Consider the following 128,795-nt stretch of genomic DNA (forward strand, 5'->3'; position numbering starts at 1 on the left):
TTTTTTTAACTTTCACTCACAGTAATATGAAGCCCCCTGGGGGACTTCTATATACACAGAACTGATCTTCCATTGAGATCAATCCTGTGTATATAATAGAGCAATGATCCATCAGATCGGTGCTCTATTATAATGGTCTGCTGCAGACCATCTGAATAGATTGCCGAGCCGGGATCAGCGTCATTCCGACGCTGAGCCCCGGCCGGCTCATTAGAACGGATCTCCCCTCCACGATCGCATCGCGGGGTGGAGATCCCCCACTGGACCCCAGGGAAGGGGGGCACAGCTGCTATTCAAATGCAGCTGTCAGCTTTGACAGCGGCATTTGAATAGTTAATTAGCCGGCCGTGGCGATCGGCCGCGCCGGCTAATACACGCGGTCCCTGGCTGCACTTAGCAACCGGGGACCGCGCGCTGCAGAGAGGGCTCACGCCGGGAGCCCTCTCTGTTTACTCTTAACGGCCGCATGACGGGTATACCCGTCATGCGTCGTTAAGAGGTTAAAGTGTTGTCCACTCAGAAACTACAACTCCCAGCATAACCTGAGAGCTGTATAAATGTAGGGGGTTCTGAGAGTTTTAGTTCGACTGAAAATGTTATTTGCAGGGGATTTGTCACAGATACAGATGAATCCAGGAAAGGAGCGGGTCAGCATGTCATGTCTCGCTGGTGGGCCCCAAGGATCATTTCCTTTGGTGGGCGCCAGGTACCCCAGTCTGACACTGGTTAAGTCTTTTTTTTTTCAACCAGCACAAGACTAAAAAGCTTCAGGAGACTGGACCTGGATTTCTGGTAAGTATAGCTTTGTTTTACAGCATGATAAAAAAAAAAAAAAAAAAAAAAATGAATGTATTTTGCTGCAATCTTGCTTTATATCGCATCTACTGTTGATTTAGAAAGTTGTAACAATAGTGACACTTTAATATACCCATGCAGTATACACTTTATCCACTAAGGATGTCAGCAAAGTGTATAGTAAAACCATAGATTGTACATGGTTAGAACAGATAAAACTAGACTCCTATCCATATAGGTCAACCAAAGAGGATTAAAAATGTACAAGGGGAAAGGTTATGGGTGAAAAAATACAATGATTATTAATATTTAGACCTAGTCAAATTTAGCAGTATTTAGTGAGCTCTCCTCTGATTATAATCTTCCTGCAGGCTGTGTGTATGTGCTCCCTCTGGTGGCTAAAGCATGAACTGCAGTACTGGCTGGCAGATAATTGTCACTGTCGTTTGTAAAAACTTTTGACGTCCAGGGCCGGCCTTAGGGTAAATGGCGCCCTGTGCGAAACCTTTCTTTCGGCGCTCCGTCCCCCCCCCCCCCCCGACACCTTTAAAGTAACATAAAGCATCCTGCCGTCCAGACAACACCCATCACCCGACCCCCCTGCCATGCACACAACTACCCACGCCAAACACACAACTACCTTACCCCTCAGCCATACACACAACTACTCTGCCCCCCAGCCATAAATGCAACTACCCCTCCGCCATTCACACATCTACCCCCTCCAGCCATACACACAATCACCACCCCCAGCCCCCAAACAACTACCACCCTCAGCTCCCCAAACTACCACCCTAGCCCCCCACACAGCTACCCACAAATACACACAGACACACACAGTACATGCAGACACACACATAAGCCTCCACGCCAAGGGTCTATTCATACAAGGGCAGGTACACTAAGGATTTTCTGCAGGTTTGAGTGCAGAAAATCTGCAGTCTATCAGCAAAGTGGAAATGAAACTTAAAGGGAAACAATCAACCCAATTGGGCTGATATGGTTCCCAGGAGCGCTGTATAAAGCTCCTGCAGCAGCCGGGGCACGTACCAGCCGCGGCTGCTGCAAAAGCTTTATACCAGAGAAAAACACGTTTTATTCTCTTGGTGCTTGACAGTCAGAGGCAGGGAGGTAGTCACCTGGGTGGCTCACCGTCTGTGTCTAGTCACCACTCTCTGCCTGTCAGCACGCTCGGAGGGATGATTGACAGGCAGAGGTATGTTACTGGCCTCTATGGCCTCCGCCCAGATGACTACCTTCCCGCTTCTGCCTGTTGTGCGCCTGGGGAATAGAACTCATTTTTCTCCAGTATAAATATTCTGCAGCAACTGCGGCCGGTACGTCCTGCGGCTGCTGCAGGAGCTTCATACAGCGCTCCTGGGAACCATATCAGCCCAATTGGGCTAATTGGTTCTCTTTAAATGTCTTCTTCTATGTACACACAGACACATGACAGAGCTATGTACACACACACAGACACATGACAGAGAAATGTGTACACACACACACACATGACAGAGCTATGTACACACACACACACACACACGCCAGAGCTATGTACACACACACACACACACACACACACACACACATGACAGAGCTATGTACACACACACACACACACACGCCAGAGCTATGTACACACACACAGACACATGACAGAGCTATGTACACACACACAGACACATGACAGAGCTATGTACACACACACACACATGACAGAGCTATGTACACACACACATGACAGAGCTATGTACACACACACACACATGACAGAGCTATGTACACACACACATGACAGAGCTATGTACACACACACACATGACAGAGCTATGTACACACACACGACAGAGCTATGTATACACACACACACACACTCCAGAACTATGTGTATACACACACACACACACACGCCAGAGCTATGTACACACACACAGACACACGCCAGAGCTATGTACACACACACAGACACATGACAGAGCTATGTACACACACACACATGACAGAGCTATGTACACACACACACACACACACATACACACACATGACAGAGCTATGTACACACACACATGACAGAGCTATGTACACACACACACACACACACACACATGACAGAGCTATGTACACACACACATGACAGAGCTATGTATACACACACACGCCAGAGCTATGTATACACACACACACACACGCCAGAACTATGTATACACACACACACACACACACGCCAGAGCTATGTACACACACACAGACACACGCCAGAGCTATGTACACACACACAGACACATGACAGAGCTATGTACACACACACATGACAGAGCTATGTACACACACACACACACATGACAGAGCTATGTACACACACACATGACAGAGCTATGTATACACACACACATGACAGAGCTATGTACACACACACACACACACACACACACATGACAGAGCTATGTACACACACACACACACATGACAGAGCTATGTACACACACACACACACACACACACGACAGAGCTATGTACACACACACACACACATGACAGAGCTATGTACACACACACACACACACATGACAGAGCTATGTACACACACACACACACACACACATGACAGAGCTATGTACACACACACACACACACACATATGACAGAGCTATGTACACACACACATGACAGAGCTATGCACACACACACACACACACATGACAGAGCTATGTACACACACACACACACACACATATGACAGAGCTATGTACACACACACATGACAGAGCTATGCACACACACACACACACACATGACAGAGCTATGTACACACACACACACACATGACAGAGCTATGTACACACACACACACACACACACATGACAGAGCTATGTACACACACACACACACACACACACACACACACACACACACACACACACAGACAGGCCCATCACACAGACATTCACAGACACTTACTTTTCATGCTGGCCTCAGGCTCCAGGCTCCAGACTCTGCAGGCCTTCCCCCTTACCTTCTGCACCGACTGCAGAGCTGTATAAAGGAGGGGGCAGACATCACTGCAGGGGGAGGGGGACCAGGACAGAGAAGAGGGGGGCCACAGCTCTTCACTGGATCTTCTGTGAGTATGTCCAGCCTGGGAGCTGCTGAGAGGGAGGGGGGGCATCCACGGAGAGTGCAGGAGGGGGAGGGGGGATGGAGCCAGTCTCTTCCCTATGTCTGGCAGCTGCTGGAGCCTCCTCAATCCAGCAGGGGCCCTCAGCAAGCCCACCAGGCATGAAAGAGGGCGGGCGGCCAGCTGGAAGGGCGCTCCAGCAGACAGGCAGCACATCTAACGTCCATAGATGTGCAGTGCAGCTCTCTGTCTGCCAGAGCGCCCCCTAGCTGGCCGGTAGTGAGGCGCCCTGTGCAAGTGCACAGGTCGCACACCCCAAAGGCCGGCCCTGTTGACGTCACACCCATACTGATCGCGAGAAAGAACTGGGAGAAGACTGGACTTAGCGCACATGATGAGTGGGGCTCCTAATGTAAGTCTATGAAACCCCACGCACACAGAGCAGGGAGCAGTACGGGTCTAAAGACCTGGATCGTTCAAAACTTTTGACATATTAAGAAATTAGGGGGGGGGGGCGTGGCGAACCGCCGATGAGAGCAGCAGCTTAGGAGAAGAGCTCCCGGCCATCCAGCTACATCTGCAGCCAGAACATAGGCCGTTACCGGCGATTTACCCCCATGTATGGAGAGGGGGATCAGGGAGACCCCCGGACCATCCTGTAAGCCCCCGGAGACGGACCCCGACTTTCTAGCGGTCCCCCCGGACACCGCGCGCTCGGCAGTGGTGCTGCGCCCCAGGCCTCGTGACGCGTGGCGGCGAGATCTCCTTACCCCTGGCGGTCCGAGAGGTGCATCGGGCCGGACCCGCAGCTTGTCCCGTGTCCGCAGCCTCCGGGGAACAGAGCGGTGCAGCAATCACCACCCCAGCTTGCACAGGGCCGCAAGTGAGACCGGGAGAAGAAGTGAGGCGCCGCCATCTTGCGGCCTACACCGCATGCCTCTACTACGCCACAGCTCCATCGGTGTCCCTCCTGGGTCTCCCCCTACTACCGCAGGTACTCACTCCGGCACATTGGAGATCTATAAGGCCCTCAGCCCTCATATACCCCTCCATCCCCCCACCATACCTGGGTCACTGCCTAGAGATCCTTCCGTTTTAAAGGGCCAGCGGCGTATATCACAGTACATGATGGCTGCCACCACTAAATCTCAGAAAGGGGACAAGGGGAAGAGGGGAGGACAGACATTGGCATCTAAGTCATCTGAGCTTAATACTCGCTCTGCCTCACAAAGAGAAGCTGACTGGCCTCACACTGACTCTGACTCCGAGACTTCTGGGGTGGGATCCAGGTCCCAAGGAGAGATGCGTGCTATCCTTTCTCAGCTACCTACTAAACAGGACTTTCAGTCCCTGATTTCTGAGGTGAAGGAGGCCTGTAGAGTGGAAATTGCAGAGGTCCGGAAAGATTTACAGCATATATCCCTGAGAGTGGATACTCTTGAAAATGACCATGACTCCACCAGGGACTACATCGGTGCCCTATGCTCCACTGTTTCCACCCAGGCTCTTGCTCTTGATGATATGCAGCGCCATATTGAGGATCTGGATAATAGGGGCAGGCGCAACAACATCCGCATACGGGGTCTCCCTGAGGCGACTCAGGATACAGACCTGATGGACACTTTGGAAGGCCTATTCAACACCATATTAGGTGAACCACCCAGTCACAAAATTAAATTTGATAGGGCTCACAGGGCTCTTCGGCCTAAGCCTACCAATGGGTCACCGAGAGATGTCATCTGTTGCCTACACGACTATACCATCAAAGATGCAATTATGGCGAAGGCACGTTCTTTCCGCGAATTAGACTTTGATGGTGCGTCACTACAACTTTACCCCGATCTGTCATGGATAACCTTGCAGAAGCGCCGCCTTCTCCGCCCTCTCCTGACCACCCTACGGGATTATGACGCTTCATACCGGTGGAACTTTCCCTTTGCCCTATCTGCTCGTAGAGATGGCAGATCCGCTGTCCTGCGTAACCTAGCAGACCTCCAGAAGTTTTGTGATCTACTTGACATTCCGGTTCCTAAGATCTCGGACTGGACTGTTGCACCTCCACCCCCACCTCCTCCACCAGTGTGGCAGTCTACACGTCAGAAGAGGAGACGTCCCCGCTCTGGAAATTCTGGCCCTGACCCAGGGGCAGAATTGTCTAATGCTCCCTGAGTCCCCTGCAAGGACCTGGCGTGCTATCTGTGGTCCCCTGCTGGTCCTGTCACACTGTTGCCGAGAAGCTTTGTTACTTTCACCTGGCTTATTTTAGAGTTATAGAGTCCCTCCATAGCTGGATGGCCTGAGTTCCATACCTGATGTTGTTTATCACCACGTATCTTTTGTTGGTGATTCCTTCCCCCCCCTTAAGGGGATCCTGTTGCTCAACCTATTGGTTGTGTTTTATCTTATGTTCAACACTGAGTTTCCGCTACCTTTTCTGTTCTTCCCCACTTCCTGGCGCCATATACCCAGGGCCCGAGCCGAGTGCTTTGAACCCTATGGGGTTCATGTTTTGTTTGTCTTGTGTTTATGTTGTCCTTGTCGACCCTCCCCCCCCCTTTTGTCTCCTTCCCTCCCTCTCTAGGGTTCCTGCCGAAGAAATTGCACTACAGGTCATGACACAGACAGGACTTGCTAGCCGTAGGACACCCTCTGGATGGGTAAGCTACCACATTTGCTTGGCCGTGACAGCATACTACCCCTATGGCTAAGTGTGTGACACTGAATGTGAAAGGCCTTAACTCTAACATAAAGCGTAGATTAGCTCTGAGGGAAATACAACAAGCAAAGGCTGACGTAGCGTTCCTCCAGGAAACCCACTTTGATAGGGATGCTACATTTGCTTTTGCTAAGCATACCTTCCCCACAGTCATAGCTGCAACTAGTGGCTCTAAGCGAGCAGGTGTAGCGATTCTCTTCTCCCGCTCATTTCCCATCCAAATCTCCTCCTCCTTCTCAGACCCGGGAGGTCGCTTTGTTATAGTGGAAGGTCAATTGCATGGGAAACCCCTTATATTTTGTAATGTTTACGCCCCCAATAAATACCAAATCCCCTTCCTCCGTAGGGTGCTCAATAAACTCGCAAGATACCCGCCAGCCCCCAGAGTGCTGGGAGGCGATTTCAACTTGTCCTTTTCTGAGAAGTTAGATAGACATTCAATTTTGAGTCGTCCAGTACCTGCTGATCAGGCAAGACTGTCAGCTGAATTCCGTAAGCTTATCCGCAGACACCATCTATTTGATCTCTGGCGTGTTGACCACCCTACGGAGAGGGAGTACACGTTTTATTCACACCCCCACCGCGTACACTCTAGAATTGACTACTTCTTTGGCAATGTCCCTACTGTGCGCCTCCTCGAAAGTGCTTCTATCGACCCGATTTCTTGGTCGGATCACGGTCCGGTGTTGATATGCCTTAAAAGTTTGAAATCTCCCACCCGCCAGTGTCATTGGCGCTTGAATGAGAGCTTGCTAAAATATCCGCTTTCCCGTGATTCGATCAAGTCATGCCTTGCCACATATTTTCTAGAAAATAGTGGAACAGTCACCTCTGAATCGACTCTATGGGAAGCCCATAAGGCTGTCATTAGGGGACATTGCATAGCCCTTAGTTCACGACAGAAGAAAGACTCCCAGTTGGCAATGTGCAATGCTAAACGTGACATTCAGACCCTAGAACGCTCCCTTGCCCAGTCCCCCTCCCTTCGGACACTGAGGAAACTTGTAGCGGCGAGAGCCCGCCTGAAGGAACTGTCACTCTCCAAAGTTGAAAAGCTACTTGTTTATTCTAAACAGCGATTCTATGAGAAGGGCAATAAAGCCCACACGCTACTGGCGAAAATGCTAAATGATAGGGCGTTAGCTCAGTCTCCTCAGGTCCTTAGGGATTCCGGTGGGCGACTCCACTATAACCCTGCTGATATTTCCTCTCTCTTTCTACAATACTACACTGATCTTTATTCTTTACCCTCTACCCTACCCTCTGACCCAGTTGCTCGATCTCAGCGCATCGTAGAGTTCCTGTCTGACTGCAACCTGCCGACCTTATCTGCAGATGCCTTGGAGACTTTAAATGCACCTATTACAGAAGAGGAGCTCTCGGAAATACTGAAATCTCTTCCGTCGGGGCGAGCACCTGGGCCAGACGGATTTACTTACCTTTACTACAAAACCTTTTCCTCTGAGCTATCCCCCCGGCTTCTCTCACTCTTTAACTCCTTTATGCAAGGTTCTGCTATTCCCACAACACTGTCCCACTCGTACATTACACTTATCCCCAAGCCTGGAAAGGACCCTTTAGAATGTGCCAACTACAGGCCTATTTCCCTTTTGAATTCGGATTTTAAAATCTTTACCAAATTACTTGCCACCCGCCTAGGTTATTGGCTACCCTCGCTTATCAATGCTGACCAGGTAGGTTTTGTGCCTGGACGGCAGGGGGGGGACAACACCCGACGTGCCATTGACATCATTGATGCAGTCAATCAGCAGTCAGAGAGAGCCCTGATACTTAGTTTAGATGCTGAGAAAGCATTTGACCGCCTAGGATGGCCATTCATGTTCGAGACCCTCCGTTGCTGTGGTTTTCGGGGACCCTTTCTGGCTGCGATTGAGGCCTTGTATACACGACCTACGGCTGCCATCAAATTCCCACATATGATGTCTGGGACCTTTCCAATTCGGAATGGCACCCGCCAGGGTTGCCCGCTCTCCCCTCTTTTGTTCGTCCTTTGTATCGAACCCCTGGCGGCGGCCATCCGGAATTGCCCAGACATCCGTGGTGTATCGGTCCGAGGCAGAGAGTCCAAAATCATGCTCTTCGCGGATGATGTCCTTCTCACCCTGTCGTCCCCACATACGACCCTGCCGGCGCTTAGAGCCTTACTCTCCCGGTTTGGGGTACTCTCTGGTTATAAAGTAAATACCTCTAAGTCCGAAATCATGCCACTTAACCTCCCCAAATCCACAATAACACATCTTCGATCGGTTTTCCGGTTTAAATGGTCTGAGTCCTCTATTAAATATCTAGGAATTCATCTTACACCTACGTACTCTTCTCTATACACAGCCAACTACCCTACTCTTTTTAAAGAACTCAGGGCCCTTTTGTCCAAATGGAACTCTCATTTCATCTCCCTCATGGGTAGAGTAGCCTCGGTCAAGATGACGATTCTCCCGAAGTTGCTTTACTTCTTTGAAACCCTTCCAGTTCGCATACCCCTCTCCGAGATAAAAGCATTACAACGGGACATTTTTAAATTCATTTGGGCGACAAAGCGACATCGTATCCCAGCTTCGGTTATGATGAGTAGTAAAACTCAAGGAGGTCTTGCGGTTCCAAATGTCCTGCATTACTATTATGCTACTCACTTACGACAAATTACTGCATGGTCTAAGTACCTGGCCTATAAGAAGTGGGCCGAGATTGAAAAAATATGGCTAGCGCCCTTTCATCCTAACTCCTTTCTTTGGCACCCCTCTCCGCCCTCCTCTTCTCATTTAAACCTACTTGGCCCCACTAACTTCACTTTGCACATTTGGTCCACCTGTTCCTCTAGATTCAAACTCTACTCCAAGACGTCCCCCCTAAATTCTTTCCTTCTTTATCCCGATTTCCAGCCTGGTTTACAGTCCCACACAGTCAGGCTATGGGGTTCAAAAAAGCTGTTCCAGTTTGCTGACATTGTAGACCCGCTTACACGCACCCTTCTCCCCTTTCCTAGGATTGCGGACAGATTTGAACTGCCGTCCTCAGAGCACTATACCTATTTGCAGATCCGCCATTTTATGCTGTCTCGCCTGGGATCCCTCATAGTCTCGAAACCATCTGCTTTCGAACAATTAGTGAGAGGAGGCACTTCTACGTCTGGTTTGATATCAGATATTTATCGAATTCTTAATTCACCCTCTGATGGCTCCCAGGCTAGACATCGCTACATGGATAAGTGGGAAGCAGCATTGGGCAGACAGCTCCCGCCTGAATGTTGGGCTGTGATATGGGAGAGGGCGGCAAAATCCTCTATCTGCACTACATATAAGGAATCCCACTATAAGCTGTTAATGCTATGGTACCATACACCGGAACTCCTCCATAAGCTAAATAATACCATCCCTCCACTCTGTTGGAGGTGTTCAGGTGGTGTGGGGTCGCTCCTCCATATATTTTGGGACTGCCCCCTTATACGTCCATTTTGGGTGGAGGTTTGCGGGTTGGCCTCGACAGTCTTGGGCACCACCATTGATAGGGACCCAGGACTTTGTCTGTTGAATTTGTTCCCGAAGACCATCCGGAAACGGCAGGCAAAGTTATTACTCACTGTCCTAACGGCGGCCAAGTCCTTGATTGCTCGTGCATGGAAACAGACGTCCCCTCCTTCCCGACCATGTTTGCTTACCAGAATTCGGGAGTTGCGCTCCCTAGAAAAGCTTACTGCTTCCCTTAATAATGCCATTGATAAATTTGAATCCACATGGTCTCCGTGGGATGCCTTTGACATGACCTCCTCTTCTGACAGCAGACCCTAGCTTCTCCATCTCCCCCACCCCCCCTCCCTTCCCTTTCCCCACCTCCCTTCCCTTTCCCCACCTCCTTTGTATTGAGTCTTGTGTCAGTCTCTCTGTGTTGTATGTGTGTCAAAGGGTTTCTTTATTGGGCTACAGTAAGGATACAACCCCCTACCTGAGCCGTGAGTAACAGTAATTTTTCTTCTGCTGACAGCTGTCGCATTGCTCTTATATGCTACCTTTCTCTGTAGCAATACGTGGTGCCATTATGATCATGTTAGAGCTAATTGTTACCACTGTTACCTTGTACCCGTGCCTGATATGTTTTTTACTACTGATACCCCATTGTCCTATTGTTTTGTATATTATTCCATATATGTTTTGTATTCCTTTGTTATGTCTCTTCTAAAAATTTGCAAAAATTTTATTCAATAAAAATACAGTTATATAAAAAAAAAAAAGAAATTAGGGGAAAGTGTAACTTTAGTGATCTCATGGCGTGATGCTGCTGTGATGTTATGGGCGCTGTATGCTGCCATTAGAAAGCTCATGAGAGGCACAGTACATGGGAGACATGAGGCATCCTGACCAGAACTGCCTGTTCCTGCTCATTGCAAGATCCAGTATAGAGAGATTTGGATCAAGGTGTATTAAGCCTTGCTGCCCATTTAGTGTTTATAGGGCTGACAGACCCAAATGTGCATTGTACTCACTGACTCCATCTGCCCATAGATTCAGTGCAGTAGGGCTCACAAATAACCTCTCCTAATCTTAAATCCCCCTTGGGCTTCCAGTGATTGTACATTGATGTCTGGCCTGTGAGTTCTGGCAGCAATGGGGACTGGTGGTACAGACACGGCTTGTGGGTTTCCCAATTAGTGCCAGTGTACTCCTAATGCACAGGAGCATTGGGTCTTGCTATGGATGGTGTGCACCGTGCTGCATACATCTCTGCACTATTTATATTCTTGCATCCGTGTTCTGCCAGTTAGTTAACAGCCCATATGTGGAGCAGGGTCAACCAGGAACTAGCCACATAATCAGTCAAGGGAGTCAAAGTCAATTCTAACCCCCATCACATATAAATTTATTGCAGCAGGTTACATGAAAAACATAAACGGTTGTCAACGGAAAGAGCCCTCCTGCTCCATCTAGTCCGCCCCTATATTATTTTCTCAGGATAGATATATGTTTATCCCAGGCAGGTTGACATTCACTAAGGCTGGGTTCACACTATGTTTTGAAATCCGTTTTTTTGCAAAAAACGGATGAGAAAATGGATGCAATTCATGTGCATGCGTTTTGATCAGTTTTTCCCAGATTCCATTATAAAAAAAGGATCAAAATGGTTCTGTTTTTTTTTTTGAACGAACACAAAAATGAGGTCGACCATGTTTTTGTGTACGCTAAAAAAAACGGATCAGTTTTGATCCGTGTTTTTTTTTTTATAATGGAAGTCAATGGAAAAACGGATGCACACAGTTGCATCCGTTTTTTTCATTAGTTTTTTTGCAATGGATTGCAAATGAATTGCAAAAACATAGTGCGAGCCCAGCCTAATTTATTGTGTCATTTTTTTTTTTTTCTTTCACAGTGGGACTTTATTGACATGAACTATGGTGTAACATGATTAAAGATGAACAATACAGCAATCTTTGTGCAACTCATGTCGTGGTCATGGGCGCCAAGTTGGACTGGACTAAAGTCAAATAGGTACATTGACCTATATGTTTGCCTTCCGTTTAACAAACATAGAAGATTGTCGGCAGAAGAAGACCACTGGGTCCATCTAGTCTGCCCTTTTAGTATTTTCTTTCTTATTATCTTAGAATAGATATATGTATATCCCAGGTTTACATTCTGTTTTTGTAGATTTACCAACCACATCTGCTGGAAGTTTGTTCCAAGTATCTACTACTCTTTCAGTAAAAATAATATTTTCTCACGTTGCTTCTGATCTTTCCCCCAGATAACCTCTCCTTGTGTTCTCTTGTTCTTGAGCTCAGTTTTTTTTAATAAAAACACTTTCCTCCTGAAACCTATTTAGTCCTGTAACATACTTAAAGGTTTCAATCATGTCCCCCCTTTCCCTTCTTTCCTCCAGACTATACAGATTCAAATCCTTAAGTCTTTCCTGATATGGTTTATGCCTCACACCCTCTATTTTATCAATATCCTTTTGTAGGTTATTTCTCCAGAACTGGACACAGTATTCCAGATGTGGCCTCACCAGAGCTCTATACAGCGGGATCACAATCTCTCTCATCCTACTGGTTATACCTCCTAGCTATACACCCCAGCATACGATTTGCTTTCCCCACCGCCTGGTTGCACTGGTGACTCATTTTAGGGTTCACAAAGGTACGATCCCCAAAAAGATCCATTAAAACAAGCCTACTGAGGGCTCAAATGTCATTTGTTGGTGGACAGTTACCACATACAGTACATGGATGGAGTCTCTTTACAGCTCATGCTACCCTAGGTGCTTGGACTGGGTACAAGTCGGATCTGTCACAAATATGCATAAGAAACTAAAGGTGTTACATGTGGATTTTGTTGCAGATTCTCCATGAATTTCACCCCTATACACAAAAAGTGGTGAAACCAACCAGAGCGCCTGTGGCTAAAAATTTGCAGGTAAAAAGCAGTTCTGACCCATGTGGTTTAAACCATACTGCTATTTTTCTCCTGGTCACAGCAGCTACATTAAAAGTATTTATAGTTATTTTTATTTTCATTCCAAATTCACAAGAAAGAAATCCGTGGCACTCGATCCCATAAATGAACGGTCCTTTATTAGTTCACAAGTATAAATGCAATCCACTTAAAATAGTGTGCACAGCTGTGCACACTATTTTAAGTGGATTGCATTTATACTTGTGAACTAATGGTGTGTTTACACGTAACGATTATCGTGCGATTATTATTTGCGCGATAACGATCGAATTCGAACGATCGTACGTGTAAACGCAGCCAATGATCAAACGGCGAACGAGAAATCATTCATTTTGATCTTTCAACATGTTATCAAATCGTCGTTCGTAAAAAATTCGCAGATCGTTCCGTGTGAACAGCCGTTCGCCGATATAACCAATGTGCCAGATAGGCTTAAGCGATCGCAAAACGACTTTCCGTACGATATATCGTACCGTCTAAACGCTGATCGTTATGAAAAAAAAAAATCGTTACTCCGACATCGTTAATCGTACAATCGGGCCAATTATCGTTTCGTGTAAACGCACCATAATAAAGGACCATTTATTTATGGGGTCGAGTGCCACGGATTTCTTTCTTGTGGATTTGGACCGATTACTAAAACCCAGCAAGCTCCTGGGTGCTGTGTGCACCTCCCGGTCTTGAAACACAACCAGGACAGGTATGCTTGAATGATAAACTAAGCATAATTAAGGTTGAGAGGTGGACCTACTTTGTTGGATGTGATTTTTATTTTCTTGCTGATCTGCTGCCCTCCTCACAATGCTGCCCTAGGCACAGGCCTTGGGTACCTAGTGGCTAATACAGCCAGGGTAATAGTACCTTGCAGCATGTCTAGGGATATCTGCTCAGCTGTAGACAACTGCATGTGCAGCATCTATAAAGGGTCACATAGGGACAGCTATTAGGTACCAGTAGTTATGTGTTGACCAGATCCATGCTATTTTTAGAAATGATAATTGTCTTTTATATAAACTATTTGTTTAACATTTTCATTGCCAGACAAAACAACCTACCATTACCTGAAACGACCCATTTCGGGGTCAGGCAGACTCAATTGAGCAATATGTTGTGGACTTATGTGACAAATAGAATCATAAAAGCTCAGTAGAGTCCTTCACATGATCCAGAACGGCACGTCCTATGTCACCAGCTCTTGGTGGTGACATCTAGCTTCACAGACAGCATGGAGGGGAGTGCTGATCATTGTTTCAAACCTGCAGAATGTTGTTTTGAGAACAAAGAGCTGTGAACCACTACATACCCCATGATGTTTGGGTTACCCCCAAGTCACAGCCTTGAAGCGAGAACATTTATCATACACGTTCAGTGAGAAAGTGTAAGGAATTATCGCTACTATGGTCGGTATAATAAAACATAGCTGTGATATTCTGCAGCATATTGTAGGTCTCTCCTACAAGTTTTCTGCACTTTTATCAATGAGCGGAATGGATGATGGAGGAAGCAAGAATAGGAAACACAGAAAATAAGCGACCCTTTAGCAAATATAAAACTAGTCACCTATTATGGAGAAGTGTTTTGCCACCTAGGGCTAAAAAACAGATGTTTATTTTGCATATCCACTACATTCTTATGCCAGGTAAAAAAAAAAAATTGTCGAAAGATCTACAGTGTAAATTTTCAGTCTGTATTATCCCAATTTTTTTCTTTTTCCCCCCAATGTTCTGTATTTATAAAACCCCTGCAGAAATGTGCACAGTGATCCCTCAACTCGAATATTTTCAGCATACAATGGTCCTTTCTGGATCATTGTAACTTGGGACCAGACACAACATACAATGCTACAGACAGTCAGGATCTGCGGCACATGTGAATAAGTAGATGATCAACCAATAAAAGTGGCCATTTTACTACTAAAACCCTAGTATTACTGAAAACATGCTTTGATTGGCTGTCTAATAGCGCCTCCCTACAGTACAGTGTGATACTACATGTCCTGTGCTGCTCTTTACCTCTGCCAGGATGAGTTGCTCCTTTGGGCACCTGGGGAGGATTGTTCGATTTTTCTGGGACCCTGTGTGATCTGTACAGGACCCTGAAAACACTCCAGTGTTCTACATACAAAGTAATGTACAGTTTCCAGTAGCTCTTTCTGACTGTTGTATGTAAGGACTTGCTTTATCCATATAAGTTATCTGAATATTTTCCTTTAAGGGTGCCTTCACACCTACCCGATCCACAGCGGATCTTACTTCTGCGGATTCGAAGCGAGAACCGCTGCGGATCCGGTACCATTCACCCCTATGATAGCACATATTCGTAGCGGGATTAACATCATGATCATTATCAGCATGATGCGGCCGGGGATAGGGGATGCGGGCTGCTGGATGCGGCGGGGATGGGGGGGGATGCGACCGAGGATGGGCTAATGGGGCGGCGGGGCTGCGGACAGCGAGGGGTTAAAGCACATATTCACAGCGGGATGTTAATCCCGCTGCGAATATGTGCTATCATAGGGGTGAATGGTACCGGATCCGCAGCAGTTCTCGCTTTGAATCCACAGAAGTGAGATCCGCTGTGGATCCGGTAGGTGTGAAGGCACCCTAAATCTTTATTTTTTCTTATTTTGGGAGGATATTTTAGGAGTTTTAGAACCAATTACCAGTTTTCCATAGAGTGGACTCAACATACAATGGTTTCAATGGAACCAATTAAAGGGGTTATCCAGCGCTACAAAAACATGTCCACTTTCCCTCTACTGTTGTCTCCAGTTTGGGTGGGGTTTTGAAACTCAGTTCCATTGAAGTAAATGGAGCTTAATTGCAAACTGTACCTGAACTGGAGACAACAGTAGGGGGAAAAGTGGCCATGTTTTTGTAGCGCTGGATAACCCCTTTAATATCACATGTTAAGGGGCCACTGGACAATATGATGCTATGTGTAGTATTAACAATTTTTTTTCTGTTCTAAGGAAGAATAACTCAACAATATAGCATCTGATGGAGCATGCATGGATTTGTGTTGTAGAAGACCCTACAGAAAAGGCCTCAATGTGAAAGGAGACTTATGGAAGGGCAGTAACAGCCTATAGACGCCTATAGGCAGTGGCGGAACTACCGCCATAGCAGCCGTAGCGGTTGCTATGGGGCCCGCCACATCAGGGGGCCCAGGCCCCCTGAGCAAACACCTGCAGATGCCCATCTAAACGTGAGGGACTTTACCTGTGAGCGCTCCTGGTGAGCGCTCACAGGTAAATGCAGGGCCGTGATTGACAGGGTTAGGAGCCAATGTCTCCGGGCCCTGCCAATCACAAAGTGTCCCCAGCAGCCCCCGTACAGTGTCCCGTGCCTCCCTGCGGCTCCACCCCCGTACAGTGACTTGTACGTCCCCCCACGTCCCCGCCCCCATACAGCGTCCCGTGTCCCCCCCCCACACCTCCCGTGCGTCCCCGCCCCCATACAGCGTCTGCTGCGGCCCCCTCCACCTCCCGTACAGTGTCCCCTGCAGCCCTCCACCTCCTCCCCCTCCACCTCCCGTACAGCGTCCCCCACCCTCCATGCAGTGTCTCAAGCAGCACCCCCCCCCTCCCCAGCATCCCAGGGCCAGTCGCCCCCCCCCCCCTCCAGTGTCCCAGGACCACCCCCACCCACCCCCTTGGTGTCCCAAAGCCAATCCCCCCCCCTCCAGTGACCCAGGAGCACCCCACCCACCCCCACAGTGTCCCAAAGCCAATCCTCCCCCCATGTCCCAGGACCACCCCACCCACCCCCACAGTGTCCCAGAGCCAGTCCCCCAATGTCCCAGAGGCCCCTGTGCAGTTTGTATCACCCCCCCCCCCCAACTTAACGACCTGCGCCACCCCCACCCCCCCCTCCCGACAAGAGAGAAGAGGAAGGCGGGCAAAGCAGTCACACAAAACCGGAGGACGGGGCAGGAACCAGGACAGGTGAGATTACCCCCAGAGAACTACAACCCCCACCATTTCCTGTTAACAATTCATGGTGGGAGTTGTAGTTTTGCAGCCTGTGGACAGTCAAGTTGCAGAATTGCAACCCCCATCATGCCCTATTGACAGTCCATAATGGGAGTTGTAGTTCTGCAACAGATTAGAGGATGACACAGTATAGGAGGGAGAAGCAGTGGCACAGTAGAACTACATCTCCCAGCATGTTGTGTGGGGTAATATGCAGGACTACATGGCCCATCATAGTGTATAGGGTAGGCTGCAGAACTATGTCTCCCAGCATGCTGTGTGGTAATATATAGGACTGCATCTCCCAGCATGCTGTGTGGTAATATATAGGACTACATCTCCCAGCATGGTGTGCGGTAATATATAGGACTACATCTTCCAGCATGCTGTGTGGTAATATATAGGACTACATCTCCCAGCATGGTGTGCAAGAGACGCACCGGGCCAGCTGAGTATGTTGGGGAAGGGGGGGGGCCATACAGTTTCTTGCTATGGGGCCCCATGAATCCTAGTTACGCCCCTGCCTATAGGTGTTTGATTATAATTCAGTTCATCAGTGTGCATGTACCCTAATTGTATTGCAACAAAACAAGGAACTAAAAAAGGACTAAAACATAGGAAAAAGGTGCAGAACCCTGTCCATGCGACGTACCCTTGTAGCATGTAAATAAGGCACCAGCACCATAGAAAAGCTTCTGTTTATTTGAAATGCTACATTGTACACATAGTATAAAATGGGGAGCACAAGCCCCAAACAGGCATTCCCAATATCATCACAGTTCTAGTTCACTACATTTAAGGTCACTTTGTTATTTGTAACATTTCCTTGACATGCAGCCTAGTCAATTGTTATTTCCAAATGAGCAAAGGTCCAATCCAGTGATAACAACACTTTTCACAACTCATTTTAGTCTTCTGAGCCAAAAAAACCTGCGGGGCACATTTATGAAGCTTTGTTTCACGGTATATGTTAGAAATAGTGGTTTTACATAGTATGCCATATTCAGTATGGGACTTAGAAGAAAGTACTGTTTATTGATGTGGACCAACCCAAAATCATTTAAAGAGAAGTCCTATAAAATAAAAAGGCAGACGGGGGTGCATGAAATTATCAAACCATGTATACTTACCAGTCCTTGTTCCTCCGTTGTGCTACTCCTGGGTCTCGGTGACGGCCACCAGCTGAAATAAAAGGTATGTCACGTACCCACCTCCTCCAGCTGCAATGGCACAGCTCGGCTGAGTGACTGCCTGCTCAGCCAGTCAGTGACGTTAGTGTCCTGCCCCAGTCACTCACTGGCTAAGTAGGCAGTCGTTCACCCAAGTACGTGATGTTGCAGCTGGAAGAGCTGCAGGAGGCCGGCGGCTGTCAATAAGACCTGGGAGCAGCACTAAGGAGGCTGGGGACAGGTAAGAATACTTTGTTTATTATGTTCCCACAGACACCCCTTTCAAAAAACATAGGACTTCTCCTTTAAGTGACCATACTGGCCACCTTTACTAATGTTGGCCATGCTAATAAAGAAATGTTTGTTTGGTAGATGGCAAGTACCTTGAAACTTGAAGAACATCCGGTGGTCTTACAGCTTTACTGGGGTTTTTTGGCTGCACAGATAAATGAAGGATGAAGTAAGAAAACAATACGAATAAGCAGTTCTTATGGAGTGACCTTAAAAGATTTCTTGTCTATCTTGCTTAAACATCTAACAATGCTGAAAATGGCATCAACAATAATACAGCTAACAATGCTGAAAATGACAACAATGCTAATACAGTTAACAAAGCTGAAAATGACATAAATTCTCTTTACACAGAATATAAAACAATAGTACAAGTTTTCATTGTGTTTTTTTAAGGGAACCAGTCATCACTTTTATGCTGCCTGAACTGCAAGTTATCAGGGTAATCCCCTTTGGATTCTGCCTGCCCTACTGGCCTTGATTGAAGGCTGGTGAGGTGAGGACAAGCCGCCATAGACCACTCCAGTGACTTGAGGTATGGGCAGCATGAATGTGAGAACAGGTTCTCTTCATGGGATGACAAGGACTCCAGCAATGCTGCCGAGGCACTGCCCCGACTGCAACAGTAAGTGTAGGGATTACAGTTAGAAAGTAACACAGACTGTGGATACACAGGAATCCCAACTACAGTAAAACATTACAATGGTAAACATAAATGGAGAGACAAAATTCTCTATATCCCGGGTCCCATAGTAAAATACTACTAACCTTAACATCAATGTGTGGCAAAGTATGGTCTAGTACTGGCAAAAAGATTCAAGTAAATGTAACATAGTTTTGTAATCCCTAAAGGGAAAACCATAGCCCTTGGAAAACCCAGACCTCCAAGCCTGCGATTTAAAGGGGTCAAAGGTCATGCAAAGGTGTATCTCAAGCTCCTGGACCCCAATGTAAATACTGTATTTACAAAATTATCGCCAAAATCGTGACCCCTCTGAAAAGCCCAGGATCACCCTCAAAACAGCCATTTTCTACAGGGTTTCCATAAACCCTGCTCCTTTTTGCAACCCAGTTTACAGGATTTTCCCACCAAAGCGGGCACTTTTGGCAAATGTAAAACAGGGTCACTGCCTACCATGTACCATTTATTATACTGGTCTCTCATATGTAGCAGAAGGGGCGTTACACCAACTCAAAAAAAAACCTGGGTGTGGCTGCTACCATTTCTCTCCTGATGTCATAATAACCCAGGTCTTGTACTTGCCCCAACAAGATAATATGATTTAGGGTGCGTTCACACCTACAGGATCCGCAGCAGATCTGATGGAGCAGATTTGATGCTGTGTTCAGTTATTTAAATGAAATCTGCTGCGGATCTGCAGCGGAAAAGACGCTGCGGATCCAGTAAGTGTGAACGTACACTTAGAAAGATATTTAAAAAAACTGTTTGGCCATGTTGCCTAAAGCAACCAATCAAATTGTAGCTTTTTTGTCAGTAGGTTTAGGCTACCCTAGCTAAGGGTAGCATAAACTAGTGACAGAAGCTAAACAGAATGATGTATCATTTCTGTTCTGTGCAGCTGATTCAGAGATCTCCTGAATAACATGGACAATAAGTAGTCCTCTCCATTATGTGCATGAGCCCAGTAGTCCTAGATATTCATGAGAAACAGAAAGCTCCGCCCACCAGCTACTAGTTGGCAGTTATCTATCCATGCTGTGTATAGGCAGTAAACTGTCAATCAGCAGCTGGAGGGCGGGAGAGGGGTGTGTGGCATGAATCCTATTCTCCTGCATATTAGGAGAACGGCGGAACAGAATGATGTAATTAATACACTGATCTGTTCTTAATTTAGGTCACTATTTTATGCTGTCCTTATTGAAGGCCACAAAAACCTAGTGACAGATTCCCTTTAGGAAATAAAATGTTAAATGTTAAATGTTAACTTTGGTTGCTATGGCATTAAAACACCGTTTGAGGCTATGTTCTTAACAATATCAGAGAAGGCGGCCATCTTGTAACATAGACGTTCGCCTTCCCCGATATTATTACACAGTGGGAACATAGCCTTAATAAATGAGGCCCACTGGAGAGAACAAACTTTTTTTTTTTTCAACATGGACATCATCCAGCTACAGTGAGATTTATTAGTAGTTATCTTCCAAGATTACATTGATTGGGGATTTCTTACGGATTTGGGAAGGAATCACTATTCTAGACTCTAGCAGCTCATACTGGCAGTGAGCTATGTCCGGTCTTAAGGACCGACCAGCAGTCTAACCAAAAAATTAGTACAACGTGGCAGATTACAGAACCGATTCCTTAGATTCGGGCACAGATATGTTGTGAGGGTTTGACATCTGGTCCCTGTGCATTACAAGGGGTGAGGTTTCCTCTTCAGACTTGCAGTTTGGCACGGCTTCTACATAAACATCATTCAGCTCCTGTTGGTGCTTTGCTGCTTCTTTTTGGTTGAGATGATGGAGGATTCCTGCTCCCAGAGCGTCACCTTCCACATTTACCACTGTAGTGGTTCGGTCCCTTTATATAAAGCAATAAAGTGATGTATTAGAAAGAGTCATGTTCCTACAGTATAATCATCCTACAGTATAATCATCATACCTTATGTTTTGGGATATTTTGAGAGTCTAAGGAGAGTAACCAGGGCCGGCGTCAGCACCCGGCTAAGTAGGGCAAATGCCGGGGCCCCCAGCTCCTCTAGGGGCCCACTCCCGTTTGTTACTACATTTTTTTTGTTAGTAAAAAAGAAAAAAAAGTGTAGTAACAAAGAGGACTGGGCCCCTAGAGGCCGCATGTGACAGTTAGGGGCCCACCGATCCATACTGGGGCCCCCGAGCACCTGTCTTCCATCACAAATCTTCCCTACAGCCGAGTAGGAAAGAGGACCTTTGAGTCTGAAGGACCTTTGATGATGTCACGGGTCATGTGATCGGACACATGACCTGAGGGCAGCAGGTAGGCTCTGCAAACTAAGTGTCCTGTATGTGCTGGTTCTTCTACTTGTTTTGTGTATAGAGGTCCTGCTGTAATATATCTATATCTATTACAGCAGGATATATATATATATATATATATATATATATATATATATATATATATATATATATATTACAGCAGGACCTCTATACACAAAACAACTAGATATCTGTATCTATCTATCTATCTATCTATCTATCTATCTATCTATCTATCTATCTATTTCCCTATCTCCTATCTATCATATGAACATGGTGAGACCTCTAGTTCTCCTATATTCAGGCCCTGCAGTGATATACAGTGTGTGTGTGTGTGTGTGTGTGTATATATATATACACACACTGTATATCACTGCAGGGCCTGAATATAGGAGAACTAGAGGTCTCACCATGTTCATATTATAAATAAATATATATATATATATATATATATATATATACTATATATATATATATATATAATGCTGGTGCTGCTAGTTCTCTAGTATACAGCTCCTGCTCTGTGTGTGTGTATGTATATACACACACAAACACACACAGAAGGAGCTGTATACTAGAGAACTAGCAGCACCAGCATGATATATATATATATAATCCTGTGACTGGGTCTGACTCCTCTAGAGTCCTGACTACTGCAGAGATCAGGAGATACAGGAGGAGAAAGATATGCAGCAGCCGCATGTTTCTTCTGCTGCAAATCTTTCCTCGCCTGTCTCTCCATGATTTGCTCCTCAAAGAGGCCCGCCGAGGCTCTGTCGCCCAAGGGCCCACAAAAAGGTACCTTGGTTTAACAGTAACTCGGTTTAAGAGCGTTTTGGTTTAAGAGCTCTCAGTTTTTCAAAATTGTGACTTGGTTAGGGAGCATTGCTTCGGTTTAAGAGCTCCCTGTACTGGGTAGGAGCTTGATGGAGTGAGGAGCATGGTCTGCATAGCGGGGTTTACAGCACTGTACTCTGACCCAGAAATCAGAGCCGCTTCTGCCATGAGGCGAGATGAGTTTAATGCTCAGGGCAGCAGCTTTGAAGAGCGGCAGATTTTATGGAGTGGTCATAAATTATACTGTCTTCTACATACCACTGACTGCATTGACCCCATGACCTGCAGATGATAGCTGGACACAGACGTAGAATGCAAGGAAGTCAGGACTGCAAACACTTTGCAGGTATTGTTATACGTGTTCACACTTTGGTGGAATTGGAAACATTTTCTGTCTTGTCCTCACCAAGGATGGAAGGTAGTGCTGGGACAGGGTGATTTATGGTGGAGCTGGATTGTGTATACAGGATGCACTTATTATTAAAAGCTACAGGTTTTGTGCACACCCACCAATGATTTTCGATAGGCTGGGGGGGGGCAATTAGTCAGTGTGAGCATAAGAAGAGGGGTGCCATTTCAGGTCTCGCCTCAGGCAGCAGAAATCCTAGAATCGGCCCTGCCAGAAAGTCTCCCTCACCTTTCAGATCATGGCAGAACCACTTCAGGTTGGGGCTTGCATCAGGGGACAGGACTGTGGAGGTAATCTCTCCATAGCTGTAACCCCTCTCTCCCCAGACAGAGAGCGCTGCATGTATGTGCCCACATCTGTCCTGCTCATTCCTTCATGCTCCCTGCAGGCTCTGTCCGCCCTTGTGTTTCCCATCCTCTCCATTACTGTACAGTAACTTATAATATCACATATTCTCCTGTTTCTGAATGTTTGTTTCATTAGTTTTATGTTATTCAGAATAGTAAATCATTATTTTTGGGGTGTGGAACCAATTGTCTGCATTTCTATGATTTCTTATGGGAAAATTTGCTTTGGTTTGGAGTGGATTTGGATTACAAGCGCGGTCCCGGGAACAAATTGTGCTCGTAATCCAAGGCACCACTGTACATACATACAGTGGTACCTTGGTTCTCGGACTTAATTGGTTCAGGAAGGGAGTTTGAGAAGTGAGCAATGTCTTCCCATAGGAAATAATGTAAATGTGTTTAATTGGTTCCAGCACCCACCAATAATTACCTACAATACCCATATATTACATTGAAAAGTGCCCAGTTTAATCTCTACAATACAATACAGAACAGCACTATACTGTACAGTACATTATACATAAGAAACATTAAAAAAACAGCAATTATAGTACAGTAGTCACTAACTCCTTATTCTTCCTTTACTGTATAGAGTCCCCCCCCCCCCCATTCCAGCACTGTACAGGATGGGAGATGGTGGTGCACTGACTGGACTACTACTTTAATGTATATGCACTCCAGCAGTCTTATACAGTACAGGATGGGAGATGTTGGTGCACTGACTATACTACTGCTGTACTGTATATGCACTCCAGCAGTCTTATACAGTACAGGATGGGAGATGGTGGTGCACTGACTGTACTACTGCTGTACTGTATATGCACGCCAGCAGTCTTGTACTGTACAGGATGGGAGTTGGTGGTGCACTGACTGTACTACTACTGTACTGTATATGCACTCCAGCAATCTTGTACTGTACAGGATAAGAGATGGTGGTGCACTGACTGTACTACTACTACTGTACTGTATATGTACTCCGGCAGTCTTATACAGCACTGTACTGTATGTGAATCCTCACCAGTGCTAAACTCACCAGGTACAACCCACCATCCACGCTCACAAAAATGTTCAGATACCGAGTACTTCAAGACTGGGTGTCCGAAAAGTGTTTGAGAACCAAAGCAAACTTTCCTTAAAAATACAGTTTGCGTTCCAAGCAGTTTGAGAATATCTCTCTCCCTCTGCGCCTTCTCTCTGGCGTACGCCCCGGGTGGGACCTTCATAAATGTCCCCCTATAACTTAGGGTAAAACATGTTGGTGCTAGGTGACCTGTTTTTGAACTGCGTTTAATCTTTCTGCTTTCCAAGTGTTGCCCTGCATGTCCATACGTTCCAAGATGCGTAGGCATGGTGAGTGGGAACCTATCTCTGGTGCAATCTTTCTTGTAGACACATAGGTCTGCATAGTGGCTATATTCACATAATAGTATATAGGATCATTTCAAACACTGTTTGCAAAGCTGCTGCATTTGTTCATTGCAGATAAGTAGGTACAATTAAACCCATTGGTTGGAAGATGGACATAAGCTAAAGAACCCATTTTATTCACTTACACTATCCAGTCCACAGCGAGTATCAATGACAAGTCATTTGTGGGAAGTCCAATGGCCTCTAGAATAATTGCTATAGTGAGAACACCCCCTGCAGGGATTCCAGCAGCACCAACGCTTGAGGCAGTGGCTGTCACACTGTGGATGAACAAATATAGTTAAAATTAGTAAAAGAATATTACAAAAGAATTTAAAGATGTATTCCACTCAAACATAACATTTGATATGTTGCTGCCCATGGTGAGTGCAACAATTCATTCCATACTTGTTATTATCTATTCAGTCTCCCAGTTCTGCGCTGCTGCTTTATGCTGAAGACACAAAAATCTGTGTGTGAGCTTTTCTCTCTGTCTCCTCCTCTCCCCTCATTTCTGAGACAGCTGATGTAAACAAGTCCCTGGCAGGCTGTATCTGCAATATTGTAGCCTCTTTGTAATGTTGGGAGGGGTATTCTGAGGTCAAGTTGCTGATGAACTCACTCTGATTAATCTTTCTAGCATTACAAAGAAGCTACAATGTTGCAGATAAAGCCAGTCAGGGACTTGTTTACCTTAGCTGTCTCAGAGAAGGAGGAGGGGGAGACAGAAAGAAAAGCTCACACACTGATTTTTGTGTTTTCAGCAGAAAGCAGCAGCTGAGAACTGGAAAAAAAGAGACTGAATAGATAATAAAAATTTTGGAAGAATTTGTTAGTCTCACCATGGGCAGCAACATATCAAAAGTTATGTTTGAGTGAAATACCCCTTTAAGCAATCTTCTGAGGAAACACCATAATAATTTGGTGGAATAACGTGACCATTACTTAAATACACAATGCTTTATTAGGTTGGGACTAGTTAGGATTATGCGGCCGCTTAACATTTTGAGGGTGGGACTTCATTTTACTCATTGAAATAGAACAACAAATATCTTACAGAATTGTGAAGATCTGTCCAGCATTTAGCTCGTAGCTATTCATCTGGGCAATGAATACTGCTGCCATGCACTGGAATATAGCTGCACCATCCATATTCACTGTGGCCCCGATTGGAAGGATGAACCTGCTGATCCTTTTGTCGATACCATTGTTTTCTTCGATGCATTTGATCATAGTTGGAAGGGTTGCAGAGCTGCAGACAGATACAAATACTTAAACAGGTTGAGAAGGTAGCCAAAAAAAGACATGTGTGTGCACTCATCTACTTTCATTGTACGTGCAGGACATTGTACTTGTCTGCTATCATTGTACGTGCAGGACATTGTACTTATCTGCTATCATTGTACGTGCAGGACATTGTACTTATCTGCTATCATTGTACGTGCAGGACATATAATCAAAACGATCTAGGAAAGGTTATTTGTGCAGGTTGCCCCTGCAGCCTCTTCTTTGTTTGCCTCCAGTTGCAGGCTATGTTCACACACTGTATAAGACCGGCCGTTCCGTGGTACTGCAGTACTGGCCGGATGATCTTTAGCATCCATGCGCGCCCACATCAGAACTCTCCACTGCACACAATGGAGCAGGCGGCTGGAGCCGCACGCGCCATAGTGTAGACTGACAGGGTTTTCTGCAGCCACTATTCATTGAATAGCGGCCACAAAAAACTCATATGTCAGTACCATGTGTATACACTCCGGACGGGATTCCTTAAGCCTGCAGCAAAACGTAAGTAACGCAGAAATCACGCCCGTTGTAACAATGGCCATGATTACTGCGGAACTTACGTTGTGTGAACATAGCCTTATACTGTTTATGCATCAAAACACTATTTTTTTATAGTGACTGTGCTTGGAAGAATAGGCCATCAGAGCTAAGTTCCCTCAGTCCCTTTGACTCTTACAAAATTCCAGCAACTTACTAAAAGGCTTAGGAGGTTCAGACTTGCTTACCTTGAACATGTTGCAAATGCTGTAGTAAAAGGAGTTATCAGTCCTAGCAGGAATGTGAAGGGGTTCTTGCGTGTAAAGGCAAAATAAATAAGTGGAAGAACAATTCCTCCGTGAATGATATGACCCAATATGGAGGCCATGATGTACTTCCCAAGACTGGTTACCAAGAGCACAAGGTTTCCCATTTCGACAATCTTGCTTCCAACAAGAAACATAATTCCGATCGGGACGTACCTGAATGAGAACAATACAGCTTGGTTTATTGCATTGTAACGGCTGTCGAGAGGACAAGAATAGACTGTTACATTTATAAGATAACATAACGTATGGGGGGAGTATCCGGGACGATTTTTGTGCAAATTATCGTTATATCATTTTAATTTAAATGATAATTGTTTAGTGTAATTTCACATCATTCACTCATTTGCTGGGATCAGATGGAGTAAATGATCATAACTAACGACTATTGTTCTGTGTAATATGGTGAATGATTTTGGGTAGTTCTCGTTTGCAATAGTTAATCGTTAAAAATCGCTAATCGTCTAATAGGACCCTTAGACATCTCTTGGAGCAGCTAACATTTCTTGCATTACATGCTCAGGTCATTAAATTCAATGAACACCATGTAATGCATACTTTTCTCCTGTGGGGGTGCTGCAGAGGAATTAAACAGTTGATGCTAGGATCCCCCCAGAGATTACAGCTTAACGCTGGGGATCAGAGCAGTCAAGTAACCTGTCAAGCTTATTATTTGGAGGCCATCGTTTTGGTAAAAGGGTTTTCCAAGCCTTTTAAATATTTAGAATTGTATTTAGCTCATTTATATCACTATGGCTTGAAGGCCAACCATAAGATTTACCAGATATAGCTGCCTGACTGAATGCACTGCTGGTACATAAGGACGTGAGAGTAATTACACAAAGGATTTGGTCCCTTTAGCCCAGGGATGGGGAACCTTCGGCCCTCCATCTGTTGCAAAACTACAATTTCCATCATGCCTGGATAGCGAAAGCTTTAGCTTTGCCTGTACAGGCATGATGGGAATGGTAGTTTTGCAACAGCTGGCAGGACGAAGGTTCCTTGTCCCTTCTTTAGCCACTGTTGGGTGTTATAAAAGTTAACTTACAGAACTTACCACATAATCCAAGAAACAATAACCATAGTGGCCTCATTAAACGCATTGAAAAATCTGATCAGTTCTTCCCCTTCTGGACCCAACTTTTTCAAGGCCACTCCCAATATTAGTGCAAAGAGGACCAGACCCAGAATGTTCATTCCTTCAATTTCCATCCCAACAGGGACCTAGAATCAGCAAAAAATTTCTCTATGTGAATTGACAACATTGAAAGGCTTAGGCTATGTCAACTACATATAAATCCTATTTGCCCCTGTGAATTTCACAGACAGCGGTGCCGGCTTATCCTTCTGAGACCAAAAGGCTCACGTAGTAAAATTACATCGTGCCTAGGGCTGAGTAAACATGTTCGTAAATGTTTGTATTTTTGTACAAACATGGCGCTAATTGTTCGTGTTTTGTCGATCATGAACAATTTGTTAGATGATGGGAATGGTTATAACAACCATTTTCGAACATATTCAAGCATGCACGACTGCGCAATTTGAAAGAGCCACCAATGCCACCCACCAATTTGAAAGAGCCAATGAACGTGTGGGGAAGGAAGGGCACATCAGACAATGTAGTAGCCATGTTTACTCCTGGCATTAATGTGATTGGCTGTACAATTAGCATCATTACTAGAGATGAGCGAACCGGGTTCAGGTCGATCCAAACCCGAACGTTCGGCATTTGATTAGCTGGGGCTGCTAAAGTTGGAAAAAGCTCTAAGTTTGTCTGGAAAACATGGATACAGCCAATGACTATATCCATGTTTTCCACATAGCCTTAGGGCTTTATCCAACTTCAGCAGCCACCGCTAATCAAATGCCAAAAGTTCGGGTTCAGATGGACTCGAGCATGCTCCAGGTTCACTCATCTCTAGTCATTACGAATGTTACGTATATGCTATATTATATTATATGCTACGTATATTAGGCTGGGTTCACAACACAGTACTTTTGCTCAGTATTTTGGTCCAAAACCAGGATTGGATTGAAAACACAGAAAGGCTAAGCAAACACAATGTTGAACTTTAGTGGATGGGGGTCATTTTATGACAAATAATGGCTGTTATTTCATAACAACAGCCGATATTTTAAAAGAACGCCAATTATTTACCATAAAATGATGGCCATCCACTAAATTTCAACAGTGTGTGAACATAGCCTTTCTGTGTTTTCAATCCACTCCTGGTTTTGGTTGCAATATGAACAAAATACTTTGTGTGAATATGCTACGCACCTCGTAATTGCTCCGCTATTACGTATTTTACGATTTGCATCTGATAATCTGTGCGCATGTACGTAACGCTAGAACAAAATGTACGCTTCTATAGTATGTTTGTTATTCGTTCGTGAATGTTCAGGGAACACGAACCGATCATGATTATTTTTTTTAATGTTAGTGTTCAGGATCTGAACTGAACATCAGGATGTTCACTCATCACTAATCCTGACTAAGGATGGTCTGAACCTGCCGAGGTTCGGGTTCGAATGAACCCGAACGCTCGGCATCAGATTTTACGCTGTCTGCCCGCTCCGTGCAGCGGGTGGATACAGCGGGAGGACTGCCTGGAAAACTGGGACACAGCCTATGGCTATGGCTGTATCCCAGTTTTCCAGGCGGTCCTCCCGCTGTATCCACCCTCTCCACGGAGCGGGCAGACAGCGGGAATCATTGCTGAGAGTTCAGGTTCGTACGAACCCAAACCTCGGCAGGTTCGGACCATCCCTAATCCTGACCCTTCCTTCCCTCAAAATCATCCGTTGGGGGAAAGTCAGGAGGTCACCATATGCCTTATACTGTTGGCAGAACCCACAGCCAGAGCCAGGTTTGGCTAACTTTAGTATAGAGTTAATATGTATCTTTACACCCCATAATCCAGCTGGAGGTCTGTGATGGTGGCACCAACACAGCCAGGGCCCAATGTATCCCCTTGATCTGATTCGGTAACCCCTTTTGAGTGTTACGAATGCATCTGAAGATGTTTGTTCTTCAATGCTCTATAATTGGTATTGGACATTGAATGACTAGCTTTATTAAATGAGTCGTCACTTCAAAGCTTGATAGATAAGGAAATGGAATTCTTAAGAGGTTTCAAATAATTAAGACAATCACGAGAAGAACAAATTATCCTGTGCGGTAATCTGTGGTGCAGCTTCCTTGAACTCTTCAGCTCTTGTTAATATAAAAATGACTGGCTAATCTATAATGACGGGAAAACAAGAACATCACGGAACGCTATGAAACGCATGGTAATTCCGGGTTTCCTGTAACATACCAGACACTGGCTCATTAGAGGAGGTTCTAATGAGATATTTGTGATGTTGGTCTGTGCTCTTGAGTAGACATTAGTATGCAGATACAAGGCGTCTACTGGGATCAAGAGGTGAATCAAGGGACACGGGAGGTTTAGTTTTAGTACATGGTTATTGGAGGATGATTTCTATGTACATTCTGTTCTCTGAATAATAAACCTGAATCTTTATAAATCGCTAATTAATTGTATCAATACGTTTATAGGTATTATTGAGGATATCCATCCAGAACACCATGATCTGAGCTGAGTGTTGGGGGTCAGCTGTTAGGCTGTGTTCACACATTTCAGTTATGTTGCAGTGTTGCAGCGTTTTCACTTAAATAACACAGTACCTTGCAGAAACTCCGTTATGAGTCTCAAAAGATGGGAATAGCCAGATATCCCTCCAGGGAAGGCAAACCTGTTGCCAAGGGATGCCTCCCAGTGGGGAGATCACCATACAACCCTGATACATAGCCTTTTAAGTCCCACTTGGTTAAGTCAAGGCCAAAGGCCTCGTCATTGTGGAGCAGGTTTCTGGCTAACAGGAGCAATAAGAAGTAGACCAACAAAACACAGCAATCACTGAGCTCAGGAAGATCAGTGAAAAAAGACAGAATCCTGCTCCACACTGACGAGGGGCAAACACCCCGAAACAGCTGTCTGGGGATGTATGCCTGGCTTTGGTAATCCCTTGTCATGTCGCAATACTCGTTACTGAATTAGACTTTGACACAAAAGGGGCCACCCTATTAATGTTCCAATACTTACAACCGAGTGGGACTTAAGGAGCTATGTATCAGGGTTGTTTGGTGATCTCCCCACTAGCAGGCACCCCTTGGCAACAGGTTTTCCTTCCCTGGAGGGATATCTGGCTATTCCTGTGTTTTGAGACTCATAACTGAGGCTCCATGGACTCCTTTTTTTGCATATTTAAATTTATAGGGGGCAATATATCAATGGAGACTCTTGAGTGAGGACTTCATTGGATTTTTTTCACTGATCTCCCTGAGCTAAGTTATTGCTGTATTTTGTCACCCTAAAGAAGCTACAGAAACTCACCCGCTCGATGGTGACATTTCCATCAGTTGTGTTCCTTGTGTATGTCACATAGTCAGTTGCATACTGTAAAAAAAGTATTAAAAATTAGTTTAAAAAACACACAGAACAGTTGTGTCACATACAGTATTAGCTATAATAGTATTCACTTCTACTTTTACCAACTTAGTATTAAACCCGTCAACATCAGTCTATAGACTACACTTACACAAATCACCACCAGCACTTACTAAATTCAGGGCTTACAATACAAGTCATTTACAATACTCTAAAGGTTCCAATAGATTTTGGACTAAAACACCTTAGACTTTAGTTGGCCCTACCCACTGCGGGTTCAGCTTTCAATCAGGGGGCTCTCCCGAACAATGACCAACAGACCCCTTTGCCCAGAGAGAGATAAACTGCAATCAGAGTGCTCTGGATGCAGCTTACTCCTCCCCATAGAGAATGTGTATGAGGGGGCCAGGGGAACGACTGGCATTGATAACTGATGGGCGAATGATCGGCCACCTTAAGAAAGGCTATAGATTCTACAACAAGTACAAGGATCGAGGTTATTAAAGTTTTAAAGGGGTTGTCCACGATAAAACAATTGATAGCCTATCCACAGGATAACCACCCATCTCCGACGCCAACCAGCCACCCATACTACAGTGAGAACAGAGCCAGAAGCAGTTTGCTCCCAGGGTGCTGCAGCCTTGACTCCTATTGAAGTGAATAGGATCTGAGGTTTCTGTATGCTAGTGCTACAAAGGGAACAGAGACCACCACTTGTGCTCTGTTCTCATTAAAGTGATCGGTAGAGGAACTGAGTGGATATCTCACGAATAGGCTCAACACACACATCCCTAACAAAGTTAACTGTGTAACATACAGCAGCCGCTGTGCCTCATGCTGCTGAGATAGGCAGGAGTGACAATATCACTTCATTGACCCTTAATTTGCGTCACTAAAATTCCTTAAGCCCAGGATGAAAAATGTCTAATTTTTCTTAGAGATCACTGCTAGAGTCTCTGTGTCATCATACTAAAGAGTCATAGGCCAAATAGTGGTGCCATATTAATTCATAGTCCACCATACAGCTCATACAACTTGCTGGCTGTACATTAGCCCTTAGGGTATGTGCACACTACAGAATTCCGGCAAATCATCCGCCATAGATTTCACAGCTCGCCGCTGCTCCCAGTCGCGCGCATCTCCGCTGGTCCCATAGACTTCTTTCTATGGTTTGCCAGATTCCGCATTCCGCCCGTAGAATGAGCGGTGGAATCTGGCAAACCATAGAATGAAGCCTATGAGACCAGCGGAGATGCGTGCATCCACAAGCGGGGGCGAGCCGTGAAATCCGCATCGGTATTACGTAGTGTGCAGATACACTTAGGGCCCTATTCCACCGGACGATTGTCGTTCGTATTATCGTTAACGATTAACGATCTCAAACGACCGCTATTGCGAAAGACCTGAAAACGTTCACTCATTTCCATGGAATGATAATCGTTACTTATGATCGTAATTGCGATTGTTTTTCTTCGTTATTTATTCGCTATTGCGTTCGTATCTATTGCGAACGACCGAACGATGTCTTATTCAATGCGAACAATTTGCGAACGTTTTGCGAACGAGCAACGATAAAAATAGGTCCAGGTCTTATAAAGCGATCAACGATTTCTCGTTCGGTCGTTAATCGTTAACTGCATTTCAACCGAACGATTATCGTTTAGATTCGAACGATTTAACGATAATCGTCCGGTGGAATAGGGCCCTTAGGCCATGTTCACATGGCGTAAGAGACCAGCCGTTTCGTGACCCAGAGCAGCCGGTCTCTAAAAAAAGATCATCCCGGCCTGTACTGCAGTACTGGCCGGATGATCTTTTGGCCCGCAGAGTTCTGATGCGGCCGCATCCGTGCGCACCTGCATCAGAACTCACCACAGCACACTATGAAGCTTGCGGACGGAGCTTTCTGACATGTCAGTTGTTTGCGGCGCCACTAGGGATCCCGGCCAGAGCGTATACTATGTGTATATGCTCCGGCCAGGATCCCATAGGTAGCAAGCCAACGTATTTTTTTGTATTAACTATGGCCATTGTTGCAATCGGCAACAACGGCCGTAGAAATACGAAAAAATATGTTGTGTGAACATAGTCTTAGGCTGTAAGTACATTCTATAATCTCCAGCTATCAGGCCCAGACCATTAAGAGGATTCACTGTATTATATCAGTTTCCTGTATATAACAGGAAACTGATATAATACAGTGAATCCTCTTAATGGTGAGGGCCTGATAAACATATATATATATTATTGCATTCACACCTTCGTGAAGAAACTTCCTGCAATGTCTAAACTCCAATGAGATAACCAGATCTTTCTGTGCAAACACATAGCAGAGAAAGATTACATTCTAAAGGCCTGAATTATTCAGAGTGACAGCAATGGATTATCCCAATATTAGATGAAGGGGAACATTTGCAGCCGTATCTTGTTTTTCAATTACAATTAAGTATTTGTCTTACCGATCGGAAGGCTGCGGCCACGAGATTTGCCGGCATCAGGTTTCTGAAAATGAGAGAATAGATTTTTACTACAGACCCAACATGCTGAAACAATATGAATGGTTTAGTGTGTGTGTGTGTGTGTGTATATATATATATATATATATATATATATATTATATATATATATATATATACGATACTTGTATTTATAGTTTATGGCACTTTTTTATTCTACTTTCTTTGTCACACACTATTTAGGCCTACAAAAGTTATAATGTCAATTAACCGACGTTTTAATAGTTTTTTTGTTATTTTTCTTATTAGAATGTACCGGTATCCCCTTAATTAAAGCGAATGTACCATCAGGTACATCGCTTTAAGTTTTTTACATAAATAGATCAGCGCTGGCCCGGGAATGTGGGTGCAGCAGTCCTTTTCTTCAACTGCTGCCCGATTCCCACGCATGGCGCTGGTCTATTCCAGAGCACTGGCCCAGTATGAAGCACTGGAGAAGGGCCCACCAGCCCCCAGTGTGACTTCGCTTTAACATATCCTTATAGTGGTCAAAGCTATGTTTTTTCTATGCAGCATCATAGAGTTACAAAATAATATTCTGTGTAGCTACGTGTAGCACATAGGGGGTGTTTAGATATTTGGTTAAGTTCAATGAAAAGTATACCTGTCACAGGCTGTTGTGTGAGTACATCAGGACAAGCTCTATTTTTGGCCATTATGTAACCTGCATATGGCATATTTCCCCGGTTTGCAGGCTTCATCTCTAATTTTCAGTTGTTCCTGAGCTAGAGGATGTATACTAGCTGCTATGATGTCTCCTACTGCACACACATAATAAAGGAGATCCTGCTCCCCTACATCTTTATTGAACACCAGAACTAAACATGTGCGTCCACCTGACACTTACTAAGGCAGACACGGTAAACCTGTTACAATGAAACAGCAGGAGGTACGATATTAATATTATTTCTGGAACATCTAGTAGGATGTGTATTCTTTCTATGTGTACATACAAAAAAGTTCAGATTTTGGGGCTGGATCTAACAATAAAAAATATTTTTCATGGACAATCCCTTTAAGTGAATGCTCACCTTTTAACACTGTTCTCCTTTATATCTTAGATGCAGTGTTGTACTACTGGGTAGGAAGGAGATTGTGTAATGTCCTATAGAACATAGTACAAGAAAGTGTTGGCCAGCGAACTGTATAACGTCAAAATAGAAAGGACCAAATGTGAACATCGCCAGATGTAAAACATTTCATCCAGGCTGTGATGTTTGTTTTTGAGCCTCCTAGTTTATCATTGACTTTTAACCTTGAAAGACAAAGCAGAACAAAATATTATTATTATACAAGCCTACAGGGAAACAACATCTTGTGTTCTCCTTTGTGGCACTTTTTGAAGAATTATGCCCCCCCCCCCAACTTTGCGACCCCTCCCGCCTACCCAGCCACATCCGAACTCTCTATCTCAGTGTGTCCCGTCAGTTCAGAATGCAGAGGGGCCCCCTATGAGTCATTGGGCCCCCGGGCATCCGCCTACCCTGACAAATGGGAAAGACAGTTTTGCAGTCAGGTTCAAACAGGATTGTGTTTTGCTGAAACCTTAGGCCTCATTTCTGTGTCAGAGCCTGGCCCCACCATAGGGGTCTACTTTGTTATTCAGAGCCCTATGTTCCAAAAAACTAGCTCTCTTATCCACAGGAGATGTAAGATCAGTGTTATCGAAACTGTCCGGGCACAGAACATCTGTGCTCTCAACATCTGCTGTTCCTGTGCTATAATATCCAGACATTATTAATGCAAATAACACAACAAAGCAAGGAACCATAGTCAAGTAAATATGGAAGGAGCAGAGTTTGTATGGTAACTTCCTATATTATGATGAGCGAGCACGATACACAAATATAGTTTTCGCTCAAGTATTGGGCCACTGAAAAGTACTCTATATTTGATAGAGTACTTTGTGCTTGTGTACAAAAAGCTTGTTAAAAGGCTGCTGATCGGCCTTTCAACAAGCTTTAAGGCTGTGGAAATGTATAATGCACTTCCACAGCCTTAATAAAGTGTACCTGCATTATCGTCTGACGTCTGCGTCTCCGTATTCATGCAGATCGGACCTTCCAGAATAGCAGAGGATCTCACTACTGATCCAGAAGATCCGATTGTGGCAGGTACACTTTAAACCGCATGGGTGGGGAGTGGTCTTCCTGCTGTCTTCGCTATCGCAGCTCAGCTAATAAGCAACTGAGGTGGGACTGCAGCTGCTGATTGGCTGAGCAGACTCCACTCAGCCAATCAGTGGTGTCCCGCCTCAGGCGCTGTTTGGCTAAGCAGCAATAGTGAAGACAGGAAGACTGGAGAGGTAAGTATAATTTCTCTGCTTCCCTTCCCACCAGGAGAGCACAGTCTGGCCCATAGGGGTCTCTCTCTCAACCCCCTGGGGGCCAGACTGTCACTTTCAGATTAACCAGGTACCCTCTGCTTTGCCGAGTGGCGGGCACCTGTCTGAATACTCAAGTCTCCAATTGATTTCCCTTGGCCTTCTGCAGCTCATTTCTAGGAAGGGTATTTAGTCTGTACTGATTTACAAGGCCATCCATTCTTGTCATGCATCACATTTTACTATTATCTAACTTCAGGGTGTTTTCATGCATGACACATAACACAGCCTCAAGTGACAAACACAGCTCTGCTACCCTTGTGTAATACAGAAAGAAAGGATCCCAGTGGAGAACTAGAATTCTATAAAACTTATCAAACGTTATGAAAGTTTCTATAAGACTTTATCCTTCTCCTGCTAAGTTTGGATGTTCCCAGCAGTCTTCTGGACAGCTATTCATACAGTAGCAGTTTGCTTTCTAGTGAACAAAGAGTGGAAGCTTTGCAGCGATCTGGCAAGTTTCCCATTCATTGAAAGACTCTTTATCAGCTGCCCGGTCCTCGCTGCGTTCTGGCTAGGAAGCATTTGTGTTCCTGTGCTGCAGTTGTCAGGGGGCCCCTTTACACACAATTTCTCCTTTTAAAGATCTAAAATATCCCAAGGTCTCTTGTCCTCTTCGCATTCTTTTTATACAGATATCCAGATGTCCTAAGACACTGATATATATGTATACATACTATGGAAACCTGGACCGGTTCAGTCAATAACAGCCTTTTCAGATGTCTTCCAGTGAAAGAGTCTTCTTGGACTTTCACAATATCAAACCATGTTAGTAAGGAAGGCCGCACATACCATAGAAGTAGCTCCTGTGGTTGCTATGGGCTATCCCAGAATCTACACGGGGCGCCCCCTTCACACTATAGGAATTACATTAACCAACCAATGAGGCAGTGAGTCGAGGGTCAAGGCTTGGTACTCCCCCACAAGCGATGGAAGGGAAGAAAACAGGACGTTTATTGCTTCTCCTCTCCATATTGTAATCAGGAGTTTATTAAGCTAGAAAATTTGTACAACTGCAACATTACATGGCTGCATGGCCGGTTTTCGGCACTATTCTTGCCAATGGGCTATGCGGGCATATGTTACTGTTGTCCAATACTAACTGAGGTCTTATATTACCATGCTTTCAAGCAGTGCTCCTCAAACTTTTCTACTTGAGCCTCACCCAGCAGAGCAAAGTATTGCCCAGGGCTCACCATTCGTGGTTAAAGTCTATGCAAAAATAAAAACTATTGCTCAGTCTACCCTTCATTTGTCTCCAAAACTCTGTATAAGAGTATGTGCACACTACCGAATCCCACCGGATCACCCGCCACGGATTCCACAGCTCGGCTGCATGCATCTCCGCTGGTCCCATAGTCTTCATTCTATGGTTTGCCAGATTCCGCCGTCTGCTCAGAGAATGAACCTGCTCATTCTTTGGGCGGATGGCTGAATCTGGCAAACCATAGAATGAAGCCTAAGAGACCAGCGTCCGTGAGCGGGGGGGCGAGCTGCGGGGGATCTGCTGGGATTCTGTAGTGTGTGCATACCCTAACATTATGTGCATTGATTGGCTGACCGGGATGTCAGGGAGCCGGGAGCCACCAAAACAGACCGGAGCGCAGACCGGTAAAGTAATAAATGGGTTGCGGCGGTTTAGGGAGATGGAGCTTTACATACTCGCAGTGGAATGAAAATGTAAACCTATTCAAACTGACAGTACAGGAATGACAGGGGATTTCGCTGCAGAACTCACAGTGTGAAATCTGCTGCGATTCTAGTATGCGTGAACCCACCCTTACTCAAAATGACTGCAATACATTTACTACATGTGGATTTACCCTTAAAGGGGATGTCCAGTGAAAATCTTTTTCTTTCAAATCAACTGGTGTAAGAAAGTTATATAGATTTGTAATTTACTTCTGTTAAAAAATCTCAAGTCTCCCCATATTTATTAGCAACTATATGTCCTGCAGGAAGTGGTGTTTCATTTTCAGTCTGACACAGTGCTCTCTGCTGACACATGGCCGAGGCAGGAACTGTCCAGAGCAGGAGAGGTTTTCTATGGGAATTCATAGAAAACCAAGACAGAGTTCCTGTCTCAGCCAGAGATGTCAGCAGAGAGCAGTGTCAGACTGAAAATAAAACATTTCCTGCAGGACATACAGCAGCTGATAAGCATGGGAAGACTTGAGATTTTTTAATAGAAGAAAATTACAAATCTATATAACTTTCTGATACCAGTTGATTTGAAAGAAAAAGATTTTCGCTGGATAACCCCTTTAATGTTCTAAAGACAAATAAATTAAATCTATCGTAAGACGGTGAAACAGGGTTAGAATTTAAATGATATTTATTTATGATAAATGTTTTATTTATTTCTTTAAAGGAAAGTATGACATTGTTTCCAACTTTGAAGTCCCTCGCTGCTCCGATGTGCTCTGGCATATGGAAGTGATGGGGAGGGGTTGCCTGCTCAAGAACTCCATCTATACGCCAGAATGGAGGACAGAGATATCCCATCTAAGCAGAGGATATCATGTTCCCCATAGCTAAGCTAGGAACACAAGGATTCTTGCAGTATTTTTTTACAGGAACACAAGCCCAGAATGAAAGGAACTTCACCTGGAACTCATAAGTGGGAAATTGTGGGTGGTCGTAAATAATACACTCACGGCCCAGAGAGAGAAAACTGCAGTTATGAACAATTTATAACATTCCAGAAATAAAATCCCCTTAAGGAGATAAATACCATTGTAAACACTTTGCAATATTACTCATGTTGCTCTTATTCTGTGGTACTTCATATTTTCTCCTTTCTTACTATAGTCTAAAGTGCAAAGCAGTGGGAGCTCTGTTAACTATTCTTATATTGTAGAGCATATTTTTAGAACCTTAAAGGAGTATTTCACTTAAACATAAAACTTTTGATATGTTGCTGCCCATGGTGATATTAACAATTCCTTACATACTTATCTATTCAGTCTCCTTCCCCCAGTTCTGAGCTGCTGCTTTCTACTGAAGACACAAAAATCTGTGTGTGAGCTTTTTTATTTGTCTCCCCCCTCCCTTCTGAGACAGCTGGCCCCGGCAGGCTTTATCTGCAAATTTGTGGAATCATAATGGTAAAGCACTTGTGCAGCACTCTCACTACTTCTTCTGAACTGTCTGGCCTCCTGCACCATATTTCTGGTCTGTGCATGCGCCGCTGATGTCAACAATGACAGCAAATGCAGGAGGTGCACAGCCTGTGAGCGGTGTATGGTGCGATCATGCAGGGCAGCTCAGAATATTGATGGAGAAGAGGGAGGAGGGAGTGGTGAGAGTGCAGCACTGGCGCTTCACCCTGACTCCTCTGTGACTCCATTACAGCTGGAAAATAGATAAAGTGCAGCATCCCCTCCACCGACAGAATAGCCACAGGTAACCTGTGGGCTAACTAATGGGCTACCACCTACAGCGCAGGCCAGGTCTGGGTGCTGGCAGATTCTGGGTGCTGGCAAACTTTGTAGTTTTTTCTTTAAAACAACATTAAAGGGAGCCCATTCATGCTGCATGAACCAAAAGTCATCAGGGTGTTCTGCGTGTCCCGTCAGAATTGATGGATATATCGCTGACAGGGATGGATATATAAATCTAAACTGGTAGGATGGGGAGAAACTAATGGGGACTGCCGCAGTGACTTGTGGTTTGGGCAGCATGAGAGTGATGACAGGTTCCCTTCAAGAAGAGAAATATATTATATTATATATATACACATACAGAACTGTTGAAGATGTGCTGCTGGTGCATTTCAGTTTCTACCATTAAGCAACACTCGATGGGAGATCCGGCCAGTGACTGCTGGGAGCTGATAAATAATAAAATACTACTCAATGCGACACTCTTCCTGGGATTCCTGCTTCCCTACCAGGAGCCTGGTTCTAGTCCGCAGAACAAATCAATTACTGCACATTACTGTACACAGTTGTGTCAATGAACAAAAAAAATCCCTTCATCATTACACTTCCAGCCACCCAGCCAATCATTATGGGAATGTGCAGGAAACCGTAACATCGATAGATGAGGATATGCTGAAGTTTGATGATTAGGTAGAGATGATGCAATCCTTGTATCTTATGAGAAACAATAGTTTGGGAATCAAAACAGAAGAAAAATAATAAAGCAATAGCATTCATATAATAAAATATGTCATCTTTATTAACTGGCTTAGGCTATGTTCACACAGCATAAGAATACAGACGTTGTAGCAATCGGCAACAACGGACGTACTTTGTACGTCTAGGAACGCCACATGGTCTTCTATAGGATCCCGGCCGGAGCTTATACACATAGTGTACGCTCCAGGGGGGTCCCAAGCGGCGCTGCAGAGAACTGACATGTCATTTTTCTGCGGCCGCCATTCAGTGAATGGCGGCCGTAGGAAACTCTGTCAGCTCACACAATGAAGCGAGCAGCTCCGGCCACTCGCTTCATTGTGTGCTGTGGGGAGTTCTGATGCGCCCGGATCAGAACACCGGGTCACGGAACAGCCAGTCTCATACGCCATGTGAACATAGCCTGAGGCTTTATTCATACTAGTATTATGATGACTATAGTAAATCATTATAGATCACGTTGACTTCTTTTTTAACAGTAGCTAGTAGAGCAGAAGACTACAGTACACTTTTCTGGCCATTGAATAAACCAGAAGGAATGGACTATAGCATCTGTATGATATTTGTTTAAAGGGTCATCCAAGATGCTTTCAGATTGCAGATATGGATGCAAAATTGGTCAGAATATAAAAGAGATGTATATAGAGAAAATAGAGCTCATACAGCAAACTGGGAAGGCTGTAAAAGAGAAACTAAACAGAATTCTTAATAGAGACCTATGGAGACATTTTAGCACTATAAGAAGTACAAAGAAATAATTTTAAAAAAGGTGCCCATAGCCTTCAAGGAGTTAATTTAAACTCCCTTTTTTTGTTCTACAAACAGATATTATGCAGCAGTTTGGATATTAATTGTATTTTATAATGTTTTGTCCTGTATAGAGTTACTTGGTTGCCAGCCTTAATACATTACACATTATTAATACACATTATTGAATATATTAAATGACATAACATAGTATAAAAGGACAATTCCTGATAAGTTTTCCAATGGTGGTAGAAAGTGGAGTTGCAATTACAAAAGGCTGCTCGGGCAAAGTGCTCGATTTCATCAGATGTATGCCCTCTAGGCTATGTTCACATGGGCAAGATCCACATGGTTTTTAACATGGAAACTGCACCGATTTCTGCATCTGGTGTCACTTAAAAGAAACATTCACATTGACTTTAATGGAAGAAAGGAAAACCATGCAAAAAAGAAGAGAAAGAGTCAAGTCTTTTCTATGTGGTTACACTCTACACATCTCATATTCAAGTCAATGGGCTTGCGGAAAGGCCCCCTGCGCGACTTATTTTTCTTCCAAGTGGTTAGTAAAGCAAAGAAGAAGTAAAAAGTAAAAGTAGATATAAAACATGTCTATGTTCCCCTATTAGTTATCATACCAATTAGGTACAGCCTAGTTGGTATGATAACTAAACCCTAGCATGAGCCGAGCAGCTGCATTATATATATGCAATGGTTGGATGATGCAATGAAGAGTGATCTGTCCAGGGTACTAAGCGAGAGAATTCTAAGGGAGAGCATACCATCAATATAAGCAAAAAAAAAAAATTCAAATACACAGCTCCATAAAGGCTGGTCGGATATTCCAGAACCAAACCTGCATTCATTGGAAATATTTTGGGAACAATTTGTTTTACCACATAATGCTGCCAGACTTGCTTAAATGGGTCTAATTGAAAAAGAGCAGAAAATGTGCTCCAGTAATGTACTGCTTTTTACAATTTAGCCTTTAAGCTGTGATCTTGGAGACCTCGGCTAATGGGGACGTTGTTCATTTACATTCGTTTCATCCAGGGCCAACAAACGGCTGAAGGACACACACATAGATTTGATTCCCTTTCCATTGATAAAGAATATGGGCAAACAATCTCGCCTTTCAGCAAGAGTCTTAGAAGATAGATCAGCCCTTAGGTGCCAAATATAAAAAGATAAAAATCCAAAGTGGGCAGGGGGTAGAGGGGACATAATAAAGAAGCTATACTTACCAGTCTCTGTGCCAACCCCAACACAGCGTCACTATTCAGTCACCCACCAGGCTCCAAAATCTCCTGAATTCTATCACAGCCCCACAGGAACTACCTGCTCAGCCAATCAGGGACTGCAGAGATGTCCCAGCCATTACTTAGTGTGGTCATGACATCACAGGAGCGGGAGCTTCAGGAGCCCGGTGGGTGACTGTTGACGCTGCGACGCAGCGGCACTGGGAAAGGTAAGTATAGCTTCCTTATTATGTTCCCACCCACCCCTTTAGTACCCCTTTAAAGACAGTGTCTAGAAGGTTTCAGCATGCTATGTGCTTTTATACATCAGTTTTAGAATAGATATCTAGAGAAAGATGTATGGTACAGGGGATCATAACATTTCTTCTTTGCTCACCAACACACCAAGCAGGCAAGTATGATACCCAAATTAAAGTCTCAGGGGACTTACTGGGTGCTCAGTCCCTTTGCTGAGATCTAGCACCTACAAATCACCTGTTGTTTTCTACCGTAAAATATTATTAAAAAAAAAAAAAAATTTTGCACCCAGAAGTTCTGTTCTGGTTAAAATTGTCTGTGAAAATGGCGAAAGCTTGAGCGGAGCTTTAGCAATCTCTTATATTATCTAGATAAAAAGTTCTTTTCCTGCGCTGTTTCATCACATGACAAAACCATCTCTCTCACACTCTCATCACAACCAAGGTCATGTTTAATTTAATTGCTAAAATAGAATACCAGCAGGTTAGACCACCCTAACCCACTGAGATGGGCTAATTGGGTATGTTACGCTGATTAGACGTTACGGTTTTTGACTGTATAAATCACTGGTTGGACCACTCATAGAATACATTTTGGGCACCTGTATACAGGAAAGATATGGCTGAACTGGAGCGGATGCAAAGGAGGGCAACCGACCCGTTCACACTGTGGAGAACAGGTGGTAATTTCGAGCGGAATCCCTGCCACGGACTCTGCTTGGGATTTCTTCTGCCTCACTGCCTCAATGTTAAGTATAGGGCTCCTCCGTTCTTCACAGCTCTCAGCTGAAAGAATTAATGGGGAATGGGTGGGCTACAGTTCCTTGACAGATTATCTGATCACAATTTACAAATATATGAATGGACAGTATGGAGATCTTTCTAGTGATCTCCTAAGGACCAGTTCCCACGAAGTAAAACTGACGCCTTCTCTCTCCGTTCGGAAGAATTGACATGTCAATTCTTCCACGCAGAGAGAGGAGGCGCACAAGCCTCCCATAGACTGCCAGTATGACACAGAGGCTGGTGGGCCCTTACACCTGGGTCTGTAACTAGGACAAGGGGGCTCTCTCTACATCTAGAGGAAAGAAGGTCTCACCACCAGAATAGAAATAGTAACATAGTAAAGTTAAAAAAATACAAGAGTCCATTTTGATCCAGAGGAAGACGGAAACCCTTATGAGGCAGATGCCAATTGCAGGGTGAAAAATGGGACAATTAACATCTGCCTCATACCTCAGTATCCTCAGTATCAACACAGTAGGGTTATAGGGTAAACCTGATGGACTCTTGTCCTTTTTTAACCTTATCACCTATGTATGATTTATGCTGGAGTATCTCTTTAAGGATGCTTTAACCTGCTGCTCTATACCCATGTCTTCAAGGTCCAGTCCTCAGGGACCACCAACTGTTCATGATTTGAAGATATCCTAAATTAAGAACATTTGTGGTAATACCTGATGCACTAACTATATCACTTATAAACTACTAAGGAAGTCTTCTAATCATGACCTGTTGTTGTTGAGGACCAGAGTTGGGGAACACAGCTTTAGGCTATGTTCCCTCTTTGTATGACACCAATCGTTCAGTGACCCTGTCAGCACCGGCCAGATGATCTTTACTGCTGCTGAATTCGGATGCGGGCGCATCCGTGCGCGCCCGCATCAGAGTTCTCAGCAGTACACAATGGAGCGTGCTGACCTCTGATGGGTTCCATAAATAGGGAACAAGTCTTAATGGTGAAACTGCCCCTTTAATAAGTTGGAGAGGAATAGTTACTCGTTTTATAATACTGTATATTCTGAATATTACTTCTAAATCTATACAGATATGGAGCCCCACTGACAATAAGATGTTAATGTTATATTTTATTCTTTACTGTTGTATTTCGCAACCTACAGCTCTCCAGCTGTGGCAAAACTACCACTCCCATCATGTCTTGGCAGTCAAAGGAGTCACAGATTAGCACCAGCTTCAGAGCCACATGTTGGGGAATTGTGCCCCACTGATACCCATTAGGTACAAGACATCCCTGAACAGGTGAGGAAATAGTCCCGACCTTCCCTTTTGAGCACTGACTCACAAGTAAATCTTTTGGCCAAATAGTTGAACGTTACCCTTTAACAACTAAGAAAATGTTTAAATCAGGTCCAATTAGGTTTTTTTTTGTTGGACAGAACTAGTTCTTCCAATCACCTTGTAGATTGGAAGCCTCGGGGGCAGGGTCCCCTCTCCCTATGTATCAGTCTCTCAGTTACTTTATTATTGTTGTTTTTCTTGATTTTATGTTACATTCTATATAGTAATCTCTGGTATGTACAGCACTCTGGAGTCAAGGGGGCAGATAATAATAATAATATAGAAGTAAAAAAAATTACCAGCTATTGTTTCGGTTTAATGGTTCATATTTGTTCTGTCTGAATCAAGATATAGTAAAGTATCCTATAGTCCATAGTTTAATATTCGATCTTCAACATTGTTAGAGCTTGTATAAAATCCTTATATATATTCCAGATTCCTTATGTTTTGTCTAGACACCAGCACAGGATATATGCAAACTACCTCTAACCACTACCTAGATATTGCCTCCTGAGATACGGACGAGCCAGTGCCCACACAATGGGCATGTAAATCTCTGGTAGTGTTGCATCATATGAGAAAGGCTGCACATGCCAGCTACGATAATGTTCTTTATATAGTAGCACTAAATGCAGGAGTGTGCAGCTCCGTCTGCAGGGCTGCATTGCTGTATAAGGTAATACTGTATATTTAAACTACTAAGTAGACGGATTCCTTAGGTGTTTTAGTATATGAAGAAGAAGTAAATTGTAGAATACGTCTACGGTGATTAAAGACATCAAATTTGAAAGTGTGTACATGAATGTGCTGGAACATGTAGCAGAACTGAGTTTGTTATCTGACCCCACTCATCAGGATATTAGTAAGAGTTAACATTGACTTTACACAAAATGGAACAAAAAACTATTGCGTTATCTAAACTCCGTTATCACCATGTAGAAACAATGCAGCTTCCGAATATGTATTAGTCTAGGCATTGATGAACTGTAAGGACCAGCATGCACTGACTTTACTACAGCATGATGCTTTCTTTCCAGTCGCTGTACTAGTAGCCTAACTCTATCCCTGTCCAGTGTCCTAAAGTAGTACTGCACTGGTTCAACTTTATACTTAATAATGGAAGAAAAAGTTACCTGGCAAGGTCCAGGAAAGAGTCCACAGTCTCTTTATTAGTAGTGAAGGTGGTTTCTATACCCAGAGCATTGGAGTTTAGGGCACCTGCCCCTGCCCCTGGTTGAATGATGAATCCCAGGGCGATTGCTAAACCTGAAGCCATAAGAGTGGTCACAAGAAAGTAGGCTACGGCAATACCACCCAGCTTGCCCAATGATCTGGTATCCAAACTGGCAGCCCCAGAGATCAAACTGCACACCACCAATGGGAGGATGATCATCTTCAGCATCCTCAGCAGCAATTCTCCAGGGAAGGCAAAATAGGTCATTTGAGCTTTGGTCAAGTTCATTCTCCTGACTGCCGTGCCCAAGCCAACTCCGACCAGCACCCCAGACACCGTGAGTATCACTATGGCATTCTTTCGAAGGAATTGGGCACATTTTTGTCCTCTCTTACTTTGGGCAGATTTCCCAGCATCTTCCACCTGGCACACAGTGTAGTCTGGGTATTTGTCAATGTGGCCATTGGTCTCGCAGGGCTTCTCCATAATTAGTTGGTGTGGTATGTTTGAGGAGTGGTTGCAGCAGGACCAGCTGTGTCCACACTTGGGTGTGTAGAATAGAAGCCTACGCCGCCGTCAGGGCTTTGTTAGGTCTCCGGCTCCAGATACTCTCTGCTCAACTCATGAGGCTCTCACAACCACTAAAAGAGCTGCAGCTAAAGCTGATGCAACAGAGCTTCCTCCTCTCCCTCCCACCCAGCCATCTCTATCTGAATATCCCTCCCTCCTGCTCCCTGTGTGTGCCAAGTCCTCCCCACCAGCCCTCTATTCTCTGTGCACCGTCTGGCTATAATAAGCCAAGTAACAGTATGGATGAGCATGGCAAATATGGCTAGCGCAAACAAAGGATGTGATGTGTAGAATAACTATAGAAATACCAAAATAAAAAACATGCCATAAATGATGGTTCCCCTATAATAATGCTTTAGCTTTCTTATCTGAACATATATCAATACTAATGTCATTGTAACTCCAGATGTATCTAGATGAAATCTCGTCTCCGCTAAAGGAATTGCGTTCTTAAATCGAATGCATCATCAGGTACATTGCTTTTGGTGTTATACCTTAATGGATCGGCGCTGGCACAAGGATGCCGGTGGCACAGTCCTTTTTTTGAATGGCAACCTGGTTCTTGCACACGGTGCCAATACTTTTGGTAGACCCGCTGGCCCCCAGTGTGATGATCTCCCCTCTGTAATGCGGTTCCATTAGAATCAATGGAGCCGCGTCACAGAGGGGGGGGGGTTCATCACAACAGGGGTCAGTAGGCCCGCCCCCAGTGCCCAGGGGTGGGCTGGTTCTCCAGAAAAGACTGGAGCCGAAGGACCCGCCATTAGACATGACAGTATATTGTCAGGGACTGACCAGCTGCATTACTACAGGCAGAAAATAGACAGACAGTCACAAGATGCTAGTGGTGAGTTAAGGCCCTATTCCACGGAACGATTATCGTTCGTATTCGGCCGATATCGGCCGCTACGGACGATAATCGTCCCATGGAATAGAGTGCAACGATAAGCTGACATCGTTCATGTCGGCTGATCGTTGCAGTCGCTTGTTTTTCAACATGTTGAAAAACAAGCGACTGATATAGCAGCGATCTGCTGCTGTCACTCCATTGAATAGGAGCGTCGGCAGCAGACGCTGCTATATCCTATGGGCTGCCCGGACGATCAGCGAGCCCCCGGGCAGCCCCCCCGCAGCTCCCCGCCGCCCCCTCCCGCACTCACTTGCTCGCTACAGCTCCTCTAAACTACCTGTGTAATAGGCCCTTTAGTGGTGAGCTAGTTGTAAGTTTTCCCTACAAAGTTTCCTCAATTGACTGGTGATTAGTGTCAAAAATAGGTAAAGTTAGGTACTTTCCTCATTGAAAGTATATAATCCTACTGTTATGCAGATTCATGCAGTTTCTGTATGGAAACCATGAAACAATTATAGAGAAATCCTTTAACCCCTTAATGAAAATATAGATTTATTATAGGCGAGTGCCCTTATAGCTTGTGTCACTAGGTACTATAATGGTCACTGTGATTGTTTACTTAGAATACTGGGATACAGCCTATGGCTATGGCTGTATCCCAGTTTTCCAGGAGGTCCTCAAGGTTGTATCCACCCTCTCCACGGAGCGGGCAGACAGCGGGAATCAGAAGCCGATAGTTCAGGTTCATACGAACCCGAACCTCAGCCAGTTCGCTCATCCCTAGTCATTACCTAGTTTCCTCTCCAAACACCAAATGAGCTGAAAGTGAGACCTTATTTGCGTTTGGATTCATCTGTGGAGAATGGAGAAAAAAACTTTACCAACTATTAAAAGAAGTTTATGGCTCTTTCCTCTTTACAAATAGTAGCCTCCACCCGGTCCATAAGTTAATTTTTCCAAAAATAGTTTTCTTGGTGGTATCTGGTGATATCCCCATCCATACTTTTGGGACAGCTTTTTAGCTGCTTCAACAATACTGTGTTTTTTCTGCAGCCCATTGAGCACTTGTATTTTGTAGGATCTAGCCAACCGAAGATTGCCCATATAGGCACAAAATTAGTAAAATGGGTTTTAGTAAATTGATAAACTATCTGCCAGAACCTTTGGGTATGTAAGCAGGACCACAAGCATTGGTATATGTTTGCCTGAGGTTCACCAAATTACACTGGACGATCACCATGCGGAAAATCGTTATATCGTTCGCATTTAAACAATAACCGTCCTGCGTAATTGCAGGCAACAATTGAAAAATTGTTTGTGTCGTTGATCAATGATTTAGATCTGACCCTAAAATCAATGTTAATCGCTCGCATATCGTTCGCTGTAACGATGGAGTAAACAATGGTGTAACAATCGGTAAAAATCGCCTTGTCTGATAGGACCCTTAGTTTCCAGATCTGGGACGTTGTGGGACCATCAGGCTACACCAGAATCAGTTTTTGCATAATCATGCCAGGTTATATGTCTTCTTGTGCTTGGGCTCGTGTAGGGTGGCATTTGTGGAGGGTGAGGTCCCATTCATCAGGTGAGAGCGATGGGAGCACTGAACATAGCTGCAGATTTATAAGTATGTGAAGAATAATATAGGAATATTTGGCTATATGGATTTAAGTTCCTCCATCATGAGACGTCGTCTGTGTGTTATGTTAGTCAGGTGGAAAAGATTATAAATCCCTTTTTTCACCCACGTGGAGTAGATTATATCTGCCTTACCTCCCTGGAAGGCTGGGTCATAGACAAGTGTTAAAGATAATGAGTAAGTAGGCGATAGTTGGTTCTTTTTTCTTAATATTTGCCAAGCCTCTGAATGGTCCTGAGAAGTGGGTTAGAAGTAACAGTGGGTAGAAGGGAATTATAGGGTAAGTCAGGGGCATAGCTAATGTCTCATGGGCCCTGGTGCAAGAGGTCAATCTGGGCCCCCCAAGCAGTGCCATCTGACCCGCAACCCGAGCCCCGCCCCACACGCGGAAATTCGATGATTTAGTGATGGTGGCACACGCATGGCTGCTACTAGCTTTTTTGCCACCTGAAACAAAAACTGAAACTTGTACCTCTGTACCTACAGCTACCAAATAATGGCAGTAAACCGGGAACAAATACTCTCACAATACATAAAGCAGGGAATGACATGGTGCACCTACCCCCCTCCCCAGCCACCAGTATACAGGGGAAAAAAAAATATATACTCACTATACATATACCATCACACCAGGGGGCGGCTGCTAGACAGAAGCAGTGCATGTATTATGGCTTAGAGCAGAGCCCAAACTTTTTTTTACCAAATCATGTTCTACAAAATACAAAAACTTCATTCATTGACTCACAGGTGACATCTTCTTTGATCTAAGGCATCTCTTTCCCTTTTCCTCTCCATGTGACCCAGACCACGGTGACAATTTCTTCCAGATGCAATTCATCTCTTCAGTAATAGCCCTCTCTTTTAAAAAAAAAAAATAGTGTCATTGTAAAATACTACTCATATTGCAAAAAGCAAGCCAGACAACTACAGAATAAAATGATTACAGAGAATGAAATACATGAAAAAAAATTGCTTGGTAATTTCCATGATAAGCTGATTCATATTAGGCTATATTCACACAACGTATGTTTTCATAAAAGTATGGCTATTGTTGCTATCGGCAACAGTGGTCGCATTTTGTACGAAAACATACGCTACCTTGCTTTCTATGGGATCCCGGCCGGAGTGTATACACATAGTACCTGCAGTACCATCCGGGATGATCTTTTCAGAGACCGGCCGCTCCGTGAAATGGCTGGTCTCATATGCCATGTGAACATGACCTAAGTCTGATTATGAATGTTGTATATTCATGATTTTCATTATTGAAATATTTCTCCATTTTCTCCCAATATAGAGTAATGTGCATTTAACCCTCTCATCTCTTCTCTTATAAAACCAAGAGGGACATTTATCAAACTAAATGCGCCTGTTTTTAGTCTAATATATCTAGTTTGCGCTCAAAATAAATCTAATATGAATTTATGAAGCTTTTTTAGACAAGACTATCCAAATTAGATGTGACTTTTTAAATTAAGATTTTTTGTTGTTAATTGGATCGAAAGTGCGCCAGAATTCTTTTTTAGCTAAATTTATTAACTGCGCAATTTTTAAAAATTTCGCATATATTGGCGCATCGCTACGTCTGCTCCGAACCAGGTGAAATTATTAGACTAATTAAAAGACCATTATTTTTAAGACACATTTACTATGCTATTAGACAATTTACATAAATTTGACTAAACACATTAGATTGGAAATTATGAAAAAACATCTTTGACAAAATCGTGTTTTTAGATTTGTTGGTAAATATCCCCCCCAAGTCTTTGCTCTCTCACTCATGCTATGCCCATCATTCTGTGACTACTTCTGCCTTTTGGCCTACATGATAATTGAATGTCAGTGAAGATTTATTGTTCTCCCTTTCACAGGAAAGCTCGGATATGGAGACTTTCCCTCTGTGCTGTTTCTGGGCTCAGCTATTCATATGCCCTTGTTGTATGAATTACAAAGAGGGTGCACTTTTTTGTGCTATACCGTACGTTTTAAAGTTCAATTAATTCAGAGATGAGTATGCATCGTATTGACAATTGTAGAGTGTGTGAAGAACAAACATTCCTATGTGCATTGTCTATAACAGCACAGTGCACCCCAAAAGTGTTAGGTAGTGGCCCTATAATAAAGCTAACCCAAGTGACTACATAACAATATTAGCAATAGGGATCAAATAGGACTTTCAGTAGTAATAAACTAAGGTGCCACAACATAATGCTAATAACCTCCACCACATTTCCCCTATGGGCACGCTGGTTATAGTTCTTCTATTGGTGCCATGCTGGAAAGTACTAGAAACACAAAGTTCTGACCACTATAAAGATATATTGTACAACTAAACACCACAGACATTTACAATAAAAGAAGCTAACATTTAGAATGTTAATATGTTTTCCCTTAGTTCCATTAGCAGCACAACTGATGGGGTGTCTCCGCCCCTGTCAGCCCTCAGAACGTGGGAATATTTTAATGACTACAAAGAAACTCCGCCCCCTTGATACAAATAGACCTATTGACTCCTCCTCCCTGAGTAAATTATAAAGCACATCCTAGAGGGGGGATACTTGTACTGCTAATGGGACTAAGGGAAAACACATTAATTTTCTTAATTCCCTGCTTCCCTGTCAACCCCATTAGCAGCACAACTGATGGTGAGAAGGACCCCTATAGGGAGCGCCCCCAATAGCCACTGAATTTAACACAGACCTGGCTAAGGGCCCTTTTCCATAGGAACGATAATCGGCCGAATCGGCCCCATTCGGCCGATTATCGCTCGGTGGAATAGAGAGAACAATCAGCCGATGATCGTGTCATCGGCTGATCGTTCATTTAGGGCCAGACCTAAAATCATCGTTCCCCCACCGTGCATCACTACGGTGGAATAGCGGTGCGCGGCGGGCGACCGACGATTTGAGAAGCACAATACATTACCTGCAGGGCTTCTCCTCTGCTCTGTCTTCCTCCCCGTGGCCTGTCAGCTGATGGAGCGCTCAGCCAATCACAGGTCGGGACCGCCGCGGCCTGTGATTGGCTGAGTGGCCTGCAGCTGACAGGCCATTCTGAAGCTAGAGCGCGCGGGACCCGGGGAGGAAGACAGAGCGGAGGAGAAGACCTCACAGGTAGTGTATGCTGCAAGGACATCGGTAACGATGTCCCTGCAGCCCTCGCTCAACGATCATCGGGCCATGGAACAGGCCCAGTAAACCAGCGGCGCTTGTTTACATCGTTGACCGGGCCCCCATCAGCCCGTGGAATAGGGCCCTAAGGCGGTCAGAGAGGCAGAATGTAAATCTATTCTATAATGCTTCATGAAGGTGAGTGGCAGCATCCATGTCGCAGATTGGCATATGGAGTTCCAGAGGGACAGAGTATCTTTCTACTCAGGACGTAGAAACCGACCTGGTAGAATGAGCCCCTACAAAGTCAGGTGGTGTTAGTCCAACTATTTCATAAGAGATGTTGATACAAACCGCAGATCCATCTGGAGATGAAGGGTTTAGAGGCTTTAGATTTGCGATTCCTGGGGGCGTGGCCTGGCTATGGAGGAGTAAGCACGCACCTTCTGTGGGCTCCTGCAATGGGACACCAGACAGCCTGAAAAAGCACCCCAAATTTGGCCAACTGCACCCCAAATGGTTGGCAGCCGCAGGAGGACTAAGGCAGGCACAAAATTTCCCCAGCCCCGGCTCGCCCGGGGTAGCCTGGACCGTTATCTCTCGCCCGCCGGTCGCGGCCTACCTGCTGGGCCTGCAGCCTCCGAGATCCCCGGCTCTCGAGTTACAAGAGCGGCCGCCGCCGCAGCAGCAGCCGCCGCGGTCCCGTCCGGAACGGAGCTACAGCCGCCCGCCGCCGGTGTGGAGTGGACCCCGGTGCCGGCAGAGAAGGTAGTAGGAGCCCCGGTCCCGACCCCCCCCGTACCAGCCCCCCCGGGCCGCGGCAGCCGACGGGAGCACGGCGCAGCCCAGCATCACCACCAGCCTTCAGACTCTGCCCTTCTAACTCACCGGAGTCAGCAGCTTGCAGCCGGTGATATAGAGCCTCCTGGTCCCCACAGCAGGGAAGCGGTGCCTGTCTGCCCCCCTGCTACCGGAGTGATCCTGTTGAGCCCTCACCTCAGGACAGTGACAGAGACAGTGTCCCCCGGCCCCTGCATTAGGGTGGCTGCTTCCCTGAGGTCTCATCTTGGCTTAGTGGGGATCCCTGGTCTCAGCTCCGGAGCCACAGTGTATTCCTGTCCTGGGCAGAGAGAAACAGAGGTGGCCATAAACCCTGCTCCCTGTGGAGACATGGATAGTTCCTCAACATCAGCCCCTAATTTGGCAGCCAGCATGTCCTCTCTGTCCCCTGCTGCACTTCCCTTCTCCTCCACTAGGGGCACCGAGCTACACAACCTTGGCTCTGCTAAGTCTATTAACCCCATACAGGATGGAGCAGATTGGGACTGGAAAGAGCATATGAAATTGCTGCCCACACGCTCGGATATGGAAAAGTTTGTGGAGCGCCTAGAAACCTCATATAAGCAAGAACTCAATTCTCTCAAATCTGATGTGCATGCCTTAGAGGTAAAAGTTTCTGATATTGCTGCTGATCAGGATTCTTTGACTACCACAGTGGATGATGTTCAGGCTACTCTTGCTAACCAGGAGAGGCATATTCGTCATCTTTACAGGCTTCATGACGACGTGGAAAATCGTGGCAGACGGAATAACATCCGTATCAGAGGGCTCCCTGAAGCCACTAGAGCTGCTGATCTTATCCCGTCACTCCAGGACCTGTTTGCCTCTATTCTTAAACGTCCACCCGGAGCAGAGTTTGAAATTGACAGGGCTCACCGTACTCTGGGTCCCGTTTCCACCAATGTCAATCGGCCTCGGGATGTCATTTGTAGGCTTCATCATTATAGAGTGAAAGAGGAAATCATGAGAGCGGTGCGCAACATGGATTATGTTGATTTTGATGGTGCCCAACTGATTTTTCTTCAAGATCTCTCCAGAGCTACCTTAACGCAGCGACGGGCCCTTAAACCCCTATTGGAGCTGCTAAGAGAGCGTGAAATCCAATACTCTTGGGGCTTTCCGTTTCAACTGGTCGTCCGTAGAGGTGGGAGAAGATTTGAGCTGCATACACCCGAGGATTTACCGGCCTTCTTAACTGCTTTGGATCTGCCGCAGATGACCTTGCCAGAAAGGGATCAGGTCCCGCTGATAACACAGGGCAGGCCTTCTCGCCCTATTGACATGGCAGCTTCTGGGGACTGAAGTTGTTGCGGAAGATGGGAGCCGTGGTATTTTGTTCCCTTGAAGATGCCTTACTGACGCGGGATGTACCCTTTTTTTTTCATTTTTTGCACACCGCGTCAAGTTTCCTTCTGTTTGCTGGGTTGCGGCCTACGCTCATCTAGTTATAGTAACATGGTTATATGGGTATGCTGGTTTACATATAGACGGGTCTGGGGGGTGGGAGGTGGGGGTTTTTTGGTGAGCTTGTTTTGTTATTCTCTTACGGGGTGCTTCTTCATTTAGCATATTATATATATTTGTGGGGTGCATTTATGTTTTATGTTATATGTTTAGCTTACATTCTGGTGTTCTGTTGCGGGCTTACAGACCTTCATCTGTTAGTCCGTCCCTCTCTAGAGTTGACGCTTGACGCGTTCTTGTACCCACTTGGGTCCTTCCCGGTAGTGTAAAACTACCTGGATGCGGAGGTTGTCTACCTTGATAACCTTCTTTTCCTGGCTGCCGGTTCAGTCTTGGTCTTTCTTACTGGCCATATTTTCTCTCAGCCGTCTTCTTCTTCTTTCTTTTCCTCTACTTCCTCTTCTTTCTCTTCTGCTTTTCTTCTCTTCTTCTCCCTCTCTGGGGGGTGGCGGTGGGGACATGGCGGGAGCAGACGTCAAATTTGCCTCCATTAATGTTAGGGGATTGAATGTCCCACACAAGCGATCTCAGATCCTCTATTCCATGCATAGACAGAAGGTACATGTCCTACTACTACAGGAGACACACTTTCAGACTGCTCGTGCCCCTCATATGCGACTTAATTATTATAATGTGTGGACACATAGCACCAACCCCGACGCTAAGTCTAAAGGGGTCTCCATAGCGTTGCATAAGACCTTGTCGCATAAACTGTTGGATTCCTTGATTTGTCCCAAGGGGAGATATGTTTTCATTAAGATAGAAATCCAAGCGCGGATTTATACTATTGGAAACATTTACCTCCCTAACTCCCATCAGGGCAGTGCCCTGAGGACTATGCTCCGAGCGGCCTCTACATTTATAGAGGGCGTGCTGATCTTGGGGGGGGATTTCAATCTAGTTATGGATCCATCCCTGGATACCTCCTCCGGCAAAACTGCAGTACCACGCTCTGATTATGCGCTTGCCCGGTCGGTCCTTGGTCTCCATAGTTTGGTGGATGTCTGGCGCATCCTTCATCCTAAAGATAAGGACTTTACACATTTTTCGGATGCACATCGCACTTATGGCAGACTAGATATGTTTTTTATTGCTCAGTATGCCTTAACGTTTAACCCCAAGGCCTCAATAGGCACTGCCTTGTGGTCAGATTACTCTCCTATTTTTCTGTCATTGACTTTGCCGGGGTTGGTGTCTAGGGAATGGTCGTGGAGATTGAATGAGTCGCTCCTTAGAGATGTAGGGTGCAAAGCGGCTGTTACTCAGACAATATCTGACTTCCTACTTGACCATACTGACGATGATACTGCCCTACCTATGCAATGGGAGGCCCTGAAATGTGTTGTTAGGGGGACCCTGATTCAACAGGGGGCTAGGCTCAAAAAGGACAGGGGTGCTAAAATTGTCAGCCTAGCAGGCAAAGTTGAAGCTCTTTCCAAAGCACATAAACAAAATGCCACCGACGAAGCTTTGACGGCTTTAACATTGGCTAGGGAACAATTGAAGGACCTCCTTAACAGGTCGTCTTCCTCCCAACAGGAGCGCTATCGCAGCTTTCTTTACGAGCATGCCAACAAGTGTGGCAGAACACTGGCTAGACTGATCCATCCGAGGACACAGGTTGCGCACATTCCGAGCCTCCTTGACCACACTGGTACTGCCATACACAATCCCAGAGAGATATCTGATCTCTTTTGTTCCTATTTCTCATCTCTGTATAACATTAAGGGGCGTTACTCAGAGATGCCAGCAAAGGACTTGGAGTCTAGGATATCTGCGTACCTGTCAGACACGAAGCTGCCTAGTGTTCCTGCGGAGGCGGTTGAGGACTTAGAGACTTCTTTCACTGAAAGCGAGCTCAGAGGTGCCATTGCCGATGCAAAGGGTGGAAAAAGTCCGGGACCGGATGGTTTCACCGTTTGTTTTTTCAAAACATTTCGAGATCTGTTACTACCATTCATGACTAAGTGCTTTAATAGTATCTCAGCAACATGCCCCTTTCCCCGCCAGTCGTTGGAGGCACATGTGGTGGTTCTGCCCAAACCAGGCCGGGATCCTAAATACTGTAAAAATTACCGCCCCATCTCACTCATTAACTGTGACCTCAAACTTTACTCTAAGATGTTAGCCAATCGCTTGAGCCTTCACATTCCCCAACTCATTCATGCCGACCAGGTGGGATTTGTTCCGGGCAGGGAGGCAAGGGACAATACGCTGAGGTCTCTCACTTTGATGTCTTGGGCCGCCCGTACGGAGTCCCCTTTGTGCCTTCTTTCCATCGATGCAGAGAAAGCTTTTGATAGGGTGCATTGGGGGTTCCTGCGGCTGGTCCTACGGGGAGTGGGATTTGGACCGCTTCTCGTGGACAGAATAATGGCGTTGTACTCCAATCCCTCGGCTCGAGTACGGGCTAATGGTTTGTTATCTAGCTCTTTTGAGATCCACAACGGTACGCGTCAAGGTTGTCCCTTGTCTCCCATGCTATACATTCTATCAATGGAACACCTGGCGGTGGCCCTCAGGCATAATCCTACGATCCGGGGGGCTGCGATTGGTCAGGACCATCACAAACTTGCATTATATGCAGATGACCTCCTACTCTATATCTCATCCCCCTCTACGTCGCTCCCTTCTATTCTACAGGAGTTCCAGAGATTTGGCGACCTCAGTAATTTTAAGGTCAATTTGGCTAAAACTGAGGGGCTTAATATCTCAATTCCTCGAGATGTGTTTGATGCGGTTAGAGCTTCCTTTCCTTTCCAGTGGCACACGGATTCCATTGTTTACTTGGGAATTAGGCTCCCGCTGTCTCTTGGCTCTCTGTTTGACCTGAACTATACACCCGTGCTGACCAGGGTCCTCTCAGATATGACATCTTACTTCCTGAAACCGACTTCGTGGTTTGGAAGGATGGCCGTCGTTAAGATGGATATTCTTCCTAAGCTACTGTATGTTTTTCAAGCTGTCCCCATTGTGGTTCCGGTTGCTTTCTTTAGGACTCTGCGCAGGGCTATCTCCAAATTTATCTGGGGGAACAATAAACCCAGGATTGCATATTCTACTCTCACTCAATCTAAGTGTATGGGTGGTATGGGATTGCCTGATCTACGTCTTTATCATGAGGCGGCTGTCCTGCGCGGAGTCCTGGATTGGGTACACTATAAGGGCTCTAAGAGGTGGGTGGACCTGGACTTCTCGCTTTGTCCGATTGCACCCTCTCTTCTACCATGGATCTCTTCGGGAGACCGTCAGTCCCTGTCACGCCTGTCCTTTTTTGTCCCACATGTGTTGTGCGTTTGGGATAAATGGGTCACTAAACACGGATTGTCAGTGGTGCCGGGACCACTCTCCCCGATACTCCACAACCCATCATTCCAGCCGGGCCTGCAGACGCATGGATTCCTTCTATGGGAGAGGTCCGCGTGCCCAAGAATCCGGGACTGTATGACTGGTGATGTCATCTCTTCTCTGGTGACCCTTCAGGCTCAGTCCCCGGATCGTCTGCTGTCTTGGCTGGAGTATGGGCAGTTAGCCTCGTTCATACGGGCTCTTTTTCCTAGGAGCTCGTACACCCCGACACTCACAGATTTTGACAACTTGGTTGTTTCCGCCTCTGCTATCTCGCATTGCATATCGGTGCTCTATCAGCTCTTGTTGAGTAGGGCTCGCCCTGACAGAGCTCCTTTTTTTGACAAATGGGAACGTGACCTGGGTGTTCCTTGGGACGGTCAGTCTCTCCAGAAGACCTGTGACCTTTCTCATGGCATCTCCATGGCCGCTAAGGCTAAGGAGAAGAACTACAAAATCCTTTCGCGGTGGTACTACTGCCCAGTCTCCTTACATACCATGTTCCCGGAGGTTTCGGACAGGTGTTGGCGATGCCTTACTGAGGCTGGTGACATGATGCATATCTGGTGGGCCTGTCCGAGCATCCGAGAATTTTGGGACAAGATCATTGTCATTTATAATGCGTATTCTGGAAAGACTGTCGTTAACTCCCCACAACTGACCCTCCTGTCGCAGATCCCGGGTTCTCTCGCTACGGTTAAAAAAGGGATTTTGCGACATTTTCTCACTGCAGCGAGGATGGTTATTCCCCGACATTGGAAAACACCTGTTGTACCTTCAATAGCGGAATGGCTAGGTGAGCTTCGGGAATTGGGCAGAATGGAAGAATTGATAGCAGAGGCGCACGAGCAGTCTGACAAATTTGATAAAGTGTGGTATCCATGGCGACTGTTCATGGACTCAGAGGACTTCCTTGCTCTCACTTGTTAGTGGTGGGAAGTTCTAGATTCTGCAGATCCGTATTGGGGGCTATGTATGGTTTGGTATCTGTTCCACGTCCGTCTCCTTGCCTTTCTCCTGGTCTTTTCTCTTTCTCTCGTCTCTTTCCTCTTCTTTTCTTTCCTGCATCTTACACCACTATTAGTGTGATTAGCATTGCGTTTGAGCGGCGCTACTGTGTAGGTGGTGCTTATGTCTGGATATGTTAGCATTACACTGCTTTTCTCCTGTTCTTTTTATATATTCGAAAAATGAATGACACCACGCGACTTGCAGGTCGTTTTGTTCCAATATTTGATGGCTTTGTATTTACTGTATGCTGTGTGGTTGTCAATAAAAATCAGATTACACCTAGATTTGCGATTCCTGAAATAAGATAAGTAAATTAAAACATTTTTAGGAGGTTCACTACACTGTAAATATATTTCTAGGTTCCTTACGACATCCAGTGATAAATAATACAAATGTTCTTCCTCCAAGGAAACAAGATTGAACTTGGGCAGAATATTATTCTGGTTCTTATTAGCCAAGAATGAATTCTTGAAGGCTTGAAGAACGGTTGCAAACTGAGTTTCACCTTATCAGACAGGAATGTAATATACAGGTCCTTAGAACCCAGCACCTGGAGGTCTCCCACTCTTTTGGCTGTAGTGATTGCCAACAAAAAGGTTACCTTTAGGGTAAGAAACTAAGGGTCAACTTATTCCAGGGATTTGACAGGGAGGTAGACCGTGTCGGACTGGAGTATTTGGGGCCCACCAGAGGAAATGATCCTGGGGGCCCACCAATGCAAGCAAAGGTTTCTGTACCAAATTCAACGTTCAAATATAAAGTTTCTTTTGTATCAACTATTAGTCCATTATATAATAATTCTAAATAATTATTTAAAAATTAAACAACGTGAGTGCAATTTTTTTAGATTCTGTCTCTCACAGGTGGTGTACCTACAATAAACTTTACAGACCTCTCCATTCTTTGTAGGTGGGAAAACATGCAAAATCGGCAGTGTATCAAATACTTATTTCCCCCCTCTGTAGGGCTATACATAGTATTACTGTATAAGAGACCTGAGGTAAATTTGTTCATACTATGTGGTGGTATGCCATATACTACATTATCATATATCCAAAGAATCCACTAACAAATACCAAGACACCCCTAGAATTATTCGCTTATTTCTCCAGCATAACCATATGCTATGATCTTTACATGATACATGATAAATGATATTATTTATATTAAATCTTTGTTTACTATATATGGTCCTGTGTTTGTTTGTAGTGATCATACTGCCACCATGTGGTTGGATGACCACATGTCATGCTAAGGCATTTAGATATGGGGGCAATTAGAGTGGGATTTGACACCTAATTGTTTATACTGTGGAGGGCACTGTGGCCTGTACTTACCAACCGGGAGGGAAAGGGGGGGGGGGGGGGAGTTGAAGAAGAACAATGCTTCCCCATTCAAGAAGAACAATGTTGCCTCTGCTACACACACGGTCAGCGCCAACACTTGTGTTTTTCGAACAAGGCCATTGTCCTGGCAGTAGGTAGATGCATTTTCTCTTATAGTCACAATTCTGGGAAGTGCTGTCTTCAATATTATATTAAGCATTTAGTCATCAGCCAAAAACCTGAAATTCTATTTTAGAAGTTTAGAAATCTTGGCTCAAACTCCACACAAGGCTAATCTACCTCATGTTATTGTAGCAGCACTATGAGGTTTACTAACATAATTAGTCCAGGCATAGACTAGAGGGACCAAGTGTGAACTCAGAGTTACATTATTTTTTTATGATTTTGCAACATCCATGCCTATGCAGGCTTCAGAATGGCAGAGGATGCGCTGTTGGCCGTTATTTGGTATATATTGTCAGGACGGGACAGGTAGAGACAAAACCCGACAGTGAGCCCTAGGTCTGAACCCGCCCACTGTCCCTACCTACTTGCCTCAATCGGCCCTAGCCAGCCGCGGACAACCACGAAGACGTTCCCTATACTGAGTACGTGAAACACAGAACAATACAGACGGACAAACACAATAAAGGGTAGTCAGAAAAGCCAAGTCAAAACCAAACGGGCAACGTGGTACAAAAATCAGTAAACAATCAGATAGTCAAATGGTCAGGCGGGAGGTCGGATAACAAGTCGAGCAATGCAGAGGGATTAGGAACGGGGAATGCAGGAATAGACAAGGGAGTCTTGGATCAGGGGATTAAACCTAATTAGCCAATGCTGAGACACTGCCTCAGCTTTGTTTTATGCTGACCAATAGCCCGGTCCGGATCCCAATTGGACCAGCGCTCTGATCTCCCAGGTTGAAGACAGGCAGAGAAACCCGTCAATTACACAGACAACACAGGTGCATAATCAAGTCCAGAAGCTTCTCAGCTTAACTCCTGCATTGCCGGAAGCTGAGAAGCAATCGGGTGTGGCACACAAAAGTGAACACCAGGCCCAGTTCACACCAGGCTACTGCACATTCCTGACACATATATTGTATTTTGTCTTGCAATGGTCTGAACCAGTTGAATTTCACATCTACATAATAGAACAATTTAAAGACCCAGGAAAGGATAAATGGGGGGTAGGTATCATTAGCACAAGCACGGACCTTGATAAATATTGCACAATTTTTGAACACCATTTTTTGGCTTAGCTAATCTACGCCAGGATCTGAATGGAGTACTGCTGTGAATTTTGTTGCACAAAAACCTAAAATAAAATTCACATATAAAAAATCTGGCTAAAATGTAGCTAATATAAGCCACACCCCCTTTTAATTAAAAATTTTAAAAAGGCTCAGCTGGCTTAAACGGCTCAAAAATAGTGCAAACGGCTTGATAAATGCTGTGAAAAAGTCTATGCCACGCGCAAAAACGCCTTTTCAGCAAAATAATGGCGCAAAATGAATGATACATTTGCCCCAAAATTTAGTCTCTGCTTTCTCAGGGTTAGAAATAAAAAGTGAAGCTCCCATAGCAAACTGTAGGGACTGTAGAAGAGAAGCGAAGCAGCATTTTTAATAAAGACCTCTAAAGAAAATATTTTTGCTTCATAGTAATAACCACAAAGCATGACTTTGCAAAAGTCTTCATAGTCTTTAAACTGAAAGGGGTATTCACCCCAAAATCTTTTTTGCAGTGTTAAATAGCCCACCCCTAGCTCAAGTAATTACCAATTAGCATTTTGAAACTATTCCTGCCTATTCACCCCCTCAGTATTCACAAAATGAGCTAACTGGAGTCCAGTCCGACACGCTCCTTCCTCCTGGCCCCCACCTTTGGAGTCGGGATCACATGTCCTCCTCTCTTTTCAATGGGATGACACGCCTGCTCCCTCGAAGTGTTCTGTGACAGGGAAGCAGCGTGTGTGAAGAGAACACTGTAGCCGACCGACCTGTGTGTCATCAGGTCATAAATCACTCAGTGTGTGTGTGTGTGTCAGCTGCGGAGGTCGGCCGATTCCCGGGCAGTGTGGTGACCTCTGACCTCTGTCTGGCCATGTGCGTCCTCCCTCCTCAGCCTCCCCTTGCAGCGTCCCTCTCTCCGCTGTAAGCTGGATGATATTTCTCTCTCCTCTGTCTAGCTCTGTATCATCCCTCCCATCTATCTCTTTACCTACCTTCAATATATCAGGTCACACAGTTTCTGATTTGGACTGATAGCAACTTGCTGGGGCCTGTAGTTCTACAGAAGCTCTGTGACCTAATATATTGTGTAGAACTACAGGTCCCAGTAAGCTGCTATCCATCCACATCACAATATATCAGGTCACAGAGCTTCTGTAGAACTACAGGTCCCAGCAAGCAGCAATCAGCAGGAAGCAATGCATGATGGGAAATGTAGTTTCTTGGCCAGCACCATCTTGCATGTTTATATCGGCTTTTAGAAAAACTTTTTCTCAGGAACGGCAGCAGCTAGAAAGACAGGAGGCGGCTCAAAATACTCAGGGGGACTTGGTAAGATCAACTAGGTTTTCATTTTTTAACACTTGGGGGGAATACCACTTTAAACCAAATTTAAAAAAACACAGGTAAGATAGTCAACCTTCATTCTGCTGCCAGTGTTATAGCTGGAATACACCAGCATGTTCCAGCATAATATACCTATCATGCTTATGATGAGAAGTCCATGTGAATGGCTTCATCTGTTCTAAGACTCAGTGACAGACGTTGGGACATCTGTATGTTCAGGGTCTCGTTATCTCACTTTTCCACAGATTAGTACTTGACAATTTGCTGATAGGTCACAATGTGTAAGACCTCAGTAGGATTGCATATAAGAAAAACATATTTTCTGACCTCAATTTTATTTATATAACAATTTATGCAAATGTGTCTGCTGCACAGAAGACAAACAATCTTCAGTGATATAGACAGATACAATTCAGAGGCACTCACATTATAATTCTCTGAATGTCTCTTTGTTATTCCATGAATGAAACAAACAACTAGAGCAAAATTTTGTGAATCCTCAGACCTAAAAGAAATGATTTCTAAGTTTTCTCTTGTATCTGTCCCTAAGAACATGCAGTCTTCTGTAGGCAGCATGTTATAGTGATATGCAGGGCCGTATTTACCACTAGGTACTGGGCAACTTTCTTCAATACTTCTATGCCGGGATGGTAAAAATAGTAAAGAAACCAAGGTTAGTTGCCCCTATTCCTCTGGTGCGCTTCCAATTGCTTATCGGGGTCCCGACTCGCTGACAGCCTGCTCATCCAATCACTGCACTGTCCCACCAATTGTGTATGTGATTTTTTCATATACACAAAAGATGAGGTTGACCATGTTTTTGTGTTTGTAAAAGATAAACATCCTATAACAGGAACAGTGAGAGAGACAAAAACATTGTGTGGATCCAGCCTTAGCTGAATAGGCACTTAATACATTTTATGTAATATACAGAAAAGTGAAAATATCCTTCCATGACTGGTCAGTATGAAGAAATCAGGGCAGGAATAGCAGATACCTTTATATTTATGGATGCTTCGTGCTTGATATTTTGTTGCCATACCATTGGCTGCTCTTTGTTTCTTTAGTTTGAGCCGTACAGAAAACAAATACATTTTCCCAAGCTTTCTGCTAGACTGGAAATTTGCTGATGCCGAGCAATCCAAAGTGAGGGGGTTTATGTTGGTGGGAAAATGTTATTCTGGTGGAATGAAAAGTCCTGTGTCTCCTTATACTAAATATTATGTATGTCAGATATGTATTTTACTGTACTAGGACATGCAATATTACTTATTAATATACTTAGTATTATTACTGGGTGACAATTCCCTCTATTACTCTGCTGGAGCCCGGCAATTTACTGACATGTTGTTTCAATAGAGTTCCCATCAATGGCTATAGCCTTTCTAGGGATTGTATATAGGGGATCATACATGGATCAGGCAGTAGTCAACAGATTAGGAATGTCTATCATCTGTGCAAAGTAATTTTGCACTTGCAGTTTTCCTGAGCGGAGCTAAAACTTCTGGTTCATGTGCAAAATTTTTCATTAGGAACACAGGCCTTGATAGATCTTGTGCAAGTTTTTAGCCTTACACAGCTTGGCTAAAAAAAACTAGGGTCTGACTTGAGCACTGCTGCACATTTTTTTTGCGCAAAAATTGCTCATGATAAATCTGGCTAAGGGTAGCTTCACACCTACCGTATTGCAGCGGATTTTCAGCTGCAAATCCGCAGCAGATCCGCAGATTTGACTAAATGAATGAACACAGCATCAAATCTGCTGCGAAATAGCGCAAACACCTTCATAAATGTTGCTTGAAGGGACTGTACCACCAGACCCAGGCTAAAGCACTGGAGGCGGGCCGACCCACCCTTAGTGGGAGGAAACCCTAGCCCCTCTATGATAGGGTTCCATTGATTCTAATGGAGTCAAGTCATGGAGGGGCTGGAGTTTCTTTCCACTGGGGGTGGATCGGCCCGCCTCCAGTGCTTCAGCCTGGGTCTGGTGGTACAGTCACTTTAAGGCTATGTTCACACAACGTATTTTTTCGTATTTATACCGCCGTTGTTGCAATTTGCGACAACAGCCGTATAAATACAAAAAAAATACGCTGCCCAGGTGTCTATGGGATCCCGGCCGGAGCGTATACACATAGTATACGCTCCGGCTGGGACCCCTAGCGGCGCCGCAAACAACTGACATGTCAGTTTTCTGCGGCCGCTATTCAGTGCACACTATGAAGAACTCTGCGCAAGGAAAGACGGAACAGCCGATTTCTTACGACATGTGAACATGGCCTTAGGGTGCGTTCACACGCACAGGATCTGCAGCAGATTTGATGGCGTAGATTTGAAGTTGCAGATTCAAAGCACATCAAATCTGCTGCAGATCCTGTACATGTGAACGCACCCTAAAACTTTACACCATGCACGAAAACAGTATCCCCCAATTTTATAGGCACCCCACTATAGGTAATACCCTGTTAGTTATGCCTCCGTCCCAATGAATAGCACTGTCTAAACAGTTCACATGTGCTATAACGACACAGGTGTACTGTTTAGACCAGCAATGAATAGAAATCCTGCCTAAGGGCGTTCCTAATGATGAGAAGGAAGAAAAGAGAGGTGTTCCAGACCTGGGGCACAGACGCTCTAGGTCACCCCAGTATGACACAGTGCTGCAAGTTTAAAAGTTCATTTTTTGCTCTAACCTAGGCACCGAACGCATTTTAAAAGACATGACCGGTAAGGATTTACTCAACAAACGTATGGTACTAGTGGTTTGGTGGGGTGAATTAATGGATACAAAGTCCCTTTTATTTTTTGCAAGCAGAGTCAATGTTTCCATTGGTGACATTTCTGGGCACATCACATTCTGATCCCTTTATATTTCATTTTTAGAAGTGAGGGGTTTTGGTATGCATGGCTACCTTCAGGACTCTACCATCAATTTGCAGAGTGATATTTATCCCTCTGTTACCCTGATAGATGCTGTGGTTGCGCTGACTGAAGCATCTATAAGGTTAACTGTTGGATCAGAGAGCGGATCCAGTCCTGACAGTTGCCACGGGTGCCTGGAAGGGTTGCACGATGCACCGAAAAATCTATACTACTATCGATATTCCGGGGCAAAAAACGATTCGGTACCAGGATTTCCTGGTATCGATATTTTATGTTAATTTGCATAATAGCGCAGTATAACAAAGTATAAAGCAGAGAACACAGCCAGCGGCTATCTGAGCGCCGGCCGTGTTCTCTGTGTGCCGCCCCCTGCTCCCACCTGTCATGTCTTCGGTCCCGCGCAGCTTCTGCCCCCGGTGGCGCCAAATTCAAATTGCCGGCACACAGCGATGGCTTGTGCCGGCTATGTAACTGTATACATGCCGCTGTCACAACTGACAGCGGCATTCTCCCATCCTGAGCGCGCTGTATATGCAGCAGGGGTCGGCTACTATGTGTAACAGACCCCGGCTGCTAATGACTGCATGTAACCTTTTCAATGCCGCGATGTAATGTGATCGTGGCATTAAAATGGATGATTGACAGGTGGCTGTGAAGTGTCCGATCGGCACCCCCGCAATGTGAGTGCGGGGGCTGATGAGTCACCTCACAGCCCGAGGTCCGCACTCACCTTCCCGGTGTCTCTGCTGATAGCAGAGCACTGATACTGATCTATGCAATGCTACAGCAATAATATATAGCATTGCATAGCTCAGGTCATCCAAAGGGCAGAGCAGGGTCAGCGGCAGGAGAGAGAGCGCAGCGCGATCCGGGTGAGGAGGACAGAGGGGGAGGCTGGAGGAGACGCGGCCATCTGGCAGCACAGGACTGTGAGGAGGAGCGGCAGGCCGGGCCGTCAGGAGACTCCCGGGGCAGACATCAGTGCGGGTGAGGAGGGGGGGTCGGTCGTGCTCTGACTGGGAAGGGAGGGGGGGGGGGCTGTAACCTGATTACCCTGCGCACAAATAAACAAGTGTGTGTTGCATGACTATAATCCCCATTATCCCCTTAAAGCTGAAGTGTATTACATTACTATAATCCCCCTGATGTCTGGTGTGTGTTACATGACTACAATCCTCATCATCCTCTGATAGCTAAAGCGTGTGTGTGTTACATGACTACAACCCCCACCATCCCCCAGATAGCCGAAGTGTTACATGACTACAGCCCATATCATTCCATCCCCCTGATAGATGGTGTGTTACATGACTACAACCCCCATTGTCCCCAGATACTTGGAGTGTTAATGTCCTTACTATAAAATTATCACCTTCCTGATCACAAACGGTAAACAGAGCAAGCGCATAAAAACACCAAGTTCAGTAGCACATAAAAACATGGTACTAAATAAAACTACAGATCATGGCACAAAAAAAGACTCCTCACACCACAGCCAGTCAGGTAGCAGTGTTAGGAGTGAGAATAGGGCAATTTTTAAAGCACATTTACTTTAAATAATGGAAACTTTTTTAAAGTAATAAAATTAAAGGAATGTGAATTGGTTTGTTACGGACCTGATGGGGGGCATTTCTAATTTTCAATATAATTTATTCAGTATCGAATTGGTATCGAGCATTGAAAAAAAAAAGTTGGTATTGGTATCGAAATCAAAATTCTGGTATCGTTATATCACTAGTGCCTGGGTATCACCAACAGCTGGGACCCTCCGCCGATGACCCAGGCACTCCTTCTGTGCTGTATCATTCCATGGGTTGTAACTGTATGCCCAAATGCAGGAATAGACCACAGAAATGGACGTACAGCTATGCCCATCTGCAGGAAAGGGTTAAAAATCAAATGCTAGTGCTGACCAAAGGAGACCATAGAAGACCTTAAAATCTTCTGTTCAGCACTTCTGGTTCATAAATACCTCTGTTTAGTTCCAGAGAATTTCCTAACTAGAAACAAATGTGAAAAAGTTCAGAATGTTCGAGGTTTAACCTCAAAGAAGGAGGACGCTTTTTTTCAATGTTTTATTTTATAATACAATATGGTCCTATCGAGTATTTGTCTAAAGTGTAAGACGTAGGTAATCCATATAGTTCACAGCACCCATTGTTATTACTGCAAAATGAAGACATCTGCTTCGACCAGTCAATACAGTCCTTCATATTGAGCAAGTGGTAACGCTATAGAGACTAAAAACATATCGTTATTAGAAATCTCCAGGATTCAAGAATCCCATGTTTATGTAGTTTCCTAGTGTAAAGGGATATCCTGTATATTGGGACTTAGAAATCCATATAGGAGGTTATACACTGAAAGTCAGGAGGAGAATACCATAACTAGTCCAAGTCCAAACAATAGCCTAACACCCCATCAATATACATGTGTTTTATGCACAAGCCAAAACGACAGAAATGGCTGTACATCGCACCCATGGCTGACACTAAAGCTTATTCAGCTACATTTAAAACCAACATCAGAAGTTAGTATATAATTTGGCCAAACCATATTGCCTCATGTACCACGTGCAGGTCTTCTGATACACATGAGTCCCTAACCAAAAAACATCACTGTGCCGGTCAGCGACCACAATCCACGCAAAGCGTGCGCAAGCAGAGAAGGGGGGCCACGGAATGGCCCTGCAACCCCATTGTCACAGGATGAGACCCTAAAGGGCCCCCCCAGACCCCGCAGGCGGAAAAAGTGGACGCCAAGCAACACAAGTGTGAACAAGCTCTTACTTCTCTCCATTCCTCTGCAGGTAGAATGGGAGAATACTAGGAGATCCTCCCCTTATGTACACAGGTGCTTCCTGCTAATTTGGATCACATGGGTCTGTGTTTTACTGATTAAGGGTGCGTTCACACGTACCGCATCCGCAGCAGATTTTACACTGCGAGTTTGCAGCAAAATCCGCTGCAGATACCTGCCCATTCACTTCAATGAGATGAAATACTCGCAGTGGGATTGTCATCCCGCTGCGAGTATGTCAAAGTCAGCACCCTTAACCCCCATGGCCCAGGTACATACTTTACCGGGTCCCCACTCCGGCTTGCTTTGGGGGTTCCCGGCGTCTCCCGGCCCTCAACCCGCCACAGTGCACTGATCGTCTGAGCGCCAGGAGCCCCCTGAAGCCCCTTGATACTACTGCATCAAGGCTTCACTTCCTGGATAACATGGTGATGTCACTTCCTGGACAACATGGTGATGTCATTTCCTTGATAACATGGTGATGTCACGACCCGACTCCCAGAGCTGTGCGGGCTGTGGCTGCTGGAGAGGATGATGGCAGAGGGATGCTCAGTTTCCCTCCAGTGCTCCTGTGTCCCTCAGTGTCCCCCTGCCATCATCCTCTCCAGCAGCCACAGCCTGCACAGCTCTGGGAGTCGGGTTGTGACATCACCATGTTATCCAGGAAGTGACATCACCATGTTATCCAGGAAGTGATTGATGCAGTAGTAAGTGCAGGGAAAAAGCACTTTATAAGCATTTCCTGTAATAAGTGTATCTTGGTAACTTGTATAACTTTTGGGGGGCAATACAATACTTTAATGAAAATTTTCCCGAACTTCTCCGTTAAAGACAACGCCAACATTTAAGGTTTTTTCCTTAATTAACAAACATTGCAAGGTTATATAACTTTGACCTGTCGACCACGTCCTCTTCTCCTTGCGCCATTTTTTGTCGGTGTCAGCAGAGTGGGGGGTTTGATCTTCTTCCTCCTCAGCGTCTGCCTGTAGAACTGAATGGGAGAGAAAAGGCTTCTTGTGCGCATGAAGGCAGCCTTTTTTATTGGCTGGACCGCATCACATTGCTTCCGGCTTGCTCAGCCCTGATCGGCTGAACAGGTCCAAATCGGGTTTACAGGAACCCAAAAGTGTGAGATCCGAAGATGCCAACCGGAGCTGATGGGAGATTCAAACAGCGATTGTCACCAAAGGGATGGTGAGAATAAAACGTATGTGTGTCTGTGTTTTGTTTTATTTAAGAGTTGTCCTTTAAAGGAAACCAATCAGCACGATCATGCTGAAATAGCTTCCAGGTACACCAAATACAGCTCGTACGTAGCTACAGTGCTATGCCTTGATTGGTATGTGGAGATCAAATAAAAACTTTTTTTTTTATTCCATCACGGAGAAAGGCGGGAACTAGTCATCTGGGCGTCATCCTGCCCATACCAAGTCACAGCTCTCTGCCCGCAGCAATTCTGATTAACATTAAAGGAGTAGTCCAGTGAAACAATCTTTCTTTCAAACAGGTGCCAGAGGTTTGCAATTTATTTGAAAATTGTGATTTAAAAATCTCCCCTCTTTCAGTACTAATAAGCTGCTGTATGCCCTGCAGGAAGTGGTATATTCTTTCCAGCCTGACACAGTGCTCTCTGCTGCCACCTCTGTCCAGAGCAGATTTATGGAATATACACTATTTGATGTAACCAAATGTTGTTCCTCCTAGGACTGTAGGACTATAGTCAAGGAGATATCTGGTCTAATGGTGTGTTTACACGGAACGATAATTGTCCCGATAGTACGATTAACGATGTCGGAGTAACGTTTTTTTTTTCCATAACGATCAGCGTTTAGATGGAACAATACATCATACAGAATATTCGTTTTGCGATCGCTTAAGCCATATCTCACACATTGGTTAAATCAGCGAACGACTGTTTACACAGAATGATCTGCAATTTTTTTGCGGGCGAACAACGATTTGAGAACATGTTGTAAGATCAAAATTAACAATTTCTCATTCATCGTTTGATCATTCGCTGCGTTTACACGTAAGATTATCGTTCGAATTTGATCGTTATCACGCAAATTCGCACGATAATCGTTACGTGTAAACGCACCATAAGCTTGTTTCATCCAATTTATTGGAGCTGAGCAGCTTTCTTGTGGACTTTATCTTGAGCAGTACATAGACAGCTCCCAGTACACAGGCTAACCACTACATGTGCTCAGGACCGGCCACTAGAGGGCAGAGAGGTCCTTACCAGTCACAGTATAGAGCCAGCCGCTGCAGAGACGGCTAAATCCCGTAGTAACCGTGTACCTATCGGTGATAGTCTTCCGCCACAAATCACCTCAGCAGCCGATCTCCTCACACTCTGCCGCTCTCCTCTCCTTATATAGTGACTGCGTCAGGTAAAGGCGGGAAACAGAGAAGGGGCGGGTCCGGCGTGAGGTGAGTGCCGCTGCTCTGTATCCATAGTGACCGGCCGCCATGGAGACTGTATACACAGCAGAGCCGGTGAGGGAGCGCGGTGTCCGTACAGAGGAATCCCCGGGAGGGCTCCATGATGCCGGACCCCGCAGCCTCCTTAGCGCCGCTGCCCGTCCATCAGAGGAATGCGGCCGGAGACCCCCGGAGGATGCGGCGGATCATCACGGAGGACAGCACCTGGAGCCTGGCGCTCATCCCGCCGCTCAGCGACCTCTGCCTGCGCCACATCGTGGGCAACTTCCAGGGTGAGTCGTGTTTGTGTGTGGTGGGTCACCCTCTCTGTGGTGGGTCACCCTCTCTGTGGTGGGTCACCCTCTCTGTGGTGGGTCACCCTCTCTGTGGTGGGTCACCCTCTCTGTGGTGGGTCACCCTCTCTGTGGTGGGTCACCCTCTCTGTGGTGGGTTACCCTCTCTGTGGTGGGTCACTCTCTCTGTGGTGGGTCACTCTCTCTGTGGTGGGTCACCCTGCCATCTCTGGGGTGTCTGTTATACTAAAGTGTTCTGTCCTTATGGATGAGACTCTCACCACAGGTGGGGCGGCAGTGTTGGGGGCTACACCAGGTTCTGCAGTGTTGGGGTTACACCAGGTTCTGCAGTGTTGGGGGCTACACCAGGTTCTGCAGTGTTGGGGGCTACACCAGGTTCTGCAGTGTTGGGGGCTACACCAGGTTCTGCAGTGTTGGGGGCTACACCAGGTTCTGCAGTGTTGGGGGTTACACCAGGGGAGGCAGTGTTGGGGTTACACCAGGGCCGGCAGTGTTGGGATTTACCCCAGGGGCAGAAGTGTTGGGGGCTACACCAGGGACGTCAGTTTTGAGCTTTTCCGGGGGTAGCAATGTGGGGGTTTCCCGGGGCAGGCAGTGTTGAGGTTTCCCTGGTGTGCTAGTCTTGGTGTTACACCAGGGGTGCCAGTGTTGGGGTTACACCAGATTTGGTAGTGTTGGGGTTACACCAGATTTGGCAATGTTGGGGTTACACCAGGGGTGGCAGTGTTGAGGTTTCCCTGGCGTGCTAGTCTTGGTGTTACACCAGATTTGGTAGTGTTGGGGTTACACCAGGGGCGGCAGTGTTGGGGTTACCTGTGTCTACCCAGTCTACCCATCTGGCGCATTGCTGGCGGGAGGGACATTGCATCTGTGACCAGATCTGCAGGTGGAGGGGAGATTTTTTTTTTTTTTTCAATTTACAAAAATAAATTTAATTAGAGACATAATTGTTCCTTGTTCCCCATCCTGCAGATCATCCCATTCTGGATCAGCTTCTTCCCAAGCACCAATCCAAGGTTCTGGACAGTCTGTCCACCTCGCTGCCCCTGCCAGTGACCACCAACCTGATCAGCTATGAGGATTACTGGAGGCGCTGCTGCACTGAGCGATGGCCGACCTGTGACGTCTCCCACTATGGCTTCAGCTGGAAGAGACTTTTCTTTGAGAAGCACCTGGAGAACCTCATAGAGAACTTCATCCCGGACCTGACAGACACCGGATCTATCTGTAACATGGCGGAGCTCAGCAAGAACTACATCCGCAGACTGGACATCCAGCAGCTGCTGCCTCCGGTAAAGGTGGAGATCAGGAGGGAGGACACCCCTGATGACATCTCTGACTCAGGCAGTGATGCCGGTGGGGATTTACCCTCCATGGACCACTTTGATCTGAACCTTATTGCCAGTTCTCTATGTGACCTGGAGGAGCTGCACCTCGTGTACGGGGTTAAAGGCTGCGGCATGAACTTTGAGTGGAATCTCTTTAGGTTCACCGTTCGGGATTGTACGTTGCTCGCCAGTGCTCTCCAGACATTCAGGAACCTGAAGGTAACAGGACAGGGCCTGTAACATATATACTGAATGTACTGGAATCAGCACGTTTTTTTTCACAGCTGAGGGTTTGTCACAGTGGTGAACACTGCAACAGCACAAATATCTCTCCTGCTTCTAGTTGGTTACAATGTAGGGTCTAGGATTGTCTACAACCAGTGACTCTCCAGCAGTACTATAACTCCCAGCATGGCCTGAAAGCCTATATTTGTTACAGTGTATCAGTCTGGGCTGTTTACCTCTCAGAGGATTGTCTAGACTAGTAATCCCCAAGCTTCAAAACCATAACATCATTTGGGAATTGTAGTTTTGCAGTAACCGGAGAGACACAGCTTAGGGCCCTATTACACCAACAGATTATCTGACATATTTTTGCAGCCAAAGCCAGGAACGCAATATAAGCAGAGATCGTGTCATAAAGGAAAGATTCAGATTTCTCCTCTTTCTGAATCCAATCCTGACTTTGGCTGCAGAAATCTGTCAGATAAATCTCTTGGTGTAATAGGGCCTTTAGGGATCACCGGACCAGAGCGTTGTCTGGAGTGGGGACGAGTGTAACTAAACAGCTGATGAGCTGCAGGTTGGTGATTCAGTCTCCCCCATGTCTATGCTTCCTATGGCTCCCCAAATGGTCCTATTACCCCTTTCTTGTCTTTTTCTAGTTTTGTCTCATGTGAAAAGGGATCAGCTTGGTCCTTACAGACTCAATTTGGATTTGCTGACATCAGTGTTTTATATAAGGCAGACAGGGGCATAACTAGCAAACTTTTGATTGGGCTCTTCCTTCCGGACTGACCACTAAGCCATCAAGTGTAGTCATAACTGCAAGCGCACCTCAGGAGTACTTTCAGTTAAAGGGACATATGCAGAACCCGTAAGACCCCTTACACCCCTTAAGAGAGAGGTCTTGCGTCCGGCATCGGTGAGCTGTCCGTCCTTATAGAAGGTATAACAGAGTGGTGATTTATTTCTCTAAAGTCTCTGGTTTTGTTTCTTGGAAGGTCTTCAGACTCCACAGGAGTAAGGTCGATGACGACAAGGTTCGCGTTCTGATTAAAAGTTTGCTTGACCACCCAACCCTCGTCCAACTGGACCTGTCGCACAACCAGATCTCTGACAGAGGAGCCCGCGCGATGGGGAAGCTGCTCAACCAAAGCCAACTCCAGACCCTCAACCTGTGCAACAACAACATCCGTCCCCACGGGGCACAGGCCATTGCTCACTCCCTCACCAAAAACAGCCGACTCCAGGTCCTCAACCTACGCTTGAATCACATAGGGGATGAGGGTGGACAGGCCTTGTGCAATGCTCTGCTGCAGAACAACAGCCTGCAGTGGCTTCACATCGGGAGCAATGAGCTGTCTGAACCCACCGCCACCCTCCTGGCACAAGTCCTCTCACAAAATACATCTCTAAAGAGCATCAATATCTCCTGCAACCCCATAGGCCTGGTATGCCAACACTCAACCAAAGCAATTTTCTTTTTCTTTTTTTCTTCTTTTTTTTTTTTTTAATTCAGATTTATTTATTTTTTATTTGTCATGTGATCTGCCTCCTCCCTGGTCCTGTATTCTCATTTATCCATTTGTTATGTGATCTGCCACCTTCCTAGTCATGTGTTCTTATTTGTCATGTCATCTGCCTCCTCTCTGGTCTAGTGATCTTATTTGTCATGTGATCTGCCTCCTCGCTGGTCATGTGTTCTTATTTGTCATGTGATCTACAGGATGGCGGGAAGCAGCTCCTGGAAGGAATGTCTCAAAACAAGACGATGTTGGAGTTTGATCTTCGTCTGACTGACGTGGGGCAGGAGAGTGAATTCTACATGAATCAGGTTCTCCGGGGTAACCAGGAGCGTACCCGTCTCCTGGCCCAGCAGAAGCAGTTGTCTACATCAGGGCTGGATCGGTAAGCTGGAGAGGAGCCCGGATCCTGGTCATTACCTCCTTCATTGGTCTCTTTTCAATAAACCCTGTTTTCTTATGTTCGCTGGACAGCGTGATGCACTCATAGCAGATTCAAGGAAAACAATGTGGATGGTGATAAGAGTAGTCTGCTCCATTGTCCGTCAGTGTTGTGTATCTGCGTTACACCACCATTGTGGTTACAGCTCCTGGATCCTATTTCCATGACACAGATTTTGCCACACCAGTAAGTAGATGTTACACCCATAAAGAGATGGAGCCAGATATGACCGGGCCTGGGTCATGTGACATCAGAGCTCCACCAAAGACTGTACAAACGATGTAGCACATGATTTCTGAGATGAAAATAAAGCATTATATCTTTACTCTACACTTTCTAGACTGGACATTGCTGGTCCTTACTCGGGGGGTTATATCAGTGTAATGAACAGCGCCTATCTTGTCCTTAGTTTGGTTGTGGTTTTGGAGCTCATTTCAATGGAAGTGAATGGAGCTTGTAATACCAGACACAACCTGAGGACTGGGGTGGCGCGTTATTTTCAGGAATGTAACTCTGTTTTTTGTAATCCTGGATAACCCCTTTAAGACTTATTTTGCCTTTGTAGAGTTTGAAGGATATTACATTTGGTTCTCACCGACACAGCAATTTATGAAGACACCAGAAGCTGACATGGAAGTGTCCGTGATCGGTCTGTGACTTTATTACACAGATGTCATTTACAATCTTCAATATTGCAGCCAAAAGGCAACATTGTGGTAAAAGCTATATACATGTATATACCTCATAATATCATCAGATACGTAACAAAAGACATAAAAAATCTTCACAAAACATATTGTAAAAGTAGATGTGCAGTGCAGATACTGGAGTGGTGACCCCCGCAGAGGGCTCACATGATACTGAAGGTGGGAGAGAAGTAGGGGGTGATTTGTGATGAGATTATTGCCATAAAGGCCAGGGATGGCATCACGCCGTGCGGTTCAGGCACACACAGGCAAGACAACGTGGAAACACTTCTGGTCTGACTATAACATAACGTATTATCACTACACAGAATGTCTGACGCTGCTTCATCCTCACACTATTTCTGATGGGAGAATCGAAGGAGGACCTCAAACACACCGCTAAAGCCTATGAAACAGTTCCCAGTGATGGCTGCCCCGTCAAAGGTGGCAGGTGTGCTTCTGGGCATCTCACCCACTATGGCTGGAGATCAGGGGGTTGTCAGAGGGGGAAATCTGTATATGACCTTACAGCCTTTGACCACCAACCTTCTACCTCCTGTACACTACATTCTGTGACCACCACCTGTCTGCCCGCTGTACACTACAGCCTTTGACCACCTTTCTACTTCCTGTACACTACAGCCTTTGACCACCACTCTTTTCCCTCCTTTACACAACAGCCTGTGACCACAGCCTGTCGTCCTTGTATACATCACAGCTTGTAACCACCACCACCATACACTACAGCCTGTCTACCTCCTGTACACTATAGCATGTGACCACCACCCATCTACCCCCTGTACACTACATTCTGTGACCACCCCCCATCTATCTCCTGTACACTATAGCATGTGACCACCACCCATCTACCCCCTGTACACTACATTCTGTGACCACCCCATCTACCCCCTGTACACTACATTCTGTGACCACCCCCATCTACCTCCTGTACACTACATTCTGTGACCACCCCCCATCTATCTCCTGTACACTACATTCTGTGACCACCCCCCATCTACCCCCTGTACACTACATTCTGTGACCACCACCCATCTACCTCCTGTACACTATTCTGTGACCACCACCTGTCTACCTCCTGTCCACTACAACCTGTGACACCACCCATCTACCTCCTGTACACTACAGCCTGTGTCCACTACCTGTCTATGGGCCCTATTCCACCGGACAATTATCTGAAAACCTGAAAACGTTCACTCATTTCCATGGAACGATAACCGTTATGATCGTATTTGCGATCGTTTTTTCTTCGCTACTGCGTTCGTATCTACTGCGAACGACTGGCCAACGTCTTATTTAATGCGAACAATTTGCGATCGTTTTGCGAACGAGCAACGATAAAAATAGGTCCAGGTCTTATAAAGCGATCAACGATTTCTCGTTCGGTCGTTAATCGTTTAGATTCGAACGATTTAACGATAATCTGAACCATAATCGTCCGGTGGAATAGGGCCCTATGTCCTTTCCACTACAGTCTGTTCCCACCACCCATCTATATCTGTTACATTACAGCCTTCTACCTGTATCTACTTTTGATCCACACATCCACAGGTCATATTTCCTGCATGTATAACACCTCCTGCCTCCCTAGTATCTTCACCCTCCTCAGTCTGGGTGTCAGGTTATAGATCCCGCACAGCAGTAACCATATCACCTGTGAGGTGTCTTGTACTGGATTTCAGTAACAGGCCGCACATTTCTCTGTAACCCCTGCTGCAGTATTGATATATATATATATAACAGTCTATAGTGTGGGTGTCATATCTGGGGTACCTTCTAGACATTATCTGAAGGTCTGTGGGATATGAATGGCATTTCTTATAGGCTAGTAAAACCAACTCTATCATTGTAGCCTGGCATTGTGACAACAGAATGACTTTTTCCCAGGAATCCCCTGTGATATATAGAGTCACAAGAGGCCGATATTAAGAGGAAACGGACTCTTCAGTAAAAGGTGGAGCTCCTCACTGCAGGCCGTGCATGCGTCCCTGGTGTGGGATGATGGGGGTGATCTTTCACTGGAACTAGAATGGATTCTAAGTAAGGTATTACTCTTCACATAAGAAGAATGCGATGAGATTGTGTGAATCCATCAACCATCCATCAGTCTATGTACAAATCAACACAACTCCCAGAAATTATATCCTTGTAAATTATCCCTCAGAGGAACGATCAATAGATACAGGCAGCAGCAGCTGATAACACGACCTCTGACCTGTCCGCAATGTGGGAAATTTCTTACTTCAGTCCAAATTTCTGGATTTGTTGGGATTGGAATAGAAATTTGTTGTCTTCAAATTATCAATACGAACTGTCAGTAGCGTAATGTAACAATATGGGACTGTCAGTAACTAAATGTAACAGTACAGGACTGTCAGTGACTAAATGTAACAGTACAGGACTGTCAGTGAATAAATCTAACAGTACGGGACTGTCAGTGACCTTATGTAATAGTACGGGACTGTCAGTACCTAACTAACAGTACGGCATCGTTAGTAACTAAATGTAAACAATATGGAACTGTCTGTAAATAATACTTTACAGGACTGTCAGTAACTGAATGTATTAATATGGGACTGTCGGTAACAATACGGGACTGTCGGTAACTGAATAACTACAAGACTGGCAGTAGCTGAGTGTAACGATAAGCACTGTCAGTAAATAAATGTAACAATACGGGACTGCTGGTAACTGAATGAAACAAGGACTGTCAGTAGCGAAATGTTACAATAAGGACTGTCAGTAGCTGAATGCAACAATAAGGACTGTCAGTAACTAAATGTAACAATATGGGATTGTTAGTAACGAAATGTAACAATACAAGACTGTCGGTAATAATATAGGACTGTCTCTAACTGAATGTAAAAATACGGGACTGTGAGTAACTAAATGTAACAATACGTAACTGTCGGTAACACTACAAGACTGTCAGTAGCTGAATTTAATGATAAGGACTCAGTAGCCAAATGTATTGACAAGGACTGTCAGTAGCTGAATGTAGTAACAAGGACTGTCAATTTCTGAATGTAACAGTAAGGACTGTCAGTAGCTGAATGTAACAGTAAGGACTGTCGGTAACCGAATGTAACAATATTTCAGTCTTTAACAATAAGGACTGTCAGTAGCTGATTATAATGATAAGGACAGTAGCTGAGTGTAAACAGTACTGGATTAATGGTAATTTAATGTAACCAATAGGACCATTGGCGAATGTAAGATATGGGGCTTTCTGTAACTGAATGTAACAATAGGCCTTGGGCTCCATGGTTCCTAAAAGTCATAGGAAAATCACCAGTTGTGATAACCTCTGTCCAAGAAACTTGGCAAATATCACAAAATTCTGGACACGGCTGGAAATTGTTCATCACGAATCCCTTTGATTTATGACCCAGTTTCCCAGAGATTCACATGTAGCCCAAACCTAAAGAACTATGGGGAGGGGTCCAGGAGTCCGGGCTTCTGGCTAGTGAGGTATTATATGATTATAGTATTAGGCCTGAACTCTCTATTTCATCCACTGACCATGGTCTCACCTGGACTAAAGCTAGCCCATACACTCAGCTGACATGTACAACCCTGATGATTCCTGCAGCCGCAGTGCATGGAATAGATGCCCTGCAGCCTCGGGGATCATATCACATACATGTACACATGTACCCAGCGTGTCTTACATCCAGAAATCAGAAGAAATGTGACATGCAATAAAAACTTATTTACGAGAGATGAGAACTATACTTGTGTATATACAACCTGAAATTTTTCATGCTGAATATACGTAGAGCAGATGCGTCCTTACACTGACCGGACATAAATATTAAATGCATTGTATGTTTGGTGTTAATGTAAAAAGAAGAGAGAAGTGAGAGTGAAGAGTCCACCGTCATCGCACATGCACCAGGCCGCACATAGTCCAGATAGTGATTTGTATAGTCTATGTGAACAGTTCTCGTGGTCCTTCAGTGTGACGACTCCGCCATGGACTGTTCACTGGTGGGCAGAACCTATCACTGTGGAGGATGATCTGCTGATGAATGGACAATGCTCATTGATGCATGGAATATTGCCTAATTGTTTGCTACTGAACGTGAAATACTTAGTCCTGTACTGGTCCACTTAGTACCTGACCGCCACTGATATCTCGGCCAGGCTTTTACTAAAGATCAGGATGAACAGTTACTGGATTCTCCAGTGTTTTGGTCACATCTGTTGGTCTTTGATGCTCAGTCCCATATGGACAGTACAGTTCACTATGGCTCAATCCACATCTAGGTCTTCGCATAAAGTCTTTGTGTTGTGTCTTTGTACAACCATGTGCCCAAGCTTCCTCAGGGATCATGTAGAGATCTGTCTGCTTCTACTGCAGTGTGCTTCACACATGCAAAGACCTGATAGTATTTCTGAGGTTGCACCTGTGCTGTGGTTTTTGCATGATACTGAGCTGTCCATGATCATCACATGTAACATCTCACCTGTTGTGGTGACAACACAGAAGTATCCTGGATTCCTTGTAATAGGTCAATCACAGTGAGGTTTCTACACAGGAGCCATTGCGGTGAAGACGTCGATGGTCATGGTTTGTACAGCCTTCATTGCGATGGACAATGAGGATGGGGAAGTAGAGAGCATCTTGGTATGGGGGAGGCTCTTCCTCCTCCACAGTCACCTGGCTGGACAGTCGTGTCTGTTCTGTTGGACAGCCCTGCTCATTGAGGCTCTCACTGCGGCTCTGCCACAGGCAGCTTCGGCGGGATCCATATAAACGTCCCAGAGAGAATCGGCTACTGCTGAAGGGGATCCTGGGGCTGCCATTACAGATACTGAGTGCACTACGAGAAAAGATGGAGGAGCTGCTCATGGTGCGATGGCACCGATCACAGTTTTGGCGATACCCACGAGTGTACCGGCAGGCTGTGTACCCTGCAGAAATGCCAACTAGATCCATCAGGACAGCCTCAGAGTAGCTGGGCACCAGTTGCTGGTTGGACCGTATGTGCCACTCCAGCTCTGTACTGTCAATGGTGTTAACACGTGGCATTCTCCGGCATATTGTTCGATCATCGGCTGGTGTGACTGGTGTAAAGTCAAAGCCAAACAGCTTTTCTACGTGATAATGAACACACGAAGTGCGGTACTCATTGAGGACCCTCAGTGGCCAGGAGAGTGTAAGGAGAGCAGCTACCCAGAAGACATAGTGGGACACATACCACGGGAGGTTATCCGGATCGGAAAAAGCAACCATGTATTCCTTGAAGTCTACATTTTTAAGGTGCATGCCTTCTCGAGCCTCCATGTAGTCGTCCAGACCTTCATTCTCTGTGAAGAACCGAGCCCTCTGTGTTAGATACGAATTCTCTGACTCCACATTCGCAAAGCTGAAACATTTGGTAAACCTCAGCCGGGTGACCGGATAGCTGTCTAGGTCAGTCAGGTCTTTGGAGACATCCTTCACTCCACAGTTGTTGTAGTCAAACTCTGATTCCGCCACATGAGTATTGACCCGCTCGTGGTAGACTTGCGTGGTTGTGTACGCATCTCCATTCCGATAGCGTGTAACCTGACGTGTCCTTCGTACATAGTGATAGCTGATAGCCTTCCACCAGATACATGGAGTCGCCTGCTGCATCCTCTGCACCCTTTCCTGCACACTCTCTACATCTACCTTATATTGCAGCTCATTCCGTGTGTAACAGTGCCAGCACTCCACCAGGTAGACCACGTACAGCATGACAAGGAAGGCCAAGGGAATGTACACGTAACCATTGGAGCAAGGACTGTCGTGATACATCATGGAGTTGCCTTTGTAGGCACTGTCAAAGGTCAAGCGAGTGACTTTGGTAACGTGGCACCAGGTCATTGCACCCATACAGCCATAGATGAGGAGCGACAACAGGAGACATTTCCAGTGGGATTCACGACATAGGGACTTGCTCAGGGACTGCTTCACTGGCCTTTGCTGCAAGTAAGGAGACGAAAAAATATTTAGAAAGCATTGGTCAATGTTCAGTCATTCTCGCATTGATAGTAAAGAAATATCACACCTGGTCATTTCCGGTTTTGAGACATATGTCATTGGGCCCCAATGCACATTACATACAGTATGTGTCAGATCAACTTTTTAGGCCTCCTGGATCTTCTCTAACAGGTGAATTCAGGGGAGGAAAGATTGAATCTACCACCAGAGAAGTTAGGGCTGGGTTCACACTACGTATATTTCAGTCAGTATTGTGGTCCTCATATTGCAACCAAAACCAGGAGTGGATTAAAAAGACAGAAAGGATCTGTTCACACAATGTTGAAATTGAGTGGATGGCCGCCATATAATGGCAAATATTTGCTGTTATTTTAAAACAACGGCTGTTATATTGAAATAATGGCCGTTATTTACTGTTATATGGTGGCCATCCACTCAATTTCACCATTGTGTGAACAGATCCTTTCTGTGTTTTTAATCCACTCCTGGTTTTGGTTGCAATATGAGGACCACAATACTGACTGAAATATACGTAGTGTGAACCCAGGAATGGATTTGAAAAGAAGAGAAATCTCAGTCTTTCCTTTATGACCTGTTCCCTGTTTATAGTCTATTCCTGGCTTTGGCTTCACAAATCTGTCAGATAAATCTCTCTGTGTAAACGCACCATCATACAGAGCGATAATCATCCCGATTCGGCTGATTATTGCTGTGTGTAGTAGGGTGCTAACAGCAGCTTTGCCCTCTCCATTTAGAATACAGACAGGAAAAGCTTGATGTTGACATAATTGTCAGGCCAACAGGTGATCATGAATATGGGGGGACTGGTAAAGAAAGCTGTCAGTCGATCGAGTGTTTATGGGTATGGGAAGACTGGTTACATAGTTAATATGGTTGAAAAAAGACACATGTCCATTAAGTTCAACCGAGGAGGGGATGGATGCAGGGAAGGGGGATATATGAGGAGGGGATGGATGCAGGGAATGGTAGTGAGTGCAAAGTATAATGTTTGACAAATACCCCATGAGGGTCAAAATGATTCTGCACTTGGCTTTACAATAGAGATTATCAGATTGCACTAACTGGATGTTGTCAGTCAGGTTATCAGTATATTGGGATTGGAAATGATAGCTGTCAGCCAAACAAGTGTTCATGCGTATGGGGGGACTGGTAAACATAGATATCAACCAATCGAGTGTTCATGTGTATGTGAGGACTAGTAGAGACCACTGTCAGCCGACTGAGTGTTCATAGACATGGGGGGACTGCTAGAGATTGCTGTCAGCCGTTTAAGGGACCTATTCCACAGGCCGAGCAGGGCCTGATCAACGATGTAAATGTTTACTGGGCCTATTCCACGGCCCCCATGATCGTTAAGCAAGGGCTGCAGGGACATTGTTTCCGATGTCCTTGCATCCCTTGTTTCATACATTACCTGTCCGGGCTTCAGGTCTTCTCCTTCTTCCTCCCGGTCCCGCGCCGCAGCAGCTTCGGAGCGGCCTGTCTGAACTGACAGACCACTCAGCCAATCACTGGCCGCATCGGTTCCGGCCTGTGATTGGCTATACGGTCTGTCAATTCAGACAGCCCTGCTCCGAAGCTGCTGTGACGCGGGACCGGGAGGAAGAAAGAGAAGACCTGCAGCTCGGACAGGTAATGTTTGCTGCTGCTGAAATCATTGGTCGCCGCCGCGCACCACTATTCCACCGTAGCGATGCGCTGGTGGCGAACAATGATTTTAGGTCTGAACCTAAATGAATGATTCCACTCTCTATTCCATGGAGCGATAATCGGCCGATTATTGCTCTGATTTGGCCGTGGAGTAGGCCCCTTAGTGTTCATATGTATAGAGGTACTAGTAGAGATAGCTGTCAGCTGGTCAAGTGATCATGTGTATGGGGGACTGGTAGCGATCACTGTCATTCCATCGAGTGTTCATGTGTATGGGGGGAGGGGGACTGGTAGAAATCACTGTCAACCAATCAAATGCTTATGTGTATGGGGGGGGGATTGGGAGAGAGAGCTGTCTGCCAATTGAGTCCTCGTGTATATGTTGGGATTGGGAGAGATAGCGGTCAGACGATCAAGTGTTCATGTGAATGGGGCTGGGGGGACTGGTAGAGATCGGGAGGAACATTTTTCGACTGATTAGTAGATAAAGATGTCAGCTGAACAAGAATTTGGCCAACAGCAGTTGGCAATCAAATGGGCTTCAATAATTTTCGGACAAATTTTGTTCAATATCTTTAAAACACTTGACAGGTATCTGCAGGTTCCCCTATATTTACGGGGCTGTCACCTCTATTCACACTTCAAGAGGCCAAATAAAATCTGATGCCCCGTCCTGATATGGACCTGCAGTAACCGGATGGGAGATTTCAGCTGACGACAGCAGCCGGATAGAATTCCTTTTACGCCCTGCCTCTAGAGATCATCAAGGACATAAGGTGATTCGAGGAGAGAAGCTGTGTACTATATGCAGTCGCATTTGACTATACAGATACAGTGGGGGAATAAAGTATTTGATACGCTGCTGATTTTGTACATTTTTCTACCTACAAAGAATGGAGAGGTTTGTAGTTTTTATCATAGGTACACTTCAACTGTGAGAGACACAATCTATATAAAAAAAAATCCCCCAAATCATTGTTTGATGTTTACGTAATTATTTAGCATTTTGTTGAATGAAATAAGTATTTGATAAAGAAATAAAAACTTGGTGTATTTGCGATTACAGACATCAGACGTTTCTTGTTGTTCTTGACCAAGTTTGCACACACTGCAGCAGGGATTTTGTCCTACTCCTCCATACAGATCTTTCAGGTTTTGGGGCTGTCGCTGTCCAGCATTGAGTTTCGGCTCCCTCCAAACATTTTCTATTGGTTCCGATCTGGAGACTAGGCTAGGCCACTCCTGGACCTTGATATGGTTAATGTACCTCCCATGCAGTTCTGGGTTGATTCCTGACCCTTTTCAGAATTATCCTTACCCCACGAGGCGAGATCTTGCATAAAGCTCCAGACCAACGAAGATTAACAGTCATCTTGTGTTTTTTTCATTTTCTAATAATTGTGCCAACAGTTGTTGCCTTCTCACCAAGATGCTTGCAAATTGTCCTGTAGCCCATCCCAGCCTTGTGCAGGTCTGCAAGTTTGTCCCTGGTATCTTTAGACAGCTCTTTAGTCTTGACCATGTTTAACGAGTTCAAACAGGTGCAAAGGCACACAAATTACAGGCCCCTCCATTCTTTGTAGGTGGGAAAACTACAAATGGACAGTGTATCAAATACTTATTTTCCCCTCTGTATGTCCACAAAGGGCAGAAGTGTCCGCCATTGTTCTATTATCGTGAAACAACCCATGTCATATGTATGGGATGCAAATTTCTGCAACAAATCTGCAATGTGTGACGCATGCACAGTATCCGGATGGAGTGTAAACCCTATAGCCTCTCCCGCTGCTCTGCTTGTGTAAGTGCCAGTGTTCTGGCATGTAACCAGGAAGCTCAGGATGAACATAATTGCTTCACTTATTTTAGAAATCAAGGCATCTAAACATTTTGTTGATGTCAGGCAGTACTAACGATAGTACTTCGGGTACAATTCTGTAAGTAAGGTTTCGAGTCTATCCAAGATGGCACCTTACTGTGATAATGAGTTTTTGGGTTGGCAGCGCTTTGGCATGTCCTGCACCCTCCTGACATCAGGAAGACACCTTCATTCACCACAGAGGGGAGGATATTCCAGACTCGTCAATATTAAATTCCCTAATTGCTGTGCTTATCCGTGGCCTGTAATCTCACATGTAATCCCACAAATGGTTTAGGATTATCTGGTAATGTGAGCCGCTATGTTTGACACCCAGATGTGGATCTGATGACAGTGAGAGGAGTGTCTTTCTGTAACTGGGTGATACAGGGTTAAGTGCTGTGTTATAAACACTTTAATAATGCAGTGAGCAGCAGCATCTTCTCGCTATCATCACATCCCATTACCCAGCATCCTCTGCAGCTCTCTCCATGTCTTTACATTTCACAGTAAAACATCTCATCTAGGAGCCTCACGGATACAGCAGCACAGCTCCAAACAGGCACTGGAAGGCACATCCATAATAGTGGAGAGGGTTGGTGTTACGGAGATGTAGTGTCCACATAGTAAAGTTGTAGTGCTCTGATGTGTTAGTGATAGGAGTGGGGTGGTAGAGCTGTATGAGGAGGGGGTTGTAGTGGTCTGGCTGGGATACCAGGAGGGTGTTATAGTGGTCTGGGCAGGATTTGAGAAGAGTGTTAGGGTGCGTGCACACTACGGAATAGCCGCGTATAACCCGCGGCGTATTCCGTCTCTTGTTCCTGCACGCATATCCGCCCGTGCCATAGACACTATTCTGTGCACGGGCGGATTCCACGTTCCGTCGAAAGAATTGACATGTCACTTCTTTCGACGGCACGCGGAATCCGCCCGTACATAGAATAGTGTCTATGGCACAGGCGGATATGCGTGCAGGGACAAGAGACGGAATACGCCGCGGGTTATACGCGGCAATTCCGTAGTGTGCACGCACCCTTAGGGTATGTGCACACTGAGCAATTCTTGAGGAATTGTAGCTGAAAGTTTTCAGGCAGAATTCAAGCAGAATTTAAGCCCCCCCCCCCATTGACTTCTATAGGATTCCTCTAGCAGATCTACAGCAGAAAATTCTGCTCTGAAATTCTGCAGTGTGAACAACAGAGCAGAAAACCCATTGAACACAATGGGACTTTGCTCTGTACATATTTTACGGGAGGAATTTCAAGCTGAATTTCAAGCTGAATTTCAAGCTGAATTCCTTGCCTTTTCCTCAGTGTGCACATACCCTTATAGTGGTCTGGCCAGTATATGAGAAGGGTGTTATAGTGGTCTGACTGCAATATAAAGAGGGTGTTGTAGTGGTCTGGTCAGAGTATGAGAAGGGTGTTATAATGGTCTGGCCAGTATATGAGGAGGGTGTTGTAGTGGTCAGGCCAGAATAATAGGAAGGTGTTTTAGTGTTGTGGTCGGGATACAAATAGGGTGTTGTAATGGTCAGGCTGGGATATATGCAGGGTGTTGTAGCAATGTCGCCAGCATATGAGGTGGGCGTTGTAGTGGTCTGGCCAGAATATGAGAAGGGTGTTATAAAGGTCTGGCCAGTATATGAGGAGCGTGTGTTAGTGGTCAGGCCAGTATATGAGGAGCGTGTGTTAGTGGTCAGGCCAGGATATGAGGAGGGTGTTATAAAGGTCTGGCCAGTATATGAGGATTGTGTTGTAGTGGTCTGGTCGGGACACAAAGAGGGTGTAGTAGGGGTCTGGCTGGGATGCGAGATGGGTGTTGTGGTGGTCAGGCTGGGATATAAGGAGGATGTTGTAGTAATGTTGCCAGCATATGAGATGGGTGTTCAGTGGTCTGGTCAGAGTATAAAAAGGGTGCTATAATGGTCTGGCCAGTATATGAGGAGGGTGTTGTAGTGGTCTGGCCGGGACATGAGGAGGGTGTTGTAGTGATCTCACCGGGATATGAGGAGGGTGTTGTAGTGGTCTCACCGGGATATGAGGAGGGTGTCGTAGTGGTCTCACCGGGATATGAGGAGGGTGTTGTAGTGGTCTGGTTGGGATATGAGGAGGGTGTTGTAGTGGTCTCCCCGGGATATGAGGATGGTGTTGTAGTGGTCTGGTCAGGATATGAGGATGGTGTTGTAGTGGTCTGGTTGGGATATGAGGAGGGTGTTGTAGTGGTCTCCCCGGGATATGAGGAGGGCATTGTAGTGGTCTATCCAGGATACAAGGAGGGTTTTGTAGTAGTCTGGTCAGGATATGAGGATGGTGTTGTAGTGGTCTGGTCAGGATATGAGGAGGGCATTGTAGTGGTCTGGCTGGGATATGAGGAGGGTGTTGTAGTGGTCTGGTCAGGATATGAGGAGGGTGTTGTAGTGGTCTGGTTGAGATATGAGGAGGGTGTTGTAGTGGTCTGGTCAGGATATGAGGAGGGTGTTGTAGTGGTCTGGTAGAGATATGAGGAGGGTGTTGTAGTTGTCTGGCTGGGATATGAGGAGGGTGTTTTAGTGGCCTGGTTGGCATATGAGGATGGTGTTGTAGTGGTCTCCCCGGGATATGAGGAGGGTGTTTTAGTGGCCTGGTTGGCATATGAGGAGGGCATTGTAGTGGTCTATCCAGGATACAAGGAGGGTTTTGTAGTAGTCTGGTCAGGATATGAGGATGGTGTTGTAGTGGTCTGGTCAGGATATGAGGAGGGTGTTGTAGTGGTCTGGTTGAGATATGAGGAGGGTGTTGTAGTGGTCTCCCCGGGATATGAGGAGGGTGTTGTAGTGGTCTGGTTGAGATATGAGGAGGGTGTTGTAGTGGTCTGGCTGGGATATGAGGAGGGTGTTGTAGTGGTCTGGCTGGGATATGAGGAGGGTGTTGTAGTGGTCTGGCTGGGATATGAGGATGGTGTTGTAGTGGTCTGGTTGAGTTATGAGGAGCGTGTTGTAGTGGGCTGGCCGGGATGTGAGGAGGGTGTGAATAGACATAAGAGTGAAGAGCTTGCTGTTATGACTTCTTCAATAGGCCTGAGGGGGTCATGTGAAGGTTTCCTCACTGAGATACATCACCCCTCAGATGTCTCTCCAGGCCGGCCCCTGCTCTGTACTGATGAGAGGCAGCTGTCTACAGATTGGGGGGGGGGGGCTCTTTCTTTTAGAGGGCTTTCTGGTTTGGCTGATCAGCCCTCCTTATGTTTTAAAACAATAGAAAGAAAGAAATAATGGGGGAGGGGTATTCCGTACATATAAATAGATGGCAGCTGAGTAGAGGTGAGAACAACGTATGTAGATAATTGTGCCCACTCCTTAGTGGAGTCAGTCACAGAATCCTCACCAATTACCTCACACATTCATAAATAGCAGCGAGAGAGGCGCTACCTGTATATACCGTATACACTGCAGCAGCCAATCATAGGGGAAATATACATACACTGTTATACATGGTGTTATACATATGTGACTGAGAGGGAGATACGCAGGTAGGGCTATATATAGTGCAATACATATAGGAGAGATTGTGTATATAGGGATATACTGTATGGTGTTATACATATGGGATTGTGTATATAGGGATATATGGTGTTATACATATGGGATTGTGTATATAGGGATATATGGTTTTATACATATGGGATTGGGTATATAGGGGTATGTAGAGATATGCAGGTAGGGTTATATATGGTGTTATACATATGGGGGGATTGTGTATATAGGGATATATGATGTAATACATATGGGGTTGTGTATATAGGGGTATATATGACGTTATACATATGGGGGATTGTGTATGTAGGGATATATCATGTCATACATATGGGGGGATTGTGTATATAGGGGTATAGAGAGAGAGATATGCAGGTAGGGCTATAAATGGTGTAATACATATGGGGGATTGTGTATACTAGTGGTGTATAGATACATGCAGATAGGGTTATATACAGTATGGTGTGATACATATCAGGGATTCTGTTTATAGGATTATACATAGTGTCATACGTATGGGGGTTATTGTGTATATAGTGGTACATGTAGAGATATGACAATAGGGTTATCTATGTTGTTATATATTTGGGGGGTATATATGGGTGTATATAGAGATATGCCAGTAGGGTTATATATATTGATATACATATGGGGGAATTGTGTATATATGGGTATTAATAAAAATATGCAGGTAAGGTGTATACATGTATGGTGTTATACAGATGGAATTATTTATATAGGGGTATATATAGAAATATGCAGGTAGGATAAAATTTTGTGTAATACAAATTGTGTATTTAGGGGTATATAAATATGATATGGTGTTATACATAAGAGGGATAGTGTATATAGGGGTATATATAGAGATATGCAGGCAGGGCTACATATGGTGTAAACATGTAGAATTGTGTATGTAGGGGTATATATAGATATGCAGGTAGGGTTATATATGGTTTTATACATATGGGAGGTTTGTGAGAGTGTGTAGATAGACGTATGCAGGCGGGGCTATATATGGTGTAAACATATAGAATTGTGTATGTAGGGGTATATATAGATATGCAGGTAGGGTTATATATGGTTTTATACATATGGGAGGTTTGTGAGAGTGTGTAGATAGACGTATGCAGGCGGGGCTATATATGGTGTAAACATATAGAATTGTGTATATAGGGGTATATAGAGAAACAAAAACAGGTTTGCAGCACTCCAGTATATACTATAGCAATGGTGCCTTGTTATAAGCATTCCTGTGACCACAAGTGCAAAATATACAGTACCTCCAGAAGAATATTGCAGCTCTCCAAAAAATGTTATGTTTAAAACATTTATATCCATTATTATACATATGATGGGGTTGTTTAAATAGGGGTTTATAGAGAGAGATATGCAGGTAGGATTATATATGGTGTTATACATATAGGGGTATTGTGTATATGGGGGTATATAGAGAGATATTCCAGTGAGGTTATACATAGGACTATATATGGTGTTATACATATGCAGGATTGTATATGTAGGTGTGTGTGTGTGTATATATATATATATATATATATATATATATATATATATATATATATTTATTTATATAGTAGAGAGATGTTATGGTGAGGTTATACATAGAAATCCTTCTATGGCATCACAGTTTTAGGATGGAAGTGCTATGCAATCTGTCAGTAAGGATCTTGGATGTGGCCCTTATTCTGCAGGAGACTGTAATCGATCACCTAAAGGAAAGGATATTCTGAATAACATTATACCCCCTGGGAGTGAAGGAGACCTGCCCACTACACAGTTAAAGGGGTATTCCACTCACATATAACTTTTGATATGTTGCTGCCCATGGTGAGACTAACAATTCCTTCTATACTTGTTATTATCTATTTAGTCTCCTTCTCCCAGTTCTAAGCTGCTGCTTTCTACCGAAGACATAAAAATCTGTGTGTGAGCTGTTCTCTCTGTCTACTCCTCCCTTATGAGACAGCTGATGTAAACAAGTCCCTGACTGGCTTTATCTGCAACTTTCTAGCTTCTTTGCTAATAAAGTTGCTAATGAACTCACTGTGATTATCCCTCCCAGCATTACAAAGAAGCTACAATGTTGCAGATGAAGCCAGTCAGTTTACATGAGGCGTCTCAGAAGGAAGGGGGAGGAGGGGCAGACAGAGAGAAAAGCTCACACGCAGATTTTTGTATTTTCAACAGAAACCAGCAGCTGAGAACTAGGGGAAGGAGACTGAATAGATTATAACAAGTATGAAATTAATTGTTAGTCTCACCATGAGCATCAACATATCAAGAGTTTTGTTTAAGTGGAATACCCCTTTAATGAATTTTGAGCAATTGTTATCAGTATCAGGGGAAAAGTGCAGGCTAGAAAAGTGGTGTGGAACAGAGGCCAACTATAAATTCCCTTGTTCCCAGTCAGTGATGGGAGGAGGAGTGAGGAGACAGTACAGCCCTCAGATGATCAGGAGCTTGGGAACACCTCTCTGACACTTTGCACTGGAGAATAAAAGCATTTTCTATGTTCTGGAAGCACAGATGGATATATAAAAGGTACCTTGTGTCTCCTTGACCTAACAAGCATCTAACAGTGTCAGCGGTCTGGAGCATGAATCACAGCTGACAGATTTACTTTAAAACCATAGATGTAAATAAAACTGTCCTAATCCATGAGAGGTATTAGAGATGACAGCTGTGTGTTATATTCAGGGTGACAAATTGGTGTTATATTGGGGTGACAGCAGTGTGTTATACAGGGTGATAACTATATCATGGGGTGACAGCTGTGTGTTATACAGGGTGATAACTATACGATGTGGTGACGGCTGTGTGTTATGCTGCATTTACACAAAACGATAATTGGCCCGATCGTACGATTAACGATTTTTTTTTTTAATAACGATCAGCGTTTAGACGGTATGATATATCATATGGAAAATTCGTTTTGCGATCGCTTAAGCCTAGGGATGGTCCAAACCGAGTTCTGTTCAGGTTCGTACGAACCCGAACCCTCGGTAATGATTCCCGCTGTCTGCCCGCTCCGTGGAGCGGGCGGATCCAGCGGGAGGACCGCCTGAAAAACTGGGATACAGCCATAGCCATAGGCGTTACAGTCGTTACTTCCGCTGGATCCGCCGCTCCACGGAGCGGTCAGACAGCGGGTCTCTGCTGCCGAGCGTTCGGGTTCATACGAACCCGAACCTCGGCAGGTTCGGACCATCCCTACTTAAGCCTATCTCACACATTGGTAAAATCGGCGAACGACTGTTCACACGGAACGATCTGTAAATTTTTTGCGAACGATCAATGACGATTTGAGAACAAATTCAAAGATCAAAATGAACGATTACTCGCTCGTCGTTTGATCGTTCGCTGCATTTACACGTACAATTATCATTCGAATTCGCAGCATTATACAGAGTGATAACTATATCATAGGGTGACAGCTGTGTATTATGCAGGGAGATTGCTATATCATTGGGTGACAGCTGTGTATTATACAGGGTGATTGCTATATCATAGGGTGACTGTGCTGTAGTTGGGTGACAACTGCCTGTTATAGTGGGGGGTTAGTTGCGCTGTAGTTGGGTGACAACTGTCTGTTATAGTAGAGTGTTAGCTACGTTGTAGTTGGGTGACATCTGTTTGTTATAGTGGGGTATTAGCTGTGCTGTAGTTGGGTGACAGCTGTCGGTTATAGTTGGGTGTTAGTTGCGCTGTAGTTGGGTGACAGCTGTCTGTTATGGTGGGGTGTTAGTTGTGCTGTAGTTGGATGACAACTGTCTGTTATAGTAGGGTGTTAGCTACGTTGTAGTTGGGTGACATCTGTTTGTTATAGTGGGGTGTTAGTTGCGCTGTAGTTGGGTGACAGCTGTCTGTTATGGTGGGGTGTTAGTTACGCTGTAGTTGGGTGATAGCTGTTATAGTGGGGTGTTAGCTGCGCTGTAGTTGGGTGACAACTGTCTGTTATAGTAGGGTGTTAGTTACGCTGTAGTTAGGTGATAGCTGTTATAGTGGGGTGACAGCTGTCTGTTATAGTGGGGTGTTAGTTACGGTGTAGTTGGGTGACAGCTGTTATAGTAGGCTGTTAGCTGCGCTATAGTTGGGTGACAGCTGTCGGTTATAGTGGGGTGTTAGTTACGCTGTAGTTGGGTGACAGCTGTTATAGTAGGCTGTTAGCTGCGCTATAGTTGGGTAACAGCTGTCGGTTATAGTGGGGTGTTAGTTACGCTGTAGTTTGGTGATAGCTGTTATAGTGGGGTGACAGCTGTCTGTTATAGTGTGGTGTTAGTTGCGCTGTAGTTTGGTGATAGCTGTCTGTTATAGTGGGGTGTTAGCTGTGCTGTGGTGTAAGCTGCATTTTAATTTGTTGACAGTCTAGTTTTAGGGTCAAGGTTGTATGCTGTATATAGTGAGATTTGTGTATTGCGTAAGTAGGCAGGGAGACAAATATCTGTTATCTCAGGATGGCAGCAGTGTGTGAGGGGTGACATCTATGTTATGTAGTGGAGATAAAGCTGTATGTTGTGGGGAGGGGGGAAGCTGTTTACTATGTCAGGTTGACAGCAGTATGATGAGTGCTGTAGTGGGGTGATGGCTTTCTGCTATGTCAGGGTGAAACCTGTGTTGTAGAGTTATGACGGCTGTCTATAATATCAGGGTGACATAAGTTTATGTGTGTGTGTGTGTGTATTGGAGTGGGGTAATGGTTGACTGTTATGCCAGGGTGATGACTAAATTTAACTGGTGTGACTAATGGGGTGACAACTGTCTATTACAGTGTTGACACCTCTGTAGAGGGGTGATGGCCGTGTATTGTACAGAGATGATGGCTGTGTGTTGTAGTGGGGTGATGGTTGTGTGGCTAAGGATTGGTGTTGTCATAGGGTGGTAGTTTTATGTTCTGGGGAAATGTCTGTGTGTTGTAGTAGGCTATAGATGGTGGTTGTAGTGGTGTAGTGGTCTGATGTTGTGTGTTGTAGTAAGGCAGTGGCTGTGTTTTAGTATGAGGCATTGGTTGGACGTTGTAGTGGGGCAATGGTTCTGTCTGGGGCATTGGCTGTAAGTTGTAATGGGGCGATGGTGGCATGTTGTAATGGGAGATGGCAGGGTGTTATAGTGGGGTAATGTTGGGGTGATATTTATTACAGGCCCCTCACCCCCCATCTGCTTACCAGTTCTCGTACAGCATCGGTGCTCTCCTGCGGAACAGACCCTGTGCTGCTTTCGCTGGCCGCTGATGCTGGTGGCGACATGGCCAAGGTCTGTAGGAAAGTCCCCGGTCCCAGGCCCAATCCAGGAGGATGGAGTTAAGATCCAGCTGTAATCCAGTGGGAGAGTCATACCCCCACCATCCACCGGGAGCCCCTAAACATCTGGGGCTTGTGGCGAGTATGAGGTTCCATGTCACATCTCTGGTGCAGGGAGGTACAATGCCGGCTGTTCACACATGTGTACGACTGCGTGTCAGGGATGAGGTGCACACCTGCCACACACATCTACACACACATAGGGTAAACATAACACACACACAGGACACACACACACAAGACACACAGACACACACGGAGCAGAACGGTGCAGGGGCAGGAGGGAGGGGGCAGGGGCAGGAGGGATGACAGGGAAGGATGCTGCAGGAGCTGGAGGATGGGAGAGATTCCTAGGGAAGATGGGAGGGAGACAGGAGGAGGAGGAGGAGGGAGGAAGAGGAGGAGATACAGGAGGAGAAGAGAGCGCAGCCCCACACAGCTGGAGGAATCACTGCTGACCTTGAAAGAGTGCACTCCTCCGTCACTGACTGTCTCTCCATCACCAGTTGTTTACCTAGGTCTCTACATCACTGGCTGTCTCTTCATGTGTTTCCATCATTGTTTGTCTCATTGTGTCTCTGCATCATTGTCTGTCTCATAATCTCTCTTCATCACTGGCTGTCCCTTTGTGTCTCATCTCATCATAACTCTTCATCTATAACTGTCTTATTGTGTCTCTGCATCATTGTCTGTCTCATCATCTCTCTTCATCACTGGCTGTCCCTTTGTGTCTCTACAATGCTATCTCTTCATGTCTCTCTATCACTGTCTATCTCATTATAACTTCATCTATAACTGTCTCATTGTGTCTTCCCATCCCTTACTGTCTATTTATGTCTCTTCATCACAGTCGATCACATCATGTCTCTCCATCACTGACTGTCTCTCCATTACCAACTGTCTATCCATGACGCACTGGCTCCGTCTTCATGTCTCTTCATTACTGACTGTCTCATCATGTCTCCCCACCACACCTGCTTTCATCCTCTGCCTGTCTCTCCACCCCTGGCCACCTCTCTATCTTTGCTAGTTTCTTACCTACCACCTGTCTCTCCCATCCCTGCCTATCTCTTTAGTTCTGCCTGTCTCTCCACCCCTCACTGTGCTTCTAGTTTTGCCTGTCCCTTCACCCCTGCCTGTCGCTCCACCCCTAACTCTCCATCGTTGCCTCTCCGTCTCCTCTTACCATTTCATGCTTTTCATCTCTGGCTGTCTCACCACTGCTACCTGTCTCCCTACCTCTGGCTGCATCCATTGTCAGTTGTTACATGTCTCTAATCCACTGCCTGTCTCCCTACTTCTGCCTGTCTCACACCCACCACCCATCTTTACACTGCTGCCTGTCTCTTCCCTGCTGGTGCATGCAGCTCTCCAATCAGTGACTGTGTGATTCTGTGGAGACATTATCAGTACATTTTGCCCATAAAACCTCTTTAACTACCACCCGTCTCCCCTCTACCTCTGTCTCTCTCTTCTACCATCTCTCTCTCCTCTACCACTTGTCTCTCTTCTACCCCCCCCTGTCTCTCCTCTACCTCTTGTCTCTCCCCTACCCCCTGTCTCTCTTCTACCCTCCTCTCTTCTACCCCGTCTCTCCTCTACCACTTGTCTCTCTTCTACCCTCCTCTCTTCTACCCCGTCTCTCTCCTCTAACCCCAGTCTCTCCTGTACTACTTGTCTCTCTTCTACCCCGTCTCTCTTCTACCCCACTCTACCACTTGTCTCTCCTTTTCCCAGTCTCTCCTGTACTACTTTCCTCTCTTCTACCCCCTGTCTCTTCTCTACCCCGTCTCTACTCTGCCACTTGTCTCTCCTGTATCCTATCTCTCCTGTATCCTGTCTCTCTTCTGTCACTTGTCTCTCCTTTACCCCCTGTCTCTCCTCTACCCCGTCTCTCTGCTGTTACTTGTCTCTCCTCTACCCCGTCACTCCTCTACCACTAGTCTCTCCTCTACCCCGTCACTCCTCTCCCCCCCCCCCCGTCTCTCCTCTACCACTAGTCTCTCCTCTACCACTAGTCTCTCCTCTACCACTAGTCTCTCCTCTACCACTTTTCTCTCTTCTACCCCCTGTCTGTTCTCTACACCTGCTTGTTTCTCCCCCTTTTCATGTCTCTTCACCTATAACTCTCTTTGTACCTCTGCCTGCCTTCTTCTTGTCTCTCCATCACTTTCTTTCTTCTCACCACAGTCTCTCTCTGCACCACAACCTGTCTCTCCACTGATAGTCTTTGCACCTCTGCCTGCCTCCCCATCACTACCTGTCCCCACTTCTGCCTGTCTCTCCCACCACTGCCTGTCTCTCCACTGCTGCCTGTCTTGGTCTCTTAGGGTGCTATAAGGGTGCGTGTGGGGTGTTTTCTCAGCCAGTCACTTGCCAGATGGTGCTGTGTGACGCCACTACTGTGGTATAGTTGATGCTATGTCTGCGCACTCAGAGTAGGGGGTGCCAGTTGACGCGATTATCATGAATACAGGAATATCAACTGCACACCAATTGCTATCAATTTTTATATTTTTATTTTATGCACTTAAAAGATTTTTTACAGTTTCCAACACAGGTAGCGAGGATTTAACATAAGTTTTGGTGTACCATTTCACTGGACGTTTCAGTCATTTACGACCTTTGTCAACATGGTGTGTGGGAACTGCATAGGAGGAAGAGATGGCGGCCGGAGGCTCTCACTTACTCCTATGTAGTTCCCACACACGGTGTCTCCTATAAATCCTCGCTACCTGTGTTGGAAACTGTAAAAAAAATCTTTAGACTGGGTTCACACTATGTATATTTCAGGCTGTATTTGGTCCTCATGTCAGGTCCTCATAGCAACCAAAACCAGGAGTGGATTGAAAACCCAGAAAGGATCTGTTCACACAATGTTGAAATTGAGTGGATGGCCGCCATATAACAGTAAATAACTGCCATTATTTCAATATAACAGCCGTTGTTTTAAAATAACAGCAAATATTTGCCATTAAATGACGGCCATCCACTCAATTACAACATTATGTGAACATAGCCTTTCTGTGTTTTCAATCCACTCCTTGTTTTGGTTGCTATACAGCCTCAAACATACAGCCTCAAATATACGTAGTGTGAACCCAGCCTCAAAGTGCATAAAATAAAAATATAAAAATTGATGGCAATTGGTGTGCAGTTGATATTCCTGTAGCCTTTACTGTAATGATTGGTCGAGATATAGCTCAGCCGGATGGTAGCTCAGCCGGATGACCCACCCAGACTATTGGTACTGCCACCCACTGATAAGTCTAAATTTAGATGTTGACCTGACTCTATGGAGCCAGGTCCTCCCAGGATGGATGGTTTTTGAATATATCTAGAGCTGTAACCTGCAGTATAACCAACTCGTCACTTATAAATCACAGACACGGATAAGACAATGTATCATGATTATAAGCCTGGATAAATGGCCACGTTTTATTATGGTAATCACATTTTATAGACAGAATATGGGGCGGTACTACTCATGCGTAGTGTATTCATAAGAAATGTAAACATTTAATACAGGCGGGGTTCCAAGTCACAAGACACATACATGTCACACTCTGATAGGCCAGACCATAAATGGTAGCAGTTTCCTGTACGGCGCAGTCAGGCTAGTACAATGTGTTATTTTCCATAAATTGTTTATAGATTACTGGCTTTCTTCTCCTTGGGTATTGTGACTACAAATGATAATTTTCCAGGAGCTCTTCTCATTGACGTGCTTCCAGCATTCCTTTTCTTCATTCAGAACATCTCTGTGTCACCCTCTGATCACGCTCTGATCATCTTCTAACTCAGAGGGCAGTATATATAGGTGTAGTCATCATATAGGTACGAAGCAAGTAGGTAAAATCACATCACCTAGCCTTATCACCACAGAAAGGGGAGATGACCCAAGGATGGTGTAACAACTGTGTAGTTGCCTGAACAATAATCACTGAGTCCTGTTATCATAAATAAAATCTTCTTAAGGGTACAAACACACACACCGTATACGCAGCAGATATGCAGCAAATATGCAGCAAATACGCAGCAGATCTGCAGCAGATTTAATGGTGCAGATTTGATGCTGTGTTCAGTTATTTAGATCTAATCTGTTGCGTTTTTGTTGCGTATTTGCTGCGTATCGCAGCAGTAAATACGCTACGTATACGGTGTGTGTGTTTGTACCCTCAGTGTACAAACACACACACCGTATACGCAGTGTATTTTCTGCTGCGATACGCAGCAGATACGCAGCAGATTAGATGTAAATAACTGAACACAGCATCAAATCTGCTGCAGATCAGCTGCGTATACGGTGTGTGTGTTTGTACCCTTAAGTGTGCGTTCACACGTACATATTCTGCAGCAGATTTGATGACGCAGATTTGAATCTGCAGCAGATCTGCAATAGATCTGCAGCAGATTTGATGGCCTAGAATTGATTTGCTTTGAATCTGCAGCTTCAAATCTGCGCCATCAAATCTGCTGCAGATCCTGTAGGTGTGAACGCACCCTCACTGCAGGAATACTTAGTACACCAGCTGACAATAGGTTTCCGACAGAAGAGCTGTGCTGACTTGGTTGTGCGTTGAGAAGTGGAGTGAATTCAGAGTAGCAAAGAGGAGTTTGTCTTGAAAGTCCCAACCCAGGGTAGAAGTGTGCTCTTCCGGAACTTTTAGAAGAAGAAGTAGGATACTTAAGAATACTTAAAAGAAGAAGGCTATTTGTGCCCGTGTTTTGACCTATTTCGTGATACCACCTATTGCCCTACAGTGTCGGGTGACTGGTCCTCCTAGGGTGACACAAGCCCCAGACCTTGTTACCTGTTGAGCAGTGTGGCCAAAATTACCTGGTTACACCCGCGCTTCGAGATAGAGTACGTAGGCTTGTAGCAATGAGGATGAGTTCCTCTTGTTTCCTGCACTTTTAAAGATGTTCACGGCGTAGGTTGGGGTGGTCTCTGACTTGTCCTCTCCTAAGTGGTTTAACACTGCATCGTAAGAAGAGGGGTTGCTTGAGAAGTAAAAGTCTCTGTGTTTCCCATGTGTGTCTGTCTACTGCCACACTCCAGACTAGATTACACTGGACTTGTTCTTCTGTCCCTGACAGGAGACCTGGCCGAGCCAGGACCCAGCTAAACTACAGCAGGGACCGTCTTGTCTTGCGACCTCTCTCTACCAAGACTTGGATAAGACTCACTAAGTGTGGGTGTGTACTTCCTCTCCCCATGTGACAACTTCCTTCAGGGTGTGTAATACTTCCTGTGAGTGGTGGAGAAGAGAGTGTATGAAAAGAAAGGAGAATAGAGATAGGTAGAGAAGAGAAAGAGCTCTTATTGGTGCACAGATTACAAACAAATAATAACCCCTTGTTCACTACAACTGCGCAATATACAAGTGCATAGACAAATAATAGCGACATCTAGTGGCAAAACTTAGGCACAACTTCATTACCACTTTACTTAGAGTACAGGCTTTTGCGAGGGGAGAACAGACTAGCAAAACCCGTGGTGGGGACACCACACGTGCACACTATGGAATTTCCACTGGGACTTCAAGCGGATTCCACCGGGCGGCCTCTGCATGAGGTTCCGCCCGTTCCATAGACTTAATGATATTTGCTGGCAAATTCGGCTGTCCACCCTAGAGTCCGCTTGAAGTCCCTGTGGAAAATCCCTAGTGTGCACGTACCCTTGGACAAAGCGATTTTTTTTATTTTGAGAGTTGTGGAGGGGTTAGGTATCTGTATAGTGATAGGGATGGAGGGGTTTGGGTCTTTTTGTTATGGATGCTTCATCACTTCTCTCCTGAGTCTTTTACGTGATTCAAGTCCTGTATGTTGTGGATATTGATGCTGCCAGTAGCTGGATAGTCTGCGATACCACTGACAAACATTAGAGGGCAGCAGCTGAACATAAGAGGCTCCTTGGTACGAGCAGTGTAATGTTATGCACAGCAGAGAATGCGGCCCCTCTTCTCAATCCTCTGCCCACATACACTGGAGCTTCTGACAATTCATCTACTTTATCTATCTTCATTTCCACAGCAGCCAAGAAAATAGTGATTGCAGCTCTGGAGGTGACTGCAGGATAAGACATGATATAACATCAGAATAGTAAATGCAGCTCTGGAGGTGGTTAGTGAATAAGACATGATGTAACAGTAGAATAGTGCAGTGTGGAGAACATCAGTCATGCCCTGGCCGCCTCCTCTGTGGGCCGCACCCTCCACCATGCCCTTCGATAAATATTAATTCCTGTTATTATTGGGATCACTGCTTCCTTACTCCACCTTCTGTAAAGTCTCCAGAATGACTCACGGAAGACAGGACCCAAATATAACAGGAATTCTCTAAGTGATCTGAACAGTACCACTTTTCTTATTGCTTATTTGGATAGTGCTCAGTACCACTTTCCTTAATACCTATAGACACTGCACAGTACCACTTCTCCTGTCCTGTATACTGGGTGTAATCCTTAGTCTCTGCTCTTATTCTGTATATATATATATATATATACACTGCACAGTACCACTTCTCCTGTCCTGTATGCTGGGTGTAATCCTCAGTATCTGCTCTTATTCTGTATATATGGACACTGCACAGTACCACTTCTCCTGTCCTGTATACTGGGTGTAATCCTCAGTATCTGCTCTTATTCTGTATATATGGACACTGCACAGTACCACTTCTCCTGTCCTGTATGCTGGGTGTAATCCTCAGTATCTGCTCTTATTCTGTATATATATACTGTGCACAGTACCACTTCTCCTGTCCTGTATGCTGGGTGTAATCCTCAGTATCTGCTCTTATTCTGTATATATGGACAGTGCACAGTACCACTTCTCCTGTCCTGTATGCTGGGTGTAATCCTTGGTATCTGCTCTTATTGTGAATATATGGACACCGCACAGTACAACGTCTCTTACTCTCCATCAGTTTCAGGGTTAATGCTGGCTGTGATATCCCCAGTGACAGCAGTTTCATGTTATAATAGATTAGTGGTTATTGTGATTCGGGAGGAGTCGGCAGCCACACAGCTGAGAAGTGTCTTATAATTGCAGAACAGAGAGTAAAGTGTGATTTTATACAGCCAGGCTGATCAGAAGGCCTTCCTTTGCCTGCTCCCCTTCCTTCTACCTGCTCCTTTCTTTGTCTGCCCGTAAAATTGTCCGTGGTCGCGGATCCACGACCACAGACAATTTTAGGGACCATTGAAGTGAATGCAGCCATTCATATGATCCGTGCTGCGACCCGCACCGCGAAAAAATAGGACATGTCCTAGTGTGGATCGCGGCACGGATCACCCACCCCCCGCCACCCAGCTGCAGAGATGACAGTAGAGCATGATGTGCTCCCCTGTCATCGCATCTACTACTCACATATTCCCCCGTGCTCACTGGCGTACATGTTCCAAAAGTGGTCGGGACTACCCTGCCTCCTCCTTGCAGCGTAGTCCAGGCCACTTCCAGTGAGCGCTTGTAGCCAGTCTGCACGTGCTGGGCGGCGGGGGGGTGGATCTCCGCCAAGGGGATCCGTGCCGCCATCCTTCTCCGGATCGAACCATGAATCGTGTGAATAAACCCAAACTTCTCCAGTGGTTCCTCCTCCTGTTTCCCTCTTTCTTTCACTGGTTCCTCCTCCTACTCTTTCCTTCACCTCTCCTCTGGTTCCTCTTTCCCTTACTCCTCCACTGGTTCCTTCTCCTGTTTCCCTCTTTCTTTCGCTGGTTCCTCCTCCTTCCCTTTCCCTTACTCCTCCACTGGTTTCTTCTCCTGTTTCCCTCTTATTTCGCTGGTTCCTCCTCCTTCCCTTTCCCTTACTCCTCCACTGGTTCCTTCTCCTGTTTCCCTCTTTCTTTCGCTAGTTCCTCCTCCTTCCCTTTCCCTTACTCCTCCACTGGTTCCTTCTCCTGTTTCCCTCTTTCTTTCGCTAGTTCCTCCTCCTTCCCTTTCCCTTACTCCTCCACTGGTTCCTTCTCCTGTTTCCCTCTTATTTCGCTGGTTCCTCCTCCTTCCCTTTCCCTTACTCCTCCACTGGTTCCTTCTCCTGTTTCCCTCTTTCTTTCGCTAGTTCCTCCTCCTTCCCTTTCCCTTACTCCTCCACTGGTTCCTTCTCCTGTTTCCCTCTTTCTTTCGCTAGTTCCTCCTCCTTCCCTTTCCCTTACTCCTCCACTGGTTCCTTCTCCTGTTTCCCTCTTATTTCGCTGGTTCCTCCTCCTTCCCTTTCCCTTACTCCTCCACTGGTTCCTTCTCCTGTTTCCCTCTTTCTTTCGCTGGTTCCTCCTCCTTCCCTTTCCCTTTATCCTCCACTGGTTCCTTCTCCTGTTTCCCTCTTTCTTTCGCTGGTTCCTCCTCCTTCCCTTTCCATTCCTCCACTGGTTCCTCCTCCTGTTTCCCTTATTCCTCCACTGGTTCCTCCTCCTGTTTCCCTTACTCTTTCACTTGCTCCTCATCCTCTTCCCTTTTACTTCCCCCCCCCCCCCCCTACATTTCCCATGACTTCTCCTGTTTTTTTTCTTATTTTTTTTCCTCCATTTTACCTGCTCCTGATTGAATAAAGTTTAATGTAACAAAGATAAACTAGACTTTTCCTTTCCTAGGCTCCTCCCTTCATCTGCGGGGTCGGAGGGCTCTCACCGCCACCTCCATCCCCTCTGTATAGAATATCTCACAGCACTTTCTGCCACTTCCACACAATGTACAGATTATTTATGCAGCTGAGGAAACATCCACCTACCCCCTGCTGGCAGTCATTCCATTCCCACAGAACTCCAGAGGCGGCCATCTTGTATTGTGACTGTCATACTGTGCAGCCATATACTACAGTGAGGTGGAAGTGGTGGAGTACGGGGGAGAAAAGCAGACACTTAAGGGTTAATAGTTGCTGTTTACAGTCAGGAGCCTGAGACAACCACAGAGGTTCCTGACTATTATGAATCACTATTATGAATCAATTTCCTAAGGATGTGTAGGCAACTGGAGTATAAGACATGATGTAACAGCAGAATAGTGAATGCAGCTCTGGAGATGACTGAAAAATAAGACATGATGTAACAGCAGAATAGTGAATGCAGCTCTGGAGGTGAGTGAAGAATAAGACATGATGTAGCAGCAGATAGTGATGTATATTCTAGGTCGGGCATCAGACAGGCTCTGTCCTGGTCATGTGATGTATCACAGCAGCTTCATCTGTTGATGGTCAGCTCCCGAGTCAGGTCCTTCCCCATCACTATTATTATCTGCAGTTTCTGTACTTCATGCTGCTTTCCCAATCTGTATTTCACACTCACAATCATGTAAAGTCCCAGGGTTGTAGTGTGGAGGCATGAGTTCTGGTATTGTCTGTCTGGTTTGTTTGCACTGTGCCCTGTGGTGTGAGCATAGTCTCCATGTGTAACAATCATGGCCGCCTCTGCGGAGCTTGCTGTGACCCCCCCCCCCCCGCCCTCTGGGGGTCTCTTTCTTTGATGTTTGATATCTTCATAGCTACAATGCAGAAGTAACATGGCTAAGGGGACGGGGACGTGAGGTCCAGGAAATAAACTGCTTGGATGAATCACGGCCATGGACATGAAGCAGTGCTCACATATGTGTCTGCAAAAAAAATAATCAGTGGAGCCTCATTTTAGAGTCTTGAAACATGGGACTAGCCAGATATCTCTCCAAGGAAGGTCCTAGCCAAGGGGTGACTTCTATTGGAAGACCACCAAAACCACCATATTAAGTGGGGGCCACTCAATACGTTGGTTTTGGTGGTCTTCTTACAGAAGTCAATATCCAACTAAAGATATGACAAAGGAAATACCAGGTACCAGAGGAACTATGGGGGACATTTATCAAAATGCGCCACTGTCATACGCCACAGGAAAGGGGCAAAATCACCTCTTTACTGTGGCGTACGCCATTTGTATCCCTTGCTTGCCCTAGGGTATGTTCACACTAAGGAATCCAGTTGGATGACCCACCGCTCCATGACTCCATTCTATGCACAGACAGATTACACCACTGCCCAAAGAATTAACCTGAATCCGGCGGGGGAATTAGGGGTGGGGGGTGACTGAATATACTGAAGACTATTTAAAGCTACCAGGGCCTTGGACATCTCCAGGAACCCCACCAGGACCACCAGGAACAAGACCATGGACATCCTCAGGATCCCTTTCCCCACCACCAGGAATAGGGCTGTGGACATCCCTTGGGCATCTCCCCAACCAGAAATTGGGCAGTGGAAAGCCTCAGGACCCTTCCCATAAGGAACACAGGCATGGACATCCTCAGGACCCCCACCACCACCAGGAACAGGACTGTGGACATCCTCTGGATCCCTCCCCCAAGAAAAAGGGTTGTGGACAGTTTACAATTTGACTGTAGACCAGGAATTGTACACGACATAGAGGGCTCACAGGTTATGAGCACATGGCGGCAGCAGTCAAGTACACAGCAGTCAAGTACCAGGAACACCAGTAGAAAACCCATGATAGACCTTGTGGTGGACTGGAAGGTCTGCAGAGGGTGTTGTAGTGCAGACCAGCTGGTTGTTGTAGTACCAGTGTCATGGCTGTTGTTGCCGGCCAAACAAACACTTCTACCAAGAACAGTTATCCCTGTTACGCAGTGTGTTGGTGAAGGACATCAATTAAAGTTTTTGAGATAACTAAAACTTTGCTGAACAGTTCTATGAAGTTAATCCAGTATACAGTCCCTTTATTACAAGGTGCAGATAACTCAATAGGCTGAGAGTTGGTTAGTCTGGTCACTGTCCCTTTAAATAGGATTGTGCTGGTAGCAAGTAAACTGAAGGTTTTAGACTTGAGCGAATTTGGATGGGGAAAAAGCTATGCTTTTAGAGACTTGACTTGACAGAGAGATAGGCGACTACTTAAGCAGTACCCAGTCCAAATAGAATTACGCTCTGCTGACAAATATCCATACAGTTCAGCTTTCTGTGAGAAGAGAGAGAAAATTGTATTCACAGGGAATTCAGTCGAAACTGTCCCATGACATGACATCCATGCAGCAGCACAACCATCGAGGTGGAAACTGATCTGTACCATCTGTGACTGGAGGCCTAAAGGAAGACAAGGAGCCAGGGGGCCTGTAAGCAAGAACACAATTTCTCCAACCCTGGATGAGGATGTAGATGATGATGATGGACCTGCTAGTGTGGACTGGCCACCTCAAAGGTAGTCACACTCTTGGTGGTTAGCACTGCAAAACTGGCATACAGGAACAAACTGGCTGCACCACTGGCAAAGATGTGGTAACACAGGGATGCTAGGTAGAGCTTGCAAGAGCAGGTGTTGCGGTAGCACTTTGGCACTTGTCATGGGGCTCAGAGTGGTATATGCCTTTCCTAGTGGTATATGCCCTTTACTGGCAGAATTCTTAAAGGAACAGTACAGTGCAATTCTGATGACTTCAGATAAAGCGGTTTGCGCTCTTGAAATACTGGTGACAGTTTATACTTGAATTGAACAGTCTTTGAGGTAGGTTTTAGTTAAAGACTTGTAGTGAGGGTAGGGGACTACCAGGAGGGACCTGTCTAAGTAGTGCAGTACTCTGTCAGGGTGACTCTTGTAAGAGGATAACCCTTACAGTATTGGAGAGAACCACCTAATCCTGGAAGAGATTACACAGTGCCAGGTCCAGGAAAATGGGGGTCCTGGGAGTGTTCATCCAGGTGAGCATAATCCCTAAGACTACTTAAGGAGATTTAGCAAGGTTAGCGGGGTACTTTGGCAAAATCAGCAAACTTCTCCACCACTGGGGGACTAAAGCTGAGCTAGTTTCCCATTGATGGAGGACAGCCTGTGGTAACTTGACATCCCATAGGGTAGAACCTTCTGGAACAGGCCCTTGATACATTAAGAGAATGGGACGCTATTGGCTTTTAGTCTCTCGCACATACAATATAACAACAGATGCAGAGCATTAACCCCTATTACCTTCAACGTGCTGGCTGTTATATAAGGATAATACTCACTTGTGATCATCTTGTGGTGAAAAAGTAATACTGCTACTGTGATAGGGAAGCATTAGAGAACCAGACACAATATACCTCAGTGCTGACTGACAATACTAGAGACCTAGCAGTGGCACATGGGTTCCAGTACAGTGCACAGGCATGGGCCCTGGGCAGTGGCCAGGCTCCTGGAAAGACAAAGGGTCCTTTTACACACACAGATAAATCGCTTAATCGCTCATTTAGTAAACAACAAGCCTTAGGGCCCTATTCCACGGGCCCGATCAACAGTGTAAATGAGCGCCGATCTGCGACCCGATGATCGTTTAGCGAGAGCTGCAGGGACATTGTTACCGATGTCCTTGCAGCATACATTACCTAGCAGGGCTTCTCCTCCGCTCCGTCTTCCTCCCCAGGTCCTGCGGCGCAACATCAACTCCGAAGCGGCCTGACTGAGCTGTCAGACTGCCCAGCCAATCACTGGCCGTGGCGGTCCCGGCCAGTGATTGGCTGAGCGGTCTGACAGCTCAGTCAGGCCGCATGGAAGCTGATTTTGCGACACGGGATTCGGGGAGGAAGACGGAGCGTAGGAGAAGCTCTGCTAGGTAATGTATGCTGCTTCTCAATTGGCCGACTCGGGCCGATTTGGCCGATTATCGCTCCGTGGAATAGAGAAAACGATCAGCCGATGATCGTGTTATCGGCTGATCGTTTATTTAGGCCCAAACCTAAAATCATCGGTCACTCGCATTGCTTCATGGAATAGCAGCGTCAGGCGACCGACGATTTGAGAAGCAGCATACATTACCTAGCAGAGCTTCTCCTACGCTCCGTCTTCCTCCCTGAGTCCCGCGGCGCAGAATCAGCTTCCGTGCGGCCTGACTGAGCTGTCAGACCGCTCAGCCCATAACTGGCCGGGACCGCCACGGCCAGTGATTGGCTGAGCGGTCTGACAGCTCAGTCAGGCCGCTTCGGAGTTGATGTTGCGCCGCAGGAACCGGGGAGGAAGACGGAGCGGAAGAGAAGCCCTGCTAGGTAATGTATGCTGCTTCTCAAATCGTTGGTCGCCTGCCGCGCACCGCTATTCCATGAAGCAATGCGAGGTGGGTGACCGATGATTTTAGGTTTGGGCCTAAATAAACGATCAGCCGATAACACGATCATCGGCTGATCGTTTTCTCTATTCCACCGAGCGATAATCAGCCGAATCGGGCCGATTTGGCCGATTATCGCTCCGTGGAATAGGCCCCTTAGATCAGTGATTTTCAACCAGTGTGCCGTGGCACACTAGTGTGCCGCGACACATGGTCGGGTGTGCCGCGGGGAAAGTTCCCCAAACTATGGTGCCCCTGTGAAACAGGAGAAAACAATGGGGGAGAGAAACCTGGGGATGGAGGAGAAACAGGGGAGAGAAGCAGGGGGGAGAGAAACATGGGGATGGGGGAGAGAAACAGCGGAGAGAAGCAGGGGGGAGAGAAGTTTGGTGGAGAGAAACAGGGGGGAGAGAAGTATGGTGGAGAGAAGCATGGGGGAGAAGCACAGGAGAGAAGCATGGGGGAGAGAAGCACAGGAGAGAAGCATGGGGGAGAAGTATGGTGGAGAGAAGCAGGGGAGAGAAGTGTGGTGGAGAGAAGTACGGGGGAGAGAAGCACAGGAGAGAAGTAGGGGGGAGAGAAGCACAGTAGAGTAGTAGGGGGGAGAAGTATGGTGGAGAGAAGCACAGGAGAGAAGTAGGGGGGAGAAGTATGGTGGCGAGAAGCACAGGAGAGAAGTAGGGGGGAGAAGTATGGTGGAGAGAAGCACAGGAGAGAAGCATGGGGGAGAAAAGCACAGTAGAGTAGTAGGGGGGAGAAGTATGGTGGAGAGAAGCACATTAGAGTAGTAGGGGGGAGAAGTATGGTGGAGAGCACAAGAGAGAAGCAGGGGGGAGAAGTATGGTGGAGAGCACAGGAGATAAGTAGGGGGGAGAAATATGGTGGAGAGAAGCACAGGAGAGAAGCACAGGGGGAGAAGAAAACAGGCCCAGGTTTCACACTGAGTGAGTATAAATACATTTAGAATCTATATTATTAACTATATGTATAATATGTACTGTTTTTTGTCATTATTTTTGTCATAATTTGTACTGTTTGTGTCATTTTGTGCCATTTTGGTTGGTGGTGTACCCCGGGATTTTTTAAGTATAAAAAGTGTGCCGCGGCTCAAAAAAGGTTGAAAATCACTGCCTTAGATTGTCCGGGTGGCCCATAGGGCACAGCATGGGTCTGTTGCCGCCGTTCCTGTTACACGGGGCGGTGACCAGCAGACTGTCACTATCGTTATCAGGATTTTAGTTCATGGTTTAAACCAACAATGAGCCGACATTGTGCATCTAGGCTTATTGTTGATTTAAACATGACCTATTACATGAAACAATTATCAGCCAGAACGACCGGTAATCACCCAAGTACGATATACTCTTTGGGGAATAGTACCCTTACGCCTAAATTTGAGCAATTTTTTTTGTGCAATAATCGGTTGGTGTAAAAGGCCTTAAACTCCTTGACACTTGTTCTGCCTCTCACTGAAGTAAACTTTGGAATAAGTACTGCCAACAGGTCTCATTCCACCCTTTTTATGCTACAGGGAAGGTTTCCCATTGGTGGAAAGAGGCCTGAGGTAAACTGCACCCTGATTGGCTCAGAGAGATAGGGAGATACATGGAATGTTCTAATTGGCTTAGAAGAGGGAGATGACCAGACTTACTGTCTCTTAGGGTCCTATTCCATGGCTTGATCATAAACTGTAAATGTGCTAGATTAAATCTGCTAGATCAGCACTCGTCTAATGAGCAATTACACGGGCCGACTATCGGCCACAAGGGCTACACGGACATCATTAGTGATGTCCATGCAGCCCTTGCCTTTAGTATAAAATAATAAAGTATTAACTCACCTTACCACGCTCCCTGGTGTCCTCAGGCCTTCTCCAGTCTCTGACCGGAACAGAAGGCAGAGCTGCAGACACTGGAGAAGGCCTGAGGACACCGGGGAGCGTGGTAAGGTGAGTTAATACTTTATTATTTTATACTACAGTCATCACTATTATATGTAGCGATGCGTGCCTGATGATTTTAAGTCTGGACTTAAGGAACGATCAGCCAATGATTGTTTCATCAGCTGATCGTTTTCTCTATTACACAGAGCGATAATCAGCCACTTCGGACTATTATCGCTCAATGTAATAGGGCCCTAAGGCCCTAAACTGTGGCTTTATGACTTTGCAGAAAAAGACTTTGTAATCCTTGCTTAACAAACTTTGATGCATGCTTGCTGTCAACGAATAGAAATACAGTACAGATTATACAGTTTCTCACAAAATAAAGGCCTGAGCAAAGTACATTGTTTCTTCCCAACAATATACAACACATCCAGCAGCAGAGATACAGGCCCCGGGACACTGCAACCATAGTTTATTTTTGTTTCCATGAGGTTCCAGATCAGACTCTATAAATATTGTCTTCCGAAATAGCATCTGAATAGAGAGATAACATATTGGGAGATATACTGGGGTAAGGAAAATGGTGTAAAAACCCACCAGAGACCATGACAAGAGGATGGAGGAGGAGCCTATTTTAAGCCTAGGCACAGGGGGGAGGAGTCATGGATTTGTCCAATTACACGTCACAGAACGATCCTTGACCACTGGGGGAAACACACTGATGACATCACTAAGGCCTCCCTGCTGGGCCCCCACGTGTTTCGGTCAGTTCTGATCAGATCAGTGATGGCTCGGATACTTTGCTGAGTGATACTCATCTATTATCACATGGAATACTGAAGGGTTAACACAGCAACCTCCAGTAATCTATATTTAGCGCTGTGTTCTCTGCGCTGCCAAAGAACCATCACAAGTGTCAGGATGACATGTGCCTGGGGAACGTCACCTGCTGCTGCACGGAGACCAGGGCAACCAGGGTGCCGCTCCTTAACGGGGCATTACACCTTTCCTTCTGTCACATAGACCCTGCGCTGGGGTGACTGGTGCCCTATGCGAGACCCTCCTCATCCTTGTGATTCTGGGCACCGTAGACACCTGGCAGCTGCCCGGGAGCGCTGTGATTGATATCGCCGCCATATTGTGGGGTCACCAGAAAGAAATTTGGGGCTGACTATTGAAACCCTGTCCTTATGTCGAATAGGGGGTTAAGGCTACCACTCAAGACCACCCTGGCCTGTCATGAATGATGATTATCGGTGCTGGTGAGCTAGAAAGCATAATCAGAGGGACTGTAATGCCTCAGCTCTGAAAGTGAAAAGGATAGAAAATTTGGGGGGACCCTCTGTAGCCCCAAAAGAGGTCTCTACAAACTGCACAGCAGCTGGACCCCCATCCATAGTCCTGCACAGGAGCCGGACCCCATCTTTGGGCCTGCATGGGAGCTGGACCCCCTTCCATAGTCCTGCACAGGAGTTGGACCCCCATTCATAGTTTGCCCAGGAGAATGGGGGGACGATGCTAATACTCACTGGCGCCTCTAGTGACCATCGGGTAAAGGACATTGAGCTCACCATGTTAGTGTCAGTGTTAGGATAAGACAAATGTCTAAGGAATAAGCGATGGGCAAACATGATTTATTATCACACAAGATCTAGGTTTGAGGTGAAGTTGCTCAGTATAGTAGTGTAACAGATACAGCTTGTGCCCCGCCCCCTCCCTAGTGATGTCACAAGACTGAATGACATCACAAGTTTTATCTCTACGGCTGCAGACACTACCCACAGGTTATTATCACAAGACATACGTACACATAGTGAGCCCACAGCCCAGATATGATCCCAGCCGTGGTTACACACACAGTACCACTTCTCCTGTCCTGTATACTGGGTGTAATCCTCTGTATGTTATTCTGTATATATGGACACTGCACAGTACCACTTCTCCTGTCCTGTATACTGGGTGTAATCCTCTGTATGTTATTCTGTATATATGGACACTGCACAGTACCACTTCTCCTGTCCTGTATACTGGGTGTAATCCTCAGTATCTGCTCTTATTCTGCATATATACACTGCACAGTACCACTTCTCCTGTCCTGTATGCTGGGTGTAACCCTCAGTATCTGCTGTTATTCTGTATATATACACTGCACAGTACCACTTCTCCTGTCCTGTATGCTGGGTGTAATCCTCAGTATCTGCTGTTATTCTGTATATATACACTGCACAGTACCACTTCTCCTGTCCTGTATACTGGGTGTAACCCTCAGTATCTGCTCTTATTCTGTATATATATATACAGTGCACAGTACCACTTCTCCGGTCCTGTATACTGGGTGTAATCCTCAGTATCTGCTCTTATTCTGTATATATGGACAGTGCACAGTACCACTTCTCCTGTCCTGTATGCTGGGTGTAATCCTCAGTATATATATATATATATATATATATATATATATATATATATATATACTGCACAGTACCACTTCTCCTGTCCTGTATACTGGGTGTAATCCTCAGTATCTGCTCTTATTCTGTATATATATATACTGCACAGTACCACTTCTCCTGTCCTGTATACTGGGTGTAATCCTCAGTATCTGCTCTTATTCTGTATATATGGACACTGCACAGTACCACTTCTCCTGTCCTGTATACTGGGTATAATCCTCAGTATCTGCTCTTATTCTGTGTGTGTATGTATATATATATATATATATATATATATATATATACACTGCACAGTACCACTTCTCCTGTCCTGTATGCTGGGTGTAATCCTCAGTATCTGCTCTTATTCTGTATATATGGACACAGCACAGCATTTGCTCCTATTCTTCTTCTATGGACAGCGTACACTTTTCTGCACAATGGCAACACTGACCTTCCATGCAGGTGAGATCTGGTGGGGTCACCTGGGGGTTATCTGTGAGCGGCAGGGATGACAAGAGGAGTATTGGGGTACAAGGTGTTTCCTGACCCCGCTGCCCCTCATTCACATCTCCCGCTTCTTTCTTCTCCGGAATTTTATGTTTATTTTAGGATCTGTATTAAGGAGGAATTCTCCTCCGCAGGAGGTAAAGTCACCAGAACAAAGAGCAGGATGTGTATCCAGGTCAAGATGTGTCAGACGTGTCCTGTGTGCGGGTTCTCTGCATGGTCACAAGGCAAGGGGGGGATAAGACATAAGGGATAATCATAGAACACTGACAAAAGAACCCGGAACCTATCCTGTGTAAAGATCCTTTTACTCGAAAGCTGTTTAGACGATAAGATAAATTGCGCTAGAAAGTCGTTTTGTAAATAAGATCGTAATTGCGTTCATATATATACTGTGAATGATCGTAATTACGTTCGGATCTATATACTGTGAAGTTCTGTGAACGATGAGTGTTTACATTGGAAGACATGAGAACGATTGACAATTGTTTTGGTTTTGGCTCAAAACATGCGATCGACGACATATGAACGAATTTTTATTTGTCGTTTGATCGTTGCCTCGTTTACACCAGAAGATTCTTGCTTGAATTTTAAAGATTTCAAAATTTTTTGCTCGATAATCAGCCCATGTGAAAGGCCCTTAGGTGGGTCTCAGGTTGGGTCAAGGTTCGAGAAAGAAAAACGTAACGGTAAAAAGAGGGCTGGACCAGAAGAGAGAATCGGAGTATAAAGGTCCTATTAGACAAAGCAATTTTTAACAATTAGCGATTAACAATGAACAATCAGAAACAAGATTGTTTATCGGTAACGTGGAATCATTCACCATATTATCCAGAGCGACAGTCATTAGTTACAATTGTTACTACGATCGTTTACTTCATCTGATCCCAGCAAAAGAAGGAACAATGTGCAATTACACTGAACGATTAGTGAACAAATGCAGAAATTACAGCGAACGAATATGGAATTACAACGATTACCGATGATTTTAGGGTCAGATCTAAATCAACGATCAACGACACACAAACGATTTTTCGATAGTTGCCTGCAATTACACAGGACGATTATCATTTGAATTCGAACGATATAACAATTTTTCGCACGATAATCGTTCCGTGTAACAGGGCCCTAAGATTAAAAGTCACAGATATGAAAGACAGAGCTCACCCGATTTAAGGATAGTGGGTATGCCCAAAGGAACGGAGGGGAAGGATCCAGTAACATGTGGTAGGTAAGGAGAAATTTTCCCCATGGTCCTTGCTAAACCAAGTAGTCGGCGGAGAGCTATAACTGTTTAACTTCTCTGCTGCCATGACAAAGATGTGTTTTAAGGAGGGGCAGGAGATTGGGGACAAGTGATAAAACAATGGTAATATTTTGCTTTTCCCTAACTATGCTGTAGAGACACAAAAGAAAAGAGTCTCATTTGTTCTAGGAAAAAAACTTAAGCCGCTTTTACAAGGGCCGATCAGGAGGAGCAAGCAAGTGTTGACCTTTTAGATCAGCGCTCACTTGCTCTTCATTCCCTGCTCGCTGCCGGCGCTATTACACGCGCCATCAGCGAATGGGTCAGAGCAGTGGGCCGCAGGGAGGAGTTGGGGGGCAGTGGGAAGGAGCAGAGGGGCAGCGGGGAGCTGCAGTAGGGGACTTCCCGAGGGATAAAATTATGGGGAGCCCATAGGAGATAGCGTCTGCTCCTGCTGCTCCTATTACCAAGAGCGATGGCCAGCAGATCGTCCTTAATGTTAAAAAGATTAGCCGACATTGTGCATGTTGGCTGATTGTTGCTTTTTAACAGTAGCTATTACACCAAGTGATTATTGGCCAAGTACGGCTGATAAACGCTTGGTATAATGGGGCCTTTAGAGTAGTCTATGAAAAAAAAACACTTTTTTTGGTAAGAAGAGGCTGCTTTATCAATGAATTCTTAAGGTCTATAATAGAAATCTTTGTAATGAAACTGTAAAGGTCCTAATACACAAAGCAATTATCGGCCGTATTCGACCGATACAACCATTACGGCTGATAATCGTTTTGTGTCAGCTGATCGTTGTCTTTCAACAGGCTTAAACGGCAACGATCAGCCTGTAATAGATTTGCTGCCGTCGCTCTGTGTAATAGGAGCCGCGGTCCAGACTATGGGCTGTCTGGATAATCTGACAATCCACTGGGCAGCCCCCCCAGTTCTTACCCGTTCCTCCTCGCTCGCTGTCGGCGCGTGCAATAGCGCCAGCAGTGGGCTGGGGGGAGAGGAGCAAGCGAGCACTGATCTGACAGGTTGGCGCTCGCTTGCTCTCCACATCGCCCCATGTAAATAGGGGCTTAGGTTAGGTCCATCGTGAAAAATGCTCAATTACAGAAGCTCTGATAGCACAAGCTACAAGAGATAAAGGGGTTTGGAGGGGAGGGGGCAGCCAGGTGGACAGGAAGGTATGTTTTTTTTTTTAATGCTGACTAAGGTGATAGTTTGGAATGTCAGGGGGAGACAAGGTGAAACGATTGACAATAATGAACTATGTCAGGAATCTGCTACCATGCATTGTTCTGCTGAAACTCCCCTGGTTGAAAAGGCATTTTTTGTATAAACTAAGTTATGGTGGTCGCAGTAATGTCACTCCTGTTTCTCTGGATATTCTCGAGTAAATTCATAGAAAGGTAAAATGGGAGTTGCATAAACAAAACTAGACAAAGATGGGGGGGGGGGGCATATTTTTTGATTGTGGGATAGAAGGCATAGTATGTATACTGGCACTCCTGTATATTCCTCCCAGATTTAAATCAGAAGTCTTGGAGATGCTTTTTGGGTATAATAAAAGGAAAAGAGAATGCCCCATTTTGGTATTGGGTGAACAAATTGATAGGGGGAGACTGAGTACTTAAAGGAGAAGTCCTGTGTTTTCTAAAAACCCGGCATCTTGCAGGGGGAGAGGGAAATTGATCACAATTACTAACTTCTCCTCCTCTCTTGGTGCTCGTATGTATAGATAAAAAAAAGTTTCACATACTGCATTGGCTACCCTGTCCTCACACTGCAGCGACTATCCTCTCCTCATACTGTGCTGGCTATCCTCTCCTTATACTGTACTAGTTGTCCTCTCCTCATACTGTGCTGGCTATCCTGTCCTCACACTGCGACTATCCTCTCCTCATACTGTGCTGGCTATCCTCTCCTTATACTGTACTAGTTGTCCTCTCCTCATACTGTGCTGGCTATCCTCTCCTTATACTGTACTAGTTGTCCTCTCCTCATACTGTGCTGGCTATCCTCTCCTTATACTGTACTAGTTGTCCTCTCCTCATACTGTGCTGGCTATCCTCTCCTTATACTGTACTAGTTGTCCTCTCCTCATACTGTGCTGGCTATCCTCTCCTTATACTGTACTAGTTGTCCTCTCTTCATACTGTGCTGGCTATCCTGTCCTCACACTGCGACTATCCTCTCCTCATACTGTACTAGTTGTCCTCTCCTCATACTGTGCTGACTATCCTCTCCTTATACTGTACTAGTTGTCCTCTCCTCATACTGTGCTGGCTATCCTCTCCTTATACTCTACTAGTTGTCCTCTCCTCATACTGTGCTGGCTACCCTGTCCTCACACTGCAGCGACTATCCTCTCCTCATACTGTGCTGGCTATCCTCTCCTTATACTCTACTAGTTGTCCTCTCCTCATACTGTGCTGGCTACCCTGTCCTCACACTGCAGCGACTATCCTCTCCTCATACTGTGCTGGCTATCCTCTCCTTATACTGTACTAGTTGTCCTCTCCTCATACTGTGCTGGCTATCCTCTCCTAATACGGTGCAATACGGTACAGAGTAATAATAAAGGGGATGCAGAGTCAGGGTAATACTGAGGAGGAAGCAGAGAAATAATGAGCATGTGGGGGGGGGGGCAGTGAATGGTTTGTATCCTCATAGTATGAATATATTGTCCTTGTTGCTGCTGTTTCCTGCCCGGTTCTTCATTCCTCACATTTCTTGGCTTCTCCTTGGTTCCTGACGGTCGGATTGTGGGTTTTGTGCGGAGACATATAATTATTGCCTTACGCTCTCGGTTGAGCTATTATAAAGCCACATCCCATCCTCCGCTCTCACTCCCTGACGTCTGTTACTGGTTCTGTCCTTGGCAGCAACTAAACTTTTGACTACGAGACTGAAGCTCTGGATCCACTGGTTACGCTGCAGCCAATATTCTTGGGACTTTCCATTTCCCAATCAGTAGGGATTGTCACTGGTCCTGGATCTCACGTTGGTCAGTTCAGTTTTGTGGGGGCCGTATATATAATTTACATTGGGCCTTACTTGATCAGTAGTGAATGTCGCTGGTCCTGGATCCCCCTGGTGGTCAATTCAGTATCATGGGGGCTGTATATATTATGAACATCAGACCTCACACGATCAGTAGTGATTGTCGCTGACCCCCTGGTTGTCAGATTAATATTGAGGGGTTTGTGGTCTCTGCGACCTTATACAGATAATAGCAGATCTGTGAATTTAGCTTACGTCTATAAGGCAACCACAGGGCAAGATGGCAGATGCGGGGCTCTACGATGCCTGTATTGCTGTATCGGGGATTTCAGGACAGGCCTGGGAGCGGGGAAGTTACAAATGGTTTTCATCCCTGACGATCATAACAGATAATAGGCTGCAGATGGTCCTTGGTTATTATAATGAATATAATCTCTACTTTCCGTATTACTACAAACTTTCGGTATTCTTAATCTTGTGTGATACCGAAGAACAGAGGGACCATTATATGTAATACATTTGTAATAAGATCCTGCCCATATACCATCACATATGTAATACATACTGCCCCCCCATGTTACATCATATATGTAATACATACTGTCCCCCCATGTAACATTACAGATGTAATACATACTGTCCCCCCATGTTACATCATATATGTAATACATACTGCCCCCCCATGTAACATTACAGATGTAATACATACTGTCCCCCCATGTTACATCATATATGTAATACATACTGTCCCCCATGTTACATAATATATGTAATACATACTACATGTAACGTCATACATGTCATATAGGCCCACCCGTGTGTAACAGTCTTCCAGACATGATGGCACCACTCACCGATTCAGTAGAATCCTTAGATTCCACATTCATTCATAATTCCACATGTCCACAGTACATAGACCTAATGCAGGACTGTCAAGTGATAAAGGCAATTACCGAAACACATCCTCTATGTACTGTGGATATGTGGAATTTTGCATAAATCTACGAAATCTTCTGCAGTGGTGACAGGGCTTTCTTGTGTTTGAATCACATACAGATACAGCTGTGTAGTCCTCCCTGCACTCATCTCTGTGATCATAGAGAGAAAGGCGTGGTCATACAGTTACAGCTGCACAGTCCTCTTTATCCCTTCCCTGCACTCATATCTATGATCATAGAGAGAACATTTGGCCATTCAGTTACAGCTCCACAGTCCTCTCTATCCCTTCCCTGCACTCATCTCTGTGATCATACAGAGTACTGTATGTTCATACAGTTACTGCTGCACAGTCCTCTCTATCCCCTCCCTGCACTCATCTCTGTGATCATACAGAGTACTGTATGTTCATACAGTTACTGCTGCACAGTCCTCTCTATCCCCTCCCTGCACTCATCTCTGTGATCATACAGAGTACTGTATGTTCATACAGTTACTGCTGCACAGTCCTCTCTATCCCCTCCCTGCAATTACCTCTATTATTAGACTCTATATAACACTACCACTTGATATCACTGCTCTTGAGCTCATCAGCTGCACACGTCCCTGTATCTCTGTCCAAATCCTGGAGTCATCAGTGGAGATATTTATTTTTTTTTTATCTCCTCTGGTTCTGCACCTTTGTGTACGAGCAGATGCCTAATATTGTGGCTGATCCCAGAGATCGGACACAGTGGTGCAATAAGCTGAATCTATGGACATCAGGATCTATCACAAAACCATTGCTGGTGTTGGGGAGGCTGTGACCATTATGGCCTTGGGACTCAGAGCTCTTATTGAAGACAGAGGCTAAAACTTTCACTCTCGGACACAGATTCCTTATCATTATTTGCATCTTTAATTTCTCCAATCACAGTACAGTAGTAATAACTAAATTCCAGTCATTTTGAGCATGAAATTTTGAGTATCATGTGACCCGTACATTTCCTGAAGGATACAATGTCTGCACTGATCTCTAAATACTACGTAGGAAGTGTGCACATCCTAACCCAAAGCACATGGGAGCAGGGGACACTATGGTCAGAGAAGCTTCCCCTACATGCACACACACACTTAACCACCCACACATAACGTTATCAATCCAACTGTGGTGGCCCAAGGGTGCTAGATGTTACTTGCAAGAGCTCTTGTTGAAGTACTGTTGCGGCACTTGTCATGGGACTTGGAGTGGTAGCAGCTCTCCCTAGGTCCCAACAGGTGCCCGTTAAATGGTTGTCCTAGTGTCCCCTGTAGAGTGCAATTGAGAAAGATGCAGAGTCCAATATAATTTAAACAAGTGCACTGTTTAGTTGGCAGTTTCTTAAAGAAACAGTACATTCGTTTTTCAGTGACCAAAATTACAACTTGCACTTTGCGCTTGAGAGTAGTAGAACCAGCAAGTTCCCTTCAAGTGATATAGGAAGTCCTGCAATAGCAGATATACTAGGGTATGCCCACTTGAGAGTTTGGGAAAAATCTTTGATAGTAACTTAAGAAGGAAGACTTGTAGTTGAGGCTAGGGGGACTACCAGGAGGGGGACCTGTCCAGATTTGCACTGCACTCTGCTGTGGAGATTCTAACATCCTTGGCTCGTGTTGCGTGACTTCAAATATAGTGTGACCATACTTGCGGCCAGTACTAATCCGTTAGTGAAAAAGATTATGGAGTGCCGGGTTCAGAAGTATGGACCCCAGGTTTGCACAACTGAGTAGAGCTAGTGGAATGTGCAAGAGGCGCTAAGGTTGGAAGCACCACATGGGCACTTGTCTGTCACGGTGGCCAGAACACTGACGGACTACTAGGAGTTGTAGTTGTGAGGAGTGGTAGTGAGAGTCTCTGATATGACTTAACCAGCGAATAGTTTACTGAACCATTTGAAGGACAATTTCGATTCATTGCAAATTCGTGAGTGCTGGGATTTTCTTGTTTAATATACAGGCTATCACCGTCTCTTGGAATACAATAGGCAGTTTGGGCAGAGTTAGAGTAGGAGGACAAATACTGGACAAGTAGTTTTTCACTTGAATCCACAAAGAGTACACAGCTGGTGCACTGGTGGGTAAGATAGAGAATAGAGATACAAACTTAAATAAATAGCTGAATACAATAGTTGCTTGAGACACACTGGAATACACTTGAATAACCTTTATAGCTAGTTGCAACTGACTTTTAGGTATACAGCAAGTGTTAAGACTATTTAAACTGCGATTCTAAGCTGTGAGGCTGTGAGGGAGAGTTCCTAAATCCACGGGAAATAGCATCCGCCTGAGCTACCATGTGGGCACGGAGTGACACACATTCAGGGATTACAGCCCACCTAGTGGGTAGAGATAGTTATCTGGGAGGTCCTCTAGGGACACTAGTGACTGGCAGTAGAGACTCTATACATACAAAAGACAAGGACATTTGGCAGTAGAGACTCGGCTGAATAGTGCACTTAGCTTAACTATTGACTACAATACCTCAATAGACTCAGAGGTAGAAGATGAAGGCAACAGCCCAGCGTGAATAGGTTTGATCAGGTATTTCAATGGAGTCCTTCCATGTGGTGCTTTAGCTAGACATAGCTAGGAAATCAGGAGATCAGGAGAAAAAGAGAATAGTCCTGCACATGGGCCCTGGCCACCTGGCCAGTCCCAGGAAAGTATCTCAGCAGCCTCTGTGTAGTGCTGTCTCTCATACCAGCTCTGACTAGAACTGACCACAAATCCCCATCCCATTATATATATCTTAGGCCTTCAGGGGGGATCTGATTGGGTAGAAGGATGAAATAACCCTCTGTGATAAGGCAGTAGCTCCTGAGGTAGCTAGCTCAGAAATTGGACAAAGTAGAAACCATCAGACAGTGGCAGGAATACATAATCAATACAGACTTTAGGTAACCCTTACATACTTTTGACCTTCAGCCTTGCAGAGAAGACAGTGACATCTGGTGGTGGGAGCAGCTATACACCTACTTTAGTGCCAGAGCTTACACATACACATACAGTGGTACCGACCTGTATTTGTTAGAAAGAGACAGTGGATCCCCACTTCGGGACACTGCAGACCCCCCCACTGAGAAAAGCCATCCCCAGCATACTTAAAGGGAGGTATCTATAAACATACTATACAAGAAAAGGTTAGGCACATAATGGGTTACTGGTAAACATATAATACTGAAAAGGCCAATCAAATAGAAGACAGTGTGATAGACTATAAGGCACATGTTAGTAATCATATAAAAGTATAAAACTTGCAATGCAGTAGGCAATGAGTGCAAATCGTCCATAGTGTATAAGTCAGACATAAGGACAATCTGGATGCATCAGTCTTTGTGCACCAGGGGTGCTATGATACGTCAGTCCTTTACAGAGTTACTACTTGTTGTTACTATTCAAAGTCCTTGTAAGTGCAGACTTTCACAGTAGAACACAAAGGAAGGAAGGGACAGAGTTCTCAACAATGCTGGGCAAAGAGATCTTTGAACTGTTGCAAGAGAAGATGAATGGGTCATAACACTGCAGAGGTCAACATGACCAAGTCTCCTTGTAAAGGTGCTTTACACTTGTATCAGTAATGAAGTTTAGCATTAACGTGAGTGTTGCTACTTAGTACGGCCTCCGCCACACCTGGACATAGTTGGTGGCAACCCTCCTGGAGTTAGATGCTGTTGCTGAGGTAGTTGAGCGTGGTGTAGGCATAGTGACAAGTTTTCCCACGTTGTGGCTGGACTTGAGCGGCTGGTCCTGCGTGGTGGGCAGTTACAATACTAACAGGTAAGGGTGCTTTGGAAGTGGCAGCAGACGATGCAGCTGCAGAAGGCCGAGTGCTGGGAGTTTTGGAAGCTGAATCTTCTGGCTGGAGGTTGTTTGTTCCTGGGTGGATAGTCTTTGACAGCTCTGCGGTTCACTGGGATCTGTTCACCACTGTGACTGTCTTGGATTAAGCCAAATCCTCTTTTCTTTTTAAACGTTAAGACAGTAGCTCTGCACCTTTCTAGGGTTTTTTTCGCCTGGACAAGGTCTCACCAAGCATCTGACAAACGCTTTTTACATCTCTGGTATACTAACTTGGTGCAGTGGGTTTTGCTTGGGACCGTCAGAGATGCATACTAAGGAGGTGCTGGAATAGAGGTATACTCTGGTACAAGAGTAGGTGGTGACAGGTCAGGTGATGACAAATCAGTAAGCAACTAGGCAAGCTGGGACTCATCCCCGAAAATCCAGTCTGGGCTTGTGGGTGCGGAAAGTGGCCAGGCATCTTGTTTCTTTTTAAAGCCTACCTTAACCGGTGATGGACAGGTACATTCATCAGCAGATCCGTCCTCAGACAGAGAAAAGTCAAAGTCCTCTTTGCTGTCAGGCGTCTCTAGTGGAGATGCGCTGATCTCTGAAACAGGTGATGGCGTAGCTGGACGGTCAGACTCTGCGGCACTTCCAGACATCTGTACTGGGGCGATGGTCACAGACCAAGCCTGGATGCTTTGCTCTAGCGGTGCAAGGATAGTTCGCTGTTCCGGTGATCAGTAAGGATAAGTCTCAACCGCGTTCACCACTTGTTTCATCTGCTCCACCATCTTTAAAACGTGTGTCATAGTTGCAGTCACTTCTGGTAGGCAGTGACAGTACTGTCCAGCAAAGTCTATGGTGGTGGTCTCCGCCAAGATGGCCACTTCCATGCGGCCTCTGGAAATATGTACTGGCAAAGTCTTTGTTCCTTTCACTGGGGTGGTGCGGAGTGCTTTTCCCGTGCTGTGTGGGCGATTTGTTAATCCCTCCTGGGGCGGACAAGAACTGTCGTAATGAATCACTGTACTGACACAAAACTAAACACTTCAGCATCTTGTAAAGTCTTGCTCCCCCACTTGAACTCCTTAGTACTGGGTATAATTATAATCCAAATCAGCAGCGATTATAATCCACAAGGAAATCTTCTACAAAGTGGCCAACTCTCCGGTACCGCATCTTCTTAAAGAGACAGTGTCCCAATTATACAAAGTTGCTCCGAATGACTTGAGATTTACAGAATAGCTTTGGAACGCACCTTTGAGGTCCCCAAACAGTGTTAAACTTTTTGATCCTGTTCGTGGTGCCACTACTGTCCTTGCAGGACGTGGGACGCAGGGACTCAGGAGCGCCAAGGCTGGAAGCACCACACAGGCACTTGTCTCTGTGGCCAGAAGTGGTATAACCACCCCTGGACTAACTGACCCGGCACTGACGGACTACTAGAGTTGTAGTTGTGAGAAGTGGTAGTGAGCTGTAACAAGGTGCAGGAGGAACGACAGAGTGACCTGACCTGTGGTTTTTCTTGTCAGATGTCTCCTTCAGTATTTTGGACTGTTAAACTCCACTGGTGCCGGTTTGTTTTCTACTGCTTTGCAATATAACTACAGTACTATAATAATGCTCCTATAAACAAGAATATAACTACTATTGCGATGGTCTACTACTTGGCCAGGGATGTTACATGTCGTGATGCCAGTGCTAGTCCAGCACACAGGTGTGATGTTGATACCTGTTTGTTTTCTATGGCCAGTAGTGTTCTTCAAATGGTCGGTAACAACCCGGACTGTCGGTACCGCCACCCACAGAAGGGGGAAAAATAACCCAAAGTGTGAAGTATCGTGTATATACGTGCAGGTGCAGACAGAGGATTACAGAGTCATAACATAAAAATAACAGCTTTACTGGACGTTTTGTAGTTAACAGTACACGGTTTCACAAGCAATAAATCTTTACACACTTGAATGCATGCTTGAGAGAAGTAAGAGAGGTAGTTGTAGCAGTGCTTGTAGAGTGAAGAGGAGAGCAGAGGAGAGGAGGAGATTGCCAGAGGAGCCCTAACCCAGTGTAGCTTTGTATTCTGCCAGAATTTGTAGATATTATGAGTGAAATTATACTCGTACTCATGTATACACACTGTCTGACCGCCTTCTGCCCTCTAGTAGCGTAGAACCCGTCCCAGTAGGGTAGTACGAGTCCCAGAAGTGGTTATCTGGGTTTAGCTAGGTGTCTAAGTCTTTCCGGTTACCTGCACTGCGCAGTACGATACGTAGACTTTGTATACTGGTTGCTTTGTCCTACTGAGGCTAGTTCCTATCTTGTTCAGGATACTGCCCTGCTCTGTTTAGACATGTTCCTGGCGTGGGTCAGGGTGTTCCTTGGTGACTACTCTCCCTGTTGTAAGCTTACCAATGCATAATAGATATACTGGTTTGTTCTCTAGTTGCATCTGTTCACACTCAACTGTTGTCCCTGACAGGGGTCCTGGCATCAGCCAGGCCCTGGCTTAACTTCTGCAGGATTGTGTGTGTCCTCTCTCCCTGAGAATCAGACTAGAACTGAACTGTACTTCCTCCACCAGTGAAACTCCTCCAACAGGGGCCTTCTATATGCCTGCGTGTGAGTAGTGGGGATGAGTGTGGAGAAAGAAGTGAGATGAGCATAAAACACATGGTATAACAAAAAACATTAACCCATGACTTACTTCAGTAAGTCGTAATACGTCATCCATCGCTTAACCTGAGAGAAAAAAAGCTTTTAGACAGATGCACAGAAAAGAAAAATACACCAGTTGTGGGACACCACACTATAATACTGCCCCTATGTACAAGAATATAATTGTGATACTACTCCTATACACAAGAATATAAGTACTATAATATCACGTATCAGGAACCTTGACGTGGTGTGTGGGCTTACGCCTTTTGATTAAAATGTTACTAACTCCTGATGTAAGACTTAAAATTTTGCTGAGGAGCAGATGATCAGTCGTAAGCATTTTTGTATATGCGATCATATCTATTTTTTTTTCTCCATTAAATATCACTACTATAATACTGCTCCTATGAAAAAGAATATAACTACTGTAATACTTCTCCTGTATACAAGAATATAACTACTATAATACTGCTCCTATATACAGAATTATAACTACTATAATACTGTTCCTATATACAAAAATATAAGTACTATAATACTGTTTCCATATACAAGAATATAAGTACTATAATACTGCTCCCTATATACAGGAATATAACTACTATAATACTGCTCCTATATACAAGAATATAAGTACTATAATACTGCTCCTATATACAAGAATATAACTACTATAATACTGCTCCCTATATACAAGAATATAACTACTATAATACTGCCTCCTATATACAAGGATATAACTACTATAATACTGCCCCTATATACAAGAATATAACTACTATAATACTGCTTCTATATACAAGAATATAACTAAGACGCATACCACCGGTGAGTGCCTGCTTTTGTTTTCTCATCCTCTTCACTATATGTTTTCTGCCATTAAGCGGAGCACCCTTCAACATGCAGGGCGGGAGGTGTGTGGCGCAAACACGTCTACTCGTAAGACGTGTTTGCTCCACACACCTCCCTCCCTGCATGTTGAAGTGATTCCTCAATAAACCGATCTGTAGATGCATACCACCGGTGAGTGCCCACTTCTGTTTTCTCATCCTCTTCACTATAACTACTATAATACTGCTCCTATGTACAAGAATGTAACTACTATAATACTGCTCCCTATATATATTGCTCCCTGACACTAATGCCTCTCGGCTGCATTTAAAAACCAACGCCAGGATGTTGGTATATAATTTCATCAAACCCTATTGCCTCATGTACCATGTGCATGTCCCCTGGCCCACACTAAATCAACACTGTATCAGTCAGCGACCGCCAACCACCCAAGACAAGCGGTAACCCCCACACCCCGCAGGCACCACCGCGGAGAAGGTGGCCGCCAAGCAACACAAGTGTGAACAAGGTGTTACTACTCACCACTGTACCGGCAGGCAGAATGGGAGTAGGAGGAGGTACTTACCATGTGTTCACAGGTGCTTCCGGCTTATTGGGGTCACATGGGTCTTACAAGGAGGAGTGCTAGCCACTCAGAAAAGGGAGAAAAGTAAAATACGAACATGGAGAGAAAGGAGCTGCTGCACCTCACACTTATGGCTGACACCAATGCCACTCGGCTGCATTTAAAAAACAACTCCCCTGTTCCTGCTTGCCTTGCAGGGTTGGCGGTCGCTGACCAACACAGTGTTGATTTAGTGTAGGGACTCAATTGGACTAGGGGGCCTGCACGTGGTACATGAGGCAATATGGTTTGATCAAATTATATACCAACATCCCGGCGTTGGTTTTTAAATGCAGCCGAGAGGCATTAGTATCAGCCAATTTTTATTAAAGTATTGTATTGCCCCCCAAAAGTTATACAAATCACCAATATACACTTATTATGGGAAGTGCTTATAAAGTGCTTTTTCCCTGCACTTACTACTCCATCATGGCTTCACTTCCTGGATAACATGGTGATGTCACGACCCGACTCCCACAGCTGTGTCGGCTGTGGCTGCTGGCAGGGCTGTGGAGTCGGAGTCTTGGAGTTGGAGCTAGTTTTGGCTGGAGTCGGAGTCAGAGCTAGCTTTGGCTGGAGTTGGAGTCGGAGTCGGAAAAAAATGTACCGACTCCAGCTTTAAAAAAATCTTTAAAAAAAATGTAGAATTGAATTTTGATATGAATTTTACAAGTTTTGCTCATGAATATATATTATGAGCAACATTCTGATAGGACACTATTACATAAGGGTGGTCGGGGAATATATCAGTAATAGGACACTGGCCCTATTACATAAGGGTGGTCATCTAGTTGTCGGTCACTATTTGGCAGTTTGTTTCTGAGCTGGAAGGGTCCATTGTGTGGGGGGAGATCTGTGCTGTTCTCTTCCTGGATGCTGGATGACTGTATATGAGCAGCAGTGTAATATGGAGATATCCTGTGTAATATAGAGGAGGAGGAGAAGACATAAGTAGTGTAGTAGTAACCTCTGTCCTCAGTGTGCTGTTTTCTCTCTGGGAGAAGATTGTGTGTTTTTCTTCAGTGTTCTATGGCTGCAGTAGACTGTGTGCTGTGACAATCTGGGGGTTACTCACTCGCTGGGATCGCCATCTCCTGGGCCTGAGACGGTTGGCACATCACAAATTGCAGTCCAGTCAGTGCTGTATGCTTTATACTGACCTCAGTCAGCTTTATTTATCCGTTCAAAGAAAACACAAGACATAGGCAACACTGCCAATAAAATAAAACCTACGCTGTCTAGCCACTGACTACACATTACAGCTTCTCTAGCTGTCACTTATGAGCCTAATGCTCAATATCACCAGCTCCACTGGTCTCACCCAGACTTGTCTGCAGCTCCCACAGGCCTAGAGCTGCCTGTGTTCTCCCACCCTGGGAGTCTTCACCTGGGAGCCCTCACCTGGGAAGCTCTGGAGTCTCTAATAGGGCTCCACCAGGTGGTTTCAGAGCCTCATTAGCTCTAGGGCTGGAGTGGAGTATCTGGACCAGGAGCTCCACCTGAACTTCAATTCCCACTCCAGAGGCATAGAACTGCCTCTTACAGCCCCACCATGCCACAGTGCATAGCTCTCAACTGTCCCGGATTCCGCGGGACAGTCCCGTTTTCGGGGTGCTGTCCCGGGACGGCACCCAGTGTCCCGCATTATATGTGGCCCCACCGAAAAAAAAACAGTAAACCAGTAACTCACCTGTCCGCCGGTCCCAGCAGCTCCTCTCCCGGCAGAGCGCGCGCTCCCATCATCCTCCGGGGCAGGCAGCGGGGTATACAGACACTGACTGTACCGGAAGTGACCTGCAGCCTCTGTCATGAATTACTTCTGGCACAGTCAGTGTCTGTATACCCCGCTGCCCGCCCCGGAGGATGACGGGAGTGCACGCTCTGCCGGGAGAGGAGCTGCTGGGACCGGCGGACAGGTGAGTTACTGTTTATTGTTTTTCTGGTTGGGCCACACAAATGGGGGGATTGGCTACTATGTGGGGAACTATATGGGGGGATTGGCTACTATGTGGGGAACTATATGGGGGGATTGGCTACTATGTGGGGCACTCTATGGGGGATTGGCTACTATGTGGGGCACTCTAAGGGGGATTGGCTACTATGTGGGGCACTATATGGGGGGATTGGCTACTATGTGGGCACTATATTAGGGTTTGGATACTATGTGGGGCACTATATGGGGGATTGGATACTATGTGGGGCACTATATGCGGGCATTGGATACTATGTGGGGCACTATACGGGGGGATTGGCTACTATGTGGGGCACTATATGGGGGATTGGATACTATGTGGGGCACTATATGGGGGATTGGATACTATGTGGGGCACTATATAGGGGATTGGATACTATGTGGGGCACTATATGCGGGCATTGGATACTATGTGGGGCACTATACGGGGGGATTGGCTACTATGTGGGGCACTATATGGGGGATTGGATACTATGTGGGGCACTATATGGGGGATTGGATACTATGTGGGGCACTATATAGGGGATTGGATACTATGTGGGGCACTATATGCGGGCATTGGATACTATGTGGGGCACTATACGGGGGGATTGGCTACTATGTGGGGCACTATATGGGGGATTGGATACTATGTGGGGCACTATATGAGGGATTGGATACTATGTGTGACACTATATGGGGGGATTGGATACTATGTGGGCACTATTGGGGGGATTGGATACTATGTGGGGCACTATAATGTGGGATTGGATACTATATAGGGCATTTTTGGGGGGATTAGACACTGTATAGGGCACTATAATTAGGATTGGATACTATATGGGGCACTATTCAGTCAGCAGCATGTGGTGACTGTAGGGGAGTGGCTATGGAGGGTTGCTATGGGGGCGTGGCTATGGAGGGTTGCTATGGGGGCGTGGCTATGGGGACCGCGGCGCACATGTCCCTCTTTGCAAAAGTTGGGAGGTATGTGTGTGTACTATGACTACAAGAGGCTGTGTGTGTGTGTGTGTGTGTGCTATGGCTGCAGCAGGCTGTGTGTGTGTGTGTGTGCTATGGCTGCAGTAGGCTGTGTGTATGTGTGCTATGACTACAGCAGGCTGTGTGTGTGTGCACACTATGGCTGCAGCAAACTGTGTGTATGTGTGCTATGGCCGCAGCAGGCTGTGTGTGTGTGTGTGTGGTGTGCACTATGGCTGCAGCAAGCTGTGTGTGTGCTATGGCTGCAGCAGGCTGTGTGTGTGTGCTATGGCTGCAGCAGGCTGTGTGTGTGTGCTATGGCTGCAGTAGGCTGTGTGTGTGTGTGCTATGGCTGCAGCAGGCTGTGTGTGTGTGCTATGGCTGAAGCAGGCTGTGTGTGTGCTATAGCTGCAGCAGGCTGTGTGGGTGTGTGAGTATGCTATGGCTGCAGCAGGCTGTGTGTGTGTGCGTGCTATTGCGTGCCCCCATAGTGACCTTCTATATCACTATGTGTGACCCCTCTCTATATCACTATGTGTGACCCCCTGTATATCACTATGTGTGACCCCTCTCTATATCACTATGTGTGGCCCCCTGTATATCACTATGTGTGACCCCTCTCTATATCACTATGTGTGACCCCCTGTATATCACTATGGCTGACCTCTATTTCACAGGTATCTGGCATTGTTAGCAGTGTTTTTTTTAAGTATGGTGAATATTTAGTTAGAAACATAGAAGACTGTCAGCAGGAAAAGATCACCTTCTCCATCTAGTCTAGTTCTGAGTTGTTCAGGACATGGAGGCTGGAGACTGGCTGCATCCACTGCACACACAGGAGAAGCTTCCTTTGTATGTTTAAGAAGTCGCCTCAGGATCATGTAGGAGATTAGGGAGAAGCTGCTGAGCCAGTGTGATAAATAATTCCCCTGGTATATGACTGGCCATTTATGAAGGAGCAGGAGTCGGGAGTTGGTCCTGATAAAATTCAGGAGTCGGAGTCGGAGCTACGGCTTACCGACTCCACAGCCCTGGCTGCTGGAGAGGATGATGGCAGAGGGATGCTCTGTGTCCCTCAGTGTCCCCCTGCCATCATCCTCTCCAGCAGCCACAGCCCGCACAGCTCTAGGAGTCGGGTCGTGACATCACCATTTTATCCAGGAAGTAACATCACCATGTTATCCAGGAAGTAAAGCCTTGATGCAGTAATAAGTGCAGGGAAAAAAAGCACTTTATGTGCATTTCCCATAATAAGTGTATATTGGTGGTTTGTATAACTTTTGGGGGAGGGGGGGGCAATACATTACTTTAATAAAAATTTTCGCCAGACTTCTCCTTTAAAAGGTGATTCCAGAGGAACCTTCAATACAGCCACGTAGTATAGAGGGCACAGACCTATGAATAGTGACCATTTCAAATTTCAAAATTTGAGGATAAACAAATATATAGATGTGAATTGTGGAATGCAAAAACTAGATTTAGAGAATCCTCTAATTACACATAGAAAAAAACAAAACATTAGGAGAAATATTCAAACATAGTTCTAAAAACAGTGATCAGAAAGAATCTAACTGGCTCAGAAATACATTCCTGCAAGAAAATTCAAGGTGCGG

The 128,795-nt window shown here is 45.5% G+C and overlaps 3 protein-coding genes across 15 annotated transcripts; 1 reads left to right on the top strand and 2 right to left on the bottom strand.

The window, feature by feature from the left end:
• Positions 1-20,467: 20,467 nt before the first annotated feature.
• Positions 20,468-70,402, bottom strand: SLC1A4 (solute carrier family 1 member 4). 12 transcript variants are annotated; one of them, XM_069955452.1, is made up of 10 exons: positions 70,234-70,402; positions 52,027-52,108; positions 49,379-49,491; positions 33,504-33,546; positions 30,991-31,053; positions 27,648-27,814; positions 26,513-26,746; positions 25,558-25,752; positions 24,647-24,781; positions 20,468-21,066 (listed from the first exon to the last, which is right to left on the bottom strand). In XM_069955452.1, exons 3-10 carry the CDS (start codon positions 49,426-49,428, stop codon positions 20,832-20,834), a joined length of 1,122 nt encoding a protein of 373 aa, XP_069811553.1. In that variant the 5' UTR covers positions 49,429-49,491; positions 52,027-52,108; positions 70,234-70,402; the 3' UTR covers positions 20,468-20,831. The 12 variants fall into 12 exon arrangements, with proteins under 12 accessions (XP_069811553.1, XP_069811554.1, XP_069811559.1 ...); XM_069955453.1 differs by lacking the exon at positions 52,027-52,108 and adding an exon at positions 68,887-69,145; XM_069955458.1 differs by lacking the exon at positions 52,027-52,108 and adding an exon at positions 68,887-69,145 and having other exon boundaries at positions 70,293-70,383.
• On the top strand, positions 70,268-74,574 carry TCTE1 (t-complex-associated-testis-expressed 1). 2 transcript variants are annotated; one of them, XM_069955464.1, is made up of 4 exons: positions 70,268-70,708; positions 71,702-72,021; positions 73,281-73,730; positions 74,006-74,574. In XM_069955464.1, exons 1-4 carry the CDS (start codon positions 70,537-70,539, stop codon positions 74,189-74,191), a joined length of 1,128 nt encoding a protein of 375 aa, XP_069811565.1. In that variant the 5' UTR covers positions 70,268-70,536; the 3' UTR covers positions 74,192-74,574. The 2 variants fall into 2 exon arrangements, with proteins under 2 accessions (XP_069811565.1, XP_069811564.1); XM_069955463.1 differs by having other exon boundaries at positions 70,269-70,708; positions 71,702-72,276.
• A 2,835-nt stretch (positions 74,575-77,409) lies between these two features.
• Positions 77,410-93,489, bottom strand: TMEM151B (transmembrane protein 151B). The gene is made up of 2 exons (XM_069954464.1): positions 93,140-93,489; positions 77,410-80,901 (listed from the first exon to the last, which is right to left on the bottom strand). Exons 1-2 carry the CDS (start codon positions 93,218-93,220, stop codon positions 79,468-79,470), a joined length of 1,515 nt encoding a protein of 504 aa, XP_069810565.1. The 5' UTR covers positions 93,221-93,489; the 3' UTR covers positions 77,410-79,467.
• Positions 93,490-128,795: the final 35,306 nt, after the last annotated feature.

The sequence above is a fragment of the Dendropsophus ebraccatus genome, chromosome 15 (genome assembly GCF_027789765.1).
Source record: "Dendropsophus ebraccatus isolate aDenEbr1 chromosome 15, aDenEbr1.pat, whole genome shotgun sequence".
Lineage (NCBI taxonomy): Eukaryota > Metazoa > Chordata > Amphibia > Anura > Hylidae > Dendropsophus > Dendropsophus ebraccatus.

What these genes read in the sequence shown, in the direction of transcription:
- SLC1A4 (XM_069955450.1), bottom strand. Translation starts at nt 46,060, where the DNA reads ATGGAGAAGCCCTGCGAGACCAATGGCCACATTGACAAATACCCAGAC. An exon ending in TCTTTCCTGGACCTTGCCAG is followed by an intron (nt 33,547 to 45,533) that starts GTAACTTTTTCT and finishes TCTCATTTTCAG; the next exon opens with AAACCTGATGCCGGCAAATC. An exon ending in GAAATGTCACCATCGAGCGG is followed by an intron (nt 27,815 to 30,990) that starts GTGAGTTTCTGT and finishes TGCTGATTCTAG; the next exon opens with GTCCCTGTTGGGATGGAAAT.
- TMEM151B (XM_069954464.1), bottom strand. Translation starts at nt 93,220, where the DNA reads ATGTCGCCACCAGCATCAGCGGCCAGCGAAAGCAGCACAGGGTCTGTT. An exon ending in CCGATGCTGTACGAGAACTG is followed by an intron (nt 80,902 to 93,139) that starts GTAAGCAGATGG and finishes CCTTACTTGCAG; the next exon opens with CAAAGGCCAGTGAAGCAGTC.
- TCTE1 (XM_069955463.1), top strand. Translation starts at nt 70,537, where the DNA reads ATGATGCCGGACCCCGCAGCCTCCTTAGCGCCGCTGCCCGTCCATCAG. An exon ending in CATCGTGGGCAACTTCCAGG is followed by an intron (nt 70,709 to 71,701) that starts GTGAGTCGTGTT and finishes CCCATCCTGCAG; the next exon opens with ATCATCCCATTCTGGATCAG. An exon ending in AGACATTCAGGAACCTGAAG is followed by an intron (nt 72,277 to 73,280) that starts GTAACAGGACAG and finishes GTTTCTTGGAAG; the next exon opens with GTCTTCAGACTCCACAGGAG.